Source organism: Ischnura elegans, chromosome 9 (genome assembly GCF_921293095.1).
Source record: "Ischnura elegans chromosome 9, ioIscEleg1.1, whole genome shotgun sequence".
NCBI lineage: Eukaryota > Metazoa > Arthropoda > Insecta > Odonata > Coenagrionidae > Ischnura > Ischnura elegans.
This window is the reverse complement of record NC_060254.1, coordinates 34776523-34920701: the sequence shown is the minus strand read 5'-3', so window position 1 is coordinate 34920701 and position 144179 is coordinate 34776523. Positions and strand designations below refer to the sequence as shown.

Sequence of the window (144179 nt, the reverse complement as noted above, 5' to 3'; positions counted from 1 at the left end):
ACCCTCTCGGACTCATCAAGCCTTTGCTTCATGAATCCCTGGCTGATACATCTAAAATTAAATTTTAATCGCACAACAAATTTTCATCTTCAAAAAAATAGATAAAATTATACCTCATCGTTTCGGGAGAAATAATTATGGCGCATATTAAACCACGTTGGGATCATTATAGCCTGCTTAACACTATATTGACGATATATAAAACAAATAAAATTTCGTGAAAAAAACCGGATGGATGAGGTTTAAATTGACGTAAAAATGAATTTTTCGTGAACAAATTATATTTTTATGTATCTTTATATTTTAAAATGTTTTATTATACTAACAAGGGAGACAACATGTAAATGATATATTAATATCATTGATCTTACTGCAGTTATTATATTGTTGTATTTCTTTTCGTCCCTAGTTTTCTACCAAGTGGAATGCAACACAAATTCAGTGAACTGAAGAAAACATTTAAAATGATCCATATGGATTTGTAGCTATGTACCAAACACGAAACGTGTCGTCTGTGAACCAAAAAGACTAGGTCATGCGGATCGCCTTGGGAAATAAGCGACTGTATAAGTGTCTACGGGAAGTATTCAAGTAATGTTTTACTCGTTGATGCAATCTCCTGTAAAAAAAATCTATAATGGTACTTCGCCGTGCAAAGTTAGTGTATAAAGAGCAGCCTGAATGAAAATGAAATAGGAGTACTGATGTCATTTCCAACTAAATACCCCTAAGTAGCTAATAAGCTTTCGGACTTACTGTAACGTAAACATGGTCAATTGACGAGAGAAGATCACCAAGCATTTGCAAGCGCGTAATGCGTCACCCATCAAACTCAAAAAACGCATGTGAAATAATTACATGCGTGCGCATCCGTGTGCATGTGAGCCAGTTCAGAAGATAATCAACAGTAGAAGAGGCAATAAGGATGTACTCTTTGCGATGCTGGATTCCTACCTTTAATTCCTCTAAAAAATCTTAATTTTTCAAGTATTTTACAAGGAATTAAATATCATCAAGGGGGAAATAATGTAAAATTAGAACAATATGGACTGTCTTACATAGTAATTACCTTTACCTAAATTGCATCGCAGTTCCTCTACGATAAACTTCCCGACAATTCGTGATGCTTGTTTCATAAATGAACGACAAAATCTAGAAAATGATCTTCATGCAAATAAATAATTATCATCAAAGGGGAAATAATTTAAATTAGAACAATATTGACGGTTTTACATAGGAATAACCTATACTTTAATTGTATCACAGTTCCTCTAGATAAACTTCACGGCAAACCGTGACGCTTATTTCGTAAATGAACGACAATATCTAGAAAATGATCTTCATGCAAACAAATAAATATCATCAAAGGGGAAATTATTTAAAATTAGAAGAATACTGACGATTTACCATAGTAATTACCTATACCTTAATTGTATCGCAGTTCCTCTACGATTAACTTCACGACAAACCGTGACGCTTGTTCCGTAAATGAACGACAATATCTAGAAAATGATCTTCATGCACTTGCATTCACCGGACGCGTGGGGCGTGAACGTGAAAAACTTGGACACATGCATCCCCCCGGGAGATTAGCAACAGCAGATGAGCCCACGGCGGAGTTGACGCGGGTGCGCATATAACGAACGACAGGCTGCCTCCACACGAGTCGAGAGTTGAGGGCGGAGATCCCTCGGGCGTCGCCCAAGTGCACTTAAGTGGAGAAGTGTGTAAATTTCAAGAGAGGCAGAGAGGAGGGTGCTGAGTGGGGGAGGGTGGGAAGTGGACGAGGAAGAAGAGATGAAGCCCAAAGGCAGGAAGATGAGAGTAAAAGAGGGAAGAAGTATTGAGGAAACTAGAGTTTATTTCAAATATCTTTGCCACTAACAAGGGGAGAGTCCGAAAAGCGGGGCTCATAATAAGGTGGTTTCCTATTTTTTTTTATTGCCTAAATCGATGGATTATTACTCCTGGAGTACTTATTTCATGTTTTAGATTTTTAAATGACGACATCTATTTTTCGCGATTCAATGAAAAGTGAAACATTTCAAGCGCGTGAAACCTCGACGGCTAAGTATGAATGCTGGGAAAAGCCCGAGTGACGCCATTCTGGTTCCTGCTGCCAGAGTCCTCTATGATGTGAGAGTAGTGTTGAGAGAGCAATCTAGAGAACTCTGCCTGCTGCCACCGTGTGAGGCCATCTTGGTACGAGGCTATGAACTCCGCTACAATGCAGGCTGCTTGCTGCCGATCATGGGGGTAGCGTAGAGTACCCTGCTAGCAGGTAGCGCTTCCGGCTTAAATAAGGTGTATTAATACCCTATCAAACGAAGGAAACTTTCCGACCTTAGGAATTTCAATAGGTGATTATTAAGAGATGTTTCCCTGAGCTCTGTGCCTCATGCGTGCATTGGTAATCTCAGACTATGTAAATCTCCTCACTACTCGAAGAGCATGTAGGTCCCTGTGACGTCAGGTGGAGTGGTATCGCATGGGCGCCAATCTGACCTTTTTCAATAGAGGTTAAAATTGACCATTAACATTCGTCTAAAGTGGGACTTTTGTCAAAGGACTTTAATAAATGCTAGGCATAATTTTGTTAGAGCATTTCCTATTTATTGACTGCTTGTGTCCCAACACCTCCCGCAACACCCTTATTCATCTACATACTACCCCGCAAGGCGTGTGGCATGGGGTGTTAGGACACCAGCCGTCTGCATATAAAAAGCAAATGCTCAAACAAAAAATACGACTAGAATTTATTAAAGTCCTTTATGGTTCGGGGGATTAGCGAATTCCCATATCTATCCAATCGGCTAAATATCTCTCTAAATTTATCGCTTCTGTCGCACCTGGAAATGCGGCTTTAATATTCTGTTCTCCGCGTCGCTCTTCAAGATATCCATTCTCAATTGTTCAAGCAATCTAAGCCAAGCGCGCAGCCTCCGAGTCTCCAGCGGCTCCCAGCCTAATTCGCATAACATCTGGGTAACACTGTCTGTACGCTCGTAGCTATCCTTGACAAATAGCGCACCTTTCCTACCGCATATTGATGCGGCTTGCGGGGTAGTATGTTGATGTAGATCTTGAGTTGGCTTGGCGCTAAAAATAACTGGAATAAATGCATAGGCATAAATTATATTGTGGCCACTAAGGTTTAGAATCTGTAGGGGGATAAACATTATGCATATGATCGATGCGCATGGGACTGCGTCGAAAATCTCTTCTCCAAATTCGTGGCATCGGTCAAGACCGGGTTACCTACCAAGATTCAAGGATAAAAATCGTCTATCGAACGAGCATACACTCACTCTCTCTGTGATACTTATCGCGGAAGATGATTCGGGTGATTCTCAAGGACGCCGAGCGTAGGCGGAGAGCGCCGAAGTGTGCATTGAGGCGAAATGGTGAGTAGGCGTGATGATGTGCAGACGACACTTTAGCGTCGTGAGGGTGGATGGAGAGGAGAGGGATAGGTCACAGGAGGAAGGGAAGGAATAACGAAATCCCTCAAATGGATGGAAGCAGGCCTGCAAAGTAACAATGGACCACTGGCCCAACGACGGAAGTGACTATGGCCTGTTTCGTATAACACAAAACTGATGCACCATTTGGTTAAAGATACTCACTGGCAAACTACTCATCCGTTTAAGTAAACTCTCCATCATCTACGGCTACCATTGGACACTCAACCACGGATAACCGACAAACATATTTAAAAGCGGTGATAAATTATAAGGACATGGATAGAAATTCGTATGATGGAAAATAGTTCTCACGACACGAATTTATCAATCATAAATAATTGGGTATTTAAATGCGGAAGTACTGATATGTTCGTGCTCTTGATCTTAAAATCATGGTCAAGGTGAGGGGGAATAAAGCAACGTAATACTCTGGGTTAAATTCAAACAATAACTTCAGTGAGGACAAGGAGTCAAGAATGAGGTTAGACCAAGAAGATTCGACGTGAAAAATTTTTCGAACCAACATGGACACCGAAAAGAGAGTCAAGCGGTTTCATTCACCGTCCAATTCCCTCCTAGACGATTAAGTAACTCGGATCAAGGTTGGAGAAGGAGCTAATGGATGAGGCACGTGGTTCCCATCTCAGTCCATATTCATCCTCATCACTCCATTTTCTGCCGAGTCGTCCTTCAACCGCAGAGCGTCGCCACTAGTCTCCTCCTCCTCCCAAAGTAACTGCCGCTGGTACCGCAAAGGGCGCTGACTCTCCGCGGCGGATTAAAAAAAAAAAAAAGCGTTACCCACACCAACCAAAATAAACACATTTTGAGGCTTTCTGATTACTACGGCCTGCGAGGCATGGGTCAAACAGAGAAGTGAAGGAAGAGCATAGAAACGGAGAAACGAGAACGAGGTCAGTGCATAAAGTGGGGGCCTGAGTTGGACGGCCAGACGACACGGGCTTTCCGAAAACAAAAGAATGGGTTGAGGCGCAGGGCGTACTAAAGACAAGGAAGGGTAACGGATGGGAGGGGGGAAAGGGCAAGGGACTGATGCTAGGGTTCCCGATAATACCCTGTCCCCATTTAAGGATGAGGATTAGATGGAACTCCGCCAATGTAGCTTCCTCAAAGGGACCTCGGATAGAATCATCCTCCTCGAAAATGCCGTTCAAAGGAGCATTCATCCATCAAAATAACTCGAAAACAGGAAATTAATATCTCTCTCCAAAGGACTTTTATTTAAGCCGATTTCACTAGTTTAATGGTCTATATTTAAGCAGTTTCCGTTAAAATCCTGTAATTAAGGTATCTGCAATGAAAAGTCTAAAAACTTTCCGCACATGAATGGATGATAATTAGTTGATCTAAAGTCGATCTCGGCATTCTCACAGCGACAATTAAATATCCTATCTTTATTATTAAAAAAAGGCATTGACGAATCCAAAAATCTCTAGGATATTTAGAGGATTATTTACCAAAATATTCCAAATAAATTTTATATAACCAAGGTTTCATAATGAAGATAAACAAGACATAAAATGTAGTACATCGAAAATATTAAGAGAGAGAACAGAAGAATATGAATTGATTACCGGATGTGTATACTTTACCACATTGAAGGTAACTTGCCAATTTTTCAAATCGAAATAACTTAACGTCGACCTGCGTTTGTATTTGCTACGTAATTATTAACTGTGAAGTGATTGGGTCCCCGTCGTAATTGTCAACAGATTTACCGAAAACCACTACGCATTTTGAAGTGCGCCAGTCATCCTCAAATGGAAACTGTTTTTTTTTCATATTTTAATTGAATAATTCTAAATCTAAATAGGCTTTATCTTAATCTTCACTCAACAAATTTTTGGTTCTCCTTAGTTTTAATTCAACCTACGCACTCTTTTTCATTACGAAAAACTGTTCGCAAAAGGTGACGAAACACTAAATTCCATGGTTATATACCACCATATTCAACCACATGGTTGTCACCGAGGGGACTCCATTAAAGGAGGCCCAAGAACAAGGCGGTTTCAACCAGCGGATTAACGATTAAAAGCATTATATCTGTCGCCGTTTCGCGCGCATTTTATTCGGCGGCGCCAATAGGAAGCTGTACCCCTTTCAGTCCCCGTTTCGATATTAACCGTACTGGAAGTGGGCTTTCTTAGCTTGGAAATCGACTCGCTCGCGTTAAATATGTGGTTTATTTGATTTATTGGCTCAGTTACATATTACTGCCGTGTATCTCCTCGTAAAAAGCTGATATGTATGACTGGTAGCGCCGCAAGAGGCGATTTTAAAATCTGAATTTTAATGCGCGCGGAGCGACAAAAATTCTAGTGGTGGACTTGAGAATAATATAATGTAATATTCGTGGTTGTCACAAATGACCAGCAGACATTTTCGAATAAAAATAACGATGATATCCACGACCGGAAGAAGAAGCAGAGCTCTCCGTAAGTCAGACTCTAGTGATTCCATTGAACTTAAGCCGAACAGGAAAAGGGATTCCTTCCCGCCTACGTCGGAAGTCGATTCTGCCGAGCGCATGGAGGCGTGAATCCTGGATAGAGGTACCCGTAAAGACTTCTGTGATTCCACCGAGAGTTATCGGGCACATTAAGATCGCCCATGCCGAGAGTATCCATCCTCTTGAACATAAGATAAAGAGGCATGCAATGGAAGCAGAGGACATTGGAGACACAAAAGGAAGTTCACCGGACTTGGCTAACAGTCTATGAATGGAACTTTGAATTGACCCAGGGAGCTAGGATGCCAGAGAGTGAAGTGGAAATGAAGAAATGTTCATATCCAAGTGGTATTAAGCGTATCGAATTCGAGGAGCTCAGCAGTGGATGCGAGGTAGTAGGACATTAGAGTGGTCTCGCGGTGATCCGTCAGAAATCGGACCAGAACACTGCCGGATTAGCACAAACGCCGGATTACTGGAAATCACTAATGTTAACACAATTAAACGGAAGGTGTTTCATTGCATGCATACATGTATATCATATATTTTATAATACACAACATTAGTATATACACGCAAATGAAGTGTTAACCAAAAGAAAACTACAATAAAGAAACATTAAACTTCCATTACAATAGGCGCTGTAATGTTTCGCATCAATAGTCCACTGAACTGTTCGTGAATGTCTTCCCACTCAGGTAGCAGGACTTCCCCTATTTTCTGAGTTGAACTAGGCTCACCTCCGAAGTAAAATACCCGAAATTACCAAGCTACCCGCTTGGTAGCTGCCTCTATAAAAACACCGAATTACTGGCAGGGCCGGAGAAGTAAAGAGCCGGATTATAGAGGGAGTACTGTATATGCTTATTTTGTAACCGCAGTTTTAATTAAGTTTATTAAAAGCTGCGAGATGACGGAGAGCCTCCTCGAAACGGACTTCGCCCGAAACGCAGCCATCCTGTTGTCATCGGAAGAGATGCTGGGAAACGATCTCTCCCGGCGACTCCACAGGGCCTGAGCTGACGGCGCGGCGGGTAGGGGAGGCAGTCGTAGTTGGGCAGCGGAATAGAAGTGTACGACTTGGTTGGAATAAAGTTGAGTTGGTTTTGTGTGAGCATTTGGACTTTGCTACTTTGTTTCCCCAGAACCCATTTACCGTCGGTGAAGATGACTTACGATTTTAAATTCTCATCCATAAGAAATACGTCTTGGTATGGTATTTGGCGGAGGCGACCGAAAGCAGAGGCTATTTAGGAAGGGCATAGAAGGATAGAGAGAAACCCGGCGTCGGCAGTAGCCTGCTCTCAACGAAAGGCGCCAAGGGGATGACGGTTTAACGTCCCATTCGACGGACGGAGTGTTGCGCTTGAAATGTCCTCCACACAACATTCAAACAGGTGTCCGGCAGTATCTAAAAATTCTCTCCCACCGTCGGGATTTGAATCCGAGCCCACCGCGTGGGAAGCCACTAGCCACCAAACCAACCCGATCCCCTAAATTCGTCTTCCACAACGAAAAATGTCTCATTGTCAGTGCCAGTGAATCAACCCGACGCGTCAGGTGCAACGATTTGTTTACATTAGTAATGGTCTACGTCACATAAAATTGCATAGATATGTGAATTTCATCCATTGAGGGTAGGGGTACCACCGGCCAGGTTCCAGTGTTAAGTGAGTTCCATCCGACCAATTCAAACCATCCTTTGGGTTGTATCACTGATTGAATGAGTGAGTAATGCTACCATTATTCTAAACTCTTTTTTAAACAATAATTATTTTCTGCCCGCAAAGTATAACGAAAATACAGAAAGCGAATAAAATAGTTCTCCCTAAATTTGGCAAGACGCTTAATAATTCTTCGGACTTCGGCTGAAACACAGGAAAAAATAACCCATTTATCATGGAAATAATTCTTATAAATCTTTCCCCAAGGATTCAACAAACATATGCCACAAAAACTGAGATGTTACAGTAAGGAACCACGCCGGTACAACAGTAATGTTAGGAGTATTGTGGGGTGGTATGTAGATGAACCCATTTTTTTGCCACTTACACATAATCACACATTTTTTTCTAAGTTCAGAAGGTAAAAAATACAGGATGTAGAGCGATATTCATACCTGCAGAAATAAAAGGTGGCTGGGTAATAACCAGGAATTTTACAATATATACCTGGCCGCTTGAGACGATTGGCGGATGCCACAGGCGCTGACATTGAATTGGTCGATATTCTTATACAGTACTAAAATTTCTAACTAAAAAAAATTACTTACTAAATTTCAATAAATTATAAAGGTTGATAAATAATTTATTCCTATTTTTAAATACCTAATTATATACCAGCCACCCTTTATATATCGAGCAAATGTTAACACACACGCCATGAGCAATGATAAAATGATGTTTCATTGACTTGAATATGACGCGCATTAACGGTTAAAGCTGATGGTTTCAAGGAATAATTACATGAGGTTGAAAATAACGAAATCGTGGACACGAGCGATTCAAAATGCTTCACAAAAAAGACTCAGAGCTCTGAGTAAGCTTTAAATAAGAAAATAGGAAGATTTAAGGCAAAAAAAATAGGCACAAAAAATATCGAAAGCATGAGGAGAGGACTCGTAGGTGAGAACATATATCAAAGTATCATAATGACCACATGAGAGTCCTAGAGGCTGTTAAAAAGGCAATTACTCACGCCTCACGTGACGCCAAGCAAGGCACTAATTAACCGCACACGGTGAATGTGGCTATCTACTTTTTCACATCTCGCTATAAATTGACGGACCTTACACATGTTTTTGTACATTGTACACACTAAGCTATACCAGAACAAAATAACAACCACAACACATATGACGTGACCTTTAGGTTCCTCGGGCGAGCTCCTCACATATAAGATGAAGCGAAAAATGTCACAAAGGTCAAGAGGCAAACTTTATTATATATATAAAATAATATTAATTTTTAAGTACAATATTTAATACAGAAATACAGACAAAAATTAATACAGAAATACTGAGATTACAGAAAATTAATTCAAAAATCAAACAGAGTATTTGATTTCCGTATTAATTACAAAATAAAACTACATTTAGTAATTTTGGAAATTTCCACGTCAAAGACGGATAAATTCAAATCGATTTCAATGAAATACAGGTTTAATGGGCCTGGAATCAAACCTTAGACCTTCGGCTTCCCGGATCTCTAAGCAGACCACTACACTATGCAGGATCATCCATCCCCATTTTTTCCTTCCTACGTGTACCGACAGTATAGCCGGGTACTTATCTTCAACGTATGTCACATTTACACGATGCGACTACATTTCTTTTCGAAGTAACCCCAATATAACCGTTTTTTATAATGCCATCAAGGGCGACTCTATCGACCGAATCATGCTGTTTGATGGCCTGATAAGTATCATTGTCGAAAAGCAATTGGACGTTAAGAAAGAATGAAGGGTGGATCGATGGAAAAATAGCTAAAAGTTAAATCAAAATTAAATTAGCTTATAAATTAATCAAACCCTAAGTACTGGCGCCACCTCTCACTTTCCTGAGAACTAACAGCAAACTGTCGAACACATTCCATTAAAACCGTTTCGAGTTGTTCCTTAGCTATCTTGGCACCAATTTTTCTATACCTGTTTCTCCTTACCATTATAAATAACTACGTTATTTTTCATCCCTAGACTACTGTATCAATGTTTATCGATTTTAACTTACAAACTATCTAAAAAAATCCCAGGAAACGAAAGACTAAGACTTCGCGTTCAAAATTGTTCTTGTAAATTCAAAATCGACCAAATCTTACGCTAATTTAATGGTTAATTTACGTTGGTGCCGCTCCAATTCTTTCTGAGAGTGCCGTCGTTGACCTAAATGTATAAAAATCTCACGCCAAGTAATACTCACGATTATTCTTTCGCAATTTTTTTCATGAACTGCAATCAATGAAACCTAGAATTAGAGGACAACCCATCAATGGTGTTTAAAATAAAATGGAAAAATAAAAGGGATAACTGATAACGGAATTGTGAGATAAACTGCGTCAGCCCAACCCTAGATCTGTTGACACATGGTGCTTGTTGTAAAAATACCCACTGTAAGTAACGATAACATGATCATAATGTTAAGTTAAAACTTTTTAACTGTAGAAGTTCTTTGTAATAAAGAGAGATTTTTTTCTATAATTTTTTCTGATTTTTTTTCGCGCAGAGGTATTTCCTCTTATGGGATGGTCGCAAAATAATGCTGACCCTTGAAGTTTCATTTTTTATTCCGATCGCGTGATTTTATTAAAAAGGATTTTTTCATTTATTTACCATGAGTGCCATTAAACAACGAGTGATAATGATGGAGATAAACCGCAAAAGAAAAGAAAGTTGATAGCTCTGCCATAAAAATTTAGCCGCCAGACCACAGCCTCATAACACCATGGTGCACTGTAACCACAAGAGCGGAAAACACACCATGGCAATAGAACTTAAAATAAAGTTCCTGTTGCGGCACTCTTGAGCATATGAACAAAATGTGATTCACAGCAAGAATTTCAAATATACGCATGAAATATTCTCTAATTTTAAACACTTTAATTCGACATTTATCGGTAAAACTCGAGCGAGCTCTAAGACCCAGTCGAAATATAACTTATCTATATGCTTAGATGATATTCCTTTCATGATGGTCTCATGAAGATAATCTTCGATGCACAAGTAGATGTTGAGAATGGAAAAAGATGACCTCGAGAAAAATATAAGGAACAGGTAAAGGAGGATTGGAAAGCGAAGAAATAGTTAAGTGTGAAAAAATTAGCTGATCGGAGAATTGGGTGGAGGGCTGCGTCAAACCAATCTCAGGGTTGTTCACCACTGATGATGGCGATGATGATATTCCTTCTTGAAAAGTGTTCACTTAAAGACCTAAAATAAGAAAAACTATACGACTGTAATGAGCCAATAATATAAAGGGGAGGCGACCGACAGCTGAGGTCATTCTCGTCATGAGGGAAGGGATGGAAGGGTGGAGAGAAATCCGGCGTTGCCTTAGCCTGATCACAACCAAAGGCGCCATTACACGGCTTAACGTCCCATTCATGGAAAGCTTACTGTCATTGAAGTGTCGTTCAAAAGCAATCAAGTAGGATACAAGCATTTTTGGAAATCTTCGCCTCTTCCGAGAGTTGAATCCCGACCCACAGGCTATGAAGCCAGTACTCTATCCACCACAGAAATCCGATACCCATTACAATTTAGTATCATTAAAACATTTCCAATTATGAGTAAGGTATGCTGGAGAGGACTGCTATTTTCCACTACGTCGATTTTATGGCAGAGGGGATTTCATGATAGTGTGAGTAGTCTACCTACATTTACGTTGATATGCACCCTAATTTACCGAAATATATTTGCTCTCGGGGATACAATAAAATAATTACCTACCTCCACAAATAGTAAACAATGACTGACCAAGATTTGTAAATCAGATGCTGAATTCAAGGTCTTGTCGTGTTCCTTAATAATGGCATATGGACAATGGAGGCAGATAATAATTTATTCCCAGATGATATAAAACATTGTTTATTACGCGCATACATCTACTTCTAAAAATAATAAAATCTCATTCGTAATGGTTTATTTAGAAGGTAGAATGGAATATTTGTATCCAACAGAAGAAGCAATGGTTATATAAATAATAAATGTGACATGATATTTCGATATTTAAAACTGCAATTTAGCTATCAAAAGCAAAAACAATTACTGCCTTTTAACTGCTTCCATAATAAATTTCGACAAAGATATCAAGCAGAAAAGATATCAAACTGTAAAGGAATTTTCATAGTAAATCATCTTTTAACAGTAGTTTATTCAGTAGACACGTCATCTCCCATTCTAGCATGCCTGTTCGGTTTAAACCTTTAAATCAAACGTTTAAGGGAAACCTAAGTGTATTACTGTGGAAGTTATTACGATATAAAGAGCTTTTAAATTTCGCCGTTATTAATTTATATTCAAGGAAGAAATAATTCACGCCATTCCACTTATCAAACGTCTTTCTTTTCAATTATTCTCTTGCTTTGAAAACCTTAATTCCCCTAATATTGAAAGAGTGAGCCAAAAACACCGCTCCAGTACACGGAGACAGTTTAATAATAACCACAATAACAGTAACAATTAATTTTAAATTAATCTTGCTATAAAAAATAATTCTAAGGAATCTGTAATGATGGGCCTTAGCAGGGATTCCTTTCCGTAGTACATACAAAAAAAAATTCTCAAAAATAATAAAATTTTACAACAGATTACCTATAATACAGTTAACGCATAAATTACACTAATATATACATAACTAACAATAGAGTAAGCATCAGGAATAAGATGAGTGAATAGTTGATGGGAGGCTAGCCGGAGGAAGAGCTCGAGGAAGACGAGAAAAGGTTGAGGGTTAGGAGAGGGAAACTTTTAATCGAAGTAATTAAACAAACTCGACGACTGGAGGCGGCAGAGCGTGTGGGGGGAAATTAAGGCAAAAATGTTAATTAATAAGGAGGTTTGGACGGGGAGGGGTTGTGGTTACGAGACTGGCGCCACGGGTGCGCTAATGTCTTTCCTACGCAGGAGGTGGGCGTAGGAGGGGTGGTTGTACAAGAAACAGACGCTGATACAGCGAACTGGGCGTTCGCAAGCTAACAGACGGGTACAAAACGAGAAGTTATGGCTACTCTCATTATTAAACTCTAATACGGAACACTAGTAGATATGGCTATCGTGTGCGACCACAATTTTGCAGGATAAATAACCAAAAGGAAGAGTGTTTATTATTACTCACTCACTCACTCACTCAGTGATTCAATCCTATGTTTGGTTTGGATAGGGTAGAGCTCACCTTGAATTAAGCGTAAGGCGGGTGAATTTTACACATTCAGCGCAGGCATGGGTCAGTTCCTTTCCCTGGGCCACTTCGTAGGAATGTGTTCGGGGATGTCCTTCTTCACCCGCGATTTGAATCCGGGAATCATCCATTAGCAGCAAAAAGTTCTACTTACTAGTCTAGCACGCTCCCCCGAAATAACATGCCGCGAAATTCTAAACTATTATTTGTATAATTAATTCTGAAACTTTATCACTAATCATCTGCTGCGGCACAAAGTCGTCAAATCTGTCACAACACATAACTAAATATTTCATTAGTCTAGTTATCGGCTTGCTTGCAGGGTGGTATTTGGAGGTAAATACAGTTTGCATGTTATGAACGTGACAGCAACCTTTACAGGGCAATGATACCTCTTATCTTTTAAGGATATCCTTGTTGTCGCAGCCACATCTCCGAACAACCTAATTTTTCAGCCTTCCTTTTCCTTAAATTGTACGAGGTGAATCAAATATCCATCGCCAATACCTTAAGGTTATGAGTTCTCGGTCGTGCTGCTTATTTTTTGGCTAAAATTATTCCTTCGATAATAATGAATAAGGTGCAAGAGGAAGTCGCAACTGATTAATAATTTGGAGAGCTTTCTTTTTCTCATTTCAATAATAATAGGTGGATCTCTTTCTTAATTGACTTCATGTAAAACTTGGTCACTTATTTTTTCTGACGGTCCACATAGTCCATCCTCCTTACCTCCCAACCACTCTCTAAAAGGAGGGTTAAAAGACAATTATGTCAGGTTTTTATTTTGAAAACCTTGGATAGAGTATGCAAGAACATTATGGCAAAGGGGAATGAATGAAAGCTAAGTTACAAAAGTAAATAATAATTAAAGTGGCGGAATATTTCCATCCAGCCACGCCTTGAATATAGTCATCATCACCAGACGATGCTCTCCAATCAATTGTTCTATCGGCTAATCTTTTCCCACCAACATATTTCTTCACTTTCACGTCCTTCTTTACCAGTTCCATGTACAGTGAAACCTGCCTTTATCGGCCATGTTTCGCCAAAGCTGGAATTCTGCCAGAAGTGATCCCCGAGGAAGGTAAGGAAAATAATTTACCTCCTCATATATATCACCAATGTAAATGCATATTAACGCATTTACAGGATTATATATATGGCCTTTGCTATTTTAGAGCCAATGGTGGATCTAAGCGAATTGCAGCCAGTAATAGGCATCGACATGAATGCTGAGAGATTTTTGGATTTCGACAACGATCTTTTCACGAGCGATGAAGATAGTTCCGTAACAGCCAATTATAAAGAAGACGAAAGCTGTGACACCGACGAAGAAGTGACCTTAATATGTGAATAAAATAAAAAATCGTATAGAGAAATGCTGGTCTCATTAAAAGAATTAGAAGAATGCAGTCTCACCAAAGGTAACAATGATTTGTATAGCATCTTACATGGGGCCATTGGCAACATAGAAAATTGTATTCTACAGGAAAAAAAGGAAAGACAGACAAAAACGACTGATTACTGCAAATAAACAATTTAAAAATAATGCGATGCTGTTCTTTTATTATTTCATTTTAATGTCGCCTACGTGTAGAATTTGAGTCAGCCCAACCTTTTAGGCAACGCATGCAATAGAGGTGATATGACTTTCGCGGTCTTTTTTGAATTATCAGACCCTGAGTTAAGCGGAATACTGTCTTATCCGGAAAAAATTGAAGGGCCCGAGAGATTCCGCTTAAGACAGGTTTCACTGTATTTAATTCGAGGTTTTTCTTTTCCCCTCTTGCCATCTACTTATCTCTCGACGATTGTCTTCTTAAGGTCATCATTTCTCATGATGTGACCGATTAGATTGTTTCGTCTTACTATCAAGGTTTTCATGAGGCTTTTCTTCTCTTCAACTCTTCTTATAGCTTCCTCATTACTAACTCGGTCGATCCATTTGAACCTCATCACTCTTCTATGCCACCAGTACTCCGGAAAATTGCAGAGACGTGGAAAAACCGGCGTACAACAAAAAAGACAAAGATAACGATAAAATTGAATTCCAAACGGGAAGATTTTTATGCCTCAGTTGGGCAACGTAAGAAAACAGGAAGCAAGAAAAGCTGAATCAATAACTCTTAAGAATTCCTCAGCGTACCAAAGCAGGGATTCAAAACATTACCGAGACAAAGGATTACGGAAATGGAATTTATCGAGGTAGAAAGATAACAGCTCTCTCATTTCGAATAAAAAATGGGAATCAGAGGAGCTGGGTTTAATTGGCTGCAGTAAGATGTGGTACACAGTTACCTTTTAATTTTAAAGAATAACACGCCTTAATTTTTGTGAAAGCTACTTCAAGGTTCATGACTTTTTAAGCATAGGATGAAAGATAAGTTTGTTATTAACTTCTCTCAATTATTTGGCCCTGAATGATTTTGAATTGTCATAGTTTCAGCAATTGCTCCTTTTTAACTTTTTACAAGGTTGGATTCATCAATACTTTTAAAGTTTTCCCCGTATTTTTGCGGCGGGCATTTCTCACCGCACACTGCACTTAAAACGCTTGATAAAATTTTTCATAAAAGAACAAAAAGTGAATAATACGAATAAATCGGGCCAGACACATGAGATTTTTTAACCAGCAAAATAAAAGCAAAGAAAAAATTACGTCGACGGGCTGGTGTGTTCATCGTTCCGTATTCAACTCCAGTCCTTCATATTCAACCCTGAATATGACACTAATCCGATACGGTCACGGATTTCATACAGGTCAACGAAGGAGTTCTTCGCTCTTGCACCCGTCATCGCAGTTTCCGACGGAAAAATAAAAGCAAAAAATTGAACGATAAGGAGCTTCCATCGGCTTACTCTCCTCGGTGCGAGACCCCAGAGGCAGGAGAAAAAAACTGTTTCGCCGGTTTTTCTTGCATCACTACTACTCCACAATGGTTGAAAAGCTCACCGGAAGAATTAGGACAGAGAAATGAAGACTTACCTAGTATACTTACGTTAATGGGCACTGTCTCTTAGCCCGATGAGGTTCCTGCGAAGCTAATGGCTAGGAAAAGTTTCTTTGAATTGTGCTCAAAAACTTAATACCGTACCAACGCTTTCTTACACGTTTATTGAAAAGATATTATCTGTATTTGCCTCCCGGACAAAACTTTTCCGTAGGATATCCCATACTGTAGGTATTAGGGCTAATGTAGTACTCCAAAGAGTCCCTGGAATATTTCTAAAACATAGAATACTTCGGATGTGCGAGGAATATTAATTACATTCTTCCATTTCGTATAAATCCTCCGAATCAACCATGACATCATTCTCGAAAACAACAAATGCTAAAATAAATTGATTGTATTATCCTCAACAAGGTTAAGATGAAACAACTTTCATGTTGATAGAGATTGTGGGAAGACAAAGGTGGGTTATAAGTAAGAAAATGGGACAAAATGCATATTCGTGAATAACAAATCGAGATAAAAATCATCCCTCCCAAGGTTTTGATCCCTAAAAATAGTGCAGTATGTGGATGGAAAAAAGCCGTCTAACAACCTTCGCCAAATTGTCATGTATTTAATCATTAGTTACTCTGCTGGTATACATTTATAAAATAGCAGCTAATTTCTAACGGTGAGTATAACATAGTCTCTAAGATATTTGGTAAACAATATGTGCCGGCTATATAGAAGAACTTTGTTTATTCATAAGTCGAAGAAGAACCTCCTAAAAGTTCATAGAATTCTTGAAAAACAATTATTGTAAAGAGTTAGTTAAATAAAAATGCATATGAAATTATCAAATAGTTAAATCAGCTGAAGCGAAAATATGGCTCAGGTACATACCCACTACGAAAGGTTTACCAATAGCCGCAGTAATAATAAAATGGAGGGTAATAGCATCCAAGAGAGTACCTATATTTGTATTAGATTCCAGAGAAATATTCATTACAGGAGGACAAAATAGACCATAGGATACGAAATTATTTCATAGACACAACCCGTATTCCCTCCAAACGCTACAACCAATAGAATGTTCCATTAAGGTATCTTCCCTAATCCCGTGATTATGGTTCCTGATTATCGAGTACCACCATTTGATTACCGTATTTTTTTTTAACTTTTTAACCGGGGTATAAACTCGTAGCTTTCCTATTTAATTTTGAATACTCAGGTGCGTAGCTTCACTAAAGTAGTCCGAAAACTTTATTGGCTAAAAGTGACTAAAAATAACATAAGTAATATGCCTCAACGTACCAAAGCAACCTAGAAAGGCGGTCATGACAAAGAATAGGTAGCGAATTTTGGCTCGAAATATATGACGAGGAGTGGAAGCACGTCGCAGTTGGAGAAAAACCGAATAAGAAACATGGAGGGCTGGGCTCTTTATGACAGCAATAAATTCGGCAGAAAAAACGGAGTGTTAAGGAAGCCAATTACGATGGAGTAACTTCTGGAGAGGTTTTCAACAAAAACAATTAATAAAACTTATCTTAGTCCTTAAATCTACAATGTAACCAACAAAAATAAATTAAGACGTCGATTTAGAGGAATCACACTGGAATTGACTGAGGGGATAAAATGAATTAAACTCATTTCAAGGACACACAAGAGAATTTTCAAAATTTTGGCATCACTCAAAATTAGGTGGATAATTCGCCGAGGAATTGCAAAAAATATTTCACGTTTATTACCAAAACAAATTTAACGCCCCATGGAAATTCTAAGGTCCCTAATTCCTATTACTCTCTCAAAAATGTGGGGAAAATACCTATATTCAGTGACTAATGAGCCACTTAAATAATTTTGAAAGGAAGAGATTCCATTCTTACAATTTGTAGATGCCATTTAAATGCGCTATTGTAATTATTTCACTTGAGGTCAAAGTAGGGATTTGAGGATTTGTTTACTCTACACACACGAACGAATTCCCCGGATTTTAAATACATTTATAAAAGATTTTACATGCAAACCAGAGAATTATCGGGTTTATATTATTCAAAACCAGCCAGTCTCGCCACAAATTATGAACAAGACGCATAATTTCCTCGTAAGTCTGCAATGAAAGCCTTCCACAAAACCTTTGCCTTTTCCTTCGGAATAAAAATAGATTTCAATATCGCGTATAACTAGCGTTGGAATAGAATAATCATATTTAACGGCATTGGAGAAAATTCCACTATGAACTATATTTTTTTTAACGATAATACAAGCAAGTAAGCAGGATAAACTATAAAAGCAAGCACACCTGAGTAAACAGGAAATACGAAAAATGCTTCGCGAGGTTTGTATGAACATAAGTGAAGGATGCAATAATAATATCTGTTGAGAGAAATAAGAGTTGCGATGGAAATAACAAAATAAATACGAATTCTATTTGGAAAGGGTAACTCCATACGGTTTTGAAGAGGAAACTCCAACAAACTCTCCTATTTTATGAATATGAATACACCGTATTCAAGCGCAGTGAAAACATTGTCCTCAATCTGATTATGAAAACAGGAACACAGGATATAAAACATTAGTGGATAGGTTTTCCTTAATGCTCGAATGAGAAGAACGGCATATTATCAACTTATCTAATAAAAGCTCCATAAAAATATGTACGTCAATATACAACACAAATTAAGTGAATTTAGTAGAAAAAAGAAGTAGACGGAGTTTCTCTTACATACCTACAGGTATATGAAAATGTTTTCAAAATAAAACTCATTTTCCAAATATATCTCCAATAATAAATCTACTTTGCAGAAATAAAAACAGAAAAAAAGACCTCAGGCAATGCGTGATGACTATTTTAAACCATATTTTAAAATAATGGTTTTTATAACTTTTTAGTTTAATAACTTTGACTAACAACTTGACCAGTAAAATTAAAGATTCATAGCAAGGTAATCAAGAGCTGAACTAGTCAGAAGGAATGGAAATAAGAATTATGGAAGTTAGTGTATGGAAGGAATGCACATTAATGAAAAGGCAAATCTTGCCAACAGTTAGTAACTCCTATAACGTAGCAAATGGATGCAAGATTGGAACAATTATTATTATCATAGTATTCTACCAATTAAGGTAGGTTTCCATGGAGTATTCAAGAAGTGATCTGGGAGCCTCCCTTTCCTTCCAGCACTGCCTTCTTTAATTCACTGTAAGGCCTACTCTCTTTCAATCTATCTAAAAATCCTATTCTTTTCCTTCTCCTCCCTCGCTTCCCTAACATTCTACCCACTAACACCATTTTCAACATCCCCTCCCCGCTAAGTACTTGCTCCATCCATACCTTCTGTCTCCTCCGTATCTCATCCTAAAGCTGCCTCTCTTCGTCAACCATTTGCAGCACTTTGTCGTTCCTTTTCCTCTCCGTCCATTTCACCCACTCCATTCTTCTCCATACCTACATCTCGAATGCCTCCAATCTTTTCTCGTCTTCTTGCCTCAGTGTCCACGTTTCCGCACCGTAGAGAGCTACACTCCAAATCAAACTCTTCACTAACCTTTTCTTTAAACTCTCACATAACGATCCTCTCAGAAGCTCCCTCCTGTTCATGAACGCCTCTTTTGCAAGTGCAATTCGCTTCCTGATGTCCTTGCTACTGTTTCCGTTTTCCTCTAATGTGCTGCCCAAATAGTTAAATTGCTCTACCTGCTCAAGTTTTTCCCCACCTACTTTTATCTTGAGTCTCATATTCCTCGCAAGCGATACTTTACAAAACCGCATTACCTTAGTCTTCTTGTGATTAATCCTCATCCCATACCCCTCGCACCGCTCTTCTAACGCATCCACTAGCGCCTCCAGTCATCTCGTTGACTAGCTAATCAGCGCCTGATCATCCGCGAACGTTACCGATTTATTAAAAATATAAAAATACAATGAGTCGACCTAGCGAGTGACGCCATTGATTCTATTAAACGAGACAACGTTGTCTTCCTTAATAGTACGAGGAAAGAATGACATTTAAAATCTCTTTGTTTGGCAGTCTATTACCTTTATTTTCTTCCCGTGATTACTCACGACCACCAGAGTACGACGGTAAACGAATGATATGTTTCTTGTCATCTGAAAAAAAAATCTTCTCCGGATTTACAAAAAAATGATGATGGCAGAAAATTTTCCAAAAACACGCTTGATTTATACTTAGCTAATTTTCCATTACTTTACTGAGGCGATCCCCACCCAATAAATGTATATTATAGCATACGCCTAGTGATGGAAAAATCGATTTCGGTTAAAATCGAGCTTTAATAGTCAAATATCGAGGTAATCGATATTAATTTTAGATCAAAACTCGACTTTTCAACTTCGATCTTGAGCATTTCATTAGTTATTGGTCATAGCAGCGTCATCACCGATCTACGATAATTTCCCGAGTGAAAGACTTTCTCCGAGGCCGGTAAAGGCACGCCCTAGATCATTAAGAAAGTATCTAAACCAATTGATCTTGCTTAAAAATTTTAGGGTAGCCGAATCGTTCCGAGCGATTGTCCGAAAACTTTAATGTGCGTCCATTTGTAAATTTTTACAACAAATAATTCAATATTGTATTCACACTACTTCACTGGGTTTATTCCACTACTCAAATGTGCCTTTTGAGTGATTTCTTTGCATTTGCACGAAGAGTATAATTTTCAAACAAGAACCGTCGAGTTTTTCCCGATTAATCGATCTTTTGGTTCAAATTTCGATTTTGGTAGAAAAGTCGAAAGCTCTTCATTTCGATTAAAAATCGATTTCAACCGACATTTTTCCATCACTACATACGCCTTTCTCACATCCAAACCTTGACCACACCATCTTTCACCGCAAGAACTTCCCTCGCCTCATTTCTTCTGGGTAGATTTTTTGCTATTTTTCTCTTCCACTCAAATGTGCCTTCTGAGTTTTTTTCCAATGAATAATAAACATGCTTTTGTGCTAACTTTCTTTTTTTTTCGAAAAATAACCGTCGACTTTTTTTCGACTAATCGATATTTTGATTCAAATTTCGATGTTTATTGAAGAGTCGAAAGCTTTTCATTTCGATTAAAAATCGATTGCTCGAAAAATCGATTTTACCGACATTTTTCCATCACCACGTACGAATTTCTAATTTTCTCACTACATACGCCTTGACCACACCATCTTCTTTCACGCGAGAGCTTCCCTCGTCTCATTACCATCAGTTCATCACTACACCCAAGCCTGCTCTCGCACCAGACGATCCAACTTGCAGTCGATCATTTCGAAAGTTCACTCCCGAGTGCTTAATTACCTCGCCGTGGCTTCCGCTGACCTTAACCGAGACACCCATTAGCAGCCGATGAGTTGCGGCTCTCCAAGTCTCTTTATTGCGCACTGACCCCAAAACAAAAGCGCCGAACTAAACTCAGCACTAACGGCACACAGTTCAGGGAGGCTACTGAGCTTCTGTTTTGAAATTTTGCGCGTGTTCCAAATCTACCAGGCATGCTTCAAATCAATGATCATTTTCCACGTACTATTCCTGGGATCTGTTCAACCTATTCAGGCGTAATATAGTGGGAGTTCGACACATTGAAATAAAAAGTAGTTACAATTTTCCACATTTATTTAACGATTACAGAATTATAAATTATATAAAAAAATAAGCGTAATAAAGGATGATCCAACTAAGAGTAAGACGATTTTTAAGTGTTTAGAGAACATGAAAATGACGAAGAGAGTAACTTTTGTCGCTGTTTTAATTTATTTTTCAAATAAGCACGGCCTATAGCGATAAAGATGCCGAATTTGACTTGAAATGCTTGACAATTGCGTGTATTGTCTGAAAGGACTATGCAAGTGTCCACTTTGTTTAACGAACTGTTACGCTCGTTCGCCTTTTTATTTCCATCCTATGCTGAAAATAAAATATCTGCCTCAGGCAAAAACAAAATTGAAGAAGTTCAACACATTGAAATCAAAGGTGGTTGCCCTTTTCCACAATTATTTAACGATTACGACGCGTTTCGGCTCACAGAGCCATCATCTGGTACAAGAACGTCTTGTGAGCCCAAACTCGTCTTACTATGCATTATATAATTGTGTCAAAGTTCAACTACCTTTTAATTCAATATTCCTGGAATGATTTGGGCAGCTTTTTCAATGGTAAAGAAAAAGATATCGCTTTCATCAATTGCCTCTCCTCGTGAATTATATGTGTTATTATACTTACAACAAATAATTTATTAAGGAAAAAAGGAAGTACCATTATCCTAGCTTCTACTTAGTAGTAACGGCACTGCGTTCAGAGGACTACTGAGCTACTATTTTGAAAATTCATACATTTTCCAAGTCATCCAGACCATCTTGATAACAATGACCAGTTTTCAAGTCCTATTCCAGGTATCATTTGGACAGCCTTTCCAATGGTAGAGAAAGTTATATCGAATCAATAAATTAGCTCTCCACTTAAATTCAATGTGTTAGTAAACCTGCAACAATACTTTATATTGGAAAAGATGAAGTACCATCAACCTAGCAATTACTCACTTACTCACTACCCACGGCACCGCGTTCGGAGAGACTACTGAGATTCTGTTTTGAAAATGTATGCGCATTCAAAGCCATCCAGAAATGCTTGTAATCAATGGTCAGTTTTCACATGCTATTCCAGAAATCATTTGGACACCCTTTCCAATGGTAGAGAAAATTATATTCCATTCATCAATTAGCTCTACCCACATTTTCGATGTGTAAGTACCTTCAACAAAATTTATAGGTGAAAAGGGCAATGTAAAAAAAATCAAGAATAGAAAGCATTCTCAGGTTTTCAACCACGTAATTGGCTCGATGTTTTCGCCGGGAGAATCTAAGATGTTAAAGCAAGAATCCAAGATGTTGATTTAAAATACAAGTATAAAAAAGATGGACATAGCATAAGGAGAATCAACAAGGACGTAGCGATCGGGAAATTGGGTTTCAGTGGCTTTAAACCCCTCCGAAATGTTTCAAAGATGCGGCTTTAAGTGCCCCCCTCCAAATTAATAGATAATTAATCAATAAACTTCGGAGATACAGTCTAACCCCTATCCTGAAATGTTCCTCCTCTCCAAAACCCCCCGACAATTTTTCCAGGCTACGGTCTTGAGAGTTAAATATACAGAATAATAAAACATAAAAAATAAACGTAAGAGAGGGTGATGCAACCAAAGAGTAAGACGGGTTTTAAGTATTTATAGCAAACGAAAATGACGAATAAATTACATTTTATTGCCGTTTTAATTTATTGTTCAAATAAGTACGGCCTAGTAATAAGGCTTGCCGAATTTTCGACAGTATTCGTAGAAAAACTGCGTTTTTTGTCTGAAAGCACTGCACGTGTCCTCTTTGTGTAACGAATTGAGATGCTCGTATGCCTCTTTATTTCATCCTACGCTGAAAATAAAGAATCTACCCACCGCAATAACAAAATTAAATCGACCAAACGACATATCACTAAAGCCAAGTCAATCGAGATCGATTTTTTTCTCTTTACAGGCCGTAATACTTCCACGTGCCCAGCAGCAATTCATTGCCTATTGCAGACAAAGCTCAGAATTTAATTACGGGCACTCTTAAATATTCACATCCCCTTAAGGCGGAGTGACTCCTATTTTTGAGCTACTTTGTTTTGCTTTTGAAATCTGCTTTCTCACAAATGGAATGTCACAAGTAGTCGAGAATATTCTCTCTTGACTCGTTAAAGGGAGAACAGTATTGCTTGGAGAACCTGTCGGTGAGTATGAGCATGTATTATAAAACAACTTCAATCTAGATTGTCATACACAAAAATGAAAGCATGATAATTTGTAGACACGTTACAACCGGTTCGGGAACATAGCTCTTAGTTTCGCGTTAAAAACAAACTCGCACCTTTCACCGCGATAGTTTCAATATAAAGAGATATAAACAAAGAAGAGGTAGCAGAAAAACTTTTATAGAACAACTAAGACATCAGATGAATAAGTGAAAATTTTGAATGAATAAATTAAAACCGTTGTATGGTTTGAATAAAACACGATACACGTGCGAAATTTAACGACAGCGGTCGATCAACATAACACTGAATAACTTGTTATGACGATTTGAATTTGAGATCAAATACTAATTGCAACATGGGTCACTTCCTTTCATTCACCCGCACCTAAATGGATTTACAAATACTTTAAAATGGGTTTAAAAGGGTTTACACTCGCGACGCTGACGGAAGAGCGATCCGAATTCCACAGGGAAGTAAACGATGTTCTCGGTGTCGCCACCGGGTCAGTCACTGCATAACTGCCGACGTTTCGATGGCCTAGTCGGGGATCGAAACGTAAGCAGTTATGCAGTTCCCGACCCAGTGGGGATCCCGAGAACATTTTACGAACTCTATTCGCCGGAAAAACACAAAATCTTTCAAGTAAACGATAATTACGGGCGTTAATCGAAACATCGAAGAATGGTAAAAAAAATAACATGGATAAAGTAATGAGGAAGTGATGAGAAGAGTGGGAGAAAAGAGGCGTCTTCTAAAAACCTTACGGAGGAGACGGGACAACTTAATTAGCGACATAATAAGACATGATGGCCTGATGAAAACAATCGTAGAAGAACAGGTAGAAGGGAAGAAGTCCAAGGGACGGCCCCGAATGAGTTACAGGACAGGTTGCAAAGAGAAGAAATGCGTCGCTATGAAAAGGTTAGCGGAATGGGAGCTGCGTAAAACCAAGATTAGGATTGTTGACTAATGATGATGATGATGAATCGAAATCCATATATATAGACATCAGATCATATAAAGTATCAAATCAAACCTTGTCTGCTAAGAAAAGCCATGAAAATAAAATGGATGTGGCAGAGATGACAATTCTGAGATGGATGAGAGGAAAAACAAGAATAAATAAGGTTATAAATATGACAATATATTTTTATTTCTGTAAAGACTTAGGACCTCAAGGGTCGACGGCAATAAAGGTTTACTACTATTTTAAAAATGCAAATCGCAGAAGTTAAAAAATGAGCACGATGAGGAGTACCAACTCCTTTGCCCTTCAGTTGGAAACGTGACGGAATAAATTCTACCATTTCATGCACAAACACAGATGAGTACGACCTAGGTTTCCGCCATTTTTCTCGCACTGAATAGTACGACATACACATTTCATGACTCATACCATCATTATAGATGTACTCAGCATCTCCATTACGACGTAACACCCACACACCAAGCGATAGAAAAAAATATTGAAAACGTTTGCGGCTTCCATTCCGATATTCTTCCAGCCGAAAGCCATTAACTGGATGCCAACAAGACTTTATGGCCAGCCTCCCTGCATATCTGGCGTCGTTCCAAACCTTTTGACCTATTCTTACGAGTTTTCCTAATCTGTTCAACCTTATTCGAGGAAGGTTACGTTCAAATGGTACAATCTCTTGAGCATTATATCATGTCAACTTAATTTTTCTGCTAATTCATCAACGCTACTCCTTGAGAATAAAGCGATGATGATTTTTTAATATCGGGGTAATTTCAACTAAAGAATTGAAACACACGGGCGAGTTTAAAATCCGATGCCATTTTAAAAAATAATTACAGACATGCAAGCGGATGTTTCATAACTGTTAACCATTTTAAAAATCACTGCACAGGATTTTCGAACGCACACGGGGCACGGTAGCAAAGATAACGATGAAGTATTCGTTTAACACGGGAAATCTCATATTTACCTCGTCCGACATACAAATATAACCAAGCCTTTGAAGGCGTTAAAAGACATCAAAGGAATAGAATCTTTTAAAATAATATGACTATTATTTTGACTAAATTTACTTTTCTATGGTAACATACCTAACAATTAGGTCTGAGGGTGTACGTAAATAATAAATAAACATTAAGGATTATGTAAGCGCGTGGTTTCTAATTGGGTTGGCACTCCAGAGGAATTATGGAATCAACTCATTTCGTGAAGGTATTTATTATCAATCACACACCGTGCGTCGCACACCTGGCCTGCGGCCTTTACACATGAGTACTTTCTGCCGACTGCTCTCTGCCTTTTCCACACGTGGCCTCCGGCTTCCCGGAAGGTGCTGATGGCAGCATCACTCCCACGCACTCACATGAGTGACTAGGCATGGGGATCAGAATAGCATTACCATCCGGTTTCACGTCTCTGCGAACTCAAGATGTTCCGCTTACAACTATACCCCCTCCAAAGTGAATTGTTGAATATCCTAAAAACACAACAATTCAATACTAGAATACATGGAAACCATTAAAATCACAATAAAACAAAGAAAGATGAAAAGTTACCCAATGATAGATGAAAGAAAGAAAAAGAAAGAAAAAAAAAACTTAACGCACTTAACAGAAAACCGTACAATTTGAAATATATGAATCAATTCAAGTGGATGAATAGGTCCAGAGTTCAATCTTCGGCCGTGGCCTACACTTTTTTAGAATCACAAATTCCCACCCTCCCAAGCACTCGTCATCTTTGCACGGGAATCCCTGGATTTTAAAAACCCTCTTGGCAATTCACTGCCCACGACCCCGCCCCACACTACTGATGCACTTCACACATTACACATTATCACTGTTAAGCAATACCCTTCATTTTTACAACCTTAAATCTAACATTGCATACCCATTATCTAGGGGTCCCCGCCCCCCATCACGTATCCTCCCCTTAGCTCTGTCAAACAATTGACCTATTAATTTATACTCATTATTCATTCCTTCAAATCAAAATTAATTACCACCATCCAATCGTGTTCTATTAACCCTACATCTTGTCCACGATCAAATACCAAACCGTTTTTTTTTTTTTAATGGCACCAATTCTTGAGCCATTTCAAGTCCCGCTATCCCAGCGGCGACTAAAATGGCAAATACCAAGGTCATTGTTCTTGTTCGTGTTCCTCTAGAACCGTGGACAAGGGTCCTTGTGATCGGAGCGAATAGGAGTGTGAGGGCGCTGGAGAAGGGGACAGGGGAGGGGCTGCGATTCTCTCAGCTGTTCGCTGTCTGCTGCGGAGGGGGTAAGGGGGCCGCCTTGTGAGGGGAGGGGAAGGCGGTGGAAGGGAGGCTGCTTCGTTCCGCTGGGAGGAGTTCTCCTCTTGGTGTGGAGGGGGGGAAACAACTCTTTCCCTCTTCGCTGGCGCCTCGCCGTCTGGGGTGGGTGAAGGAGGGGAGTCAAACCCTTCCCCGCTATCCGTTCCCAGCTGGCTGGCTTCTGGAAGGTCGGCGTATCCCCGCGGCTCCACAGATTCGAACTCTATTTCACTGCAAGGGGGTAGAATTGGGGTTTGGGGAGGTAGGGGTGGATTCTTCCGGGGTCTTCCTCGGGGGCGAGCACGTCTCCCTCCTAAATCTGGGGGTGGAATAGAACCTGAGTAAGGTTTCACACGATTCACATGCACCACAATTTTTCGAAAGGGAAGCTCCAACTCTAAATTGCAATCGGACAAAACTCTTATCACTCGATACGGCCCTTCCCAGGGGCAATGAAACTTTTTCACTTGCCCTGGCTTCAAACACGGGTCGCGTAAATATACGTAGTCGCCCACCTCGTATCTGCGTTGTTTTCCCTTTGTTTTTACCCCTTCTGCTTGCGTCTTTTGTGCCCTCCGATTGTTTTCCTTGCAAACTTCCCACAACTTTGTTAGTCTCGCACACAATTCTCCCACAGCCGGGTGCTCAGACGGAACACCGTTCGCCGCCACGACTTCAAAGGGGGAGGCCATCGGAAATCCGAATATCACTTCGTGGGGGGAGTACTCTGTACTACGGTGCTTTTTAATATTATACACAGAGACTGCATAGTCTAATAAAGAATCCCAATTGTTGTTATTGTAATTCACGTAATGGCTCAGTATTTGGGCGATCGTGCGATGCACTCGCTCAACCCTCCCGTTCGCCTCCGGGTGATACGATGACGTGCGTAATCGCTTCACTTCGAGCAGTCTACACATCTCGCGGAACAACTCCGATTCAAAATTGGTTCCCTGATCGGTGAGGATCGTCTTTGGGACTCCGAATCGCAAAATCCAGTTTCTAACAAGCGCCGCAGCCACCGTCTCCGCAGTTTGGTCGGCCATGGCCGTCATGACTACATACCGTGAAAAGTGATCCACAATTGTCAATATGAACCGGTTTCCTTTATCTGTTCGCGGCAAAGGGCCTACAATATCTAGCGCTAAGAACTCAAACGGCCGCGAGGCATAAGGCACTTCCTGCAAGGGGGCCTTAGAGCCTCCATACGGGCTTCTTCGATTGCACGCAATGCAGTGCTTGACGTGCTCCCTCCCGGCTCTTTCCATACCTGGCCACCAATATTGCGATACTAGTCGAGTCACCGTTGCTTCCCTACCTAAATGTCCCGCCATTATATGATCATGGCATTGTTTAAGTATTTCCTCCCTACAGCTTCTCGGCACCACAGTCCTATTCCCCCGTTTCGTTTTCCTAAACAACACGTTGTCGATTACCGCGAAATTTTTGTCTTCCCTCCACCCTCGGCACTCCTCATCACTCCCTTGCGCATCCGCGAAGTCTATCGCTCCCTCAGCGACCACGCCCCTCACCTTCCGGCTGAGCGTGTCGGCATTTAAATGCGCCTTCCCGGGCTTGTGCGCTACTTCGTAGTCGTACTCGCTTAACTTAAGTGTCCAACGCATTAGCCTGCTGCTTGGATCCTTGAGACCAAACAACCACTTAAGAGCAGCATGGTCAGTTACGATCAAGAATTTACGGCCAAACACGTAACACTTAAACTGTCGCACTGCCCACACGACAGCGAGGAGTTCCTTCTCTGTTGTAGTATAGTTTATTTCGGGGTTTTTCATTTGCCGAGACGCGTATGCCACGGGGTGTTCCTCCCCATCGATCACCTGTGATAACACGGCTCCTATTGCGAAATTACTCGCGTCCGTAGAGATGATGAAAGGTCGGTTGAAGTCGGGGTAAATTAATACCGGACTACTCGTCAACGATTCCTTTAAACTCTCCACAGCCTCGTCACACTCAGGCGTCCAATTAAAAGTAGTCCCTTTCCGCAGCAACGCCGTCAGTGGTCGGGCGAGGACGGCGTAGTTATCCACGAACCGGCGGTAATAGTTCGTAAGTCCTAAAAATGACTGAATTTCCTTTGCCGTTCTCGGGGTTGGGTAATCGCGCACCGCAGCAACTTTTTCTGGGTCGGGCCTGATCCCGTTGGCGCTGATAACATGGCCAAGGTACTTTACTTGTGGGAGGGCAAAGTGGCACTTAGTCAATTTCAACGACAGGCCGGCCGCTTCCAACTTCTCGAATACCTTGCTTAGCCGTGAGGCGTGCGTGTCAATCGAATCGCTAAACACGATGACGTCGTCTAGATAAACTAAACATTCCGACGGCGTCATCCCCCGTAGCACTCCGTCCATCATCCGTTGGAATGTCGCGGGCGCGTTTCTAAGTCCAAATGGCATGCGGACGTATTCGTAATGGCCGCTGTTTACGATAAAGGCGGCCTTCTCACGCGAGTCCGCGGCCATCGGAATCTGGTGATATCCGCTAGTGAGGTCGAGGGTCGTGAAGTACTTACATCCGCCTAAATATTCCAAAGTCTCTGTGATATTGGGAAGGGGGTAAACATCTGCTTTAGTGATAGCATTAAGGGCCCTAAAGTCTATGCAGAATCGATAGTTTGGCTTGCCATCCAGTGACTTTTTCGGAACCACCACCACCGGAAACGCCCACGGGCTATTGCTAGGCTGGATGACCCCCCCGTCTAATTGCTCTTTCACGAAATTCTCTATCAGGGGCTTCAGGTGGTGCGGGGTCCTATAGGGTTTTTTATAAATCGGGCGGGCATCACCCGTCGGAATTTCGTGCTCCACTAGATGAGTGGCAGGGGGCCCGCCCGTTTGCGTAAACAAATTCTGAAATTTCTCAATCACTGGGGCTAGTACTTCTCGTTCCTCCCCTTTCAAGTGCCCCAACTTATCCCGAATGTCCCTTCCGAATTCCTTCACTTCCATTACCCCAACGCACTTTTCCTCCCATCCAGTTGTCCCCTCTTCGCGGCCCGTTTGAATGTCCTCACCCGAGTGCACCTCGCTAACTCTCGCGATCAATGTCCCCTTGTTTAGCGTAAGTGTATCAGGTCCAAAATTACTTACGTGTGTGGTGACGCTTCCCTCATCGCTCACCAAGCACACACACCTGGCCACCCAGCACTCCTCCTCCTCCAGGGCAGATTCCACCAGGCACTCCTGACCCGGCCGCCAAACTTCGGTGTCCAAGAAAATAGGCAGGAGTCGCACGCTTCTACCCGGAACGATTTCAGCGCGCAGGAGTCGAACCGGTACGTCAACTGCTCCATGGCGATGGCACGTCCTCGTGGGGTATCCTCGTGGTATCTTTTCGCCCCCTCTCCTCGCCGCGTCGGGGCGGAAAGGAAGATCACGGTCGGTCGCCGCCAGCACCGGGTCCACTACCGGTGAGAGCGGGCTCCTCGTCGCCGCTAGGGCGGCCCCATCAGCCGCGGGCGATGACGGCCCGTCGGTCGGTCTCCTCCTTCCCCCTCTCTCCTTGCGCTGGGGCGAAACCACGCCCACTTTTCCTTCCATCCCGTCGGACGGGGCCCGCTGATAACAACCCACCGCGCCCATCGCCGCCTCCCTCCTAGTCGACGCACTCTCTCGCGCGTCGGCCAAATGAACTATTTTTCCATTCAATACCAACACTCCCCGAGCGAGATCAATCACTGCACCGTTTTCTCTTAAAAAGTCCATCCCCCACAGTCCTGCATAGTCGCCCAGCGAGTCCACCACTTGCGCACGCAGCATCAGTGACATGCCACCAACTCTCAAAGGGGCCACCACTTCGCCGTAATTTCGCATGTGCCCCCCCGAAATCCCTCGTATCCTCAAGGGTGAGAAAGTAGGGGTCAAATTGCCACTGCACTGTCTAGTTATTAGGGAAACTTGGGCTCCTGTGTCCACTAACACGGGCCACACCCGTCCGTCCATCTCCACTCGTACTACCAGTCCATTTGCCTCGCGGAGCGAGCAAACAGGTGTGATCGCCACCTCCTGGGGGGGCCGCGTTCGGCGATTAACTCGGCCCCACCCTAGTTTAAATCCGGCTTCCTGTCGCTCGACAGCCGCGGAGTACTCTTACAGTCCCTCGCAAAATGCCCCTGGCGGCCGCAGGCGAAGCAGAGCCCTCGGGGGCGGCTCGGACATAAGCGTGCGAAATGACCCTCCTTCCCGCACGAAAAACACGCCTTTGCCGTCGATGCAAAGACTTCCATCTCCCCAACTGGCCTCTTCGCACGCCGTTCCACCTCCACGATGCGCGTGGCGTTCTCAATGGCGTCATCAAACGTCGCTGGCATCCTCAGTCGCGTTTGTCTGCCCACCTCGCCAGAGAGACCGTTTAAGAAGGCATCCAATGCCCTCTGGTCGGCCTCTTCCCGGATGGCAGCCACCCTCTCCTCAGTGCCTTCGACAGAATAGGTCCGTACATTCGTTTCACGAACCCGATCCGCGAATTCCTGTATGGTCTCCCCCGCCTTCATCCGCAGAGTGGACAGCAACTCCCGGTAATACCGCCGGCTTTTACTCGACCTGTATCTCTCCTTCAGCAGTCCGGTAATCTCCGGATACGTCAATGCCTCTCTCCCCTCGGCCTTGGCTCGGCAATACGTATCCGCGGCCCCCTTGAGTCGCAGCCTGATCGCATGCTGTTTCTCCTCCTCCGTCCACTTACTCAGCAAGGCAGCCCTATCGAACCGTTCGAGAAAGGCATCCACATCCTCCGCTGGTCCGCCGCAGAAATTCTCAACCGAGGCTAAGAGGGCGAAATTCGGTTGTCTATCCGCGTAGTTCTCAGCGGTCGGGGCGGGGAGATGCATAGGTCTCTCGGCCTCTCGAGCCCTCATTCTAGCGTTCTCCTCCTGCAGGTCCTTTAACTGCGCAGTCAACGTGTCTAACGCGCGTTGGAGATCCATTTCTTGGCCCAATATACTGACCCTGCCCGTCATCCTCACTTACCTTCACTATAGACTTGATTCCTCTTTTTGTTGGAGGCCAACGTCGCACTCTGACACCAGTTGTAAGCGCGTGGTTTCTAATTGGGTTGGCACTCCAGAGGAATTATGGAATCAACTCATTTCGTGAAGGTATTTATTATCAATCACACACCGTGCGTCGCACACCTGGCCTGCGGCCTTTACACATGAGTACTTTCTGCCGACTGCTCTCTGCCTTTTCCACACGTGGCCTCCGGCTTCCCGGAAGGTGCTGATGGCAGCATCACTCCCACGCACTCACATGAGTGACTAGGCATGGGGATCAGAATAGCATTACCATCCGGTTTCACGTCTCTGCGAACTCAAGATGTTCCGCTTACAATTAAATAATATAAAAAAGGGAAAAGTTTTTTAAAATATGTTTTCGTATGAAAACCCTTAGTTTTTACACGATTAACAAAATAGTCAAAGTTTAGCACAGCAAGCATTAGTATTATCAGCATTTAGCATGAATTACAAACAATCTTCAAACCAAATAAAGTAGAGCTTTTTCAACTTTAGCCAATATTTCAAATATGAAAATATTGCATCTGAGAAATTACCTTGGAAAATTATTGAAATAAAAGTTGTAGGCTAATATTTCACAGGGTATGCAGTCTGAAAATTTCATGATAATATCGTACGTTTTCAGGGAGTAATTCGACAACGTCCGATTGAGCGGAAGGTGTGCGTTCTCGAAGGTGCCTACATCACACGATCATTTTTCTTCCGTGCCTCAGAATGATAGCTCAAGCGATAGGTTTTCAGGAACCAAAAGAGTCATCACTCGACCCATACTTTTTTAAATCACACGGTCAATTCCGCCGTCCCTTTTTCCATCGCTTATTACATCACTTTCAATATTTAGTTCAATTACTGGTCAAGCATGGCGTTACAATCGTTTCCAGTCATTAAATTAAAAGACAAGCGTGGCGCTATAATCGCTATTAGTGGCCGTGCGTTATGGTTGGCTGAAGGGCGGTGCCAGCTATGGTTTCATCGACGGAAAAAGGGACATGCCGAGGGATGGAAAAGGAATGGTATTTCTATCCCTTGAGTCATCGCGGAAAACTATTGCGTGAAACAGTCATTTTTTCCGCCATCATTGCAGCGATCGCTAGATCTGTCCCTTAAAAGGGACGGAAAAAATTATCGAGTTACTCAGGCTTATGTACCGACTATGAATACGATCCTTAGCGCATTCGAAAAATTGTTACAAAGTCTTTCGATTTCACCTTCATATCAGCGATTTTCACTTTGGAAAGGAAATAATAGGACCACTTACAACTATCATTAAAGAGGTATTTTGCGTTTACCCACCTGTTCCTCCTCTCCAAATTTACCTTCTCTCTTTATTTTAGACTAAGACCTATTATATTCATGAATCCTATTCTCACCCTAACCCCACCCTGCTTGCTCAAAATTCTTCCCTCAAACACAGTTTTTAAAATTCCTTCCCCACTAAGAACTCGTTCCATCCAAACCCTCTATATCTTCCGAATCCCAACCAGAAGTTTACCCTCCTCGCCCACCATTTATGAATGCCTCATTCGTGAAAATTGTATATCATATTTTACGTCATTAATTGAATTTACTTTTATGATGCGCAATAACAACTGACATTTTGTTTACTTTTCTATTCTTCTTGTTCAACTGTGTTTGTTCTCATCGTTTACATGAGGTTATTTTTGCTTTCGATGTATTATTTTTGCTTTTTGTTGCAAACTGTTATGCGCCGTGTGAATTTATTTTTACGGTGGCTATTATGTTTGTATGTTATAAATTTATTTTTTATTTTTGTTGCTTGAGCAAAAACTAATGTATTTTGTAAGTTCTCTTATGGGAAAACCCATATCATAAATATACGCTCATACATTCATTCATAAAACATTGGCCTGATATAAGCCATAACGTAGGGAAATTGGTACTTCACCGAATTAGAAGAACACAAGAAGTATTTTCTCCCCTCAAAAAATTGACGACCACATAAAGCTATGAGGCGAATTAAAAATGCTAAAAATAAATTCATCTTCATCAACTCCCTTGGTCATACTCTCGGCTAACGTCCTGACACCCCATGCCACACACATTCATGCGGTGGCTCCCGGCTTAATATGTAACTGCGAATGACGCATGGAGAGATGGAGCAGTTAATCTCCATGAAGTGTAGCGTCTGTTAACGTCATTGTGCTTTCATGTGTGCAGCAGGCAGACAACGACAGACCCTGGTTGCAGCGTTAAAAATGGTCATGAAGCATTCAACCACGATGTGACCAACTACAGTGAACTGGATTTATAGTTGTAGTCGGCAACCCCATACGCTTTTCTGATAAAACCCTTGGTATTTCTTCTCAATGGAGGCAGTAGGCATGTCACGCCGAGCCTTTTACATGACCAGGTACATAAAAGGGTTATTTAAAAGGAATGGTACGTTTTTAAACACGTTATTTATTTTTTAAACTTGTCGTCCCAAAAACTTTACTTTAAATGCGAAAAATCTACAAAGAAAATCATTCGCTGGCCAGGGCGAATGATTTTTTGATGATTTTCCCATTTATTTAAGATTGATTTTTCTCAGTGGATTTTTCGTACAATTTGTGCACTGCGGGTTACTCCGTAAAGTTGTCGCCGTGGCTAGTCCCGGTATACTTAAACTTAGTTTTATTTACATAATTAAACAGTTATTAAACAATATGTGCGGCCTTAGCCGCTCGACAAGAGATAAAACCCGGGGTCGACATTATTCGGCTCCCAGGCGCGGAGATGGGAATTAAGGCTAGGGGGGGTTTAGGCGAAACTAATACTGGGGGGTAAGGAAGACGGGAGGTGCGGGTGCCCTCCCCAGAAAATTTTTAAGATAAATGGTTAAAAATAGTGAGTTTTACGGATTTCTGAGGTATATTATATTAATCCTTACACAATTTTACAAGTAATATTTATCCAATTTGTAAAATGGATTAAATTTAAAAATTTCTTTAGGTTCTAGGGCAGTTTATCCCCCAAAACCCCCCCTCGCTGCGCCACTGCCAGCTTCAAAGAAAAGCTGCCAAATGGACCACGGCTTAACGTCCCATCCGACGGACGGAGTGCAGCGCTTGATGACTCGTAAGCACGGATCAGGCATCGTTTGAAAAATCTCAGACACCCTATCCCCACTATCTTTCTATGAATAACTGAAACATCGCTATTCTATCATTGTAACCCTTTATTTATGAATGGTTGCGAACTACGCAAAAACATTCACTATTTTCATAAGTATACAACTAATAATGATTTTTACGCGAAAACGGATTTCTTAAACTAGAATTAAATTCTTTTTTTGATTCTCTAATGCTTAAATTTCTTTAATGTATACCTACACCTTTCCTGCCTGGGGAAGTCAAAAAAAATACGCTTCTATTCAAATATGTTGTAATACATATATGGATCACTCAAGTGAAAGGCTAAGTCGTTGGAAATCCACCTTCGTGATAAAAAAATGGAAAAAGTCTGCGAATTAAATGCTCATTAAATTAGTAGATACAGGGTAGATTTTACTAAAATTATGATATATTAAGGGAAAATTTGTAACACCACCCCACAATATTCACAACCAATACTCAACACCACCAAAATTTTAAGCGGATTTTGCCTAAGCATGGACTTAGAAGAGGGTCGGCCCCGTTCAAAACCCGTCTGTAGGTCACCACATTGGCGATGTGATCATTTCCTATCATTTTTATTGCGACACGGCCCTTTAAAACACGCAGGCAACCCTTCCGCATCCCCACCTCCTTTGCCTTAGTCCCCTCAATTACATCCATCACGCACGGCCCCGCCCACGCGACTGGTCCACAACAGCGGGACATTTACCGGACGCGCGTTGCTGCGGCGGCCTCATGAAAGGGATTTTTTTTCCCTCTCTTTAAAAGACCCGAGGACCGCTCTCCACGTTGGTCTTTTCGAAGTCCGGCGAGCGAAATGCGATTGAAAGTTGAGGATGGGATGTGAAATTGCGCACCACATTCCCACTTCCAACACGAAGACCGCCCCACGAGCGGGTTTGCACAACCCACCACTCAAAAGGAGTGGATTATGAGCATGACGAGACGTTCTTAAGCGGTGTAAGGTTTAAAGGTTCGGGAATACAAACCTGTTTCCCCCTTTCGTTTGTATAGGCTTTCCACTATGCATTTTTTTATTCCCATTTAAGAGAATTGCGTTAGCAAAGGAGGTGTTCATGAACTGGAAGGAGCTTATGAGAGCATCGCCATGTAAGAGTTTAAAGAAAAGGCTAGTGAAGAGTTTGATCTGGAGTTCTTTACGGTGCGAAAACGTGAACACTTAGGAAGGAGGACGAGAGAATACTGGAGGCATTCGGGATGTGGGTGTGGTGAAGAATGGAGAGGGTGAAGTGGACGGAGAGGAAAAGGAGCGACGAAGTGCTGGACATGGTGGGTGAGGAGGGGCAGCTTTTAGATGAGATACGGAGGAGGCAGAAGTTATAGATGGAGCCATTTTTGGGAACCGATTAGACTAGCGTCTTTCGTGGAGATGGGCTAAAGGGAAGGGATTCCCATCCCGCGAGCCATCGCGGAAAATGATCGCTTGAACTGTCATTTATCCCCATCCTTGGAGCGATTTCTCAAGCTGTCCCTCGGATGGGATGGAGGAAATGATTGAGCGATTCAAGCTTAAGAAGCTGTGACCCGCTTCGCATGAGTGCGTAACTTCATCGAATCATCTGCGAATGGGTTAACGCCGACGACATTTCTTTTTGCTATTGCGCTTTGCCTTACAGTGCGTCGGTACGTCTCCTGTCATCATTGCGGTTCAGGCTTACACAGCTTTGACCCTCTTGGCAGGAGTGCGTGACGTCATCGACTTATCAGCGAATGCGTTTAGGCCGCCGATATTTGTTTGCCCACTGCGCTTTATCCTAAACTGCGCACGTGCGTCTCCTGCCATCATTGTGATTGAGAAGAAACCAACATGGACAAGCGAGGTCGAACGACAGACAGAGAGCCATGCCCATTGTGAAATGGGGCGGACATGTAAACAAGCGAATCGCGAAGCGCACCGCGTCCCAAAGGGTGGGGTCCCATTTGCACTGGCGCAAACAGTATACATGCACCGCAAAGCTGGCAAATAAAAGAGGACGCCTGGAGTAATATTTGAGGATTTCTTTCATGGATGCAATGGAGACGGCCCGATATGAAGTTCCAATGTCAAGTAAAGGAAAGACTTTGCGGAAGAAGATACATGACGTCACAAGCACCTTAAATATGATATCACAAATCCAATATGACGTAAAAGCGAGAAGACCACGGCCGGGACCATGAATACCGCATAATAGAAGATTCCCAGTCGGTCGCTGGATGCTTGGTTACCCACCGGACCTTTTAATGGATTTAATTTCTCCATCTTTCGGGTTTTCGCCGCGTTGTTTGTCATAAGATGACAACAGTTACTTCGACCTGAAGATACCTGACGGAATTCAGCGAACCTGTAGTCACCCTATGACTAACAACGCGCAAAAACCCTAAAGATGGAGAGATCAACGAATCAGGAACGCCACGGAAGAATAATGGATTTTTCTAAATTCGCCACTCGCGTCGCTGACGGCAAAGCGATCCAAATTTTGCGCATAGACAAGCTATAATTAGGGAAATTGACCGAAATTAAGTCCCGAATTGACAATGTCGCAGATCCACGCCTCCGCATCGGAGAACAAAAATACCCTTTGCGCTAGGAGGTACGGCCTTTTCTTCTCCGCGGTCGGAAAGAAGATTGTTGCTCATCTTGTGAAGGAATTTAACCAGTTATGGTGACAGAATTAGCTGACAAAATCTCCCAAACCGACGATGGCAATGTAAACGCAGGAAATCGTTCCCTGAACTTTTTTTTTATAAGAACAAACTCCCAAAAAACAAATTAGTTCAGAACTTAGTCTCGCGGAACTTAGACAAGTGAACACAGTGATTTGAAACAAAAAAGTGCATCGTTTCGCTAGCGGTCACGGTTTCCTATAGTTATCCATAGAAACATTTTAAAAAGTTACATTTAGCGGGGGGCTCACTGCCCAGGTGTCAGGCACTCGGCCCTATCACTGTGAAAATATTTGCGACTACACGATTTATCCGGGGATGGCAAATGAAACGAAACGAAAATGTTTCGTATCGACCCGGAGGGAAACGAAAATAAGAGGCCTCGGTTAGTTTCGTTCCCGCACGAAATTAAAATCACCAAGGAGTTTAGTTTCGACCCGAGACGAAACTTTACTCCCGGGAACGAAACAAAAATAATCGAAACTCCGCTGCTTAAACTTATGTTTCGATCCCATAAGTTGAGTGGAGGGGAAAAGAAGGAATATTTTCGACCCATTACGTTTGGCATACGTGCTGAGAGGTTCAAACCTTGAGCATAAAAATCGAATAGCCAGTTTGCGTTCACCGTTCGCCTGTTAGTGACACATATATGAGTGCCCCATGCATCTAATGGTGGTAGGCCGATCCTCTACTTCATTCAACCATTCTTCGTAATCGGTGTGTGGGTCGAAACTAAACTGTTCGAAGGTGAGGCACGTTGTCCCTTCGGTGCGAAACATTGTCTACGTTTCGATACGTCCCAGAGTTTTAGTTTAACTTCGACCCGAAGTAGTTTTGACTCCGATTTGGTATCGACCCCGACTTCAGCTCCCCAGATTTAAATCCATTTCGTTTTGTTTCCACATTCCGCTCCCTGGAACGAAACTATTGAAATTTTACTGATTATGACTTTCGTTTCTTTTCACTTGTCAACCCTGGAATTATCCACTAAAATAAAACGTTCGCTGAATAGTCTAAAAGCGCTAATTCGTATATTAAGTAAGCCGTTGCGTTTATTTCGCCACGATCCGACTAAAGCGTGACTCAGCGCGGAATCGAAATCGAAATCGAAAAATAGTCCATCGAACTAATGGGTCAATGCCTTCAGAGGAGAGTGAATTTTTAACGAGATTTATAGAAGAAAATTTTTTCTCCACGACAGAAGATTTTCGCGGAAGGAGTCGTCATCTTTTGACGTATTTGGCCCGCAACGATTCCCGAAAAAAAACAACAGCCCTGAACTCATTGATCCAACGAGAAACTTAAAGCACTTCCCGATTGACCCAAGTTCAACGTTTACGCAATATCCAAAATATTTTACGCATGGTTTCGTCAAGCGGAGATGACAAACTCTGACCTTTTCCTTATCGGAGCGATACCGATTATGCGAATGTTATCAACAAAGGTTCAACCAGTGGCGTAACTAGGTATATGCATTGGGGGGGGGAGGGGATGGGATGGTCAAGGGTGGCGAGCCCCCCCCTCCCCGCGCAAAATCTGGGAAAATTTTCGAAAATTGACATGAAAGGAAATACATTTTAGCACTAAAAATTGAACTTTAAGCAGATGCAGTTATTATGTGACAAAAATAGTTAATACTTTTAAATATTTTTTTTTTCTCTGAGGCTTTGGTGGGGGGGAACTATCCCCCCCCCCCCCCCCCCCATAGTTACGCCACTGGGTTCAACTGTGAATAAATATAATAATTTAACCTTTATGAGGAACTTATTTCATTCCATAATACAAGGCATATTCATAAAGTAAGGGCCGTTTGGTCACACGAAAAAATGTACTCATACGAAACACATTTTATTGGCTCTTTTCGTTAAGAACAAACCTACTTCACTTCTCTACATAATCGCCGTTCACCTCCAAGAATTTATCTTATCGCTGTACCAATTTCCTTAACCCCTCTGCATTGAAACTCGCAGCCTGAGAGTTGAACCAATGGGGAACATGCATGGAATTTGTTCATCATCCTAGTTAGTCTCATTGAATAGAAAATTTTCTCACGAGTCCAAATATATAAGCCAAAACTCTCCTGGTACTCCACAAACATCAATAAATGCTAATTAAAAATGCTCGAATATCGCTTGAAGTCACGTGACCTGAAACGCCTTCTGACGTCATCGCACGGAACACCATTCACTTCGCTAAAAGAGTAGAGTGTTAGAGGCTTGAATGCAAGATATTTAAAGTAAAAATTGCAATTATTATCGCCAAATTTGCATTTGAGCCCTCGTAGATCGATTTTCTATCCACTTCCTCAGTCTGTCATCATTGGATGCCGTTCCGTGACGACACGCTCCGATGACGTCGTGTTTTCAATCAGCCGATGAAGATCAATTTTTAAAGACTCATAACTCAGCTAAAAAGCATTGTTCATACGCGAAATTTTCGACGAGTACATTTTAGGTAGAGGCCTTCTTATTCCGGTACTTTAAAAAAATTGTGCATGTTCCCCATTGGCATCGCCGTTGAGTTCCTCTTCAGTTTCGAAATGTTGCCCACCGAGGCACCGTTTCAAGTGCAAGAAGAGGAAGTAATCGCTAGGCGCATGTAAGGAATGTGGGAGGTCAAAGAGTTCCCGACGATAATATAGAATTTTCATATTACTTTTAAGAGCAGTTTGAGCCTCTGGGTTAGTCCAATTGAATCAACTCTCAGGCGGCGAGCTTCTATGCAGAGGGGTTAAAGAAGCTAGCGCAGCGGTACGAAAAATGCTTAGATGTGAACGGAATCTCTCTACAGAAAAGGAGTAAGTTTGTGGCCAAATAAAAGTGTCAATTAAATGTGTTTCATATAGGTCTGGTTACACCGTACATTAACATACACGATTTAATGTCTGTTTGCTTGAATGACTTTTGTGGACAGGAAGAGAACATGTACGAATGCATGAACCGAATTAGAACAGGTTCTATTTTCCGTTGATGCGTTCGCACAAGTCGGGTGGTTACACGGTGCATTTCCGTGTTCATTAACGCGTTCATACATTTGAACATTAACTTTTACGTGTTAATGTATCGTGTAACCAGGTCTTATGAGTATATTTTTTTCCTGTGACCAAACGGCCCTTATTTTATGAAAATGCCTTGTATATAGATTCGGATATAACAGGTTTGTGTAAAAAATGAAGCATCATAAGAAATATCTATGCACGGAGATGATATAATAGTAATGTGATATAATTCATGCGTTTTAACAATGTACGCGAGATTCAACGGAATAATGGAAAAGTTACCATTGAAAGATGCCTTGCCACTTCATACAAATTACAATATACGATGCCTCATGATTTTAGCCTTAGAGTTGCATTTACCTAATATATGTTAATATAGGAGCTAAGTTATAATCCACCATTAAAAAACATTCCACGAGCTTTGTAATCGACATTAACTCATAATTCCGGATAATTTGACATTTTTCGTGAATTTCAATTTTTAATAATTAATATTTTAAACCAATTTTTACGTTTATCCATACAAGTAAGCATTAATGTCGATAACTTTGTTTATTCATGGTTCAACCGAAAATAGAGGCCAAATTAAATTACTGAAGTCAAAAATTTTTTATACCTACCGGTGCCATATATAAATTTAAACACTATTTATATATTACCGTTAGATGGTAAAATTCAAAAACTATACATTTAATTTTATGACAAATACTGACCTTAATTAAGATCTAACTGACGTTGAATACCCAGCAAATGTGTAGTATCGATGTGTTTTTTCCAGATCTCAAATTTTCGCTACTGGTGCCTGTTTCACCTCTCCAAGCACTTTGATCGACCGCATAACAGCAGAATTTAATGTAAATTACTAGTCAAACTCTATTAGCCCGGTAAATGTAGCTAACGATTAAAAGTGATTATCAGGAATGACACTCTACTACCATTCGAAAATTCAAAAAGCTAGACTCATTAGAGATGTTATAGCAATTTCATTGCATAGGAATAAATTAGCCTGTGAAAAGGAGCGAATTTCATAAAACATCTGCGATTAATTTTCCCAATCGCTTATGGAAGTGGCCGTAGCGGGGTGGATTGGGGCTCACTCGCTGATTGCCATATCATCGTGCCTTTAGGGAATGATAGGGCAGTCTCTTCAGCTTTCCCATCATTATCCCACGCCTAAATTAACATGAAGGCTTCAAAATGAATTGCGATGAAAATACTTTAACTCTATTTCCCAACGATTCATTGCGAGACCATCAATCAAAATGATTTCCGACGACATCAAATTCCATGCACCTTATTAAAATGATAAACGTAAACTTTCAGCTATAACGATAACTACTAATAAAGAACAAAAAAATTATGGGTCTTTGGTTGGATCTCTGACCACTGGCTTTTTTTGGGGTACCTGGACTCCCAAAAATCCATACTATTAGAAGTAAAGTTAATTCATTGTTGCAAGAAAAAAGAAAATTTGTGAAGCCCTGATGATGGATTTAGTTTAAAAGGCATAAGAAAACAAAGAACATCACCTGAAAAGGATATGAAAGTGTCGAAACACATCGTGTAGTAATTAAAGTTTTTTAGAGTCTCTTGCGAGGCCTCCTTCACTTATAAGTTTAAGTAATTTTAAGTACGAAAACTCTATGAAGCTTGATGTTTAAAATAAATGTAAAATTTTAATGTGCAATATTTAAAAGCTACCGCATCAGTCTTTTACAACGGTTAAATTCACATGAATTACCAGGAAAAGATTTACCTGGACCGGGAATCGAACCACGGAACATTGGATAACATCTTATGCCATGAGAATCGGTGCGATTCACTATCAAAACCTTAGTATTATTTATAAAAAACATTAAATAATTACACGAGTAATAGCAAATTTATGATCAATTAAAATTACTCAGATTACGAAATTTAAGTTTTCATTCATTATACCATTTCACGACCTGGGACATCCCCAGTATTAACCTCAGAAAAACGCAGAACATTAATTATTGAACTGGATGAATTTAAATATACGTTTGGGAGAGTTGTCACAAGTACTGTACTTTAATTGCATGCCAAATACTCTGTGTAAACTAAAATCCTTGGCCGAAATTGAAAGAAAAGTGAAACAATGGTTAATTAGCGAAACTGTGAATATGTAACACCTTTAATTAGCCTCACATTTATTAATATAGTAATAATAAATTATCATGCTTTGGTTTCAATATTCTAAAAAATATAAATATTATATTACTCTTTTTCAATTCATTCATGGAATTAAAATTTAAAATGTAACATAAATGTTATTCTTGCAATATGCCACTATGTATTATAGCATAAATGCAACCTTCATACAAGCCTTATGGCTTAGAAGGACCAATTTCTATACGAAAATAAAGGAAATTATTATAATAAAGTTGTTTATTTCCTCCGCAATTACGAAAGGGGATCGCCAACGTACCGACATACACCGCAAATTCCTACACCACAGAGTAACCAGGAAATAATTCGACCAAAACACAAACAATGACTCATGAGCACATTCGTACGGTCCAGGATGTTGATCGAAGACACCAACGTGAGACCCTGGACAAATGAGTACAGAGGTGAGTGGGCGAAAAGGACTGATGACATGCGCGCTAAACACGTGAGTGACGTAATGGTAAACACGCTCGTAACGGTTATAGGTCGGGTACAGCGGGAGATGGAAGAACGCGGGGAGAAGTGAGAGAAACGCCAACAATGAAATTAATGTTTGATGGCGTAACTCTGTGGAATTCCGTCATAGACGTGACGAAAGAATTAAATCTGTATATTCCTCACTTTGTTCCACATGTTTTGATCAATGGGAAAAGGATAGGGCTATTCTAGCATACCGGGACTAGCAACGGCGATAACTTTAAGGAGTCAACCGCAACGATGAAATGTGCGAAATTCTGCACAGAAAAAAATTATTCGCCTTTATCCGAATTCGAACCCAGATTCCGGGCGCATCGGTATAGCTTAGCTGGCTAAAGCACTCCGCCAGAACTCCAGGAATCCGGGTTCGCATCCTGGTCAAGGCGAATGATTTTTTTTGCCCGTGGAATTTCGCAATTTGTGCACTTCGGGTGACGACGTAAAGTTATCACCGCGTCTAGTCCCGGTATACCAGAATTGCTCTATCCACTCGATATGGACTGGTAGTGCCATAATGTGATGAGCAGTCAAGACCATCTAATCCAGTAGTGTCCACAAACTTCCACATAGGGGATCGACCCCTCGTTAGCTTAATTGGCTAAAGTACTCGACCGTAAATGGAGGGATCCGGGTTCGAATCCCAGTCAAGGCGAATGATTTTCCTCTGTGTAATGTGTAATGCCTGTGGGTCAAATTGTGCATTAAAGATGGAAGCTCAATATAGGAGGGGACATGACGAAGGATTTGAAAAAATACAGGACGTAAGGCTATCTAAACAAGAAGAATACCCTAAAAAAGTATTCATACACCATTAAACTACCATTTTGAGACATCTGGATTATGACCATGTCCATTGCCAAACACCGCGCAACGGATCAGCCGAAGTCAAGATAGGACCTTTGGAATTTTGCCGAGAGAAATATATTTTGAATTTTCAAATTCAAATGAGGATAATTCTGTTAAAATGCTTGGCAGGACCATAATGGATCATTCAAATGGCCACCAAGTTTGAACCACACACTTTGAGGAAAATCTACGCGTGAAAACGGATCAGAAGGCGCTGAGATGTTTCTCATGATGGCCTGACGGGCAAATTCTTGGTTTCATTCGCGGCTGGAGAATTATCATTAAGATATACAGAGCTCACTTCTAGAAGCGTACAAAATTAAAAACATACAATTACGCGAGTAATGGCAAACGAACGATCCATTATAAGTATTCGGGTTTAGAAACATAAGTTTTTATTTATTTTCTAATTATCAGGGCCTGGAGCATCCCTAGTATTAGCCTCGGCAAAACGCATAGCATATTTATTCAACTGGATAAATAAAAATATTCGACGAAACATCAACGCGCCAGGGTTAAATCCATGCAGTTTAATTTTCACAGGAATAATTACCATCAAATTTCTTCGAGATCTCTGCTACGCCTTTGTAGCTTGTAGGAAAGTCAAAAAGTTGCACTTACCCATAACGCCCAGTTGCTGCGGCGTCAGCGTCGAAGCTACGTCCAGAGGGATTCCGGCGGCGACCACCGAAGACGCTCCCGAGGCAGCAGTGGACGACGCCACGGACACGGCCGACATGGAAGACGAAGCCTGCCGGTGAAGAACCCTACGAAGGGCCTCTGCCGAAACAAAAGAAAACTTCATATAAGTAAGGCACAGGAGATCACATTACACACTTAGGATATTTAGGAACTCGGGGTGAATAGTCTGGGTATAACAGCGCAGAGGCGCATCTAGGAATTAAGACTGGGGGGGGGGGGTAGGTGAAGCTAATACCGGGGTGTGTGGGGGTATGGATTACCCACCAGGATAAACGGTGCTTTTTTACAATCAATTCACTGGCGAAATATTTATTGTAAATATTGCTACACTAATGGTGAAACTCATAAAACAATTAATACGTATCTAGTCCCTTCATTAATAGCCCTTTCAGTAACACCAACAAATTCTAAGTTTTAAAAATACAGGCAAAAAAACAACAATTAGAATTTTAAACATTTATTCTCTTACCAAAAATTGGGAAGGGATACCAGAGAATAATTTCTCAAGGTAAAAAGCGTTGGTTTCATGCTGTTAATTACATTGCGCAATCTCAGAAACGACTGAAATCTCGGCAATTCTTCCAACGTTGAAACATCTAAGCCAAAAACAGCATAAAATAGTATCGTTTCAGATAGAATTCGATTATCACAATGGATTCTAATATCTGTACCTCTTCAGGAAATGTCAAATTTATTTTATGCGTCTTACTTTTACAATTAAAATCGGGTATGTGCCTTATGATGACCTAGCGGTTGAAATGCGTAGTATCAAAGTAAAACTAGTGGAGAAAGTGCTATCTTGTTTTCTTCAACCAATTTCACAATTGATTCAGAAAAACTAGTTTGATATGCTGACAAAAGCATTAAAATAAGATTTTATGCTTTCTCGGCGAATTATGTGGGTAAAGAAAGATCTGAGGATCTAACTATCGCCACCAGGATGAAGGAACACCAGCGGCATTTCAGGCTCGGCCAACCCGAAAAATCCGCCGTGGCTGAGCACAGCATATCACGCGACCATGCCAATCGCTGGGAGAACACGAAGGTCCTGTGCCGTGTGGACAGATTCTGGGAAAGGCTGACCAAGGAAGCTATTTTAATTCGAACGACGACTAACACCATGAACCGTGATGCTGGTTACGCCCTAAGCAACTCCTGGAAACCGGTGCTTAAATATGTCAGGGAGGCCCGGGAAACCCGAAATAACTTCAACAATATGTGGGTAAACTTTTCTCGGAATTCCTACCGGATAAAAATAACTTCATTCCTACCGATGTTTTGAGCTCCTACCCTGGGGCTTCCTTAGGGTAGACGAATGAAAAACAATAAGAAACGATAAAGATATTCGAATCAATGGCCACGTTTATTCGCAAAGGGTAGGAATTTCGGCAGGAGAAACAGCATATTGAAAAGGACCAGCACGAAAATGATCACTAACTCGTGCAGAAATTAATAAAGTAAGGTAAGAAAGTGTCTCAACAACCGAGAGGAGAAAGCTGCTCTGTAATATCTATGAAAGGATTAATGACTAATGCAAATTATGGTTATCCGTCGACTTAAATTTTCCATCCATCCCATCTGCAGGGGTCAAAACAAGGAAGTGAATGGGAATATGGGAACCGGTTTTTAGAAATCACAAGCATTTAATTCGATACTGTGGCGGAAAAGTGGAATAATTACGTACTAAGCTTCAAGATGGTTAGCACCTCACGAAAACTTGGAGGGAAATTTCTCTGTTGCGTTAGTGAGATGATGGCCAACCGTTAAACACAAGACGATTGGTAAAGATCGATGAGAAGATGGTTGAGGAAAAGTGTTAAAATTAAATGACTAAAAGTGCATTGACGAGGCGAAATATATGGGAGTGAGTCCCATTAAGAGGACACTACACTCGTACGATCGGTACAATTTCCTGATACAGTACTTGCAGTGTTAGTAAGTAATCGAGTAAAAGTAATGGAATTACTTGTGACGATTACTTTTGCAGCAATTTTAATTTTTACCGATTACTTTGTATGAAATGTAATTTTTATTTGTAATTTACTCCTTAGGATAAAAGAGGAATCGTACTTTCGTTCTAATAGTTACGTGGTGGCTTGGCCTGCCTCGGTGGCGGTGGGGTAAAGTCCTCGCCTACCAAACCGTAGGTCGCGGGTTCAAATCCCGCCTGGGTAGGTGGAACCTATCCAGGGTATGGATATTTGCGTCGTGCTTTGTTAATTCCTCCGTTGTAAAGGCCTCTAAGGGCTGTTTACGGGGAAGTTGGAAATAAATAAAATAAATAAATAAAAGTAATCGCCCCTACTTAACTGATTTCACTGATTCACTAGGCTTACAGATAACTTCGAGCCCCTGAGTACCATAATTAGTTTGTTAAGGTTTAGCCACTCTTTTTGCTGTGGCCTACAAAATATGACACCCTTTGTGCTGCTGCACGCAATTTTACCCAGGATCATTCGAGAGGCGATTGAAATATCTAAACATCCTCATAATTTCAATCGAGAGGATAGCTACCAACTCCACAGCACGTGAAAGACTCTTCGCCCCATGTTGTTGGTCGCCAGGGGACCAATCAGCGGCAAAACACACCCCACAGGGCTGCCTACATAACGGCGGCCAAGACACTTACAATTAGACCTAAAGACGCCTGCTGAAATGCAGGAGAAACTGTTGTCTCCATCGCAACGACGACGCGGTGAAACCCGGAAAAATGCATCCTTGATCACCTTTCATACTGCAGTTCTAGGAAAAGTTTAAGTCAAAGAAAACCGGGGTAATATTTTCATATTTCAGATAGAGGCGATTATTGGCATGGTTTACTCTACAAACAATGACGCTTAACTTAGCTGCATGAACCCAAACTGCTACCTTAAAATCTTTTCCACAGTAACTCTTTCCTATTTACGGTGAAAATGTGAACATGTTAAAACTCTAATAGTAGGTTATATTGTCCATAGTTTTAGATCCAAGCATTACCTGGCGTTGCTATACCTCAAACTATTCCCTGAATAGAAATTTTCATATTTGATATTTTGAGACGGTAATTGATAGGGTCCAATCCTTGGCATTCTTATAATATTTCAAGACTATATTTTAAGTTTAAAATAATAAATTCGTCATGAATTGAAAGATAAACGATCGATCGAGATGAAGCGAAGCGTCTACTTCTAGAAAAAGAGACTCTTGGAAATTAACTCCTCTATTAAACAGCAATAGAATCGAAAATGAATGTAGTGCATTAATAATTGAGTAGGGTAAAGAGCGAATAAGATCTGGCTTGTTACCATAAATTTAATAGATATACAATGGAAAATATACGAAACAAAATTCCTTGTAATCCCGATTCCTAGCTGTATCCAGTAATATGAAGTATTCAGTAATTGCTACCACTTGTTACTCAATACTTTATAGTTTTGAGAGGGTACATCTGAATAGACGAGTACCGATTCTATTGTAGCACGTACAGATACTTGGACACATCTCTAATACAGACCAAGCGATTAAAGATGAAAAAAGTTTGCATGAACAATTTTTTCATTACGATGCGACGGCTACTCGCTTACAACTCAAAAATTTCACGACTCTCTTTTAAATCTTTACATCAACATCATTAATTTTATTTTTTATTGCACGTGTTGGAACCTCGTGCTTCAATTCGGCGCCACAGATTCGTTCGCTTCCTCTTCATCTATCACGGTGGAAGTTGATAAAAGTTCACCTTCCTTGTACAGGCGGAAATTTACATCTCTTCCCGTGAGGACACGTGCAGTAATGATCAAATTATGCACGTGGCGAAGGCAAAAGAGTTTTTCCTCCGAATTTTGATCGAGTCCTTTTCTGAGCGCAGAGACATAGCCATTTAACTTGTCTCATTTTGAAGGTGGCGAGAAGTATATTAATTAATCGAATACACCGGGAAGGAGACGGTATGCGTTCGTCGCGAGGAGACACTTCGACCTTTCAGCCGCCCTGAGTAAGGGGATTTTAGGCTCACTTTATTGGTCATTGGTGGGGTAAAACTTTTTAAATAAATGGGATATTACTAATTTTATCCACTATAAAAACCACAAATGGAAATTTCCACACTTTAATGTAAAACTCCACTACCGACCATGTTTTCGACATTCTATGTCATTTTCAAGTTGATACAACAAGCACCCTCACAGTATTTATAGCCAGGGCCAAAATAAGAGGAGGGGTACATGGAAGTGACGTACGGGAAGTGGGAGGGGGAACAGTTTGGGTGAACAAATGAATGAAGGTCGATAACATGAAACAGACAACTAAGTGGGGTGAGAATGAAGGTCAAGGTTAAATAAAAGGTATAAATACTGAGAGAGTTCCTGTTGTATCACCATGCAAGTCTTATAGAATATCGAAACTATGGTCAGTAGTAGTTTTGTATTGAAGTGTGGAAATAACCATTTGTAGTTTTTACCATGGATATATAGCATTTCCACCATGTCAAGCCTAAAACGATTTTATACTTCTTCTACTTCAAACTAATAACTCAACTTTGATTGCATAATTTTCTTCAAACAAGTCGTGAAACTACCTAAGCATAAACTACAAACTACCATACATACATAGTTACGTTTCCAACAATGCATACAACGTTAATGTAATAAATATTATAAATATTCCTGAATAAAAATACGTTCTGGAATCTTAATTGACTCTACAATACCCACAAGCCAATTTAGTGCATAGTACGATTGGGATATATTCACATTAATACACAGTAAACCGGGGAAAACCAATTTTGCGAGGTAAGAAATACGAATAAACATCCGGAGTATAAAACTCACTCAGTGATTTAATCCGAAGGTTGGTTCATCTACATTTACAGACTAACCCACAAGTAGCCTAAATAGGCGTATGGCTGGGGGTGTTTGGACACCAGCCGTTTACAATTAAAAAGGAAATGCTCTAACGAAATTAGCCAAGAATTTATTAAATCCATTCATTATCCAATCCCTATACGTATCTGTTAGGCAAAACAGCTCTCTTAATTTATCGTTTCTGTCGGACCTGGAAATAATGTGGGTTCTAATGCTATGATATCCGTGCCGCTCTTAAAAATTGCAATTGCTCAAGCAATCTACGCCTAGCGCGCAGCCTCCGAGTCTCTAGCGGTTCCCAGCCTAATGCGTTTAACATTTGTGTAATACTTTCTGTACGCCCGTAACATTTTTTGACGTATCGTGCAATTTTCCTTCGCATTTTAGTAAATAAATTCACGGATTGAGTCTTTCTGTACCGCATCCCACATTCTCGCCGTCCATTCTAAGTGTGGTAGGACGAGTGCGTAATAGTACCTCCCCTTTACTTTTTCATCCGAAAACCTTCGACACTACACGCTTGACGAATCACAACTTCTTCAGAGCTCGGCCGCAAGTATTTTTTATATGTTCCCCACAATAGGTTCGAAGAGAACTAAGACTCGAAAAAGGATACAGAGCGAGGGGATGTCCAAGGGGTCTGGACCCCCCCGAAATATAAAAGCATAGTAACTTTGCTTCATAAAAGAAAAAATGTTGAAAAATGATGAATTTGCAAAAGATTCCTTACACAAATGAGGTTTTTTCGATTATTAAAAGTGTTAATTTTGGTTTAAAACCCTCTAATTAGAACTCTGTTTTTTCCAAATTTTTCCCTACTAGTTTTGAACCCCCACCCCAACGAAATTCCTGGCTAATCCACTGATACAGATTGTCATTTCTAATCATACTAGATTGTTTTAGAAGCACTTCAGCACATGTAAACGACAAATGCAATTTAATGGCATGAACTTTGTTATAATACATGATTGACAAATTAGTACTAGCACAAATTAGCTCGCCTCTTTATCAGTAAGCCATTGGGATAGGAAATGGCCATACTCGCTTACTCACTGAATCTGCGCCTGAAGCGAGGTCAATGAAATTCTGTGTCCGTGGGCCGGACGTAAAAAAAGACACCCACGGATTTCGACAACCGAATCCATCAAGGAGCTTTCTCTCTCTCGGTTATTAATTCGTCCATCGATCTATCGGCTCATTCGCAGTTTCCTCCTTGAGATCACTGTCGGCACCTTTTGTGGGACGGAGCGCGGAAGGAAACCTCGAAAGACTTGTCTCTTCATGGAAGGCAGAGGCGGCACGTTGACATGTTTGAGTGTCGGCGGAGAGCAGGAAGTGTAGTTTCTTCTCCAATTCCTATAAGTACGATAGGTTAAACATACGAAGCAGTCAAATATAGGCGCCAAGATATGATGCACATAAAATGGTGTGTTTTCAGCGATAAAATTGAGTGCGACAACACAAGGTAACTAAAAGATCTAATTTTAAGATAGATATAGGAGCTAACTTTATGAACCTATTTACATTTAACATATTACTTTAACACCAAATACTATTCGTAACTTAAACAACACATTTCCCCGCACAAATTAACGTAGCTACGGAGCTCAAATTCAAAAGACAGAGTTGTTTAGGCTGAATGATGCTGAGATACGGAGGAGACTGAGGGCCTGGTTGGAACGAGTACTAAACGGATATATCCACAAAGAGGATTGACACCACGGTAGCTAAACTGGCTAAAGCACTCGGCCGGAAATGGAGGGATCTGGTTTCCAATCCTTGTCAAGGCGAATGATTTGCTCTTTGCTCTTTGGAATTTCGCACATAAGGATAGAGCACGTTAAAATGTATAGATATTTAGGAAGCATACGGACGAATGATTGGAGTGGTGAGACATAGCTCAAGTCAGGAGAAGCTGAGAGAAAGGAAGCATTTGATAAGCAGAGAAAGGTGATATGTAGCAGTGTCGACCTAGAGCTGAGGAAGAGACTGATGAAATGCTATGTGCAGAGTTTCGTGTTGCATGGATGCGAAACGTGGACCTGCTTCAACAACTATTTCCCACGACAAATAAAGTAGCTGCAGAACTCAAATTTGTAAGACATAGACTTATTTGGGAGCAGAATTGTGATGAGATACGGAGGAGACTGAGGACCTGGTTGGAGCGAGTAGTAAGTGGGCAAGGGATTCAAAAGCCCTTTAAAATGTTAGATAAGCGTGTAGGGGAGATAAGAGTATAGGATTCGTAGAGAGAATAAATGGGAATAGCCCTTATTATGAATTGAAGAGGGAAGTTCAATACTGTAGGGAGGCAGGCCGGGGTGAACGTAAGACATACTCCACCTAACCCTGCCTTGACAAGAAGAATTACCTACAAAAAAGTATTCAGATATCCATCCATCATCATTTCCATCATTTCTGCATTACAACTTTAATCCTCAACTTAAGGGTTGATGGCGATATTTGGCGGATCTGCGCAACAGGAAACATATTCAAAAATACATTAATATTGTATGTTCAACAATTTTTTAATAGTCTGACCGAGGTTTCGAAACTGTACGCTGGATCCATTCTAAGGGATTTCAAATACCTTTGAGAATGATATATTTTATGTGTCGAAACTGGCCATTAAAAAATTTAAATAGAAACATGAAGGTAGTGCGTAGTAGAAGGGCTCCATATTGGCAATAAAAGACACTTAGTTAATTCCACAATATATTTTTTTAGTTCCGACCCGTTTCGGCTGTTACACCGTTATCAAGTACATAAAACAAGGAAAAAATGGGTGTTACTTTCCTACAATGAGTACTCATTGGAGGTACGCTGCCAGGACTGTTCTCATACTTTACGTACTTCATAATGGTGTAACTGCCGTAACCGGTCGGAATTTTTCAATATATTGTGGAAGAAAAAAGTGTACATGGAACATACAATATTAGATTATTTGTGATATTTTCCTTATGAGTTCTCGTTGTGTGGCTATCGCGGTAGCTAAGGGCAATCACTACTGTCGGCGTCAAAATGATGTGCCGATGTACTCTGCAAATTTATATCTTGACTTCAGTGCATGCCATAATAAAGAATAATACGTCATTTTAAAGGAAATTTTGAGGAAAAATCAAATGAAAGAAAGCTTTTCTATGATCCATAATCTATCAAAATATTGATATTTGTGAATGTTAATAACTACTACTAAAGTCACGTTGCCAAACGGGGCCGCGCCGGGCCAGTGCCAGTTACCAGGAAGCAAATTTTCGCGCACAAGACGTGACAACGCAGCTTTCGTTCGCTCCAGCGTATTTTTTTAATGCCCATATGTAAACTATACTACATGAAAATCATATATTTTCGGATCATAGAAAATTTTCAAATAAATTAAGAAGTGTTTCTATCAATTATATTTTTTCTTTTGGGGTAAACTGTACGACTAGATCCTGTTTAAACATTTTCGTTATTTGACAACAAAATATGTGTTCTAAAAATACGCAAAAGCCATTTTATTGATCTAAATTCATGTTTGCAACTTATTGTGGAAGATGAATGTTGTAGACGCAGTAGTTTTCCCTAGGTTGAGTTACAAAGTTCATGAAGTTGACAAAACGGCTAATTTTATGGTGCGCGGAGTCATTGATTGAACTCGCGAGTATACATTTTTGAATTTTTCATTTAAAAAAATAAATCAGAATTTAGAATAAAATTTTTGTTGCTGGGGATACAATCGACATTACGTAACGAGCGGGAATAAACATTTAGTAGTCTGGGCTTTTATGAGTACACTGCTCACCAATTGAAGTTATTTGAAGAGTAGGCAAAAATCACCACTAGGATCTTCTTCCTTCCCTTTAAAATCCTACCTCAGATTGCCCATCTAACATGGAGTCAATGACCTCAGTTGACGGTCGAACAGCCCAATGTATACTTCCCTTAAGAGAAACTGGAAGAGGAAGAGCGATCCTTCAGGACTGTCTATAGATTTCTCATTGACAAAGGTTTTGCATACGAATTTAATTTACGAAAATTTATGGCGATAGGCCGTGGGTGGATTCATCGGTCATGAAGTACAACCTCAAATGAGTGGCGTAGGAAGGTGGCGTTGGCGAAGAAAGTGGTTGCTCCGCCATAGAAACCATAAGGTTCGAGGGATCAACAGGACACATGATATATTCCGATGCACCGCAGTCAATCGCTCGATCATGCCTGAGGAGTATTGTTCACGGAAAATAATGGGTGCCACTTTCCCCTGATGAGTCTTCATTGGAGTTGCGCTGCCAGTGCCCATTTGAGAGGTAGGCATAATGAGTGCCACAAAAATACTTTTTGTTTGTTCTTTTTTAAATCTCTATTGTTTTGGGGTTTGTCTTTTATTAAAATCTGTATCGCTCTATCGTGATCCCATTTTTAAAATCTCAATAATGTGAAATTAATCGCAGAAACAAAAAGGGTAAACGCACTGCACCACAGTCGGAGAGTGAAGTCCGATCATTGAACACTAAGAGGTGTTCGCTCTTAACTAATTGATATTTTGTACTACTCCAAAGTCAATGTAATCGCTAGTAAATATGTGTCCACAGCAAAGCGTTATCCTGCGGTGCAAAACGCTCCAACACCACTAAAAAAGCCTTATGAAGCTAAAATTAATGACATCACACCAACACTTCATTAAAAAATTTCAAGGTTGTAAACTATAGTTCTGAAACTGGCTTAGTATTCAATAAGAGAAAGAACAAAATATTGCACTTGAGGATTCCGCCTTTCGGTAAAATCTGTTTTATCACAAACTCCCATTCAAAGCAACATGTCTGATCTCTGAAAAATTCAAGATCGGGAATGGGTAATCATACGCCAATTTACGCCAAATTTAGTTGTTTTGAACGCAGTAAGGTTAAAGGGCAATTCCATTCGTGACGGAATTACCTTTAGAGAAAACTATGCAAATGGGATATTTCGATAAAATTGTAAAAGACAAAAAAATTGCAAAACTTTTAACTGTGCATGATCAACAAAACTAATTAACGAAATACCTTTTAAATGTGCCCAAAATTGACACGTAACGGAATTACTGCCACGTCAACCACCTGAGTGCAATGATTTCAAGCATCATCAAAAGTCTGTGAATCAAAGTATAATTTGAAAACTTTCAATAAGGCTCTGAATAATGTTTTGAATACTGATTTCATAAAATTCAATCATTCAGCTGTTGATTTATGGAGATAAAATATTTCCAGCCTAAATTTTAATTTGAGAGAAAAAGTTTACATTTTCATGGAAATGCCCTAAAAATAAATTCTTATGACTTAATACACGAACAAAATTCACTAACTCATTCTTAACTGTGTGGTATTCCATTCAGTGGCCGATCCAGGCTAGGGACAAGGGAGGGGGGGATTAAAATTCCAGCAATAGTGGGGGTCAGAAAAAAATTTACACTTTATCTAGTGTAAATTGGATACCCAAGCGGGGGGGCTGTAGTCCCCTAACCCCCCCCCCCCCCCCCATAGATCCGCCACCGCGTTTTAAGTTTCTTGGGCAATTCACTATTACTTATACCACTACTTTTTTATATAAAGCGACCCGGGTTGCGATGAGTAATCAATATTAGTGCTATAAGTTTTAAAAGTGATATAGATACAAGTGATAAGATAAGTAATACCTTATAATGGAATACCAAACATTTAAGAAGGAGTTAGAGATTTTTGTTCGTGAAGCAAGTACGGCTATTCAAGTAAAGTTATACAGGAAGTTATCGCACGACTTTATTTTTTAATTAATTTTATTGGGAGTCAGTAATTTCCTGATCTACTTTAGATTATTGAAGATAGCGTAATGGATGTAAAAAATGAGAAACGAAAATATATTAAGGATAAGGAACATTTTGGCTCGGACTATAAAGAACCGGCGACGCCAGCGGATTAAGTAGTTTTGTGAGTGAGAATAGATGAGATGAGGAAGGTCCGGCTAGAGCTCGACAAGTTAACTACACTGCTGTTACAATAGAAGGAACAATAATTACAGTTTATTTCCCTAAAACTACCCAATACTTTTCCTTTTCTTTTTGAAATGCGTAGTTGGACTTTAATCGTTAAACAGAATTTTCTATTCAGGTTTACCAGAGCATTTTACTTTCTCAGCAACATATTATTTTTTTCATACGCCATGTGTTTATTCAGCTACGTAATGATCGACGCTATATGAAAAAATGAGTCCAGACCAATAGTGCAATTCATTCCTTTTGAAATATTCATACGAGACTGAACGTACGGTTAATTTGAGATTTGTTTACTCTTAATTGGAATTTCAATTATATTTAATTCTTCTCTCAGTGTTAAATAAATGTTTTTATATTGTTCCGTAAATGCTAACATGCACAATAGTACAACAGGAGAACAACGTACCTTATATTACTTCTTTTGTAGCCGCGCAGGCATTTGAAAGGCTGAAAGCCAACTTGATGGAAAATGGAGTATTACAGAAGGTTCCGGGCTTCTACAAAGTAGTTGTCCCTTGAGGTGGAAATGAATTTTTACACTGGTTTTGTGATGCTAGGCAATAACTTTGTCCCTGCTTTTACCCCTGCAGGATATTTTTTCTTTGTCCACGTAAAAGCAATTCAAGCTTCTTTTACTTCAAATATAGGTATAATTTGAAAATTCCTTTCCATGATTAAACTTTTACTCACATAATACAGGTTATTTGGCCCTTTTAAATGGATAATATACACGAGAACTGAAATTATTATGACTTTGATGTGCTTCCCACACAGACACTTATGAATAGGCACTCACATATTTGTAAAATATTAAAAAATTAATATATCATAATGAAAATTAAAATTATGGCCTTAATATTGGTAAAACGCTGTTGGAGAACCATCAGAATATAATGGCAGCACCCTAAGAAGCGCGACAAGCAATGAAAAATTTGAGATTATACACCATTTTACCGGAAAAGATACTGCATGGAAGAGGAAAAATAGTTCACCTGATTGAAAGGTTTATATATTTTTAAATTTTTGCATTGCATTCATAAGACATCAGGCAGAAATATTTTTATTAAATTCACATGGGTTCATTGCTACAGCAAACAATACTTTTACGAGCCCTACAGGGAATCGTATATCTCTTTCAGCGTGTAAGTTTTATGATTTCTCTGTACCAAGAAACTCATAAATAACCATGCCTTCTTGATATTTCGAATATGGAGGACAACAAGTTATTCAAGCTGATTTTCAAAAATGATCAAAATCATAAATATAACTATCTTTTACAATTCGCTGAGCCAGATTTTAGTTTACACGGCGTTCATATTATGATAAAAGACAAGACTCCCACCCCCCGAGCCCGCCTGAACATACTTATAAGTGGGCGACCTTGGAACAACCAATAATATTCTACTCTGTTCATGATAAAGGCCTTTAATACATCTGAAATGCGTTAAACGATGAGAAAAAGAGTTAGGGTTTAATCATTAACTATTTTAGTAATTTTTTGCGAAGTCAACGACAGCTCATTATAAAATTAACGTGAAGCTATTCAAATATTTTCCAGCAAAAAAAGAACTAACTCATTATTATTATCTTATAAAAAATATTCTAGCATAAAATTCTCACGCTTTCGTGCAAACTACCTTCATCGTGACCGAGTAATAGGGACTTTTGTGTTGAGATGTCTTCTTAATTTTTGATTTCACAGCCAATTCAGATTTTAATTCCGTGGAGAGGATAATTTCCTTGGTCTACCATGAAACGGAAGCCCAGCACTGTTGGTATTTAAACACTTCCGGGCCTAGAGAACCTCAACTTATGTTTAATTTCCACGGGAACCACATCAACACGATTGAATGAACTTTCGCGCTTCTCAATTTTATCATTGTTTTAGCCACCGCGAGAACATTTCCCACTGTTTCGTCAACTTTTCGCGCCAAAATTTTCTTCAGAATCGAGGTTTGATTTCAGATAACCGTAATTACTCGGGTTCCATTGTGAAGCTGCAAAATGCACCGTGCGAATGCGTACCAGCACGCTTAAATTAACCGAGGAACGATTGCATTTTGGAGAGAAGAGCCTAGGTTCACACCATTTTACGCACTTTGTTAGCACATTTAGAGGTGTTTTCCCTTCTTTTCATAGTGCTCGAAAGGGAAAATCGTTTACAAAATCGCTATGCTACCCGCGAAATTTGTAAACTAAATCTTTTCGGCTACGATCCCGGGTATCTCTGGCAAAAATCCAAGGTAATTCATGATTTTTTTTGACTCACCTTGTCGTATGAAACGAAATATATGAGCCTCTTGGAGAGCTCCATTAAAAATTTTAGGTGCATGCTGATATTTTCACGAATATTGCTCCATATTGCGGAGGCGTTCTTGAAAATGTTATGGGCGTCCGCAATACGTGGCTATGAAGTTGTGGCGTACCTTATGCAGTTAAGTGACCACAGAGTTATTTTAACCTTTGAAAACTTTCTTAGTTAGTCTCACGGCTCAAAAGGTAACTTTAGGTATTGGTCATTTTAATAATAATAATAATAATCCCTAACATAATTGGCAAACAGAAAAATTTATTTATAAAACTCATGCATGGAAAACATTAAATCCGCAATAAAAAACTATACAAAATCCAAGATAATTCAATGATTTTTTATGACTCACCTCGATGTCTGAAACGAAATATATGAGCATCTTGAAGAGCTCCATTAAAACTTTAGGTGTATGCTGAGATTTTCATGAATATTGCTCGATATTGTGGATGCTGCGCGGTAGGTTTACATTGCTGGAGCAATTGAGAATGGGTATAACGGATATCTTTATGAGCGGCATGGAGAACGTAGTATTAGAACCCCACAACATTATCAGGTCCGACAGAAACGATAATCTTAGAGAGATATTTTTCTGGGCGGATAGGAATGGTAATCCTTTTTTCCCCGAACAATGAATGTCTTAAATAAATAAATAATAGGTGTAATTTCGTAAAGAGCGTTTTCTTTTTATGAGCAAATGGATAGTCTCCTAACACCCCCACCACACGCCTCTTAATGCGGCTTGCGGGGTAGTACTTAGATGTAGAATATTCGCATTACTCCTTAATAATCCGTTGAATATATGAACATTTTCTATGCAAAGCTGTACGCACACTATCCAACAGTTTGGATGAGATACCAAACGCAAGGACTTCACAAAAAATTGCATGTCTGTTAATACATTTAAACTAAAATATTATGATTATTTACTTTCTCGGGAATACCATACCTGTTAAAAAATTTAAACTAAAATATTATGATTATTTACCCTCTCTGGAATACCATAATTCGCCCTTTCTAAAATTTGTGTTCTTGTTATTATGGTTCCTTCTTTGCAGTAGAATTTTTTTATTTGTTCAGCTAAGAATACAAGAGTGTTGTTGCGTTTGCATCAAATCCGGCTTGATGCATAACTCCATTTGACGTTTTTTTTTACTTTGGTTTCATGGATTTGTTATGTTCTTTAATGCTATGAAATGGAAAAATTTCTTACATAGGCAATTCAAAAAATGAAAAGTTCATCATTTTTATAATGATCTATTTTGTAACTAATTTTCCTGCAAACTACACTACATTATTATTGTTCTTATGGATTTTTTCCTGAACAATAAATATTGTTTTATCTATCTACCTACACTACACAGCATTAAACATTTTTGTATAGACCCAAACCATGAACATGAGCATATTGCACCATCAAAACACGGCCCACAACAATAACTATGTCGTCTGTGAAGCTCCACTGCGATACGTCTCCATGGAAATTTATAAGCGTCCGTATCAGTGATGCTATCGTCGCTACGGCCGTGTGAGGCGAGAGAACAATGATTCGTTCCAGGTGGAAAACAATAGAAGATGAAATCGTCAACCCCGCCAGATCCTGCCTCGTTTGAGTCCGTTCCATCTGAGGCTATACGACTTTCTACCTTCCGCACACTTTGCATATGCCTTCCCTCTCGACACCGTACCTGGCATTTGAATTCTAATGGTTGGACGAACTCAACAACCTTTAAAGGTGGAATACTTGGACCTTGACCTATGGTGAGTGAAAACACGACCATTAAAACTTTCTCCAGCAGACGGTAATGATCCAGGAAAATGGGGTAGTTTTCTTCATCAAAGATAACGAAAGGCACTGATTGCGATTCGTTACCCACCATTAGTGTATTCATAATATAAAAATTATTTGGTTTTAGAAATTCCAGTTTATACGAATTTTAATGGTCAATTTTAACCTCTTTTGAAAAAGGCCAGATTGGCGCCCATGCGATGCCACTCCATGTCACAGGGACCTAGATGCTATACGAGTAGATAGGAGATTTACATCGTCTGAGATTACCAATGCATGCACGAGGCACAGACTTCAGGGAAACATCTCTTAATAATCACCTAGTAAAATTGCCTAAGGTCGAAAAGTTTCCTTCGTTTGATAGAGTATTAATAATCTTACTTAAGCCAAGCGCTACCTGCTAGCAGCCTGCATAGCATCGTAGCGGCGCTCATAGCCTCGCACCAGGGTGGCCTCACACGGCGGCAGCCGGAACAAGAATGGCCTCACACGGGCTTTTCCCAGCATTCATACTTAGCCGTCGCGTTTTCGCGCGCTTGTAAATTTTCGCTTTTCATTTAGTCGCGAAAAATTGACATCGTCATAAAAAAAATATAAAAGCGTGAAATACGTACTCCAGGAGTAATAATATCTCGATTTAGGCAATAAAAAAATAATAGGAAACCATCCTATTGAGACCGTCACGGACAGATACCCTTAACTTAAAAGTAGCCCGTAAAAAAATCACAATTTCCATATTCGTTTTACAGGGCTAATACATCACTGTAAAAATTTGAATCAAAAAATCCTATAATGCTTTATAACAGCCACTAGTAACATCAAAACTTGAAGCTTGTACGAGAGGAAGGGCTCCATTTTATCAATGAAAGACACCTTGTTACTTCCACAGCATCTTTAAAAAATTCATCAGGCCATCATGTCTCAAGATACGGTCATAAGGTAGTTCCGTCTTCTTATCAAGGTTTTCATGAGGCTTGTCTTCTCTCCTACTCTTCTTATGACTTCCTCATTAATTACTCGGTCGATCCATTTGATCTTCATCTTTCTTCTAAAACTACATAATACTTTTTCGATAAAACTTTAGCGGGTGCTCGTCATTATGAATAAAAACCTTTGGGCTATGTCGCCGCGTCAATTCTTAGGTGGCCTCAACGTTTCCCGACCGATGCTGATCGCTTTCAAAAGGGATTCTGAATTGGGGCCACCTAAGAATTGACGCGGCGACATAGCCCAAAAGTTTTTATCATACATAATACTTTATATACACCTAATAATATAAAACTTCCGATCCGCGCGCGCGAGACTGCGGCCTAACTAACTTGCTTCAATAGTATTCGTGACTAATGTCCAACACTTGCTATCACAGCCAGCGATATAGCCCGTACATACAAGAAATGCCACCTGAATACCACTATAGTGACATTATGAAACGAGGCATAAAGGCGTGACATAACAGAAGCATACAGACGGAAAGAAGAAACATACAGATGTGCCACCTGAATAGCACTACGAGTGGCATTATGAAACGAGGCCTAAGTAGTGCAATTGCCGAACAATTTCACCGAAAAAAAATGACTTTCACATCCCGTTTGTCGCAATACACGGGCGGCATTTCCCACAAACAAAGACACGCGAGAGGTGCGCCGCGGTGTGCAGTAATGGAATACTGTTGTTATAAAGCTCCGGAAATTCAACCCGGACCGCCGCAACCTGTGTTCCGGGCTCCGCGGCGCACCCATCACATGATCGCGGGTGTCTGCGGCATCGGTCGCCGGGAGGGGACGGCCAAGGCGGGCGGGCAAGCGACCGGTAACCACTGGAGCTTGAAAGTGACATCACCCTCCCCTAATAAATAAACACACGACTTCCCACGCGAGAGAGAGAAAGCGCCAAACGCAGAGCTGGAGGATGGGCGTAAAGGGCAGAGGGTGGGTAAGGGAATATTGCCAAAAAAATATGTGGATAAAAAATAATAATACCAGCATCAAAGCTAAAGTAGAGCCAATGGTGAATGTAAAGGTGAGGATTTTAACCTGTATCCCAACTACGTATACACTGCCTCAGATAATCACTCTTATATGAGTCTGTCCTATATCTTTACCTCCTTCTCTTCATAGGTTATTGTTTAGTAGTTCACTATTCAAATAAATGGAATGTGTAATATAAAAATGAACAAAATTGAAAAAAATAATAAAATAAAATAATGCAAATTTTTTAAATACGCTCTGGAATTCCACATGAAACTGAAAAAAAACAATGAAAGTCACCATTGTGGTAGCACAAAAAAATTAAAAATGGGATCTATCAAATTAAAAGAAAAAAATAAATACCTAATAATACAGCTGTCAATTAAATAATATATTGGATTTGTACTGAAGAGATGCTTTCGTACTTCGTAAAAAAATTATATTTACGTTCATATTTCACACAAACATCATTTTATTCCAACAACAGTAAACATGCGCTCTTTTTCATGTACTATTGTAAACTGTCTGTTTGGTGTAAGCTAAGGTTCACCGGTGAAGCAATAATATTCTCATCTTCGACGCGGTCATACCCCTCCCTGGTCATAAGTGAGATCATCCCTTCTGATCACATTATAGTGCTCGCCTTTGCTCGCTAGAGATCATAGGAGATGAAAATATTTTAATTTCGCAACCTTAATTTCTTTTACTACTCTAAATCCACCATCACCAACCGTTTTGACACTCTTGGGTAACATCTGCGTAGACAAAACCTGTAAAAAACGTTACATATATGTTAAACAAATTAGGCTGGGAACTGCTAGAGACTCGAATGCTGCGCGTTAGGGTTAGATTGCTTGAGCAACTGATAAAAGACATCTTTAAGAACGACACCGAGAAATTCATATTAGATCAGTAATCTATCTCCACGTCAGAAAGAAACGATAAATTATGAGAGATATTAACCCAAACGGATGGGTATGGGAATTCTTTTCTTCTCCGAACAATAAAGGACTTTAAAAAAAGCTATGCGGAACTTCGTTAGAACATTTGTTTATATGTAGGCAGCTGGTGTCCAAAAACCCCCGCTACACGCATATTGAAGTGGCTTGCGATGTAATATGTAGATTAGTTTTTTCCCCGAACAGAAAAGGACTTAAACAAAAGCTAATTGGACCTTGAAAAAAATCTGATACTTTCCCGGCGTATGCTGGTAGTGAATGCTGTTCGGGTGCTTCACTGGGTAACAGTGGCGCCGACTCCGTGGGGCCTGAGGGGGCCCGAGCCCCCTCAAAATTCGTTGTTGAGGGGGGGGGGGAGGAAAATACGTGCCAGGCTTGTCAATTTTCCCCGGAGTGCCGAGTTATCGAGAGTCGAGTTTACAGGGTTCTAATGTTGACGATGTGACTATTTTAAAATGCTTAAAAAAAACTTAAAAACTCGTTATTCATCAAATTTACAGGGGAAAGACCCAGTGATATTTTTTATTAGTCGGCAGTCCTGCCGGGTAATCTTTATGGCTGCCAGATTTAGAATTCTTTTAAATGGGAACATCGTTATAGCATTTTTTTTAATTTACAAACGACTGTTGTCTTAACAACACCTACCACACTCCTATAGAGGCGACTGGCGTTGTAGTACGTAGATGTAAAAAATAGTAGCGAGATATCGTTTTTGAGATACTAATAGCAATTAACTTCGACTACTCAACCCTAACTTCACTCTGAGGTAATGATGTGGCCGAGGTACGAGATCACAAAGACCGCTTTGGCAGAGATTCGAGTGGATAGCCAGCGCTAATGAATGCGACGGATGATGTTAAAGGAGAGACGTGGGCACCCACTGGGTAGGTGGGCTGGCTTTCCCATTGAGGGAGCCCCGGAGGAAGAGAAATAAGAGAAGAAACCCATTCACGATCAGAGCGATAAATCGCCAGCGAGATAACCATCCTCTTGTTGCTGCTATTATTCCGGGAGATGATGCCGGGTGCCGTAAGAGTGAGAACTTTTACGCTGGAAACCAGACGCCCATGCGTCCTCGTGACCCGAGACCTTATATTTAATGTTGTGTAATGAATGTGTGTCATATTGTGTGTTTGTTTTTTTGTAGTGTGTACGACTAAGGGTCGGATGTATCCGGTGTGCATTGTGTGTCTTATCCCAGGGTAGCGTGACGATCCTTTGAGCGCGGTGCTGTCGTCTCGTCACCGGATTGTCGAGGGCAAGGGTTCATAAATTTGGGTCGTCGGTCGTCGAGGCCTTTGGGGCCAGCGTCTCCTCGACCAGTCATAAACGTCTGGATTTTCTGGATATAAGGTTATTGTCTTGCTGACGGGGATGGGTTGCTCATTTCCCGGGGTGGGTGGAGTGAAGCCACCCTTCCCCTGGTCTTGGAGGCGTTGACCTGTGCCCTGACGACACGAGCGCGGGAATTCGGGGCAGTCTGTGGGAAGACACGAGAGCGACGGGGTGTGCTGCCCGTCGCAGATAATTGTAAAACTCATAACCAACCTAAGTCATTAAACTCTCTGTGATTGATTCGCGTGAATTTCAATTCTTTGGTGCCCTAAACCCGATTCCGGGAGACGCAGCCACTCGAGTCTCCCTCCTTGATCGTGGCGATCACGACAGTTGACGCGGTCATATTAAGCCGAGTCAGATGAGAAATAAATAAGTGCAGGTACATGAATTACGCTTGAGGGCATCGTGCGTCCAACACAACGTCGCATAAAATTACTAAGGCCGTTTCCGAAACAGCCGAACGGTATATTAATTCAAAATGATCTTATTAAATTCATACTAATTGCCACGCGAAAAATATTCACCTGCCGTTTACACTGGTCCAATCGATGAAGAGTTCTCGGGATCGCCACCGGGTCAGGAACTCCATATCTGCCGACGTTTCGATGTCCGACTCGGTTATCGAAACGTCGGCAGATATGGAGTTCCTGACCCGGTGGCGATCCCGAGAACTCTTTACCAAGTCCATTCGCCGGGAAAGCACGAAATCTTTCTTCACTGGTTCTATCGTTGCGAAGGATAGGCTACAGCTGAATCCAACGTCAATTACCGCGCCGAAGGTGCAATAGACGAACTTTGAAACAATGGTTATGAGATATCTTTCATAGATATATAGAAGTGTCTACGATAATGTCTATGATGCTGTATTTTTCAGTGCCATAGATGAGCCATGAATTCTCTAAATCCAGTGTACCTTTGAGACCACAATACCTACTCACAAAATTGCACTCGTTTAAAATTAGTACCTACCATATTTCCAAATGCAATCACGAACGAAAAACTGTAATATATTATATTAATTTATATAATGTATTAATGAATTTTACTGTCCTTTAATGAGTCAAAAATAATAAAATACGCCAGTTTTTTTCTTTCTCTTTCTTTAAAAGCCTTATGTTATCCCTGCGTTTCCGTATTCTTCCATGCACTTCCCAAGTTTTTCACCTTATACATTGATTTGTATACGAGAACATATAACAACGTGGTTTTGCGCTACAACTTTAATATTTGATATTAACAAATGATGAAGTCTATTTATCTGTATGGCGCATGTCATAAAAAAGTATCATTCTTGTGGTTAATTTAATCTTTTTCACGACGTTTTTGGCATGGTTTCGTTCAGTAGTTAGGATAAAGTGACAATTACTTTTAAAAACGATGTGAAAATTACAAAAAATAAATAAACTTTTGGAATGGAACGATAACAAGTAAATATTAACTGTAATAAGATTATACAAGTACTTAAACACATTAATCTACATTCCAGATCGTCATATCGGGTATATCATCTTCGGGTACCTACTTAAATTCCTGATTTATTTCGTCAGTAGGCTAACCAGGGAAAATGAGAAAATCCCTTCCTACCACAATACAACCCACATCTCTCGGCACCATGCAACCGATATTTGCCGCAGCCATTCACCAGTCACAGACAGAGAACGTTTCCGGAAAAAGAAAGGAGAGAAAAAATAAACTTTGGCAAGGACGCTGAGAGGAAAGGGGACGCGCTCCCATTGTCTCGAAAGCCAATGCGGCGTTCCCATTCAATACCCTTCCCAGAATCCTCCGCGACCACTTCCCCTCCACATTTATTCCGCATCCATCTCACATTACCACAATCTTGTCCATCCGCAAGAAACGTCTAAATGAGCGCACACAAAAGAACTTCCATAATCCTTCACATACGTAAGTACAAAAAACGGCAATCGTAAAGATGGTATACTGAAGCCCTTCATGTCTGCTATTCCTAAGCTAGTTCCTTCATTTCCTGTACGATCTTCTCTGGCGTATAGTGCTCTATTATCCCCTTTTTTCCCTATTTCTCCGTATACCCCACCATATCCGCCCATTAGATTTTCGGCATTGCCGCCAGCACCAGATCTCGAAAGCCTCAAGTAGTTTCCGACTTATTTGGTGGAAGTTCGATGCATCCATAATGAAAGGACACAAATAGTAATTACCGCACTTTTCAATTCCAAAACTCAATAAACGACCCAGGTTTCAACGCAGTGTGTCAATTTTTATCCTTGAAAATGACGCTATGTGGTGAAACCATGGTTGGTTGTTGAGTTTTGGAATTAAAAATTGTGGAAATAATCATTTGTATTCATTCATCATGGATACAGATTATGAATGAGTATTTAGAAGTATAATGGCACTGCGAAAAATTTTACATCATATACTTAGGAAGGTTAAAGTTAGTTATGTACCTATTTGAATGTTTACACGGATAACCGCCCCAAATTCTTAAACATCCCAATATTTAGAACCACAATCATGCCCCTAATGCCTTTGCCTGCATCGGGGCACACATTGCAGCGACATGTAAAACCAAGAGGTCTGAAAACTTGGAGGTAAGATAGGGGCTAACTTAATCCACGAATCACTTTATTTATTTAAAATGTAGTCTACACCTCATAATAAAGACGATCAATATTCTATTAAACGTTTACCATCAATAACATCAGCTCTATACCATAAAAATAATGAGTGATGCTAAATTTCATCCACTAATTAATAGGTATCCTTTTGCAAGAGCTGTCTCAAGAATGATTCGTAAGCAGTAACACCGGTTGAGTAAGATTAAAAAGGTGTGGAAAAATACTACAGTTGTCTCAATTATTACTATCTATGGACTTCCAAAAAGTCAACTCGTCGACAATCAGTTTGAGGTATCCTTTGTTTTGGAAATAGAAATGAGACATGGGTACATAGCTGAGCAAGTAACCATTTAACCAATACCATACCCACTGGATTCTAACGCTGTTTACGTCACTAATAGGGTGGTTACCTATAATTTTTTATCGTCCAAATCGAAATATTATTACTCCTGGAGTACGTATTCCACGCTTTTAGATTTTTAAATGGCGATATTTATTTTTCGCGATCAAACGAAAAGTAAAAATTTTCAAGCGCGCGAAAACGCGACGGCTAATTATGAATGCTGGGAAAAGCCCGTGTGACGTCATTCTAGTTCCTGCTACCATCGGCGCGCCGTGTGAGGTCGCCTTGGTGCGAGGTTATGAGCACCGCTACGATATAGGCTGCTAGCAGGTAGCTGAGTATCCTGCTACCAGGCAGCGCTTGGCTTCAATAAGGATTGTTAATACCTTATTTAAACGAAGAAAACTTTCCGACCTTAGGCAGTTTTAATAGGTGATTATTAAGACACGTTTCCCTGAGCTCTGTGCCTCATGCATGCATTGGAAATCTCAGACGATGTAAAACTCCTATCTACTCGTATAGAAACTAGGTCCCTGTGACGTCACGAGGAGTGGCATCGCATGGGCGCCAATCTAGTCTTTTTCAAATAAGGTTAAAATTGAACATTAGCATTCGTCTAAACTGGGATTTCTAAAACCAAATAATTTGTTTATTATGAATATACTAACCGTGGGTAAGGAATCGCAATCAATGCGTTTCGTTTTCTTTGAGGAAGAAAACCACCCTATTCTCTTCACTTTGGTCCTTCAAGACTCGAACGCACAACTCGGTAGTCAAGGCGCCCACCTCACCCTCCATGGTTCCATACGTTCCCATCTCAACCCTTTCACGTCCCTTGCGGCCTCAACCACAGCGCTCACATTTCAACCTCTCTGAGTGGGTCTCCCGGAGCGTCCATTTCGTGGACACAAGATGAGAGCAGCGTCCATGCCATCCACTACTCCTCCCATTTCTCCTGTCGGTGGTCTTCAAACGACAAACACGCAAAAGCACACAAGCTGAGGACGCGAAGTTCATCTTCCTCTAATGATCATCTACCCGAGCAGGACCTTAATCACGTTTCCCCATACAATCCAACCACTATCCTCCTGCAGTGACCTCATTTTCTTCTTAAGACAGATTCTATATTTTTCTTTCGTGTGAGGATTACTTTTTACGTCTAGACATGGTTCAAAAATTACAATAACAAATAAAATTCCTGATCTACTGATTTCGACATTATGAATATTTTATAATGCAACTACTTTTTAAATCGCATTCAATAATTAAAGCGTACGACTGAAGTAACTTTTTTTTCGGAAATCCAAATCAACCATGACTGAACAAAGAGCATCAATTTTGTTGGAAATCATTTGACCGAGCTTATTAAGATTTATTAGATTCAAGGAACTATAGAAAATTGATGAGGGTTAAAATGTATGGTGACAGTGATAAAAAAATTGTCACATTAAGTGTGACGATTGTAACAACAACAGTGAACATGCTATTTTTTATCGAGACAATAGCTTCTTCACTCTGTAATTCAACCATAAGGTTGGTTTGGATAGGTGAGGGTAGAGCTCATCCAAGACGACGTCAGACACGTGTGGATTTTTCACATTCATGGTGGGGTGGCCAGTTTATTCCCCTGGGCTACCGAGCACTTCGAGGAATTTAGCGAGCACAAAATTGAGAGAATTCTGCGGAAGAAAGATCACAAGTCTTAAAAGGGAAACAAACTTAAGACCCAGCCTGATTGCTCACTAAATAACTAAATACTCCAAAAACGGCATGGACTCAATTTTGGGAGATATAAGGAAATCATGAATTTTTGAAAGAAATTAATACAATTAGATGCTTTCCCGGCGTGTGGGTAAACTCTTCTCGGGATTCCCATCGGGTTAATTCATCCATAACGACCAACGTCCCATCCTCAGGGCTGAAACGTTGATACGTTGGCTGTTATGGATAAATTGACCCGGTGGGAATCCCGAGAAGAGTTTACCCACAGAAATTAATACAGTCCAAAACTTTATAATAGGAGGAGGAAAACAATAGGAATAATTTCAATATCACAGACTTAAAGTCATTCCAATTATAATACACTTTTTTTATTTTAGGTACTCACCCAGGCCATACGTATTTTACGTATGAGACACGATGGTTTGATGAAAATAATTCTATGATGTCAGATGGAAGGGAAGTTCGACAGAGACTACAGTCGGATGAAATATACAGAGTAGGTGGTGAAGGATGCAACACAGATTGAAATAAACGGTAGTTGCACTTTCCCACAAGATTTTAATGCGTACGACGCGTTTTGGCTCACAGAGCCATCGTGTGTTACTGATCTTAAGAACTGGTACAAGATATAGTCAGATGATGGCTCTGTGATCCGAATCGCGTCACACGTATTAAAATCTTGTGAAAAATTGCAACTACATTTTATTTCAATGCGTCGAACTTTAACTATATCACGCCTGAATCGGTTGAACTTAGATGCAAAACAGAATAATTACATCATATTAAAATAGTTCTTGGAGCACATATTTATTAATAATAACTACAATTATTAATAATTATGTGAAAAGCTAAGGCCTGATGATAGTTTAAAATAAACAGAAACGTTGGCTAAAAGTTTTTTGCATAACACATATTGACCTACACTCCAAGAACTATTTTAACATAAGGCCAAGATAAGGAAAAAGAATAATAATTATATCTGCGTAAAAGTCCAGGAGAGATAAGAAACTTGAGGGGAAAGCTGCGTCAACCCAATCCGAGTATCGCTGACTGTTGATGACGATGATAAATTGTAAATTTCTTCAACTATACACGAATCCAGCGGCGTAACTAGGACTCGACTTCGGAAGGGGGGGGAGGGATCCGATTGATTACCGCACCATACCAGTAACAAATACACCAAAGTAAAGCAACCAGTTATAACTGGTTAGGTTAGTTATGCAAATACACTACTAATTTCAGCAAGTTGGAGAGGTCAAATAAAAAAAATTATTAATTATTGGTCAAGAATTCTAAGACTGGTATGACTCAGCTCCCCATTCCTCTCTCCTATCCTCTAGCCTTTTCATAGCGATGTATTTCTTCCCTTTAAAATCCTCTATAATATGACCTAAGTAACTCTTTCGGGGCCGTCCCTTGCCCTTCTTCCCTTCAAATTTTCCTTCTACGATTGTTTTCATCAGGCCACCATGTCTCATAATGTGGCCAGCTAAGTTGTCCCGGCTTTTCCATGAATTTGTCCAAGCGAGGAAGAATGTGGGCGGAAGAAAAAGTTTTCGTTAAATACACGCAAAACACAGTAATATCTTGACCCTGCATACCTCAACAGCTTTGCTAACCGCCAATTTCTCGTTCACTTTAGATATCAGCACTAGAGAGCAGCACAGGTTTTAACCATCGTTGTGTGAATGCACGATTGCTGGAACAATCGTAATCTGAACGAGGCATAAGAAAGTGTGGAAATAAACATGTATTTTCCTTAATTAATAGTAGCGAGCGTAACTTTGTGGAAATCCTTTATGATAGGAATAGAAGAAATAAAAATTTGACTATTTACACATGGTATTTATTGTGACCGACCATGATTTCGTTACAGCGTAACATTATCAATGAGCTAATGATGATAATCACTTTTTTTTCCTCTAACCTTGACCTCATTTAATTAATGATGATAATTTTATGCAGTAACGAAACCATTGTCGGTCACGATAAATTACCACGTGTAAATACCAAGTTTTTATTCCTTCTATTCCTACAAAGTGTTTTCCTAATGTAAAAATATCAATTATTTCCAACGAATAGGGTAGTTTTCTTCATCCAATAAACGAAAGGCATTGATTGCGATTCGCTACCCACCATTAGTGTATTCATAATAAACAAATTATTTGGTTTTATAAATACCGGTTTAGACGAATGGCAATGGTCAATTTTATCCTCATTTGAAAAAGGCCAGATTGGCGCCCATGCGATGCCACTCCACGTGACGTCACAGGCACCTTTTTTCTATTCGTGGTTCCAGCCAACTACACGCCAACTACCGGGCGAAAGTAGAATCACTGGTCCGGGTATACTTTTGCGCACGGCTCATTCAGAAAAGGTTCTTCTGAGGAGAAGTAGTGTCGTTTGCTTGCTATGGAGAATATTCCGATGACTTTTTCTCCAAGAAAAGCGAACTCTAACAAGAATTGCTGTGTGCCACAGTGTTCTTCCAAGGCCTGTAGGGACACCGTAGTTCGATTTCACGAATTTCCAAAGCCAGGCGATGTTTTCTATCGCAGGAATGATTGGGGTGAGATGGAGAAGGTCGATCGACGGAATTTGTGGATCCACTGGCTGAAAATCGGGAAAAAGGTGACGAAGAGCATGCTGGTGTGTTCTTTGCACTTCATAAAGAACGATTATATATTACCGGGTACGTATACATTTTTCTATTTCACTTTTTTTCTCTTAATTTGTTTCAACGTGGCTGAGATCACGTTGTGAAGTCGATGCGAATGTTAACCTCCTTGTAGTTATCAATGTTTTAACGTGTTCTTTCTCAATAGATTTTCCAGCAAGACATCGATTTTTGAAGAGATCTGCTGTCCTGTCTATGAATTTACCAATATCGTCGATAGAAAAATCTCCAGTTTGAGTACACAGACGGCATGGACGACGAGGAGAGCCAATTTAGGTAGGTATTTCAAAGGAATGTATTATTTAATCTTGTAGTTTTCAGCCGTATATTAAAAATCAAAATTCATTGATTAGCAACCATAGTTAAGGCTGAAACTAATGCGAGCATAGGTGGGCCAACTGTCTAACTGGGTAGTAACAAGGAAGTGGTTATTAGCTGTTTTGGTTATAGAGTGCTGAACTTGCTATCTTTCTCGTATTTAGTGGTTGTGGTAGTATATTGGGACACTACATAAGTTTTGATTTTTTCGAATGAATTGTGGTTTGGAAGTGGAGCCTTATTTTTTTACAGATGTTTAAAAACGTTGCCGAAAAATAAAAGTGCATACATCATGCAAAAGGTTGCATTATATCAGCGTGATGTGATGCAGCTATTGAAAAAAATGTATATGGATTTGAAATCTTGCAGTCCACCACCATATTTAGATATTTTAGGTTTACAACTAGAGGCATGTAATTTAGATAAATATGGGAACAGTCAATCTTGAGTTATTGCGTGAGTAACACTAGAGAAATTATTAGAAAAAATAGCAAATTATGGTATTTATGGTTATTCAAAAATAAAGTTTCCACTAAGGCCATACACTTGGTTGTTTACCTATTGGCCAAATTTCTATGGCATCAACTTATCGGATTGAAAAAATGTCTTCATATATTATATTATCGTTTTATCTCTTATAGTTTGGATAAAGATCAGTTTACATATTACTGTAGAGAACTAAATCTTCAGTCGTTTCTTTGGTCCATCTTAGCTAAGTATTACCAAATTCAGCACTGAAAGATGGTTAGCATTTCATGTGTCTCACAGTAAAAAACTCAGTTCTACTTACAAATGATGATCATTGAAAGCTTTTATTAATTTTATGGAATTTATACTTAAAAGTCCCTAATGCGTCATTTACCTTAAACAATGAGGAAGTGGATCAGGAAATTTTTCGTTTTGGCCTCATCTTTTTAGTTGTCTCAATTGCCCGAATTCATAGAGATTCGGAAAGAGTTTCAATGAGGACATTTGTCATTTACCATTCTTCTGTGAGGGATCTTTTCCGTGTTATTGTTTTTTACCAATGCCAAGTACTGTTTTGAATCATTGTAATCTGGTTATTTTTTTACTTAGATCCAAAGTGGAGGGTTTGTGGAGGCAGTTGCTGAGTGCGATGAGGCCGATATCCACCAGATTATTGCGAGCTCCATTGATGAGCCCACTAAAGATTCTTCGATGGAAACTCAAGAGGTTGCAGCTGCTGAGGCCCTGATATCCATTGGAAATGGAGATGTTAGGGGTGTACAATGTAGTATTGGCACTCAATGTGTGAATGAGACAAGGGATTTTGGGTGCCAGGTGGTGACTTTCACTCGACGGTGGCTGACATGATCGGCAGTGAGAGGAACCTATACACGATGACTGGCCTCCATTCCTTTCTGCAATTGGTCAGTTTCGTTACTTTGTTTTCGGAACTTCAGCCTGACAACATGAGGTACTTCTTAAACAACAAGTGCAAAACAATTTTATCGCTCATGAAAATGAAGCTAAACTTATCCTTTGCCGTGCTGGCACATATTTTACACATTGTATGGCAGTATATAATAATATTTTTCATTCCATGGCTTCATCATGTACTTGTATCACATTCTTCCATATCAAGTGTAATTTTATTTGTTTTTGCATTGTTTTGCCTTCCTTAAAAAGGGGATGAATGACATTAGTTCCATGGTGTAACTCGGCTGTTATTGAAGTCTAAATCTAGTTTGAACATTGTAAATCAGCCCAGATAATACCATCGTATAATTGTGGGGAGTTACACCACTTGGACATATTTTACTTATTGTATTGCACTGTATTATATATTTTTTCATTCTGCCTTCATTAATGTACCACAAACTTCCATATCAAGTGTATTTTTTTGCATTATTTTGCCATCCTTATAAAGAAGAATAAATATCATTAATTCCATTTTGCAAACTGGCTGTTATTAAAATCTAAATCTAGTTTGAACATTGTAAATCATCCAAGATATGACTACAACTGTTGGATATTACACCACTTGGGCATATTTTACTTATTGTATTGCTTTGTACTATATTTTTTTTATTCCATGGTTTCATAATGCACTTAAACCACGTACTTCCGCATCAAGTGTACCATGAATGATAATGTTGTCAATGCTATAATCATGTCATTTGTGTATTATCTTTGTATACATCTCCCATTTGATGTCTCCGACTTCTTTGGAAAACATATATCGACTGATATAAATTTTGTTATCTTGTTTCATTTAACTCCTTCAAGACCCCAGTTGCTTGCTGTCCATGTCACCAAGGTTACCTCTTTCGCATGTTAGAATGTATTTCTTATGTTCTATATGTAGCTTACTGTGAATGAAATCTTTTCACTCCATACTCCTTTTGAGGGAAGAAGGTACGTATTCCATGCAGGGACAATGGGAGTACATAAAATATATGAATTTCTTTTTATCTGCGCATATTTTCTGAGAAACAGATGCCATTATGGAAAAGCATTGGTCTAACCTTTGGGGGTATAATTGGTCTTAGCTAAAGGGGCTGCTGGTATCTCATGGGTCTGGGGAGGGAGGGGATAAATCCGCCTATGAGTCAGTATGTGGTTGTATTGCTGTCATATATGATGAATTGATGATTTCATACAGGTAGGTTAGTTCTATACATTTTTCAATTTTAATCCTTAATCTAAGTATTTACATGTATAATTGCAGTCATATACGACCAGTGAATTGTTTAGGTAATACCTAACTAACTAATTATCTTTCGGCTTGATTATAGTTTTTAATCGAAGCTGTAACTCCATTTATTATTTTTATTCGAGGCATAGGATAGAGAATTGAAGGATATGTACCAGAGAAAGAGGTCAGTGTAGCCCAAAAAGGTCGTGGTCTATGGTTAAAACAGCTCCTCTTTAAGGTACCTGACAAAAAAGTTTTCTCCATTCAGTTATATCCCAACAAAAACAATTTTAATGTAAATTTAATTTATTTTGAAATTAGTGAAATTATGACTGCTTATTTGTTAAATTTCTTTTTTCTTGCATTTTTTGCATTATTATTCATGAATACTAAAGGTTAAATTAATGTAGCATAAAATGATTAACCATTAATAGCTACTAATGTAACTGGGTTGTCTACGAATGGTTTCTACCTATTTCTAAACAATTCCCGCTTTGCGAGAACAATCAAACTTCCGGATCTCGATTTTTTCATCAATTGTTAGGCTAATGAGACCGTTTATTGAAGCGGTTCCTTGGTAAGGCCACTTGTTTGAAGAACAAGAGCCATTATTTTTAATTCACAGCCATTTCCTTGGTGAAGCCCCATAGTGATCACCAAACCCGCGTTTAAAACGCTCTCCCCTTCAAAGATATTTCGTTGGCTGCAATTTCCACCCAAATATCGCACAATTTCTTAGTAGGTCACAAAAACCTTGCTACTCATGTTCCCTAGAATACAATTTAGTCCGAAAACGAAGAACGGTGCCGATATGCGCAATCGAATCCACAGCAGTAAGGAGAATCACGGAGATTGCAATTGAAATGTGTTGTTATTCGCGAGAAGTATACCCGGACTGACGGCCATTTTGGATTATGACGTCAGCGACGACAGCGCCGCTAGTGGTGATTTGGTTTCCGAATACGAGTAGATAGGAGTTTTACATCGTCTGAGATTTTAATGTATGCATGAGGCACAAGGCTCTGGGACACATCTCTTAATAATCACTAATTAAAACTGCCCATGGTCGGAAAGTTTCCTGCGCTTGATACGGTATTAATAATTCTTTTTTAAGGCAAGCGCTACCTGACAGCAGGGTACTCTGCTACCTGCAAGCAGCCTGCGTCGTATTAGCGCTCAAAGCCTCGCCCCAAGGTCACCTCATTTGCGGCAGCGGGAACCAGAACGACTTAACACGGAGTTTTCCGAGCATTCATACTTAGCCGTCGCGTTTTCGCGCGCTTGAAAAAATTCCCTTTTCATTTAATCGCGAAAAATAGATATCGTCATTTAAAAATCTAAAACCACGAAATACGTACTCCAGGAGCAATAATCTTTCGATTTAGGCAATAAAAAAAATAATAGGAAACCACCATATTACGCCGGAGACTGTATCCCAAAGTATGTATCCGACCCACATTCCTCCACCTTTATCAACCCCTTCCAATACTACCCTAACCGAACTCCTCCCCCCTGGTCGCATCCGCTATGGAGCGCGACACAGATTCCTGGAGGGACTGAGATGGGATCGATCCAGGAGCTACCGTCGGCGACGCTGGGAGGGCGCCAGGCCCACTGCGGGCGCCGCCATGGAGCCTCCGGAGGCGCCGCGACGGACCAGTTAACAGTGGGAGAGGGGGAGGCTGTAGGAAAGGGTTATTTTTATGGAGTGGGAGCACTTGTCCCGAACCGCACAGCAAGCTACAGTCGGAGTGGCCCGGAACGAGAAAAAATCGACATTTTATGGGGGCTCCCGATCTTTACTTGGTGGTCGGCGAAAAAAAAATTCTGAGGAAAAATTTTCTAAATTGAGACTTTTTTCTTTCTCTTGGCCTCAATTTTAAACGTTGATTAGTGTCTTTAAGAATTAAATCCAATTTTTTTTACAACGTTTAAGTATATTTTTGCACCTTCATCAGGGATTTTATTCCATGAATATGATTTGTTTGGAACTTTTTTGCAAAGAATATGATTTTTTAATCTTCATGCAATTAATATGATTTATTTAGAACTTTTTTGCAATGTAAATTATTTTTTTAAAGAAATCTACGAAAATATTTAGTTACGTATGACAAAATCTGCCGGCCTGGGAAAGGGCGTGACAAATTCATAACCTGCGCACAGATGGTTTCTGGTTCGAGTCACACCTGAGTCAGCTATCCCTGCGTGAATATACTAAATCGTGAGCGAGTGTTTTCAGCCAATTTAAGCACGTAAAAATATAGCTATGTATAAGGCCAACATCGGGCTTTTATCGGTCGCGTGCGAATGAATAAAAAAATAACATTTGATGACTAGGGATCGGGTAGGTGTGGTGGCTAGAGAGCTGGCTTCCCACAATGTCGGCCCGGGTTCAAATCCCGTCGGTGGCAAGGTTTTTCTGAGGCTGCCCTATCCCTACTTCAGTGGCTTGTGGAGGGCACTTCAAGTGAAGTACTCAATCCGTCGGCTAGGACGTTAAACCTTGGTACCCTTGGCACCTTTCGTTAGGAGTAAGCTAATGCCGACGCCGGGTTTCTCTCCACCCTTCCTTCCATACCATTCCCTCATGGCGCAAATGTTCTTAGCTGTCGGTCACCTCGTCTAAATACCATACCAACATTTGATGGAAGGAAAATGTCGCCATAAATCAGTCTAATGTAACAATTTCCGATACATATCCAGGAGAGCTACCGAGCTATCGATTAATTCATATTTTGCGACTAAAGCATCGAAGCCGTCGTAAAATACAATAATTCTATAACTTGTGATGTTCAACTCCAATATAGCTAGTTTTTAATGAGCAAGATCACATGAATGACAAGAGTTCAGTTAAACGTATTATTCCGTAAATTTTACCTCTTACCGTTACCACAATTACTGTCGCTCAGGAAATTTGTGGTGAAATCTATTTCTATAGTACGAAATCTAACTCGAACTTAACTTGGATCTGAGAGGTGAACCAATGAGGTTTAGTGAGGTCTCAGGACTGAGTCATTTTGTGGAGTATTGCCCATGGTAGACAATTACATCCCCTAATTTTCAGCTCTCAATTTAGAGAAGTGAAAAATGGTGACGAAGGGTTGGTACATACAAACAGTCCGTCGGAAAGGCCGTTGAACCGTAACCCTGTTGGCGCCTTTCTTCGAGTGCATGGTAACGACACGACGTCACCCCATTTTCCATCAGCACTCCTTCGTTTCCCATTAAACCCTTCCTTTACTACGCCCTCGAACACGTCCTCAACGGCGCAAATGACCTCAGACATCGTTTCTCAACCCAAATAGCCTAATACGCAACGAAGAAAGAGTTGGGACTGAGCCGGACGAGACGTGTGCATGCGGGGTTCCACACGAAAAGGGCACTAAGCGCCTTAAAAGCACTTTCAAAAGATTCCGCTGCCGGGCGTCTGTCAGTTGCATTCCGACACGCACAATATCCGCGCCGGGATGAGCAAGCGCGTAGTGAGCAACAGACGCGACAACCAGAATCCTCACGCAGTGGCTCCACCGCGCAGACACTAGCGACGCCAAGCGGAAACTTAGTTTAAGAAAGATTTCGTGCTTTACCGGCGAATGGACTTAGTGAAGAGTTCTCGGGATAGCCACCGGGTCAGGAACTCCATAAGTATCTGCCGACGTTTCGATGTCCGACTCGGTGTGAGTGACTCACAGCCCTGAGGGTGATGACCTAGTCGGACATCGAAACGTCGGCAGATACCTATGGAGTTCCTGACCCGGTGGCGATCCCGAGAACTCTTCACTAAGGAAACTAAGTTTAATTACCGAAATAGCATGAAGATACGATACGAGGACAACAAAAAGTACTAAAGGAATACCACTCTAAAAATTTTCTCATACATCACCTTCCGTTTAAGACAGGGGTCTTCAGCTTTCTTTAATTCAAGGGCCAAAAATAGATATCAAATCGTCCGAATGACCACAGTGCACCGCGTCACTTTACCACCACATCGATTAAATAAAAAAAACATAATTTCACAGCGCAATAGCCTTTATTGGTTAAAAGGTTCAATAAATCAATGCTATTTTGACATTGTTTCTTTGACGAGAGTGTCGTTAGCGGGCAAGGCGCGATACAATATTTTATTTAGCTGCTAGGGGCCACAAGAAATTAGCCGGCGGGTCGCGAACTGATGACCCAAGGTAAAGAAATTCCGCCACGACTTACCAGCAAACACTTAATTAAACTTAATTAACCATTTAAAACATAGGAATAATTAATAAGTTGTCCTCGGGATTGTAATCTGCTCAATCTCTATCGCTGCCGAAATTTCGATGAAATCCTTTTCCATCAGAGCCGAGCTGAGCCTTACCATGGAAGATCTTTACACATTGGCAAATGCACTTTATAGTTTTCAAGCCAAAGTTTCGCAGATAATAATTTTTCACCGCCTTTTTTTTTAACAAATCCACATCACAAATCCACATGTCTATTCAAAATTACATGGAGAAAAATATATGCGGTGGAGTCTGAAAATGTATAGTAATCTACATCAAGTTCTTTTCTGCCCAACACCTTAAGAAATGAAGCGTTGCGAGGGTGCTCAATGAGTGGCAGGACTAGTCACTTTATATATGAAAACGCCGCGGCGCGTTTACAAAAAAAACAACGCCAATGTAACCAATCTAATCCCCAATGTAATCCTAATTCTAACTTCTCCTATTTTCAATATATTATAATATTGAACTGAAGAGAAATACTTCTATCCTTACGAAATCGAAAAATATCCAATCCAATAATTACGTGAGGCGTTTGGAGGGAGGGGTTCAAGCCGATTCTCACCTAATCTCACTTAAGGGATCCTCGCAAGTTATAGGTAATTTTTTATCCGCAAAAACAGTGTAAAATGTGAATCTATATTACGATATTAATAATCTTAAATAAAAGTCTTAAGTAATCTTAACTTAAAATCATTAAATAAATTGTATTTTCTAAAAATACAACGCCATGAAGCATAGATTAACGTATTTAAACATAACACGCATTTTGAGCAATCTCACGTGAGAATAGAGGGAGGGGAAAGGTTCGAGCCAAATCTCACGATATCTCACTAAGGGGGAGAAGGGGAGAGGGGTAAAAATCGCCAAAAATACCTCACGTAATAAATAGACGCCCCCAAACCAATACATTATTAAATCCCCAATCATTTTATCCTACGCTTGTTACGCGAAGAAAAAGAAGACTTAAGTACACCGGTTACGTCAGCTTCACGAACAAAACGGAAAATAACCGCTATCTCTCAGCGTTCCAGGAAATCGCTCTCATAAAATTTCTTTCGCTCAGCTTCTTGGGCTCGCAATGATGCCTCTGTACCCAAATTTGTTCCCACACTCATAAAAATTTACTCCATTACCGATAAATTATCATTGAGCCATAAATCTCTCCTTATCTGAGAACACAAAAGGTAAAGGAATGGAACGATAAATAGTGATAAATGATGACCACGTCTTTTAAGAAAGTTTTTTATCTGGAACAGACCTTCACGCACTCAAGATATGGAGATGGGAGATACCAACAACTGGAATTCAAGCACGGACCACCAGCCATAATTCTTTCGCAAATTTCACAGAGAATGCAACACAGTGGGATGGATGCTGTGATGAGACCAATTTGAGTTCTTCCTTCTAAGAGTAGCTCGAATCACTAAAATAGCAGTACATTTGACGAAAGGTCAAATTCGCTTCTTTTGCATTTCGCACATACAGCATTTTCACTATTATTTTTGCATAGAACCTTCACGTTGGCTCATTATCAGTATTTAACAGACATTTTAAAGATAATCACGATCCAATGGCGAAAAGTCGCGACAGTGAAACCTATGTTTCATCATGGACCCAAAAGCTTCATATTTTTGCTCACATTAATGTGTCAATGACACAAGTTTTACCAACCTGGAAGGCTGCACCTTTAAGGTTTGCACCTATTACTAAAGCAAAACATTTACGAGCGTAATGCGCCCGCTCCCAGCGGGCTTCCCCCGCTCTTTTCAAAGCAGGTCCACAGAGGGATAGGCGCGTTTCTAATTTTAAAATGTAGAAAAAAAGGCAGGGTCTTATGTACAAATTTAATTGGAATGTTCATGTACAAATTGAGGTCAGAGGACCTCTTTAAACACAACATTGGAAGTAATTACACTATCCTGTGTTAAACGCACATGATGACTCATACTTACGTATCATCAGGAGACTTGAATGTGGAATCAGCCCCATTTTGATAAAAGTTATTTAAAGAATGCGAGATATTGTTGCAAATGAACAAATGTATCAGTTTGTGCGCCGTTAACGTCAGGAATATTTACCGTTTTTTTATTATTTAAAAACCAATTTTGGGAATCAATAGCAATATTTAGGAAGTTAAGATATACCGTCGCATGTTCTATGATAAATTCTGTGCATTTTGGTACCTCATTTGTAGAGTTTGGTTGCGTATAAGTTGAGAAAAATGTATCTATACAGTAGAAATTATATAGAAGATAGGCCCTACACTATGGTGGGAAGCGTCTGAGACGATCCCTATACGATCATAGATCGAGGAAATCATGACGTTCTTTCATAAATTCACACTGAATAGATTTTGAGTTTTAACTCAAATTTATTTTTTACCATATTTATTTTTTTAATTGAAAGCAGAACATTTATACTACCCGCTGAGAAATTTTGAAGAAAATAAAAGGTGGCCTTTTTTAGTAATAAATTGTTAAATAATGACTCATTTTTATTGTTTAAGCAAGTCCTATTTGTTTATTACTGCTTCAAATGACTTGAAAGTTATGCCATAATGTGTATTAATGAATTCTCTTCAAATTGAAACAATAACCACTGCTTTACGAGCCAGTAATCAGCATTTATGTGATTTTTCATTTTTAACTCCGAGGCCTGACACTGCAATGTTCAAAGGACGGTAACTATATGACAGTTCCGTTTTGAGCTGAGATAAAGCCATCACTATTCATCATAAGGATACTGCTTTCACATATATAAAGTTCAGAGAAATCGGTGACGGTCACCTGACACCCCTCCGCCTGATTTGAGATGAAATCCCCCTTAATTTACACCGCAGGTGAGTCAATATGAAAAAAATCAACTCGCGTAACTGCGCACAAAATTTTAAAGAGGTGTTTTATTACTCTCCTACTGCTTAAACCTTTTACTTCTTCAATCCCATGAAAATGCCGAATATAAAAAATAATGATGAACTAATAAAATAATTACAAATTACCCTTTACTACGCCACAGTCTTAAGTTAAGTCCAGAGAGAACAATGCCCTGACGATGATAGAGAAAGTATTGTTAGGACTTCGAAAAATAGGACTTCAGTTGCAAATTCATGATTACACTAACGCAAGGCAATGACAAAGCAAAACAAAAGACTAACAATAAGTCAAGAGGAGTGCAACCCACTCGCAAACCAACTCCTCCACGCAGTGATCGCCCCATCGAGTGATTCAATGAAAAATCATATTAGAGGAAGAAAAACAACTCGGAGAGGGAAATGACCTACGTAGTGGTAAAGTCGATGTTCCATTATAAATGCTCTATTAGCAGAATTAGCTTTGAAACTACCTCGATTACATCCCTTATCGCACGTAAGTTTAGACTAGCATTTCTTAAGCGTAAAACATTTAAATAAAAAATGTTCACCTACCGAATTCGAATCTATCACGTGAATGGCGATGAAATTGACAAGTACGACCGTTAAAAATAATTAATGACTACAACGGAACTCTTAGATGCACCTTCGGCTTCGGGTGGTGCGAACGTAACCCAATGACTCAGTTTCAGAACCGCTTCCCGAGTGAGCCGGTTCTCCAGTGAATCGGTTGATCCGCTTCAACGATGCACCGGTTCAGAACCGATTCCCCGATGTTTCGATTCTCTTAAATTATAATAACCGCTATTCAGATACTAAGGAAAAACTGAACCTTGAGAATGACGCCAAATACCAACTAGGATATAGAAGGCCTTGGGTGTCATGTTTAGTCATTCCATTGCCTCCAGTGCTACAAATTAATCTATTAACATAATTGTATTTGTGATTACGTTAGCGTAGGAAATCTATCCACATTAATTATGACATAAAATATAAAAATAATTAATCGCGAGACGACACCTTCATTTCGATAGCAATAAGGTCGTAGCTATCGTAAGTAGCGGTGAGCTAAATCGCACAGCTAACCAGTGGTGTAACTATGGGGGGTTGAGGGGGATAGATCCCCCTCCAAATCCTCAGAAAATTTTACATAATACTTATGTTTTCCTGGTGTGATGATTTTCCGCAGAATTACGAGTGAAACTCAAATTTTTAGTGCCAAAATGACGTAAAATGTATTTCCAGGCATGTCAGTTATCAAAAATTTTCCCGTTGCCTGGGGAGAGGATGGGGGTAGGATCCCTCCCCAGACCCACCCGTTCCCACCTAAAGCATATTCCTAGTTACGCCACTGCAGCTTACGGTGTCGCGTGAACAAAAAAGAAAGTATGACTCAAACTCGACAAGTGCAGATGATATTTCCTCGAAAGATTAGGAAGCGGTCCAAACACCACAAGCATAGGGTGTCTATCAGTAATTCCATAACACGGTGGTCCGAGTCTCGTGACCGGGGAGGAGGGGGTAATATGGGAACGATGTACTACGTAAAACAAAGAGAAAAGAAAAACCACAAGATTGTCGCCACGAAAGGTGCAAGGAGAGGCCAGTGACAGCTTCAATACGCCACACCATTCAAGTCACCCTCTTCACCCAACGCGGAAATATGTTCGTAATTGCGGCCAGAGTAATTCTCACGACAAGACGGTGAGGGAGAAACGCTCGACGAGAGAAATACTTCGCATTCATGACATTTCCTTCGGCGATTGGAATCCTTTAATAGGAATAAAACATGCGAGGAATTTTGGAAAGCCAGAGAGGAACGGTACTAAAACGGAGGAAAAAATGAATTCCGATTTCCTACTCTTTCCTACTACGGGGAATCTCTCGTAATTCTACGTGGGAGCAACAGCATGTTATTGATATTATTTTTTTTAGTTTAAATTAGACCATGCATTAGTTGATCGTTATGTTCTATATTCGGTACTAGAGGGGAGTGGAAAAAGCATATGTTTTGGGCAGTACGGTAGTAATAAAAAGAATTCTAATGAATTTTTGTACATAGACACACGAGCTGATTTTTTCGTGGTGACTTCCATCCTCTGAGTAAATAAACTCAAATAAACAAATCAAACACTTTGTTACTTCCACAAAATATTTTACGGAAGAAACAAAGTGTCTCTTATTGATATTAATTAATCTAATATCAATTTCACTTGTAATTATGTTAGCGTGGGAAACCTCTCCACCTTACTAGCGAAATAAAATATAATAAATACTTACCGTGAGACAATTCCTTGATTTCGATAGCAATAAGGTCGTCACTATCATATGCAGCGGCGAGCTAAATCGCTCAGGCAAAGGGGCTGCATAGAGGAGGCCCAATTCCATCCCATGGAATGCTGATATCTGTTAACGCTTCGGTCGCATTTAAATCAGTTTTCGAAAATGCCCGCGGCGCGAAAATGAGTACAATGCGATCCACTTTTTTTACAATATTTTGCATTAAAATGTTTGTAATTGTGAAGAATAGCATTGAAAAGTAATTAATTTGATACATCACAACACCATGTATACAAATTTTGGTTAATACCCCTAATAATACCTCATTTCATATATCCTATTGCTTTCTCAACTGTCCTTCCCTAATCAAGCACTCAGTATTTTTTTATTGTACCCCATACGATTATTTCCGTTAAGTACCTTCCACCACAAATCATATCGTATTAATTTCATGACTTCAGGAGTAACTTCATGGAAATGTTGAACATTCATGATCGAATAATCATTTTTCAATAGTTGCTTAATTAGCCCTAATCCTAAGTCCTTATCATATCAAAGGTATATTAATATCATAACTCATTGTCACCGCATAAAAGATACATAGTCCAATGTTTTGCACAACAAAGTAAGTCGAGATTCCTCAGTACTCCCATGAACAAAGGATATGTTGTAAGGATCTTGCAAGATGTGGGTATGGTACTTGGAGGAAGCGACCGACAGCTGAGGTCATTTGCTCCATGAGGGAAGGGTAGGTAAGGAAGGGTGGAGAGAAACCCGGCGTCGGCATTAGCCTGCTCTTAAAGAAAGGCACCAAGGGGACCACGACTTAACGTCCCATCCGACGGACGGAGTGGTGCCCTAGAAATGTCCTCCACACAACATTCAAGCAGGGATCGGGCGGTCTCTGAAAATTCTCTGCCACCGCCGAGATTTGAACCCGAGACCATGAGGTGGGACGCCAACACTCTAGCTACCACACGAAAACGATTCCTTTGCAAGATGTCGCTACATACGATTGATAAAAGGAAAATCTTTGGCAATGCTTCTGAACTTTGCAATAGCCAGATACAAAACATGAAATACTTCAGAAAATGACATAAGAAAAAATTAAATCATCTTTCAGTGTTAAGAGACTAATTATAAAGCAACGATAATATAACCACTCGGAAATACATACGGGAAGTTCTATCGAAACATTGAGCGATAGGATGACATAATATTTATTATTTATTATTTTAAGTATCTATTAAGATATAAATTGCCTCAAGAAGAAGAAGATCAATTCTTCGAAAATAAAATTATAACACCATTACTGCATGTTCCTTGAAGCAACGGAATAAAAATAATAATAATAAGTAATAAAAATCAACAAAAAATACATTCCTTTTCATCGGCTTCTCTACAAAGAATACGTGTACATCACCTCACGAAAAATTTATACAAAAGAAAAAGATACCTTTACAGTCAGAAATAAATATAGCACACTCACACAAACAACTCTCACGACGGATTAAAAAAGGGGCTCGTAAAAAAACAGTGGAAGGTTTATATTGCTTCCGCAATCTTCGCGAGTTCAGGACAGACTTTAGAGACGAAGGCAAATATTGAGTTTATGCGAAATGGGAGGAAATGAATTGAAAAAGGCCATGCATCAATTCGGGAGGAAATGAACGCGGGTCCAAGATGGTGAAAAATCAACAAGCGCATGCTTGATTAGATCATGGAACCGTGACATCACTACGACGGAGCGTGGCCACGCTAGATAGTCAGAGGACCCATTGGTCCAGAGGGAAAATACATTATGTACGAAAAAATGTTGACACATGCCCAGTAAATATAAAAGGTATCTATTTATCCCAGAAAATTGAGAGAAAATCGTTCAACTTTCAACATTAAAAAATTGGATGATTTTTAGGCAGATGCTACAATATAATGCAAAACATCCATAAAATTAAAAAGAACTTAGTTTCAAATAAGCCTAGTTCATACTTGACTAGTCCCATTTCATACATTTAGTTTCTCGCACCTAATTCCTCAATCTAGAGTTCCAGAAAAAGTGATGTTGCCATCGCAACAGCGATAAAATTGGTCATGAGGGAGTATATAGCTCAGTGAATACGAAAGGATCGGGTTGGTGTGGTGGTTAGAGTGCTGGCTTCCCACCGCGTGGACTCTGGTTCAAATCCCGGCGGTGACAGATAACTTTCAGAGACTGCCCGATCCCTGCTTGATTGTTGTGTGGAGGACATTTCAACCGCAACACCGCGGATTTTTTACACCTTTCCTTACCTACCCTTCCGTCATGGCGCAAATGACCTCAGCGGTCGGTCACCTCCTCCAATTATCATACCATGCACATTTGAATTACACATTAATTTGACGAGTAATGTATCATACACCAAAATGTTTGCTATTTTCTACGCACTATTCCATAAAAAGCCTTAAAAAGAATCTCTGTAGAAAAAAAGTTTACTTGAATATTTCACATGCTTAGTGGAGGTAATAGGTGAAAATAAAACAGACATTCCAAACTGAGTAATGATTCGAGGTGCATACTTCTTAAACACACGTATATCCTATAAAACAAAATTCTGTCAACAATATCTCGTGCACCAGAAACGTTTCGGTGTGCCTTTAGAAATAGGTACTGGAGAGGTATTTGCTTTGGAGAATGTATTCAACCCTTTGAGAAAAGCACTTCAGGGGGGCAAAGATCTGGGAAACTTGGGAAGAAGGGTAAGAGTCACAGGATGCTCTTCGTAGGGCGAGGGATATGGTCCAGGGGGAGGTTGCCCGGGAGGGGGAGGGACACCACAGCCCAGACGGCGCCTCGCGACGCGCAGTGTTGGAGTGGCGATTCGGTGGAAGGTGGAAGGGTAAAAGGAACGGGTAGATAAAGTATGCGAGAGACGTGTGGGAGGAATTGCTGCAGGAGGAAAGATGCGGGTATTCCCTGAAGAATGGGTGCAGGAGCAGAAAAAAGGGATGGATTGGCTGAAAAACGGTTATAAGTAAATAAGACCAAGGATAAGAACTCAAAGAGCAGTCCTTCATCAGCAAAAATGATCATACGAGTTTGTTCGGAATGAAATGAAGATCTCAAAAAATAAACATTCAAAAATTCTCATTACACAATATTAAAATAATGGAATTGAACCAGTTACCTGGCGAGTAGTTTAAACCTTTACCATAAATGATCATTTTTTAAGTGAAATAAATATTCCAAAAATTGTTTTAAAAATTCTTATTCATCAACAGGAAAAATATTGACAAAAATCATCTACGTGGAGAGTTGTTTAAACCCTTGCCTAGTAACTTACCAGCATTCAAAAAGAAATATTACAAACGTATTCAGAGATTTTGATGAGCATCACTTATGCAACTTCATCGGAGATGTAATATCTATGTTAATGTATCACAAAAACTGAAATAAGTAAATAAGACCAACGAAATGAACTGGAATAGCCAACCTTCATCAGAAAAAATGATCGTATAATTGAAGTTAAATGAAGATCGAAAAAAAGTTTAAAAATTCACATGACTCAACAGGAAAATTATTGAATGCATCCAGTTACCGGGAGTGCTGTTTAAACTTCTAAATTGTAACTTATCGGCATTCAAAAAAAATATGTTAAATTAATACATGGACATAGATAAGCATCATTTGCAATGCAATTTTATCGGTGATTTAATATCTATGTAAATATTTCACTATTTTTTTGTTCACTTCCTAAGATTTCGTTCATAATGCGACTTACATGGTATCTTTTGATGTAACGTAATAACGCCACATGACGTAAAAGAACTTGAACTCATCTGTGTAAATAAATAAATAAGTGACACTTAAAAATCCACAGAGAAAATATCTTTCGCCTTGACCAGGATACGAACCCGGATCCCCCGAATTCCGGTCAAGCCAGTTAAGCTACCGAAAAGCAATTCCTCCCAGTGGATATTTGTGGACACAACCGGACAAGGTGGTATGGACAGCTGAGCATATTACGCGACAAGCAGTCCAAATCGTGCGCATAGCGTCACAGCCGGAGAGCAGGCCCGGACTTGGAACGCAAAGAGGTGTTTGCTCTCGACTAGGAGACATTTTGTGCATTGCGGGTGACTCTCGTAAAAGTTATCACCGTGGCTAGTCACGGTATACTTAAAACAAGTGATACTGTACTCGGATCAGCCATTATATCCTGAAGGACGCCATGGACTGAATGAATGCACATGTATAAAATTCAAGGATCCTAACATCATCGAGGAGGATTTGGAGGAATTGAAATGATAATTCACTCAGCATAAAATAAATCGGGTTTACTTGAAACGTAGGCTTCCGCAGCGAGATTAATTAGTCTCCGAGGCTTCACAAAGTTTAATACGCAGCTGATCCCGAAAGCCTCGGATACTAGCGGGGTTTAAATGTTTATACAACATTATCCACATAAATATTGCCAAAATTCCGGATAACAACAGCCATTTCGATTCATCAATTAAAAAATCATGTATTAAATATGTTTTAACACACACATAATATGTGTCTTAACACATACTGGTACAGTTACCATGGGCTTTTGCACTGATCTTTCTACGTTCTCAATTATGATGGAGTTCCAAAAGACAACTGCTTCGTTTTTCTGAAAAGATAACTTCTTTGTTCTTCGATCCGTGGCCTCAGGATATACATTGTAAAAAGACGACTGGTTAACCCTTTCTTAGACAAGTTGATGACGTCAAGCACTCTTCCCGAGTAGCTCACCACTTCTTAGCCCCTTCTCGGCCTATTGCATTAGTCTCGCGAGGTCCATTGATGTTTACATTATTATTTGCGACTCCTTTACCGAAAGAGCATGTCTCGCTGAACGAGATAATGAACCCGAACTCCAATGACGTCACGAAATCATTAAAAATGGGCAGCAACTTTAGCGGGCTCTTATTTTAAAGCCTTGAGAGAATGGATTAACGACGATAATATATTTTCCTTTTTAAATAATACTTCCCTTCTATACATCGAATTCTGTAAATACATAGTGATTTCGAGTCTATTGAACGAGCAATGTATGCATTTGTTTTTAAGAAATGTTAATTAATTCCCATGCAAGTACAAAGCTTTCAATTTGAAGGAGGGAATACACGGCTAGAAGCGAAACTAGTCGCTGCCGTCATTCAGCCATATCATACCTAACATGACTTCCTACTCGCGTCTAAAATATTACCTCATGTTTCGGCTGTAATTGGAGCGGTGCTCGAATTTCGGCACGTCAGAGATTACGCGAGTTGCGGTCCATCTCCCGGTCGCGTAACTTGAGAGCGGAAAGCGACTAATCCTCCCACATGACGGCAGATATGGGGACCATACTCCTCGACAGAGAAACGTCGAAAGTTTCCCAACAACTCATTACCGCTCCAATCCGCCTGGTGACGTGTCTAAACTGCGTTATATCCAGCCCGTTAAGGCTCAGTTCGTGTGAAACCGGACTTCGTCATTAGATTCCCCTCTTGTCCTTCCACACTCAGGGTTCCAGTCCCTTTTAAGGGCGGATGACATTACCCTCCGGCAAGGATTGAATGTGGGGATGCTGGGATTTAGTCCCAGACATGCAAGGTACAGAGGTTTTTGTGGATGGTCCATCAGTATCGCATTTTCGGCCCTTCCTTCTCAGACATCTTTGAAGCAGTCTGAGAATATACTCATCCTCAAAATGCTTACCCCTGCTAAAGGTACCTCCAATGAGAAACGAAAGAAAAGCCATGTCCATGAAAATTCGAAAACATTCTCTCATAACAGACGCGTTCGCCAATTTTATTTACATGGGGCCAAAATTATTTCATCTACTGCCCGCAAGAATTAAAAAAAATAAAACCACAAATGCCATGTTGAGACTTGCTAAAGACTGGCTCTTCTCGCAAGAAAAAGTTGAAAATTTATTTTGATGTTATTTACATAAAACTTAATGCATCATGTACTGCATTATTATGTTTTGGCATACATTTTGTTAATTGATGGTGGCTCAATTCAGGTCCTATGACCTTCGAGAACACCTAAAGCTCCTTTTCTTTTTTCATTGTATTAAGATGTAAAAAAACAAAGGTAGGAGTAATAAATTATTATTATTATTATTATTTTTATAGTCGATTGTAAAATGCTCGAGACCCTGATGATGGCATAATCGCCTGAAACCATAGTCTACATCTAAATACTATCCTGCAAGCAACCCCGATATTCCGATATTATCGAAGGTAGTAACCTATATCGAACCATCGATTTCCCGACCTGATGTAATTATTTTCAATTAACTGCGATCTCCTCCTTCACTGCTCTAAGCGATAAGTTTTATACCTTGGAAAAAAATGGAATACATTCACTGTTTTCAGTTAAGGGGTGACGTTATTTAGGAGGTCCAACGGCATTACTGTGGATTTGTTGTAACACCGTCATTTATCCATATTTACAATACAAGCCACCTCGATATGCCGATATTATCGCAAGTAGAAACCTATATCGAACCATTGATTTCCCGACCTGTTTTAATTATTTTCAATCAATTACGATCTCAACCTTTACTGCTCTAAGCGATAGGAAAAGTAAATAAAACCATATTTTTCCGTTTCCGATCCTTCGCCTACTTTTCGAATGATTCGTGTCGAACCCCCAAAAGCCCCTCACAGAAAGGTGATGACGCCAATCGTCCCTGCAAAGCGGGTCGCCCTTTCTCAGCGACTCCTCCTCGCATCGGCCTCGAGGGGTTCGCTATTTCTCACACTTTTTTATAGATACCTTCCATTAATCGGCCTCGGTGGCGGCGGCGGGGATAAGTCCTCGCCTACCATACCAAAGATCGCGGGTTCGAGACCCGCCTGGATAGGTCTCCCCTTCCAGTATAAGGGTGGGTGTAATCGTCTGATGTTGATTGTTTAAATTCCCGATATAAAGGCCACATTGCGCTATTTACAAGGGTAATTGAGATAAATAAAATAATGAGCGGTTCTCCGTAAACGATATAATGAACAAGAACTCTAATGACGTCACCAACTCATGAAAAACGGAGGAGAACTTCTGTGACTTTTTATTAAAAGTGGTTAGAGATTTTTAGATAATGGGTCAAAACAGAAATCGCATTCATTGGAAAATTTATGAGCTTTTTTAAAGTAACTTGGTGGTGAATTAACTTGCTGAGTCCTAAGACATTGGCCTCAAGTTCATCAGCCCACACCCTTTAAAGCCAAACAGTCTTGCGGAAAGGGGTGTAAGAGTCACAAAAAATCTGGAGCGATAAGAATTTGTGGGTGGTTGTGAGATACGATGATGCAAGTCTCAAATCGGGAATGGGTGCAGCATACGGGGAGACCCTGGGGCGCCAGCCAAAACGTTCACCCCGGACAGTCCGCAATGCGAAAATAGTAAGGTCGTTACCACGTACCATAAGAGTCGACAAGGTCAACAAATTACAGCGTAGAGGGAAATAATGTGGATACCCCTGCCGAGCCATAGTTCGGAAATTTGACGATAAATAAGTCAGATAAAAAAATTCGGACCATCAAAATTGAATCGTCAGATGGCAAAAAGTAAAAAATTTTAATGCCGAGGATTAAAAAATAACATTCCACAAGAAAGCCATGAAAAGAGATGGGAACTATGATAATCTCTGCCAATCCATTTATTTAAGATTTCAAGTTACACCAATAACAGGTAATTTTTCGGTGTTACAATACGTCCTCATTAAAATAGGAGTTCAATCGGCTGCTCGCCCCAAACACGTAATCTGTACTAATTATTTAGAAAACAATACTCATACGCTTTGCAATGAAGATGAAATTAGAGAGACTCTCCGTTCAATCGATGCATTTCAGCTACATTTTGCTCCAATTACGCTAAATTCCGTGGTGCAGAATCAATGAACTGTGAAACTGATATCTAAACCGCAGAAAATTACAGGTCACAATTAATAAAGTACGGTAAATAATCCGTTCACGTAACGTGGCAACCGAATTTATTTGGTAGATGCAAAAGCTAGTCGTACATCGCAAGCAGTTTTAAACCTCTCGATTCTTCCCGCAAAGTTTTTAAGTCATAAAAGGCCTTTCATCTGTGACTTGAAACGGGTACAACACGCTTTAGTAGGACTTTACAAGGACATATCAGCGCACAAGCATAACTCATTGCTAAAATATTTAATTGGTTATCTTATATTCCTACAGTAGGTTCTCTAGCAGTTAGTAGTTTCTCTAACAGCGGAGAGAAACAGCTGTTCGAATCGGAGGAATAGAAAAATCAAGAGGCTTCAAGCAAATTATTTTTTGACAGGCAAAAGATCAATTAACAATAGTGTTGCCGCGAGATGAGACGAGACTTGCGCCAGTCTCGTCTCAGTCTCGTTTTCCGCACTCGGGTATCGTCTCGAGTCTCGTCTCGTGAGCCCCAGTCTCGTCTCGGTCTCGAGTCTCGGACGAGACTCTCGTCTCGTTTAAAAAAAAATAAATTTAGCACCATAAAAAGCCTTTGCGTACTTAATCGCTAAATCGGTACCTCGAAATAGGAAAGCCATTAATATAAATTTTAAAAATATATTGATGTGGATACGCTTTATCACGTCAATGCTTGTAAAATTGTTGATTTTATTGATACTCAATGAATAAACTAGTAGTATAAAGCAAACATTTCTAAAAAGGAAATGTAGACAAATATACTATAGAGAAATCCACAGGAAAATATAATCGTAAAATAAACGTAAAAATATGTTAACCCCTCAAGCGCAGCGGTTATTTTATTAAATCCCATCCCAGCGGCTAGATGAGATTTAGATGACTTCGCCTTTTTGGCATACTATCTTTTAATAGTTTATAATTTTCATGACATACGATCAGTATCGTTGAAAACTTTTGTAAATAAGCGTAATATAATGCGCTACTCTATGATAATTTTTCATGCCATTTTAATAATTATTTATTGTTTTATGTATCTCGTTCTCTAAACTAATAAATACATTTTCAGTTTTTAAACATTTATATTTAGTTTAGATTTAGCTCCGAGATCTCTAACATGCCATGCATTTTTTTATAATTATATGATGTATTTTAGTGATTTGGGGTTGAAAATTTCATAACAATTGGATAGTTTCGATAGGATTACCTGTTTCGCCTACTTGAAAATTCATAACTTCGCCCATTTCTTTGGCTTTGTTCTATTATAACCGAATATTTCATAAAGGTAGCTACATTATGTTGTTTCAAACGTCAATATGGAAATTTTCAAATGACTTTACCTAAATGCGATGGTGGTTGGCGTAACATGGTGAAACTCCTTCATGATGCACAAAGGTTAAGAAAACACTTAGCTGTTTCACAAAATAAAATATATTGCGACCGGTTTCGATACAGCGTATCATCATCTGGCCAGATGATGATACGCTGTATCGAAACCGGTCGCAATATATTTTATTTTGTGAAACAGCTAAGTGTTTTCTTAGACTTTACCTAAGTAATTCTGCTTTGTATGACATGATTGGAATAAATTCATGCATAAGCTCATTGCACATAGTTCACACCAGTACACGCTGTCTCTTATTTTCCCATGATTGGCACAAACTGCATACCTCCTTTGGGGGGCTTCTTCATAGCAGCAGTTCTCCTTAGGAAATTTCATTCGGTGAGTCTTGATACTAAATTGTCAAAGGAGTGACGGTCATGTCTAAACTGTTCGTATAGAGTTGCATATTTCAAAAAAAATATTACCTCAACCAGCTACACGCGAAGTGATAATAGGGCCAATTTTTTATTCGTGTTTTCCCAGTGAATAACATATGAATTTAGGACTGCGGAATTCAATACTCTGCTAAATAAGTTCATACACCACTTATTATGGCGTTTTCTTTCCATTAGGTACGTATGTAATAACAGGCAGGGGCGGTCTGGGGTTGTTGGGGGCCTTCGGCTGGCTGGGTAAAGTTTTATGTGGCTACATATACTTAACGATTAGAGTATACAATAATATTCAACATTGTTGTTCTAATTTTATATTGAGTTGATTTTTCGCAGAAAATTAAATTAATGTCTATCTAGTATTCGGTCACTTTTTATTCGGTGTTTGTAAACTTTTTATAGCTTTTTAATGTTGTTGCGTTATAAATGTGGGTTGTAACAACTTAAAGGATCGAAGAGAATTAAAACAGATAAGCATCAATCTTTGTTTATTGAAACAAATACATACTTAGAAAACTCATTTGAGTGTTTCATTTACATAATATGAAATTGGTGCCCGTAATATGCACTCAGTCGATATAGCAAATAAACTGATGGCGCAATACATAAAATTCTGCGAAGCTGCTCTTACCTCTTGAAAACGCAACCCCGTCTTACATTCATGGGCCATAATAATTTGTCGGACCGAGAAGTAATATCAATTTTCACGTGGGGCTATTAATCGATTACGAAAGAATGCCACTGAATTCCCACGGTGTACTTTAACCCCTTCTTTTGGCTCTTAGATTATCTGCGGTGCTAAACTGCAAAAGATTATGCATTTTTTATTACGAGCGTTATAGCTAAATTATATCACTACTATAATAATTATTATATGGTGCTCTCTTAGTTCTTTCGTGGCTTATTTAATGTATCACACATTCTGATTGCTCCTGGGAAGCCGTCGTTATTTTATAGCCAGTATGGTATGACTGCGTGGACTAATATAAAGAGATTAGACCATGATTAAAGCACAAATGGTAATATCCACTCTATTTTATTTATCACTTAACCGACCATGGTTACGACACTTGGTGTCATTTTCAAGGTCGGTTAAGTGATAAATAAAATAGTGTGGATATTACCATTTTTGCTTTAATCATGGATATATCATTAATCCACAAAATTAAGCCGGAAACGATTTTAAAGGGTAATATAAAGAGAAATTTTGTGTAAGATGGAGTCATAATTGAAAACTTACCAAATTTTTTTTAACAATCCAAAAACAATTTTATAGCAAAGAAAAAGTAATAATCATGTTACGCACCAATACGTGCTTTTAATTCTTCGAAGTTCGTTCTTAAATTAAATGGGATAGGGCGGTGTCGAATAACTTTATAAAATTAAATTTTCTAATGGAAAATGACGGTACAAGTAAGGAAAACTGCAATACGTCTTCGAAACAGTATTCTATCGAATTAGCATTAATTACAAGAGGAAATGATGAGCTATTGAGGCTGTCACGTGAACATCTCATTATATATCTTTTCAGCTTACGACCGGCTATTATATTCATTAAAATCGTCGCCCTTTCCATTAAAAATTAAAAGAATCCAACACGGCACATACCTACAATGTATGGTTAAAATCGTTACATTTTTAACATGAAAACACATGGAATAAGATACCTTTGTACTTTTCGTTGCTGCTTGATTCCGAGACGAGGTTACAATTGCATTCTTAGATTTCAATTTATTGCATTAAAATCGCTCATATCAAAAATAAAAATAAAAAATCATAAAGAAAATTCGCTCACTTGTATCACATAAACATAATTCGAGAGAGAAAAATATGACAATTAGCTACCTGTAGTCAAATATAAATTTAAGGACAGGGCTCTGAGCGAATTGTTATTCCATTGGCTATTTTGAAATGGGCGAACGAGACGCCAAGCACGCCGCTTTACATAACTACGTGGACGGAGTAGACACCCACTGCAGCAAACCAGCACGCGTTCACTGCCACCTAGCGGTTAATCTGCACACCATTTCGGCATCTCAAGCTTCCCGGGCTGAAATTTAATTTCGAAAAAATCTAGATTCTTGTACATCGTGCAACCCTAAATCAGGAGTCATAACGGGTGCGTTTCACGGCTACGTGTGTCCCGTTAGAAGTATTAGGATGTTTCGTGAAAATGATTTGCAAGGATAAAAATAAATTTAAAAAATTAAGTAAGCCCATTAGTAAAAACGAAACATACAAATATAGGCAATCATAATTAAATCAAACCACCTGGTAACAGAAATCTACATCTACGAGGTACCGTGCAAGCCACCACCAGGGTGTATGGCACGGGGTGATTCTACACCAAGCATGCCACACTCATGAAGGAGTCCCAAGGAAGGGTAGATGAAGTATAATCCTACCCTTCCCTTACCCTTAATAAATGTTGGACGAAGGATAGGGGAATGGTAAGCGAAGGATTGTCAAGGAAGGGTAAGCGAAGGATTGTCAAGGAAGGGTAGATGAAGTATAGGCCTACCCTTCCTTACCCTTAATAGATGTTGGACGAAGGAAAGGGGAATGGTAAGCGAAGGATTGCCAAGGAAGGGTAGATGAAGTATAGACCTACCCTTCCCTTACCCTTAATAGATGTTGGACGAAGGAAAGGGGAATGGTAAGCGAAGGATTGCCAAGGAAGGGTAGATGAAGTATAGACCTACCCTTCCCTTACCCTTAATAGATGTTGGACGAAGGAGTTCCAAGAAAGGGTAGACGAAGAATAGCCCTACACTTCTCTTACCCTCAATGGCATGTAGAGGAAGGGTAGGCCAATGGTAAGGGAAGGAGTTCCAAGGAAGGGTAGACGAAGGATAGCCCTACACTTCCCTTAACCTTAATGGAGTGCAGAAGAAGGGTAGATGGATCGTAAGGGAAGGAGTTGCAAGGAAGGGTATATGAAGTATAATCCTACCCTTCCCTTACCCTTAATAGATGTTGGACGAAGGATAGAGGAATGGTAAGTGATGGAGTGCCAAGGAAGGGTAGATGAAGTATAATCCTACCCTTATCTTACCCTTAATAGATGTTGGACGAAGGCGGAAAGTTGCACTGTATCATGGAGTACAAGAAAACAGTCAAATGTATCACTATCCACAACAGAGGCAGAACTTGTAGATTTGTGTGAGGATGCATGTGAAGCCCAATGGACAATTGGAGTTATAGAAGACTTTTGTATAGATGTAAAAAAGCCAGTAATCTTTTTTTGAGGACAATCAGTCCTGTATTCACTTATTGTTTAACATAAGTACCGTAGAATGAAACAAATTGAGGAGAAATATTATTTTTTGTATGATGTTATTCAGAAAAAGATTTTGAATGTAAAATATGTGCCATCAAGTTATCAAAAGGCTGATATGTTAACAAAGCCACTTGGCACCACACGTTTCTGTATGTTAAGGGAAAAACTAAATGTGTTACTAGAATTGTCAAATTGAGGGGGGTGTTAATATAGCAATTTGCAATATGCTGTTATAGGTTGCCATGATATTTTTATTTATATTTTTTTAACAGTTTTTGTTTAGCTGATTGTTGTTGGATGAAAGGTGGTTGATAATGATGAAAGTGTATGGTGTGTTTTGTTTCTCTCCTAATTAAAACTGTTCACAATCTGGACTAAAGGACTCTAAGAGTACATATTTTATCAATCTTATATTCCTACAGCACTATTCTCCAAAGGTGAAAAGAAAAATCAGTCAAACCAGAAAGAAAGATCAGTGTTCAGAAAGAAGGATCCAGCAAACTGACAGAACATCAATTAGGAGGTTGGTACCCTTTTTCCAATGTAACAATACGTGAAAGGGGTAACTCACATAAACAGAGTACATATATATCTGAAACTACAAGGAAAAATTCAATTGTAATTGATGTCTTCAGTACTAGAAAAAAAGTCAGTGAGTTTGAATTGGCCTTTAAATAGATATTAGTACATGTAGCGAATACTGACAAAAGAAAACGGAACTTCAAACGGGTAATTGATTATATTATGAGTCTACAGGAACTGCCATGTCATCCACATAAAGAAAATAAAAAATAAGTGTAAAGTCAAAACTAGGATAGTAGGCCTATTAATAATAACTTTTATTTGAACGTTCACCGTAACTCATTTAAGTTGACAATCCAATCGTCGTCGTCTTACCTATGACAAAACTTCCACAGTCTAGCCCTAAAGGGCACCTTTTAACTTATTAAAAGCAATTAAATTAAATTAAAAAGACTTTCACCAAGTTACGCCTCAAACAATCAATTTTATTAAAAGAATTAATGCAAAGTCGACTACATAAATATGCATGATTTTTAAACCAAAACACCCTTATCCCAAGCATCTATTTTTTCATAACTGAATAAAAAACATACTTAACTTTATTTTTCTATAATCAATGCCCAAATTTGCATTCAAGTTTTTGTTTCAGCTATAGCCACATGAAGAGAATACTATAATAATGAAAGGCATTGATTATTTCCAAATTTCGAGGAAGTGCACATAAGACAGACATTCGTTAAGACATGTCAGCACAGGCAGCTCTAATGAACTCATATACTAATGCTATAACTTCATGCACGCCTTAAGAAATTGGAAAAAATAGAGACGATTTACGTATAGTTGTAAAATTTTATAATATAATTATTCCAAAAACCGAAGTTTCATACTGTTGTTTCGTGAGCTATTACCTGTAACAAGCCTTTTAGTTATCTTCTGTGAAGAATCGTGATTAAATATTCATCATCACGAGTCATAATAGAACTACATATATTTTTATAGCGGATTTCACAGCCTGGAGTAGTTGGCTTTGTTGATGGAACTCATGTTTCTATAATGGCCACTTTTACATACAAACACTTACATGTAAATAGAAGGGGATACCATTCAATAAATACCCCGATTGAAAACATATTTAGTTAATCTTTGTATGCCTAGATCATTACTACATTAATTCATTATATAGATAATTTTTTCACCAACTTGAATAAAATGAGTCTTCACCTTTCCATAAATATGTGATAGTGACCTCATGATACTAAATTGTGTCTCAAGATTCTCTTGAAGCTGAAGCTCACGATGAAATGAGAAGGGTATTGAAGAGCGGTGTTAGGTCAATATATGTAATTGAGTAAGTCTTGATAATAAATGAGTATTTCAACCAATTCTTATATAAAAATAATAGAATGATATAGTTCTAACGGTACTATGGACAAACAACTATTACATCGCTGCTTTTGGTACAGCCTTTTGTAAAGGATTAAGTTAATTTTGCATCACAATTACAAAGGTTTACACTGCAAAGCTCGATCCACTGTTGAGAGGTATAGTATTGGAGCAATTCAAAATCGCTTTAGATGTCTTTTAAAACACCATCTTTTCATTATAGCTCTACTCCAAGGATGGTAGAATAATAACAGCATGTTGCATACTACATAACATGTGTATGAGAGGTGGTGTACCCCTCCCTCAAAATATGCAGGAAGATGATAAACCCCTCCCTGCTCCTAATCCCCCTTCTATCCATGAAAGAGAGTTAATTCGTGAGGCACAACGGGTGAGAGGGAATAATATTGCGGATTGTTAGTAAGACCATTCTTCAGAATATATTACAAGAGATATTTATTAGTTGTTCAGGCATAGCATATACATCGTTTTCTTTTGGAAAATAGATACATGCAAGAAAATAATAAAATTACTATAAAGTTTATTTCGTGAAATCTTGAGCCTGATGCCCCTATAGCCATTATGTAATATTGAAAACTTACCAAAGGGTTTATAAAACACTTTTGAGAAATGTATGTGATTTAATGGTATGCTAATGAAGTCATGAAACTAACAGAATAGTCATACCAGGGTAAGGTGTTATCATTATTATTATTAGATCATTAACAGACTATCTTTTTGCAGAAATTCGGATTGAGATTGTCAACAACACAACATTAGCAGATAGAATATTTTATTGAAGCAAATGACATATTTGCAAATGAATTCATCTTGGCCCTCCTCTGGCTATGTGTTTGACAAAAAAAATCAATTATTTAGCCTTGCATGATTAAAAGATGAATGTAAATTTCAATGTTATGATATGAATTTTTAATGGTATATATTTTAACAATCTTTTACACTCTTATTTCCACATGCAGGTAGATTAATTATTTATACATCACTCAGTTACTCTCATCAATTAAAATTGAAAACTCTGAGGGTCACTCAGAATAACTGCATACTTCTTTACTCGCCAAAGCTAGGAGCAATTAGTGATGAGGAATCATATTTGATGCCTACTTATTGCTTGATCTGGGCTGGACTATCCGCGTTTGTAGAGAAGTACCTGTCCCAGAACAAGTGAAGAAAGATGGTCCCTTCCTACCTCCCCACTAGGGGAGGAAATATGGTGGACTATGGGTATCATATACAACCTCCCACACCAAGGCCTCAGTTAAATATTTCACTGCCCTCAGAATCTCTCTTCCCTGTTGATGATTTTCTTGATGTTCCTCATTCAACCCTGCTCCTGGCATAATATTTTACCTTGGAATGATTTAAAATAGTTTTATTTTAATGGGAACAAAATGTGCTGGAGGGATTTCATTCCATTTTTCATAAAGTTGGATGCATTACATTCAATATTGAATTAAAATCCCACACTTGTCACTGGCATCCTATACTATGTGGCAGGCCATGATAATATATACTGATATTTCTTTCGTAGTGTCTGCCAAACTAGTTACAGCTATAACCTTTGCCTTACTGCAGTGGCGGCGCGTGCGTATACGCATGTTAGAAAGTGCACAGATGAATAAATTATAAAAGAAAACTATTCCTTTGCAACGAGAAGGATAAAAGTACTGTCTGCATATGCAAGAAACATGAGCCTCCGAACGCTACAGCTATCTCCTTTTCGAATTCACCGCTCTACAAGTGTGCGATCCCGTGGCATCATGCCGGGCACATTTTCGGTCTGTGCGATAGCTTGAGGGTGCTCTGGCGGGACGAGGTAAGCGGGGGGGTACGTGCTGTTCAAATGGGTGATGGGAGCAGACTCAAAACGATGCGAGTGCGCACACGCATATTTTTGGTGAGTGACTTGCAGGTAGTGTAGTGGTGTAGTGGTGATTTCAATTGCTATTACATACATGGCTTTGGATGAATTCAAAATGTACAGAGATTTGGAATGAAAGTTGGTGGGATTCAGTTGATACCACAAATATTTTAAAGGAGTTAATTGGAACTAACACTAGGTGCTCCTACATGGGGTATCTCCCTCCGTTTATGCTAGATCTGTGCCTTTAGGAGACTCATACTCTTGTCACTCGACTCTTACCGTATAAAATGAAAAAGTATGCATTAATTAATGTGCATTTAATACATGTTTAATTTCAGTTTTTATGAGCTAGTGTGCAACTATCATATGATATTGCTACGTCCTATTCTGTATAATATATTGGTAATTAGGTCCACATACTTACCTAAAACCTCGTGGAAGAATTCTTATTCTATTACTTTGCATTTGAGGCAAATCGTTGATACTGCAATGTACAATGTTACGGTAAAGTTGACAGTAGACGCTTATCAACGGGACTTAAAGTACAAAATCTTTAGATGAGAATATCTGCTGGTTTTTCCCGATTTGGGCAGAATTATCATCAACGTTCCTAATTATCATTTCCTTTTTACATCGAGATAAGAATTCAGAGTAGAAAATTCACAAGGGAGAAGAAAGATTTCGTGCTTTCCCGGCGAATGGACTTGGTAAAGAGTTCTCGGGATCGCCACCGGGTCAGGAACTCCATATCTGCCAACGTTTCGATGTCCGACTCGGTCATCGAAACGTTGGCAGATATGGAGTTCCTGAGCCGGTGGCGATCCCGAGAACTCTTTACCAATTCACAAGGGAATTGGAGAAATGTGTATATATTGGAGCATGCATTTTTGTATTGCCTCGTCAAGAAATGACCATACGACTCGATACTCACGAGTAGTTTTCAACTCTACTCGATACTCAGCTCAAGATCAAAAAGTGTTACTCCCGCATCCCTACTCGTAACATGTTACACAATATCTCGTCTGACACCGTTGAATCTTTACACTGCCGTTAATTTCTCACCGATCACATTTCCTTGCAGATATGATGCATCCAAATGGTGACATTATTTCACCACACATCCACTTGGTGATCAGGCAATGGCTGTTGGAACAATTCCCAGAATTGAAGGTGGACATTAGCCCAGATGCTGTGGGAAATTTGGGATGTGACGCAAATTTCATTTCGCAAATTTTGCATAAATACGGGATCGTAACCGAAAGCATCATTTCAGAGCAGAGGAAAAGTGTACACAGTGAAGAAAACCTCAGAAACTTTTGTGGAATCCGCAGTTATTTAGAGAGCGTGTGGGAAAGTTACGATAACTGCATTGTGACAAGTGCCGCAGCAGGAAATGAGGGATGCGGCCTTCGCCTGCTGATGGAACTATTCATCAGTCTTAAAGATAAAACTTTCGTGCACTTTTCGGTGCGGAACCTGATCGAAGCAGCAAATACGGAGCCATTCCAACTCAATGTCAGTGTGAACGATACGGAATGGTCACTGTCGCCGCTGCAGAAGAAGCTGGCCTTAAAACACACGCAGCCTTCGAAACCAAAGGAAGTAACACAACCCAAGAAGATAAATCAAGTTCTACTCAAAGAGGCCGACACGCTGATCGATGACATCAAAAATTTCCAAAAGAAGCAAATTCAAACCTTGGCACAAAATGCAAAGGGTGATTCCAAAAACGTCACCTCACCATCGAAGATGACCAAGAAATGTCGTACTGTGACAGTCACAGAAAAATCCAGGGAGATGATGAGATACACACTTCTACGACAAAAAGCCATAGCAATAGAACGCTCTGCATATCGCATGCATATGGAGCCGATTAACTTTAAGTTCATATACGACTGTATGAAAAGGAGTACCGACGCGGAAATCCCACTTAAGATATCGATGACTAAGTCGTTGCTGTATCGAAAATGCGAACTCCTGGAGAAACAGCAACGGAAAAAGATGGAAGAGAAAGTACTCAAACCAACTCCTACTCCCGTTGTGGACTTGGATATTTACACTGAAAAAGTGCAGAGGATAAGAGAACGCCGGGAAGCTGACACACAAAAAATGAAAGACCTTATTCACCAAAATGTAGTCGAGACAATGTGCAGGCGAATCTTGGACAGCGTGGTGGATCTGGTGATGCGTATGGTTGACTACAAGACGAGAAAATTGAAAATTACAGAACAGACCAAGCAGAGATGGCTGGCCTTGCTCAGGTCAGAGTTGCCTGTGTTTCCTCCACAAGAAGACCCATTACGCTCAATATTGGGCAACGACAAAGGCTCCAACGAATCTCAAAGATTACTCGAAGCGGAGAGACAAGAAATTTACAACAGAACTGATTACGCTGAGTACATGGGATGCAAAGGAGTATGGGAAATAGGCATAAATGATAGCTATTACAACATAATCAAAATGCCAGACATCAAAATCTTGAATCGTGTCGCCAAGAGACTTCTCCTGTTAAAATACCCACCGCCACATTTGAGCCCACCAGCTGCGCTAAAGAAGTTTCCAGTTGCATCCATTATAGTGGGTTTGGAGGAATCCGAGGCACTGAGGACAATTCACGAAGAACTGGATGCAGTAGACGTGTTGATGGTGATACCCAGCGTTGTCGTGGCCTATTACATCAAGTCCTATGCGAACTCTATACAAGACAGTGCGACACAAGATGAGATATTGAGAGGAATCACCGACGACATGCAGTCAACCGATCAAAAATGTGATCACGTTGTGCCAGATTTTCCTCTGAGGTTTTTAAGGGAAAACGCTGTGAATGAAAGAACCACTCTCCTTAGCCCATATTTTCACATGTTAGTATGTTCTGACTCGGAGCCTGGACAAGAATGCGGGGTGGTGCAGCCGAAAGACTCTACCTTGCAGCTGAAAGACTCTACCGTGCAGCCGAAAGATTCTACCGTTCAGCCCAAAGATTCTACCGTTCAGCCCAAAGACTCTACCGTTCAGCCCAAAGACTCTACCGTTCAGCCCGAAGACTCTACTGTTCAGCCCAAAGACTCTGCCGCTCACCCCATAGACTCTACCGTTCAGCCGAAAGATTCTACCAATAGTAAGTCGAAAAAGCGTCTATACGGAAAGATAGCCCACGAAAAACTATGTCTCGGAGGGTGCTTGGACGACACTATTATCGTGGGCATGATCATCGAGTACGTGAAAGAGTTCAAGAGGAAAAACGGCTGGGTGCTCATCAATTTCCCAGAGACTGCAGAGCAAGCTGCAGCCCTAGAGGAAGCACTGACTGGAAGAAATATTCCAGAGGAACTTCTAGGGCAACCAGAAGTTACGCAAAGATATTATTCCCTAGAAAGTCGCATTCCGCTGCGGAAAACAGCAGGAATTACCTCAGGGTTTGACTTGTACTCCCTGGAAGGCGTAACGTTACCGCAATGGAACAAAGAAAAAAGCAAATCCATTCTTTTTGATGACCCTGATCCTCCAATCGCTGAGGAATGGAACACTTATTTCACCAGATACATTAAAGTCAGCAAATGGAAACCAGGAAAGAGTGACAAAGATAATAAGGAAACAGGAGGCTTCACACTATTCCAACCCAACGCATTGTATGACACACTACAGCAAGTCTATAAATCGCAAGAAATTTACCGCCAACTTCACTATCTAAACCTTGACCAGGAGACATTGCGAATGATACTCACACACGCCTTAATGAGAAAGAAGGATCAAGCAAAAACACCTACACCGAGGGAGAGCCTTATGAAATCTACAACAAACGAAAGGGATTCCAAGGGTATTAAATCTAGAATGGGGTCTAAGGATTCTGAATCCAGAAGGGAATCGAAAAAAGCTTCCCTCAAATTTGATGAAATGGGCGACGGTGAAAAGATACGTCAAAATGTCACTATAGTGAAGGATGACGATGATAAAAGGAAAACCATATTGAGCTTGGAGCTTTTCCCTGATAAGGAAGCAAGGTTGTACCGAATGAAACCTGCGCTTAACATTAATTTACATAGTCTACTGAAACTATATGACAGGAAATATTCCGGCACTTTCAATGACAGTGATTACACTCCATTAGATTTGGACTTACATGACCCAATCTCGACTCTTCTCCCGAATTATTGGGAAATTTTGGAGCAAGAATACATGAATACAATAAAGCTCCTATTCTTTGGAAAAAGGCTTCATGAAAAACTTTATCCACAGTTGACTTATAGCCTTCAGAAAAGCATTGAGCTATTCTTCACACGCCCACATCGGTTGCAAGTTATACTGAATAATTTCCAGTCCATATTAGGCAAATTCAATGAGGATAGCGCTAGAGATCCAGAGGTAAAACAATACTTATTTGGTAAGTGCATCGAGGTTAAGAACGAATTGCATTCTGCAGCAAATGAGAGGCATCTCGAAAACGAAGACTTCTGCTATCGCCTGCTAAATGAAATTCCAGAAATGCTCTGTCGTTTGGCCACAGTAATGCTCATAGGTATTCAAGCCGAAGTTCAACGATGCAAGCAAACAATACGTGCGATCAACGAGTATTACTCCTCTATGCTCATGAAACCAGCAATCAAGGTAAAATTTCCCGACTGTAACATGCAGCCTATTACCACAATTGAAGCTAACATTGGACAAGAAATGGATCTAGCATTGAAATTATATTATAAAAAGGTAAACAGATACGAATCGGAAAAACCAAAGCCACCTAAAATCCCTCTGTCAAAACGAGAGCAAAAGAAATACAAAAAAGAGAGCGGAAAAGATGTTGAGTCATATGAACCAATGGAAACAATAGAAGAAATAGAACCCCCGGATGTTGAGGATGCAACACGATACGCTGATGACTTCAACCTCGATCACGCAAGTATCAACGACCTCATCGACTACTTCCTCGGAGTGGACCTATCGAAAGGACCACTTCTGCAGGTATACATCCAGAATGGTCTTTTTTCACCGTGGAAACGAGTAGAAGGTGATACTGAGCACCCAGTCTACGTGATGGTGGCCAAAAGATTTCGTGCCGCTTTAGGGACTCTCATAAAAGTGTACGATTTGGAAGTTGAACGTCTGAATAAGTTAGAATCTAAGATGGAGATAAAAGAAGAATTCAGAAATGCGAGGGACGAGGCCAGGAAACTCAGAGAAGAGGCTGGTGAGTTAGACAGCCTACCGTCCGAAGACGAGTTTAGCCTGTCATCCGAGTCTACACTCTCGAACAGCGAACCGGAGCCGACAGACACTGAGGAAAACATCCCGCAGGGGAGCGAACCGATTCCAAGTCCTCCCACAAAAAAAGGTAAGAAGCCAATCAAAGAGAAGAAGGAAAAAAAGAAGAAAGCAAAAGGTGACAAAACGAAAAAGGAGCCTATTGACCCGGAGGCGGAGAAGGAAAGGATCAAGAAAGAATGGAATGATAGAAATAGCATCCGCAAGATACAGAAGGAATGGAGAAAAGTTGTAGCTGAGTGGCATGAGGCTATAGATGAAGAGATGAGGCGAGTCACCTACAGAATGATCGCTCTGCGATCCGCGGCATTGTCAGAGATTGCCAAGGCACACGACGACATCTGCTACGACCTCGCCGAGCGTTACCAGGAATCCCTGAGACGGCTGATGACCGAAAGGAAGTCCATCACGCAGGCTATTAGACATCTCCTGCAGGTGACCATGTCGTCGAGGTTGGTCTCTACTTACATCACCCTGGAGTGGAACAAATGCTCGATCGACAACTCAAGGATGGTATTGATGAAGCCGATCTCGGATGTCGAGGTAAATATGCCAAAATCCGTAAAGATGCTGTATCTATGCACAAGGTTCTGTGCCTGTCAGGTGGAGAATGTGAGAAAATACTGCAAATACCTCTCACCACACGGCTTCATGGAGAGTCATAAATTCGCCTCGGTCGTTTATGATTCCAGGTCTATGATGAAATGCCAGCAGGAACAATATTCGATTCCAAAACTTTGGCATGCCCTCACTTGGGACGAGTTACGCGATATAATCTGCGATTGCTTCGGCAGGAGTGGTTGGGTCAACTGGAGAAATTTCATAGTGCAAGTTCTGGAGCTACCATTCCCAACTCAGAAACAGCTGATAGATGCCATGAACCAATGCAAATATTATGATAAGTCGAAGGAAGGAACAATATCCTATGAAGACTACAACAAGATAACCTTCTGGTTTGAGTCCATTCCGGAAATCGTCGAACGTAAAGCCATAGTTCGTCATATGCAAAACATAAGCATTGAAAAAGAGCTAGAAATTTCTCGCGAGAAAAGAATTGAGGCGAAGAAGAATAGACTCACTCACTTACAAAGGCTGGCCAAGATCAAGTATCCGATACCAGATAAGGAGGAATCTTCGTCAAATACGATCCTAGTTTCTGCTTTTTGGCTACCAGTAAAAATTAAATTTAATCCATTGCAGAAGAAACTAAGGGGCCTCGTAATGAAAACGATCTCAGAAGAGGGCAGTTTCAGCCAACCTCAAAAGCCAGCTGGTGGAAAGAGCAATGCCAGACAATTTAGCACCCAATCTCGGCAATTTATGACGCAAAGTGAGCCTAATAGCAAAAGTGACATCACAAACCTACCGGAAATGGAGGATTCATCCATGATAATGGGTGTCGGAAACAAAGAGCACGCCAGCATACCCGTGTCCCTACAGTACAAACTATTACATGCGCATGCGAAAGGCCGGAGGAGGAACACGAGAGAGATGGTTAAAAAGTGGCTACACGAGAAGAATAAAAGGAAGTGCGCCACCTGGGTTCTAAATCATCTAATAAAGGATATCATATTATCTGAAAAATGCGATATGTACGAATGGGCCATGAAAAACTTCGGTGTCTTCACTGGGAATTTATTTGTCAAGTTCAATAAAACTGTTAAATTGTTTCCCGTTGAAAAGGCATGCGAGATTTTGATGAAGCGACCCCCAAGGTACAAATACATAATGCAACACCACAGGAACATTCCTATGATCAGGGTTTTCGACCGCACTAAAGATTGGCACCCGGCAATGGTGCAAAACATGCCCATCGAACCCCAATTCAGAAGGATGAAAACAGAGTTTACCTACAAGGATGAACGAGGAGGAACATCACCAAGGCTCTCAGACTTAATCGAGGAGGATAGACATCTAACGCAGCCACAGTGGACGGAAAGAGAGTCGACAATGAACACGGCGGGCACAAGAAAAGGTGAGATGCGATCTTTTGATGGAATCGTGGACAAGCTTAAAGTCGACAAAATATTAGAGGGAGATAAAACTCGTAGAAGGATTCCTGGATACGAAGAACAAGCAGCTGAATACATAAAAGAATCGGAAAATTTGGTAAGACCGGATAACATGATTTCAACCGAAGCTTCGTACGCAAAACTGCGGGTAGAGAATGCCAAACTGCTCTTGTATAAAACTTTTGCTACGGAAAATGGACTGTTGAGTTACTTCGATATGCTTTTCGCGTTCTGCAGGGACCGCGATTCCGGCGAAGGGCTCCGAAAAGCTTTGGCTTTACAGACAGGGAGAATTATCAAAGACAGACCTTGCAGAAGCAACAATGCCACTAGCGCACAAAGATCATCCACTTTGAAAAGAAATATTTCTCTGGCAGATATTGAAAAATGTGGTAGCCAAACCGATAACGAAATGGCACCCAAAAGCGATGGTACGAAACTTACTCTGCCCGAAATTAAGCGCACTAACTGCGGAGAGAGGTCTACCCGACAAACACTCGAGACCAGATCTCTTGGAACGGAACAATTCAATGACAGAACAACAAAGGAATTGCAAATGGCATACGGCACGGAAACTTCAACAAAGTCGAATCCGCCCTGTTCTGAATTAAGCCAATATGCTTCGATTAATACTAGAGAAAGGCATAGCCTGGAAGATAAGCACAACACTTCCCTGTTACATTTGAAAAGCATGCCAGCCAAGAGACGTGCATGTAATTACCCAACAGATCAAAATCCCACGAATGATGACATGTCAAAGATGTTTAAAACTTCAGGAAAGAGAAAACCGTGTCATCCGAAAGAAGAAATACGTACCGTAGATGGAAAAAGAACTCTATTCTTGGAACGGAAGTATGAAGAGATGACAATGGCAACCGTCGACTTAGAGGAATGGAAAGGAAAAAAGCTCCACCATAAAAATATCAAACACTGTCCATACAAGAATAAAATCAAGAAATATTACAGCACGGGGACATTATTTTTGCCACAAGACCGTATCAACACGTCAACACGCACAACTGGAAACAGAACTGACAACGTCGAACGTTCAGTTAACACACGAAAACCATATTCAGCATCGGAGATCGTCACAAGAGAGAGCAGAAATATTTCCTCAACTAGTTCTTCAGAGGTTTGCTCCTTCTACGACTTTGGGCACGACCACGACGAGAAGAAATTTTCAGCAGCAGAAAGTGACTGCGAATGTAGCCAAACTACTCCTTCAACACCCGAACAGTTTGCCCTGGAGCGAAAGCCGAAACTAATTTCGATTAAATCGAAATCCGGGGTCCCCTCAGTGAGCGGAGACTCGAAACAGCTCACCCAAATACCGACGAAGAGGCACAGCTATTTTGAATACAAAGAGAGCGATCAGAGTCAGATTTTAACAAGAACCGCAGCAAAAACAAAACTGCACAGCGATTTCCCGCCGCTGCAAACTGAAACGAGGAGAAATAAAACTCCCGCCCGGCGATGTCACAAATGCAAACCGGAGGAGTCCAGTGAAGGATTTAACCCGTTGGCGTTGAAGCGAAAATGGGGACAGCTTTCCATAAAATCACACTCTTCCCAAATTGCACAAAACAGCGAGAGGAGTTCCGGTATCGGCGATCCGTATGCAGAAGATATGTATCCATCCCATCAATATAAGAGTAAGCACATCGCCCTGGAACGTAAATCTGCTCTCATGTATGTTAAAGAAATTCCACCGTCGGAGCCTTGCCCCAAAAAGCGTAAAGACATACCACTGGTGAGGAAACCTGGCACACCTTCTATAAACTTTTTACCCGCATCAGAACATCCTAGAACGGCAGTAAGCGGCTCAGTACGTTTTCGCCGGAGTGAAATTGTCAATAGAGCATTAACTTTCAGGTCGTCCGTTATTATGTTTGTGAGGAAACCTTCCGATGGAGCCCACACGACTACATATGCGAGACGATTCAGAACAGAAAAAAATAAATTGGCATCACTTAATCGGGGCCGGAGAATTTCCGGTGACGTGATACAAGCGTGCCGGAAGGATATATCGCTGGACCGAAAAACCAATAAGTTTCGTCTCCAGGACCCAAGCGATAGCCAAAAATTCGACAAGCTCGATAAGAAAGAGATTCCGTTGGAGCACAAAATCCCGTTTATGCCTTGGGAAACGGATGTAGCCAAATTGAATCACAGCGATAGGTTTGCACCACATAAGGAAGACAAAAGGAGCCTAATACTTGGACCTGCAAGCGAACACACACGTAAAGAAATAACTAGCGGCAGGTTAAGAAGACATACGCTGGAGAAACCTAAGTCCATGCTAGAAAGACACATTTTTGACCAACAGCGAAGAAGTATGAAACAGGAAGGCACACCTCTTGAAAGCCTTAAAATAAACTCGATAACCTCCGCGACTGAGGCCTACACATTTCCGGAAATCAGTTCCAACATTTATACATCACCGCCCTTCGAAATGAACATTCCACGCTCCCCATGGAAGCTCTTCACGTTGGAATCGAAGCCGGACTCGGATGAAGCAGAAGACCCATACGTGGAAGTGCCACCACCCAGTAGAGTTAAGATCAAGCTGATTTTTCGTCAAAACTCCAACAATGAATCCCCTAGGGACCTGGTCAGAGTGAAACTATACAGGAAATCGGGAACTAGGAAATGTAGCAACATAATAATCAAGAACCAGGAAGATCCCAACTTGATGTGGTACGGGAAACGGAAGCTCTGCGATACATGCACCGCTCAGGAAAGGTCGCAGTTCCCCATCAAAATGTATCTGCCGAAGAAATGCATGGAGACGCAAGAGAGATATCCGGAAAGCCGACAAGCTACAACATTCGGCGGAAAATTAACAGAGAGTCAAAGCGCTATAGACACGAGATGGAGTCAACAACTGGGGGAAGGAAATTCGAATACTGACACCGCCAGGACGTCAGCAGCCGCGAACGATAGACTACGGTCGATTCCTACTGAGCAAACACCAGAGGAAAATGCCATCAGGATCTTGGCAGTGATGAATAAAACGGAAGAGCTGGAAAAAAGGAAGCCTTGTCCGATTTGTGACATCGGCAAGACCACTGAAATACCGAAAGCACACGTTCTCCAGCTCCTCAGGAACACCATGCGTTTTAATTATCCCGAAAACGAGCTGCGCAACCAGTCGAAGGTAGGGGCATATTTCAAGAGTATCGACGACATCTTGGAAAATCCGGAGGACCACATGGACTACCTAAAGGAGATAATCGACTTCCAAGGCTTATGTGAATTTAAAATACTCAGGATGTTTCATGAGCAACATGCGTTTGAGTATTTTAGACTGGGCCACAGGATCAGCCAAGCAGCGATCATTAGGCAGAGAGTGGAAAAGGCATACGCCGAGGCACCTTCCAAAGTAGTCGTACCAACCTCAAGCCTTATGAATATATTAGGTTATAAATCATCCCACTCTTCGTCTTGATATTTGGATGTCGCGTAAACTTCGCGCATCGACTTACATAACAGGTAAAGTTTTATGTGGCTACATATACTTAACGATTAGAGTATACAATGTTTTTTTAATTTTATATTGAGTTGATGTTTTCTAGGAAAATTAAATTAATGTCCATCCAATATTCGGTCACTTTTTATTCGGTGTTTGTAAACTTTTTATGGCTTTTTAATGTTGTTGCGTTATAAATGTGGATTGTAACAACTTAAAGGGTCAAAGAGAATTGAAACAGATAAGTATCAATCTTTGTTTATTGATGTGTTGTTGCCGTAAAATAACTAATTCCCCGTTTGGCCTCTTTATTACATAGCCCAAAAGCGACTGTACAGCTGGGTGGTTTTACAGCAATAACTCCCGACATGCCGCAAGACACGGCCTGTTTTATGCACATGTCGCTCTAGCAGCTCCGCGTCCTCGGCGTCTGCTGCCTTGCCGGGGTTGTGGTTAATGGGGCCTCCGTGCCAACCCGCCACAATTGAAACAAATACATAAATGGAAAACTCCTTCGAGTGTTTTCATTTACATGAAATTGGTGCTCGTAATACGCACTCGGTAGATATAGCATATAAACTGATGGCGTAGTTCATAAAATTCTGCGAAGCTCTTGAAAACGCAACCTCGTCTTACATTAAGGGGCCTTAATAATTTGTCGGACCGAGAAGCAATATCCATTTCCACGCGGGGCTATCAATCGATTACGAGAGAATGCCAATGAATTCCCACGGTGAATGAATTCCCTTTAACCCCTTCTTTTGGTTCTTAGATTATCTGCAGTGTTAAAGTGCAAAAGCTGGTGCATTTTTTATTACGAGCGTAATAGCTAAATTATATCGCTACTACAATAATTATTATTTGGTGCTCTCTCAGTTCTTTCATGGCTTATTTAATGTATCACACATTCTGCTTGCTCCTGGGAAGCCGTCGTTATTTTATAGCCATTATGGTATGACTGCGTGGACTGATATAAAGAGAAATTTTATATGTGTTGGTATGTTTTAGTGACATTGAAGGATTTTCGTTACATAATAATAGCTGGAATTTACAAATTCGCAGCCCAAACTACCGGGACGATCGAGCTGAATTTTTTTAGGCAAAACTAAAAAAATATTCATCGGGAGAAAAAATCTGAAAAGTCAAGAAGTGCGATACTTATCGAGATTTGCCGAAGCCAGCACGCGTTCACTGTCACCTAGCGGATCATCTCCACACCATTTCGACATCTCAAACTTCCCGGGCTGAAATTTAATTTCGAATAAATCTACATTCTTGTACATCGTGCAACCCTAAATCAGGAGTCATAACGGATGCGTTTCACGGCAACGTGTGTTCGTTAGAAGCATTAGGATGTTTCGTGAAAATGTTTTGCAAGGATAAAAATAAATCTAAAAAATTAAGTAAACCCATTAGTATAAACGAAACATACAAATATAGGCAATCATAATTAAATCAAACCACCTGGTAACAGAAATCTACATCTACGAGGTACCGTGAAAGCCACCACCAGGGTGTATGGCACGGGGTGATTCTACACCAAGCATGCCACAATCATCCTAACCTTAATCAGGCACGCGATCGTTTGCGGGACATAAGTCAAACACACAGGGCACTGAGATGTGGTCAGACCAGACACTAATAGACAGCTAATGTCACAAACATTGTACCATGCAAATAAAACTCGTTAGTTAGTAATAGAAAACGAAAAGTTAGCGTAGTAAATGATTCATACATCAGTTATAACACGGCAAGAAATGCATTTTACCTAGTCTAAGAGTCAAGCTCTCTTAGAGCTGAACTACCGCAGTACGCGAAAAAAACGACATCTTGAATGAATCGGTTCCGCAGTATTTTTCCGTATTCTACTCCTTGTTATATTCTCTACCATAAAAATTAGGCTCTCTCAAAATATCTTGAAGGCCAAGCAAAAAGAAATTACCCCAGAGAGAAAGAAAAATCTCCAAATATCATCAAAAACGCATATACATAGGGATTAATACATTATATTCCAAGCTTCAACCGCGATGAATATAATTTCCTATTCATCTTTAACATACCAATGCTAACGCATTATTTGCAGCTCTATACCAGAAGTACAGAGCTTTCACGATTCGACAATAGATGGACCTAGCAAAACGATTGGTATAATTTCTAGTTTTATGCGAAAAAATTTAAGGTAATCACGAACAGTTTTCATACTCACGATAACTATTTACACTGTATTGCTTTGATCGTCCAAATGTAACAAACAATTTACATAATGTAACAAACACACATAATATTTGTAAGGAACAGTAAAAATTTAAGCCATATAAATCCTCTTATAATTTCTAGCAAAAACAAATCTATTTTTAACTAAATGTTATAATTCTACTCACAATGAATATTTAAACCTAAATGCTTTAATCATCCAAATGTGACAAACAGTCCAAAAATTATTTGTAAGGTAGAGCGAAAATTTGTGCCAAAGAAATAACCTCACAGTTTCCGCAAAAAAAATCCATTTATAACCGAGAGATATACCTCTCCTACGCGTTTTTCTCCAAATAATACATTTATAGAGAAAATCAATAAGAATAATAATTATTTAACATTACTTCGTTCATACATTGATAGAAATGCTACTAAAATTTTGAACACAACCATGCTTCGTTCAGGGCATCGAGGGTCATTCGATGCGAGTGCTTTAGTCATCCGCACTGAAGAAATTATCATGAAGTTAGGTATAATTAAAGTATTTAAAAGGGGCGACTAGTCATAACAAGGTGTAACAAGGATAAATCCGTGTGACAAGGTGTTCTCTAACGAGAGAAACAAAATAATAGACCTTTCACACCTTCTCCCAAAAATTCTTAGAAGACGAAAAAAAAATAATTTCATGCATTTAATGCTTAGTTGTAGTTCATTTCTCATTCTTTAGAACCGAATACATATTTCCTCGCCTTTAAAAAATATAGGAGGCGGCACACCAATCGAACGTGATTCTAAAATTGACTATTTCAAGATATTAACTACTAAGGCTAAATACTTAAGTAGAATTGCCATTTCATCAGAATTGATCACATTCATATACTCCCCAGTACAGCGGCGCAGCGAGGGGGGGTTTTGGGGGACCCCCCCCCCCAGAGCTCAGGAAAACTTTAAGTTTAATCCATTTTACTTCATTGGATTGATAATACTAATAGAATAGTGTAAGGATTAAGATAATAACCCTCAGAAAGCCGTAAAACTCACCATTTTCAACCATTTATCTTAAAATTCCGCAATTCATTAATCTCGCACCTACCGCTTATCCTGGTGGGTATACTATACCCCCACACACCCCGGTATTAGTTGCACCTAAAACCCCCCCAGCCTTAATTCCTTAGCTGCGCCCCTGCTCCAGTAGAAGAGTGAAACTATGTTATACTAAATATTATACACAAACATGCTTAAATGGGGTAAAACACGGGGCCGATATATCAATGTTCAACGTACGCGCATAACGTAATACGCGATAACCATATCCAACGTTGTCTAGCAGGTGAAAAAGCTACTTAGGTTGCATACATTTGGATTTCCCTAAGTCTTGACGGCCTTAGCGTTTTAAGGCGAAAACCGAAAGGCGATATATCGTCACTTTGAACGTCGAAGGGTGCAACATGCGAGATAATGGGAAGGATTTTATTTCGTCCAAGCATATCTTTGCATAACATCAGCTGAATATTTTTAATAAATTGCGATTTCCATACCCCATTTTAAAACTATTAGGAGCCCCCCCCCCCATTAGGTCCATAAAAATATGACGGCCACGACGAAATAAGGCATGTCTCAACAGCCGTCTCGCCCTTTCAATTGCAACGAGGCATCCTATTAACATACAGTTTATGGCACGGTTCCTGAAGCAAAAATAGACTCCCACGAGGGACTCATTTGATTTAGTACTGACGCTAAGCCGTCTAGCGTATAAAAAAGACGTCAGAAGCCACTTTATCGTTCAGCAGATTTTTTATGAATGAAATATTACCCCGGGAAACGTACATTCAGATGTTAACGGCTGTAAAAATACCTCATCTCTAGTTCTGCACCGAAAAATATACTATAAAAATATTAAATAATAAATTAAGTAACAACGAGGTAATAATTGCAATTACGATGCGCTAACTATATCCAACGTACACAACAGGAAAATAAGATACTTGGACTGCTTTAACTGGGATATAATGTCCTGATACCCTTTACGAACAATATTAGATATTCACATCAAGATGTAAGAAAAATTTACTTTTAATGACAACAAATATTATCTTGACAATCATTTCTTAATCAATATGGCCCCTCAACAAAAAAATCACAATAAAACTAAAACAATACAAAAATATGAATAATAAAAATGCCGGCTGTGATGTTTTCGAGGGTAATTTAGAAAAGTATATAAGAAAAATAAACACGGCTACACCTTGACTTATCTGCAGTTTAAGGACTCCAGTTAACATGAGCATTAGAATCCCTACAGATATGACGATTTGTTTAATGAGGGTAATAACTCGTCGTCAATTAGGGTTATCATTAAATACTGATAGATAGTGGTAGTTGTAAGCGAATCCACGGTCTACCCTTCACCTTAGGCTTTTTCCCAATTCCTACTAACTGTATTCAATTTTTTGGTCTACAAGCCCACAGTCTCCCTTGGCTTTTTTTGGCAACGTTAAGACTTGATAGGGATAAGCATTTTGCTACATACATCATTGCATCAATAAATGCATTAATTCAATAATATTTTCTACCACCATATATTGGACATTATTAAAAAATACCTTTTCCCAATACTTCAACCTTTTCGCTCTCACGGCAATTTCCGTATTCATTCCCTCAAAGCCGAGGCCCGATTCGAAAACGTGTCAGGCGTTTGGAAGAAGATATAAATTCTTTTGTCCACACTCGAGATTTCGAGTAGAGTGCAAATTAAAAAATTACTTTAAAAATAAGTGTATCAATAAGAAGTAAAAATTACCAAAAATGCAATCGTTAACGGTAAGTCGACTACTTTTACTTATTGTTAGTTACAACACTGACAATATAACCTAAAGAATAGCATTTTAAAGTTATAAATTTGAAAGATCATACGTATCATCATCATAAATTTAGGTAAACAGTCTTCCGTTACAGTTTATTTCTACGTGAGTTGGGATCGCTTTGCGAACCATTTAAGTAAGCTGCGAGCAGCAAGACATCTAGAGACCAATAGGAGAATCCATTAATACAGCGGTTCCCTACCGGTGGCACGTGTACCTCTTGGGGATACGCGACGAACCAGCCGGGGGTAGGTACTCCGATAATAATCGGTAATGGCGGACGCTAGGAACTATGTCTCTCTTAACCAGGAAATACATATTATATGGGGTACTTAAAACAAAGTTTACATTTATACTATTATTTATAGCAAAAAGTGCAACCAACCGGTGGTGAAATTATGTACTGAAATGTGAACGTTACCTTTTTGGGGGTATAACCTAATAGGGTAGTTTCCTTCATCAAAGAAAATGAAAGGAATTGATTGCGATTCGTTACCCACCATTAGTGTATTCATAATATACAAATTATTTGGTTTTAGAAATACCGGTTTAGACGAATGGCAATGGTCAATGTTAACCGCATTTGAAAAAGGCCAGATTGGCGCCCATGCGATGCCACTCCACATGACGTCACAGGGACCTAGTTTCTATACGAGTAGATAGGAGTTTTACATCGTCTGAGATTACCAATGCATGCATGAGGCACACAGCTCAGGAAAACATATCTTAATAATCACCTATTAAAACTGCCTAAGGTCGGAAAGTTTTCTTCGTTTGATAAGGTATTAATAATCCTTATTTCAGCCAAGCGCTACCAGCTAGCAGGGTACTCAGCTACCTGCTAGCAGCCAGCATCGCAGCGGTGCACATATCCTCGCCCCAAGGTCACCTCACGCGGCAGCAGCGGGAACCAGAATGTCGTCACACGGGCTTATCCCAGCATTCATACTTAGCCGTCGCGTTTTCGCGCGCTTGAAAATTTTCACTTTTCATTTAATCGCGAAAAATAGATATCGTCATTTAAAAATCTAATAGCGTGAAATACGTACTCCCGGAGTAATAATCTTTCGATTTAGGCAATAAAAAAATAATAGGAAACCACCCTATTAATACACATGTAGAGGGTTACTGGAGGATAAAAGGTTGGGAACTGCTGTAATATCATGTAATATTTGAGATTCCCACGGCACGAAGTCGTCACTGAAGAACAACAAAATTATCTACGAGAAATGATAGGGGGCAACACAAGGATTAAATAACGCTAAGCAAACTTTAACCGATGTTATCGTTTCAGCTTGAACATCGACACAAAACAGATCCCTAGTGGCAAAAAATTGACCATCGTATCGCCTAGAACGAATACTGCGCCATGGATCTACAACAGAAGTTGCGTATAAAAACAAATTTGTACCGAATATTCACGCACACTTTAAGTGTTTCAGTGTATGAAGTTTGGATATCCTGAATAATGCCACGTGAAATTCACATTAATAGTTTGAACATTTTGAAGGTAAAACGATGTTTAAAACATTTCAATGCCGTTCTCTCGGCAATGAGGATTGATTACAAAAATTTGGCACAAATTAGTTCACCACTAAAAAGCGCATTTCACCGGTTCTAAATTTTAATAATAGCTTAGAAAAAAGACATGTCTCTTTTAGGCTTAGTAACTGTTATACCTACGCCCAAAAATGAAGCCTTCAAACATACATACACTCTCCTTGCACCGAAATTGTTCTGTTCCCTCCCGGTTGAGCTTGCGTCAAAACTCCAAGGCTTTATTTCTGGCTAAATTAAAACTATGGCTCCTATCCCAAGAGATTTTTTTTAAGTTGTGTAACCTTGATAACTTTAATTTGTTAGTTATTCAGTATTTTCGTTGTTAAAAGTTATTATCACTACAAGTTTTCTCATTTTATTTATTTTCTTCTTTAAAATTCATGATTTATTTTGCATTTGCATTGTTGTAATTTATAATTCTTGAATTTTCTTTTCATTAATCCACTCTTGTAATGCACACATCATATACATGAATATCCAAATTGGTTTGATGCAATTAGATTTTTTTTAAATGTTCATAAATTGGCACCAGCCGCTTTAAGGAAATATATGATTCAGGTTAACCTACGGGGTACCAATATACCACTTTACTGTTTCATGTATTGCATATATGTACTTCGTAATCTTTGAATAAGAGGAATAAACATTATTATTATTTGAAATAACCGTAAAATAGCAAGTGCGATATTACTAAGAGTACAGTTATCATTTTTTACTGATAAATTAAAAACCCATGAGAGGCCAACTTTCCGGAAAAAAATTATGATAAAGGCTTCATATTATTAATATTAATGTAATGAGCAGAAGAATCAAGAGGGCTGCATAGAGGAGGCCCAATATCATCCCATGATTTCTGCTACTTCGGTCGCATTGCAATCGGTTTTCAAAAATGCCTGAGTCACGTTGATGAGTGCAATGCGATCCACTTTTTAAAAAATATTTTGCAGTATAATGTTTGTAATTGAGGGATATCATTGGCAAGTTATGAATTTCATCATGTATCACATCATCATGCATATAAATTCCGATTGACAACCCTAATTATACCTTATTTCCCAGTGAAACTCGGATTAATTTGTGTGATCATCGACGCGCGAGGCGACTTTCGTAAACCCATTTAAACGCGCGGTGGGTGATAACACATTGGAGGACGGCTTATGGATCCTCTTTTGTAATATTCGTGAGATGAATTCGAGACTCAAATCACCGATGGCGGCGCTGAAAGCAGTGACGTAATATGCCAACATGGCTGACGCATCGAGGATATTGCTGTGATGATAACATGGGTGCAATAGGATGAGTTGTCGAGCCACTGCGATAATTAAAGTAGAAAATATCAAAGAAGATTTTCTTGGCTTTGAGGAGGTATTTCAATTCCCACGGGCAACGACAAATAGCAGTTAAGATCAATGAATTAATAAATTTTAGCTGAAATATCCTCTACTATCTCACGGACATTACTCAAAGGGTTCATAATGACCATAAATGCCTGCGGTAGAAATAACATTATTCTCAGCAGGCAAGAAAAGAAAAATTGCAATACGTCGGTTGCCCCAAGTGCATTAAACAAACAAACCTCCGTCCCAGTATATGATGAATTGTAGCAAAAAATGGCAAATGAAAAGGCATTTTACATGAATATGAATGCTTAAAATATATAACTTGCGACGTTATGACAGGCTTAATACCAGAAATATGATTAGAAAAATCAGTAAATTCCCAGAAATACCAATGATTTGTCAACGTGGTTTCCTCAGGTATCCTCGGAGCTCTACTTCCGAATTCGGCCAATAGTTGGCGTATTGCTTGTCTGGATTCTCGAGCGAAGGGAGCATTCCTTAGGGAGAGGATACCCGTAACAGCTGGGAATATAAGCGAAGAAGTAAGGAAGAAATTCATTCGGATTTATATCTGGTGCATGCCACATTATGGTAAGGAGACATGCACGATGGCAGCAGTGGAAAAATCAAGGTTACAAGCTTTCGAAAATTTGGAGTTTTAGTCGAACGTTGGATGATAACTACCCGTGTATTAAGATATTTTCCTCGGCTATTTGAAAGACCGATGAGCATCTCGCAAAAAAAAAGAAAAAGCTGCAATGTTTCGTTGATCTAATCACCATACTGTGAACACAAAACAGTCCATATCGAGACATACAAACCTTTAAATTATGAAACGAAAGTAACACATGATAAGTGAATAAACAATTTCAACGAACTCCAAATGAACAATGAACAACGACCAATGAATTTCAATTTTACAGTTTTAACGTTTATATCTTACACACTTGATTGTTTGAGGCGTAACTTGGTGAAAGCGATTCATTATTAAAATTAAAAAAAAAATTAAAAAGAAGAACTTTTTGATTTCACATTAATATTTATTCACAAATTTACGACCATGGTTTCAACGTTAGGCGATGATGATGACGTCTAACGCTGAAACCATGGTCGTAAATTTGTGAATAAATATTAATGTGAAAGCACAAAGTTCTTCTTTTTATTTTTTTAATTTTAATCTTACACACGTTAAAGCTTTGAAAAGATACGATACAATTAAATAGATAACCGAATAATACGATAAATTTTATCGTCAACCAGAAGTGCGATGGAAACTACTAACAAATCTGAAAAAGTAACAGAAACTGATTAGACAAACAATTTTTCTAGGCTGTGCATCCTTCGCAAGAGCGTAACAAAACAATGGAAATGCCAGCCACCAGCCACAGGCAGCAACGTCGTAGGGAACCAAGGTCAGCCGATAGATTTAAAGACCACAGTTGAAAACATCCATTCACGGAATCCCCAAGAAAGTACGTAAACGAGACCCTTTTCAGAAGCACCACCGATGCTCTACCGACTGCTTCGCAAAGGTCCGCGGCTGATATGCCGACATCAATGATAAACCTGACCCCCTTTCCTCAGGAATGCAAGCTGAACTAGTCGGGTCGCAAAATATGGTCATGTAAACACCGACTGGCTCTTAAAATTAGTTGAAATACGGAGGAGAGGTGCTCATCCCAACATGAGCTAAGAAGAAACACTACTCTCATTGGTCACCCGAAACCATACCTACCACTGCCCAGACAATTTTTTCTCTTGCCATCACTACGATAACGATTGAACTTAGTTGCTTTATAAAATTTAATCTTAATGATTTCCCAAATCCAATTACACATTTATAATAACAGATTCAATAATACAGGGTGTATCATGAGGAATCAGCAATACTTCAGAAGGTGCTTAAGGTCACGATTTTAGGCATTGTTTGTCCATAAAAATAGGGTCGCCACTGAGCCAACTAGTAGTTACAGAGCTGTGGCAACGCAAACTTTTTTTTATGCACTTTGTCGTTACCATGAAAACGGTTTTTCTCGGGTGTCTACCCTTTTCGACATTTCATTAATTACTATGGATTTTTAAGGGCATAAAATAATTAAGTATGGGCTAAAATGTGTGATTATAATTATCTGAAACAATTCATCTCACAATGGGTGAAGTTGCGCAATCACATTTTTGATACTCGCTCAAAGAGCTCGTTTAACTAAGCTCGAAGATTAAAAGCTCAAAATTGTCTCCCCTATGACTTCTTGAAGTATTGCAGATTCCTCCTGAAACACCCTGTATATTTTTAAAAACTCAACTAATAAAAAAATCCATTATTTCAACATTAGATAATAATTTAAGCTTTGGTTTAGTAATATAGAAAGTGTAGAGAGCTTGTAAATCACGGGAAATAATATTTAGTCCATACTATGATCGACCAAAATCCCCACAAAAATGAAACAACGATCTATGGTATACGTTAATGTTCTGGGTAATTAAGCCCAACCGAGGGGGGAATCGAACTCTCGACCTTCAATGTGTCGCAGCAAATAAAAAAATATATGTAACTTCTACGAAAATTTAACGATGTGCTATTCTAATCAGAGGGCTGGAGTCAATGTCTCCATGCAAAATACAGTGAAGGAAATAACATGGAATAACTATGTTGCATCCTTTGCATGGAGTGTTGGTCAGGAAATAACTTTACACTATCGAATAATGCCAACGTTTTGCAGACTTATTTACCTTGATCAGGGCTAATTTTGTTTTAATATAAATAAATTCACCTACACTTAGGTATTGTTCAGAATTATAAAAACTTTATTTTGTAGCCAATACCCAATATATATTCTTGAGATGGGTCGAATAGCAGATTTCTCAAACTCGAATATAGAATTCGAATATTAAACCATTGCTCGAATATTCGAATACCTCGAATACTAGACTTGCACAAAGCATATTATTTCTTTAAGCTTCTTATTTCCCACTAAGTTTCTATTTCCCTTGATGAATGTATAAATAAAAAGGTGTACAGTGGAACCTCGATCTATCGTTTTTCAAGGGGATACACAAAAAAAACCATGAATGTGGGAATGTTTGACTCGGTTGCCTATGCAGCACGAAACCCAGGATTTTGGCGAGTAATTAAGATTTCCTTTAAAGGATTCAAACCGGAATTTAGCTGATTAATGGAATATTTTAATATTATGGAGACAATTTGGGCTTATAGTTGATTCAACTAACATCTCTTTCAAATATCCTAAGGGGACACACCACCTCGCGAAAAATTATTGCATGCCGTCTCGGCTTTTACACTGCTACGATGGATTTCTGTCTGATGTACATATTCTTATGTACCAAACTCCATTTCTGCGGCACGCCGATCTAATACTCGGCTTCATCCAAATTCTTATTTTCAACAGGTAGCTCGCTTTACCCTCACTCCGACTATGAAGTGCTAGCGGACAATCCGAGGCGTTTTGCAAAATACAGGCGTTTCTCCACCGGATGTTCTTCAATTATTTTCAGTCCATCTTTGGAATTTCTCACGAGATAAGCAGATGAATTCGAATTGCTTGCGGGGAGAAACCAAATATCCTGAGAAAATATCCCTTCGCCAGAATGCTAAGTCTCCGTCGTATTTCGACATTTATTTCTTTACGTAAAATGCTTAAATAAACTCAGAAATACGTCGTGTTTGGTCTTATTCTTTTTGAAATCACGCGAACACTACTAATATTTCAATCCAATAAAGGTGTAGTATCAACTGACGAAAGTCATTGTTAGACACCTTTTGTGCTAACAGATGACTCATGCAGCGGTTGACCTCCACAGAAATGGGAAACTTCGAAGCTGGTAGGAAAAAAAGGTCAGTGGGGGAGAAAAGGGAGGGCCCGAAACACGTTTCTATTGTTCTCGTGTAGCTTGGTATTTTTTCTGAAGCTAAGGTCTTCGTAATATGATCCCTGCGCGAGCTGTGACCTTTTTTTATTTCCAAGAAAAGGAAAGCCTCAGAGAGGAGGGCTAGTGCTGAATGGAGGGGGATACCGGATCTTGGGAAATGCGCTAATGTAAGTATCCCACGGTACTCACGCAGCAGTTGACCTCGGGAAATGGGGAACTTCGATGCAGGTAGCCAGAAAATGGTCAGTGGGTGAGAAAAGGGGGGAGGGCGTGAAACACGTTTTTATTGTTCTCGTAACTCGATATTTTTTTCAAAGCTAAGGTCTTCGTAATACGATCCCTGCGCGAGCTGGGTCCTTTTGTTTGATTTCGGAGAAGAGTAAAGCGTCAGAGTTGGTGAGACGAGTGCTGAATGGAGGGGGATAGCGGATCGTGGGAAATGCCCCAAGGTTGCCATCCCACGGCACTGAGGTTCTACTGGTGGGGGGAATCGGGGTTTTTCGGATTTTTTCACCCGACCATTTTCGGTTCCCCTCGTCGAACTCTTTTCACCCCTCAAATCCTCGAATTTGATGTAATTCGTCAACTTGCGTAAAACGACTACAGTTCTCTACATTTTTCCGAGTCAACTACCAACGACGTGCGTGCGACAGTGTATGACGCGAAATTCAAAGTATTCGAGGTATTCGAGACGGTATCTTTAGCATAACTATTCGAGACCTCGAATATCGAATACTTTCTAGTATTCGAGATATTCGAGTATTCGCGGATGCTATTCGCACATCTCTAATATATTCCCTGACACTCCAGGAAGGAACTTTACACAATTTGAATTAAAAACTTGGTTTATAAATATATTTTAAACATTATCCGTAGTAAACACCCGCAAAGGAAACAATTCATCAGATGCTACGCATGTAGCATGTTTTTCCATGGGAGCGAATCTTGAAGGTTTACAGGAATGTGAAGTCAAGAGTGGCAGCATTCGAAATGTGATGCTACAGAAGAATGAAGAACATAAAATGGATCAGTGGCATAACTATCGGGGGATGAGGGGATAGATCCCCCACAAAGCCCAAGAGAAGTTAAAAAATATTACAAACTATTGCCTAGTTTTGAGGTATAATAACTGCATCTGCTTAAAGTTAATAATTTTAGTGACAAAATAATGTAAAATATATTTCTAGGCATGTCATTTTTCAAAAAATTTCCCGAACATCCTATCGCCTAGGGGTTGCGACCCTAGGCCATCCCATCTCCCACCCCTCCAAAGCATATTCCTAGTAACGCCACTGAAATGGATGAAACCGTGTGAAGACCGTGTGTAAAATGAGGAAGTGCTAAGAAGAGAGGGAGAAAAGGAAAAATTTCCAAAAACCTCAAGGAGAAAATGGGACAACCTAGTTGGCCAAACTGTGAGACATTATTGCGTGATGAAAACAATCTTAGAAGGACAAGTGGAAGGGAAGAAGGGCAAGGGACGGCCCCGAATGAGTTACATAGGACAGGTTATAAAGGCCGTACTTGCGCAGGAGAGAACTGCATTAATTTCTCATTATGGCGTGAAACTGCGCGAATGCTCGAATTAAATTAGAACAGGAGCTATTTTGCCATCTCACGTCCATGCATTCTAGCTTCACAGGGCGCAATTTTGATAGCACCTTCGCACACATGTTAGATTGCGCAGATAAGTAATTTCGTACAATGGCCTCAAATAATTTCAACGAGAATACATACGTCGCTATGAAAAGGCAGGTGGATATGAGAGAGGAATGGAGAGCTGCGCCGAACCGATCTCAACACTACTGACTAATAATGATGATTAAAGATACGTGAACATCGCACTTTCATTTTTATTTTATCGCACTTCCAATAACAGTTTATCGCATTTTGTAGCATCTATTTTTTTATTTTCATAATGAGGTAGATGACGATAAAATGTAGTGAAACACAGTTGTATAACAAAATACAGAATATTTTAAACAACTAAGCTGTAGAAGAATAATAAATTAAGGAATAAGACAAGTAGTGGCGGAGGTGTAGCTTGCCCGCGCCCACTTGTAGTTCGCGGCCACGTAGAGTCCCAGCCAACTAGCAGCTGGCCAGTCGCTCACATCCTTTTAAGCGGTGAGTGTCGGCGGAGCATTTAAACTGCGCTCGGCACAAAATGTACGAATTTTGCCGTCGAAAAGGCAAATTTGCGTAAAAATATCATAAAAGCCCAGTCATCGCATCTATGTCGCATTTATTTGCGCACATCGCATCTATGAGGCATTTATCGCATTTGCGATTTTCACGTATCTCTAATGATGATGATACGCCCTCAAAATTTCAAGGTATTAAACTATGCTTCAAACAAGTTGTAAGACAGGGAAAAATATCCTAAAACGATTTGTCAAGCGGGAGTGATGCACTATCTCCAGAGTAAAGAGCCTGCACGGAGAAGTATCCGCAACTGTATCGAATCAACCTCGTGCCACGGGATAGAATTTCACTACCAAGGCCGTCACACCAACAACACATCCAGCCATTATTCCTCTGCCAGGCCGCCAATTACCCCGCATCCTCTCAATTGCAGCCTACTGCGATTCATTACCATACACAATTCAACACACGTACTCAACCCCTCTACAGAAAGCCATATGAATTAGAATGCCCTAAATGCAATCATGCATGGGATACTGAGGAAAATATGTATTAACGAAATTCTATGAATAGGGTAGTTTCCTTGATCAAAGAAAACGAAAAGCATTGATTGCGATTCGTTACCCACCATTAGTGTATTCATAATATACAAATTATTTGGTTTTAGAAACCCCAGTTTAGACGAATGGCAATGGTCAATTTTTAATACTCATTTGAAAAAGGCCAGATTGGCGCCTATGCGATGCCACTCTACGTGACGTTACAGGGACTTACAATTAGTTTCCCTACGAGTAGATAGGAGTTTTAATCGTCTGAGATTACCAATGCATGCATGAGGCACAGAGCTCAGGGAAACATCTCTTAATAATCACCCATTATAATTACCTAAGTTTGGAAAGTTTCCTTCGTTTGATAGGGTATTAATAATCCTTATTTAATCCAAGCGCTACCAGCTAGCAGGGTACTCTGCTACCTGCTAGCAGCCAGCATCGCAGCGGAGCACATATCCTCGCCCCAAGGTCACCTCACGCGGCGGCAGCGAGGACCAGAATGTCGTCACACGGGCTTATCCCAGCATTCATACTTAGCCGTCGCGTTTTCGCGCGCTTGAAAATTTTCACTTTTCATTTAATCGCGAAAAATAGACATCGTCATTTAAAAATCTAAAAGCGTGAAATACGTACTCCCGGAGTAATAATCTTTCGATTTAGGCAATAAAAAATAATAGGAAACCACAATATTGTAATTTGATTCCCATAATATGTATGCATATTATGTAGCCGGCCTCGGTGGCGGCGGGTGTAAGTCCTCGCCTGCCGAACCAAAGTTCGCGGGTTCGATTACCGCCTGGGTGAGTTATCCTCTTCCAGAGCATAGATTTTTAGGGTGGATGTTTGATAGTTACATGTTATCAAAAACCCCAATGTAAAGGCCGATCAGCGCTGTTTCCGGTGGTGAGAAAATAATTAAATATACATGATTCAGATCATTACACAAGTGTTGCATGACTTTACACGATCTGTGATAACAATTTTTATACTGCATTGTATCTATGAACCAAATTGGAATGGGATAAAAAATACGAATTAAATTACACATATATGAGTTACCGCTAATGAGTTAAATAGGAACATGTATTCTTATAATTGTTACGAGAGAAATCTCGTGATTTGTAATTATTTATATCCCTACTTTTATACCAATATTTTCATGTAAAAGTTCTTGAAAACTGTACATGAACTACTACTACTACAGCACCTAGATGAATACTCTTATTGTTAGATTAGGAAAACTAAGTTTCTGCAAATTCAGAGATTGATTACATGAGATTATTTAGTGTTTATGCAAGTATTAGAAGAAAAAAATCATTAAACATAGTTAAAAGAAAAAACTTCTACTCAAAAGTCTAAAAGAACACTACGGTTAAATATCAGCAAAAAATTATTGATCAAATTATTAACTACAATTACATTGCATTTATACAGTAAATAATAATTTTAGGTATATTGATTAAAATTCACGCACACCGTCACATTATTTTCACTAAACGCTATAGTGGACTTCAGTTCGAGGAAATAAAATACCCAAGCACAGAAATGGATCAAAATCTCTGACCATTATTTGAACTGTGTCTCACTGACCAATATAAAAGGAGGCTTATTGTTTCTCGCAAGCAGTGATATCCCACAGATAACAATGGCTATACAAATCTACTGAAAGACCACTAACTCTGCCCAAAGGTCAAAATTTGATTCCCCATTTAACAGAAGGTATAAGATACGGGTTTTAACGTCACTGAAAAGTCTAATCATCACGGGTCATCAATACCAAGTTTGTTTGGACGGAGCAATCCACTCTCTTCTCCTAACATATAATCTTTTGACTATTTGGTATTTCTTCTCTTATATTCTTCGATGTCCGTTCCTTGGTGATCGAAAACCGTCAATGTAACCCGGCCTACATACATACGTCCCTTCCGCTGTGCCTAATCAAGTCACAGTCGATAACTTTTTTGACGGCAAATGTATTTTGCCGCAAGATACAAGCATGTAGTAAGCAAAATTCAGCCAAATAAGTCCCGGTGCTGGCAAGCTAATCGTCATATTTTAATCTTGCGAAAAAAATACATTAAAATTCTGATCGTTTCATCATTAAATTTTGCAGGTAAATTAAAATTTCTCAACTATTCAACGCTGGTGGAAAACATAGGTGCATTGCAGAAAAGAGATAATAAATAAAAAAGTAGTGGGGACAAAAGAAGCAGTGAGAATTTCTCAAGTGAAAATGACCGAAAAATCACTGGCTGTTCACCATGGGCAATGAAATAAAAATTGGCAGAGGCAAGAACATAAAAATGCTTACTTATTGCGAAAGACTAATTAAAATTTAAAAAAACTGGATTCATCGCGATCTCCAATTCGAAGGCATGAGTTGTCCAGGGCATCCGGAGGACAGGGCAAACTCGAGGCCAATCGGAGCGCTTTGCTGAAAGTTTCTGTAGTTCAAAATGTTGCGTTTTCAACCAAAACGTCATTTTAACATTGGTTCCCACTATCATTAGCTATCCAAGGTTAAAATTTCGTGACATAATTTTTCTCCATCATGTATATTAAATATTAAATCAGTGTCATGGAGTGTAGGTATTGATAAAATTTCAATGAAATTTTTTGTCAATATTTCGGCATATTTATGCACCTTCATCAGGAGTAGGAATTGAAATTAGTGAAAAAGTTTGATACTTCAATACCATAAAAGGTTATAATAATGTTTTATAAGTATTAAAATAAATAAAAAAGTCAGTTATAAAATTAAAAAGAAGAGACGAGAATTTTGACATAAAAATAACAACAGGTTATATTCTTTATTTTATCATTGTAATAACATAGTTATAACCTTTCATGCTATTTATCATATTCATCATATTAAGCATCAAAATTATGTACTCCTTTACATTCCAAGCTCTGATGAAGGAGTAAAACTTTATGTACTGAAATGTTGGCAAACCATTGCATTTTAAAATTATCAATATCTGCACTCCAGGACGATGATTAAATATACAAATAATGTACCAATTCCGAAAAGTTTGAGCTTATCAATACATACGTGAATCACTCCTCGTAGCCCGGCAAGAACAATAATATGGGGTGGTAACAGAGGGGAAGTTAGGAGAAAGGCAATGAATCGGCGGCTCTGAAGTATCTCGGGCCACGCGCGAGCCTGCTCGATTTATCGAAACATCGTCATGCCCGCGCGATGTACCGAAACATCGGAAAATATCACGATATTTTAAAATATCGGGATCACGACACTGAGTATTGGCGATGCAAGGTTGACCGATAAAAATCGTGATATACCTGTATCTCCCGATTAAGAAAATAAAAATATTACCCTCTCTTTTGCATATATATGTGCTTCTATTACACGTAAATATTATCTTCTATCATGACATTACCCTTTACAAATATCACGATAAAAAATCGAAAAGTATTCATCCCGATAAATTATTGCCGCCTGATAATGTATCACGATACATCACCCAATACATGTACGATATCACCATATTTAGATACGGCGATGTTTCATTGGGCTGCGAATTTTTATCCGGTGATGCGTCACCGTGAATTAGCTGATATCGTGATATTTATTTCGGGCCTAATAGGACCTAAACAAATTTTCCTCAGTAGCCCTTAGGATGACCCTGAGTCGGAGTTCGAAACGTCGGAAAAAATGGAGTTGTTAACCCGGTGGGAATCCCGATAAAAGTTTACCCACATAATTCGACGGGAAAACATCAAATATTATTCTTACGTTATAGTTATTGGAAACAGCAAAAATCAATATTCAAAAATTACCGTACTTCGACATTGAATTTTTAACATCGCACAGGTCTAAAAGACAAACATAATAGCCTATTCTTTAGAACAGACAACTCGTTCACCACAGAGAAGTAGATAGCAAAAATTTATCACGCGCGATCGTATACGGCCAAGTATGAGAGTTTCGGTTACACAAATTTCAAAGACGATGATCATCGCCACTATACCATGGGAAAAACTTCTCGCAAAGTCACGCAAGGGACGAAACTTTCCACTCTGAACAGAGTATCGATTCTCCAAACCCGCTTTGCACCACGTAAGAAAAGATACAACTCTTTCGGTTCAGTGGACCTTGAACAAAAGCGCAGACAAGCATTTCACTCCTAATCCCAGGAGAAAAATTTTTTCTACTCTCGAAACCAAAACAGTTACCGGAATAGGAAGGGTTCTCAACCGTAAAAAAAGGCGTTACTGTGTCGGCTAGCTCCAGGAATGAATGACGAGAAAATCTAATGTGAGAAGATTTTGAATTTTCATTTAGTGGACAGAGAGCCTACCCTTGCCCGTAATTTTACTATTTTTATAAAACTTATACTTAAAATTAATTTTTAATTGCCAGCAAATTTTGCACCCCATTATACAGATTTTTGGCAAGGGAAGTACATTAAATGTACCATAATAATCATTATAACCATTTTATTTATGACAGAAAATTAATATAAAATTTTAAATTCAATAGAAAATAGCAATAAAGATACCTGATGATTTTCAGGTTATATAATAGAGGGCCAATTCGTATGTAAACATTACATTTTTGTCTATTCGAGGAAATGGGTTGACACACCAAAAACACTACATAATAAGAAAATTTCTCACACAATAACATGTTAACATCTGATAAAATAAATACACAAAGCACCACATTGTTATCAAGAAACGATATACTGGCCGAAGACAAGGTTCCAAGATATTTATTAAAAAATTACCTCACAGTAGAGACAGATCAATGAAGACTACTTTACTTCTCTAAAAAATATTCATATGTTACTTTACAAACTCATTTAAGGCAAAAATGAGGCATCATGTAGGCTAACAAACCATCTTTTTTTTACATTTAGAAAAAATTGAAAATCAAAATTAACTACAGCCAGGAGACATGTAAGGATAATTATAAAAAGTCATGAACTTCCATAAGTTGCATTGCATGCATTTCAGCTCCATTAAAACTGTAATATGTAAAATGAGAAACTAACAAAATTTTACATTTTTAATAATAATAATATTTGTTCAAATTATTCAAGAAGGAAATTTTATCTCATCAATCCACGGAACTCACAAATAATATGGTAAAAACAAAATTAATAAAGGCCATCTCATGATAATTAAGATATTTTATCCATTTTATTTCTACCCATCCATTACCACATGATGTGGATTAACTTTCCACTCAAGCACCACATGCATAGGTGGATTTAGGGAGGTGGGGGCAGGGGGCACAGGGGGGGAAAGTTAATCCACATCATGTGGTAATGGATGGGTACCATGCCCCCCCCCCCCCCCCCCAAGCACAAAAAATAGACAAAATTTTTATTACGGTTATCATTAGGTTCGTTTAGTTTTGTGGTTTTACACTGCCTCAATCATTAATTTCATATTAAAATAAAGAGAATATTTTGTAAAGACATTACTGTATTTTTTTTAATTTCAAGTATGAGAGGATTATTCGCCTGTCAAACCCTTATACCCCCCCAGAAAAAAATCCTGGATCCACCCTTGACTACATGGGATGAATTGTATGATTATGTTTCAAAGATAGTAAAACACATTGAAATAATTTCCAACTTAATTATAGAGATATAATGAAAAAACAAGAATTGCTGTTGCTGAACCCAGGACCCTTTAGTCAGTAAAAGGCTGTCTACCCCCTACGTTACCACGCCTCACAAACTTTCTGAGCTTAACCCTTCAATATTTCTTGTGACTTTTTGAATAAATTGTAAAAGTAAATTGGAAAAAATCATTTGCAAGGCTCACCTAAAAAATGCCATAAAATGTAAAAATTGTCATCTAAAAGTAATCGTCAATGTAAAAATCTTGTACTGAGAACATAAAATAATAAATAGATACATTTAGAAAAAATGAGTTCAATAATAAACTGTAAAATAAGCAATGAACAAGTAGTAAAATCCACTTATCTTATGGGTAAGGCACAACACATTGAGAACTATTGAGAAATTATTACCCAAAAAATGAAAAAGTCAGCTCTCAACAGTGTGAGCTTGAGCAAGAAATGGAGAAATTGCACCAGAAGAATGATGAGGCAGAATCTCTAATGTTAATGAGAGATTAAGTTGAAAGATAAACTTCAGGAAATTACAAATTCCAGTGAACAGTTGAGGGTTTTATATAGAGAAAGAAGGACGTCTGGCTGCCATGGGCAAAGTTTAGAGTTTTATGTACGGTGGGAGGGGCAGCAATCCTGCCTGGGGTTAAAGTGCTATGGAAAATCCTCCAGTAGGGGAGGATTCCAAAGCCCCAACAGGTTCATGGAAAATTTGATAAAATTAGCAACCGAAAACAGCATTTTAGGCAGTGATGCCAATTTACAAAAAATATTGGGGGGGTCCAAACCGGGGGTCTTACCCTGGGAAATTTTATAAGTAGTGAGTTTTAAGTTTTTTTTAAGCATTTTAGAAGAGTCATATGATCAACAATAGAACCCTGATAACCTAAATATCGATATCTGGACACACTGGGGAAAATCGACAAGCCTGACACATTTTTTCCTCACACCCATAACGAATTTTTGTGGGGCTCAGGCACCCTCCGCCCCCATGGAGTCGGCACCACTGATTTTAGGTACTATCTCAGGCTAAAATTTATTTACACTTTTGATGTTTTTGTATTCATTGTTTTGAATGTAGAGGTTTTGTACTTTTTTCAAACAATTTACCATCTAATTTGAGGGGGCCAGGCCACCCCTGTCCTTCCCAAAACTCTACACATGCCGGCAGCCTGTGCAGTGGAAGAAAAAACTTTGTAGGTGGTTGCATCACAGAAGAAAGTAAGACTGTGTGGAAAAGTCAATATCAGATTTGAAGGAAAATAATATGAGGATGAGATTTGCCCTTATCTAAAAAGCAAATGCAGTGATCTGGAACAGAAGCTGGCAGGAGTCAGAAATAGGATGTTCAATAAGGCATATTCTGGGATTAGCTCAAATCCTGAGTACATTAGGACAGACACAACATACATGAAGGAATAGGGAGGTAACTTTATATGAGAAAAGTGTGTTGGAAATGAAAGATAGCAATTTTTTTCACATTACGAGATAAGCATACCACAAAGATTAAATTTTGAAGAGGATAGGGATGGAAAAATATCTCTCCATTCAAAACAAGATGTTTATCTGAACAACAAGCTTACTCATAGTTAATGAAACATTTACAACAAAAAATTAGTTAAGTATGGGTTATTTTAGCAGTAAAAGGAAAATGCCTCTCTGCAACTCTCATGTTCATTCTGAAACTTTGCCATACAGTCGCTCATTATTCTGCTAATGGATCTTCTATTCCTCCGGAATGAATAGGAAAATATTCAAACAGCACTATTTCATTGCTTATTTCTTTGTCTATGAAACAAAGTTTCATTCAAATTTAAGGGTCATGAGCAAAATTATGCTATTTGCTATTATGCTGTACAAGTTCAACAAAATCATGACGAATTTTAAACAGCTACTTGCATGCAAAGGAATTGAGGGCAAACAAGTAAAACAAGAAGAGACAAGTGTCAAAATTTAAGTCAATTGACATGTGGTGATTATACCATGGAGAAATTTATGGATAATTCTTGCAAAACTATCTAACCACCTAATCGACGGAGAAAAGTTACATAAAAACACATCTCACAGTCAGTAGGATAGCATTGGAAGCATAAGGGAAATTACATACACATGCTCAATTAGAGGTAATTAAAAATTTCATTGCAGTTAAATAAAGGTGCTATAGAAATTGTGGAACTTATTTCTACAATATAGAGATAAGTATGTAGTAAATAAAAATATATTTGGCCTGTGATAGTAACAATTTACAAAAGTATGGAGCATACAAGGACGTACCTAGGATCAAAACTAGAGGGGGGGGCAAGCCATGGTTGTTCACGTTATAGGTAAGATTTAGGCATGGAAAAGGTGAATGAAACCAACATTTTAAGGAAACTGTAACATCTCTCCAGCTCAGCAGAGGCTTCTAAACATTGATTAGAACACCATCCACATGTCACTAGGAATCATAAGGTACACATGAGGACGTCTAGGAAGGTTGAGTCGATAAGATGTTAGCATTTCAACAAAATTTTGACAACATGGATTCAGTAACCCAGTTCCCAGGACACAATAACGTAAATATGTTGAGAGTATATCAGATACAATGATGCAGGTAGTAAGCTTTAGGATTACCATAATAACTATGGCTGAGTGTATACATTCAAATGTGTGGCAAAGTTAACCCAAGACCTAGCTTTACCATACAACTGAACTTCATGATAACTACAGTGAGACATAATGTATTGCATGTTAGCATCAAGCAAAATTTGAGTCCCTTAACAGCTATAAACAACACACAGCTCATGATAGCAACTAATCTTGAAAAAAAGCCAAAGAAAAAATAATAAACATCACACTCACCGCCATTTGGACTTCTGCCTTTGCATGCTGACGCTTTTCTGGAATCCCTGTCTCTTCTACGAGGTCCACGGCTAAATTCACTCGAGCCTTCGCCTTCGGGAGGGCAACCTACAGCATGCCTTTTCCTCCTGAAGTAGCGCGCCAAGAAACCGAGCAGAGCTAGTCCAACTGTTACTGACACAACAGTCACCTGAAGATGAGCCATGAAACAGAGAAGAAGATTCCATTTATCAATACACTCCAGCAGGGAGCATATGGTTAAATATAAATAGCCCAGCAATTTAATTACTCTCCATTTTGCAGTTTAACTAAGATAATAGAGTAAGATAACTCACTAATTACTATTTATGCGTGCAGGATGCTAATACAACATTCACATGGCATTAGTAACTACATTAACATATCTTCCTGGCCTCATCCTTGAACTCCACATCATACATGATTATGCTAATTTGTCAACACATTTAAATCATTACAGGAAATGTGTAAGGACTTCTGAACTTGCCTTTTGAGGAACGGACAGCTGCAAATTTCTTGGAATTGGAATGTTCCTCATTGCTGGGAATCGTATAAGCTGGCTGTTCAATTCACTAAGTAGGGACATAACTGAATCAAAATAGTTTAATAGTTATGCAATACAGCCGATTATGTTCCCACTATATAAACTAATTTCCATTTTCACATATATTCCGCCAAAAAAAGGGTGTCGGTACCATGTCTGAATAATAAAGCACTGTGTCCCACAGAATTTATTCTGGATGCAAAGTGAATTAGAACAACCAATAGGGCTTTCGTACACTTAAAACTTTTGCTAAAACAGACCGTTGAGTCACACAATCACTCCCACAATAAATGTAGAACACTAAAAATTTAAGGTGCGGTGCTCTCTTGTCATGTGTTTACCGGTTTTTGAAATTTTGCCGCAGTTCTAGCACATGTCTTCACAGAGATTGGGAATTAACTAGACAGAACTAGTGATATTAATACATCATTATCCTTGATTTTTTGTTTTGCCTCATTGCAAGAAACATATAAACACTTAAACACACTCAAAACAAGTTTCCCTACACTCTCCCGAAGCAGACGAATAAAATGCCTTTCGCTGACTGAATTCTTTAGGGCATTTTCATTGGCCAGCCCAGCGACCCACTATTACGACTTTCATTTTGGATGATTTTCCTCGAACATCTGCCAGAGTGAGCGACCATCGACGAAGCAGTGTGTGAAGGAAATAGAAAGAAATGTAAACATGGATGGATTCAAATTATTTTCTGTAAATTGTGCTGTATAGTGTTAGTAACTACAACAAACAATGGACTCGGAAAATCCTTTGATTCAGGGAAATTCCCGGAGGTCTATCAACGACCTGCCGGATGAGGTGTTAGAGTACATTATTAGTTTAACTTCATCCTATAAGGATTTAGAAGAATGTAAATTGGTGTGCAAGAGATGGCATAGGAGTGTTTTGAGTGAGTTTAAATGGAATTCATTCATTCCTTTCTCTCATTAATTCATATAGTTATCTTATTTCCATGAAAATTTGCATATCGTTTAATGTATGTACTTTTCAGGTGTGATCAGATTCAAGATATACAATTTGTATCGTGCTATAGCTGAGAACAATGTTAAGTGGCAGCATATTCGGCCATTGGACATGGCCCCTACAATAACAAAACGTTATTCCCACTCGGCCTGTTGCTACGGTATATCTCATTTAGAGTCGACTATATTTGTCATGTCCTCGGTTAGTAATAGTAAGACAATTATCACCTACTTATTTGGCAGGGAATTCCATGTACGTATTCGGAGGATGCACTTCGACTAGTACTACGTTCAATGACTTGTGGAGGCTAGACCTTACCCGCAGGCAATGGGTACGGCCACTTTCGATGGGTTCCTACCCTTCCCCCAAGGCATGTGCATCACTTGTCATCCATCGAGACAACCTAGTTCTCTTTGGTGGTTGGACGCATCCTTCTCCCTATCCGCTTCACCAGGTAAAGTTATCCCAGCTTAAATAAGCGTTTTATTGGATATGTTATGACATTTCTTAAGATTGATTACTTTTGTGGCCATTTTGGGCGTATAGTTAATCCTAAGATATATCTCATTATTCTTATTTCAGGCTTGGCGCCTCTTCAATGAGCTTCATCTTTACTCGATGGAATCTAACCGATGGGTTATACACACCACTCCCTCCAATTCTCCTCCTCCTACAGCCGGTCATTCCGCTTCTGTCCATAGGGATTGTATGGTCATTTTTGGAGGCTTACAAATGCAAGGAGGGCATGGTCAATATGCCAAGTAAGTTTTTTTTTCAGAATTAATGAAAGCAACTGCATTATCTTATCAATGTGTCATTGTGTGTAAGGGGGTATCTATTAATTATGTGAGGTGCTTTTTGGCGATTTTTGGACCCCTTATCTTTCCCCCTCAATGAAACATCAAGAGATTTGGATCGGCCCCCTCCCTCAAATCTCACGTGAGATGGTTCAAAATGCTTAGTTTCAGTGTAAATACGTTAATCTACTCTTCGTTGCATTGGATTTATTAAAAATAAGAACAAATTATTCAATTATTTTTATTTAATATTAGTTAAAACTAGTATTAAAGACTGCTAAGGTCTAGAATCATATTTTACCCTGTTTCTTGCGGGAAAAAATTAACTGATACTTGGTAGTACCCCTCTTCTCCCCCATGTGAGAGTGGGTTAGAATCTGTTTCACCTCAAATGCCTCACGTAATTAATGGATGACTCCTAATTGGTTCAAAATGTTTTTGCCTACGACCCAAATGTAGGCCTATCCCCTGGTAAGAAAGAAGGAAGGGTCACCTCGAACAGTGAGGGATCACAACCTGCAACACTTTGCTAGGCTAGATGGGAAAAATATTTCTTGCTTCTCTACCGCACAGGCTGGTAGCTGAAATCGCAAACTCCTGCAGCCCAAGGGTTAAAATTAGGAGAGAATAGTAGAATGGGGAATATTATTTTTTCTTCATAACTCATCTTTCCCTTCCATCTACTGCATTCTATTAATGAATTGTGATTTCAATTCTGAGTGAATGACCCCATGGTTAAACCCTTGGTTGGAACTAGGAGTTCTTTCTGAGGGTTCAAAGATCAGTTTGCTGCCCCCTCTAGTGATACCAGCTGCCTCCCTCCCTTTCCCCTCTACTAAAATATAATACCTCCATAAGCTATTTTTGGAGATGCGGTAGTTGAAATTGCAAACCATATTTATGCTATGAAGAAGGTTTATTTATGAATAACACTCGTTAATAACACTTATATCAAAAGACTTATTCATATTAATACACACATAACACTTACATTGAAAAAGCTTGTATTAATACACTACAATACACTGTTTTCGAACCCCTGACCCTGACTGCCGAGCTCTCAGGCGACTAATTCATAACAGCAGTAGACATGGCAGTAAAATAATGTACAAAGGGCCTTAACTTAATGCGTGTTGTGATTGTATGTATAAATGTCTTTTGTTATTTCAGCTCCAATGATGTGTGGGTTTTTGACCTGGAGAATTCCTCTTGGCATAAGCAAGTCGTTTCTCCTGGTCCAAAACCATATGCCAGGTATGGGCAGTCCCAAATTTCATTGGATGAAGATCACCTCCTCATAATTGGCAAGTTATTTTTATGCTTATTTCAGTACATATGTTTTATGGTCAATTTTTTACCAATATAACCTGAGGTTTCAGGCGTGATGGAGTGGAAACGTGACATAATGAAAAATGAAAAAGCAGGAGCAATTTCCTCTATTTTAAATTTATTGGTTCTACCGCTTTCGCTTTACAGCATCATCAGGTAGTACCAATAAATTTAAAATTGTGGAAATTGCTCCTGCTTTTTCATTTTTCATTAATTTTTTACCAGTCGTAATAGTTTGTCCCACTTTCTGATACTCGTGGAAGTGCATCATATTTACTCTTTTTTTTCTTTTGTGTGCTCAATTCTATTAATAATCAAAAGGCAACAAGGTGACCCGATTCTATCATTGAAATGATAAGAAACTATTATGCTAGAACTGATTAGCATGTACTGCACTGACAATGCTCATCAATTGTATTTTTCATGACTAAGTTTTGTGCATCGATTACTTTTAGGTAGCTCTTCTGCTGCCATGCCACAATTTGTGCAAGATTCATCATATAAAAGCACAATTGACTTTGAGGTGTGGGAAATAGTGGGTGATGCAAATTCACAATAAAAATATCCAAGTAACTTGAGTTGCCTTGCATGACCTTATTTCATACTCATGGTAAATATATTATGTCTTGGAGAAATTAACAGAGCAATGTGATTGATGGACACACAAATTCAAGCCAAATAATCTCGTACCCTCATTTTCGTTTTCCATTAGGTAGATCAAAGCAAAATCTTTTAAATATTAATAACTGAGCCTTCAGAGTTCAAAAATTGAACAAAAACTTTCTGGCCTATTTCATGTTTTAAGTTTCTATCTTGAATGCTTGTGTTTCTTTGAACAGGTGGTTGTGGTGGGCCAAATATGGTTTTCAGTGATGTGTGGCTTTTGACCATGTCGGGTCCTCTGTGGTCGTGGAAGGAACTGAAAGTCAAGCATCCTGAAAGGGCAGCTGCTCACATGTGGTGTCATCCAGCATGCAAAGTAAGGAAGGCGTAATTGCTTTCATGCATTGTAGTTGGATATGGATAAAGAGGCTTATATCAGAAGAAAGTGCAGATTAGAAAATTATTAGGTTATGAGCCTGATAACTTAGATGACAAAAATGTCTTTCAAAAAGCCAGCTAGTATCATAGACGTCCCATAGAATTCATAAAACTCTAGTGTCTTTTCAGTGTACAAAGTATGACTATGTAATGGAACCCCCAAGCACAATTTTTCTCTTCCTGCAATGGTTTCTGTCCCAAAGCAGAATAATAAGCAATGGGAAAATACTGTTCAGAACAAAATTGTGAACTGCAGTAAGATATCTTATGTACTATTATTACTAAAAGACCCACAGTTCCGAAGTCTTAGAATCAACCATTGCAGAAAGATATAACATTCTCTGCATTGGGAGGTTGTTTCTTGGAAGAAAATCTGCCAGTGAGTTCTGGTGGTTTAGTAATGAATTATGAAATGTATAGATATTCTACCTGAAGTCCTCAGTGGTATAGCTATATGTACTGCTGCTTGCTGTAATCCTTTGAGAGAGAAAACTGTTGTTGAAGGTAAATTTTTTCACTTTTCATATTTTAATGTAGGCACCAACAACGTGACATTTTTGCAATGTTTCATTCAGGATACTTTGTCTTTGGTTTACGGCATATTAGTTGAGCTTTTACTGTTTTCTAGTTTTTTTTTTAGACTACTACTAGAAAACTACCACACTAGAAATAATATACACACTCAGCAATACTCAAGTTCTCTCTGCCTGAAAGGCCCCTGCCTCTGCAATTTTTAATCACATCCCAGAGGAAATTAAATCCGTCTCTTCACCTGCTTTGTTTAAATGGAGGGTTAAAAATCTCCTATTCAGAAAGTGCTATTACAGAGTCTCTGAATACCTTGAAGACTTTTATAAAAACGTATGATATTGTAATGTGTTTTTGTATGGTTTACCCTTTCCTCTTTCCCTTTACGCATCTCGTAATGTCTTTTGTACTTTTATATTGCATTTTTTTTTTTGTATGCAAATCTTGACGTAGCCATGCATTGTATTTTGCCAACGGTGATAAATAAATATTATTATTATTATTTTCTAGGTGGGTCAGAATGTGGTTGTTTTGAGTCGCAACCCAGCAGTGCCATTACCTTCCTCACCTGCTACTGCTGCAAGGTCACCTGAAGTGCGTATTGGCTCTGGTGCATCTCAAATGTTGAGACTTCAAACCTCAAATATATGGGTGCCCCCGAGAGCAGAGGAGGCCATGGAAGAAGAAGAATCGGTGCCAAACAATCAAAGGTAATTATGAAAATTCATCCCTGACACCTAGATAGGAAGTTATGTATCTAACAGAGTTCATACCAGTCAGGGAAATAGAATTGGGATTTTAAATTGGGATTTAGAGAAAATTTATCAGAGGCACAACTCGAAGGTGAAAATAGTAGTTGAACGTGGAGCTTTGCTTCATTTAAGTGCAGAGGTCAGCTTTTTGCTTTTTTTTCATTTCAAAAGAGAGAAGAGGTCACTGGAGCAAATTTTGGCTGGCCTGAAGGGCAAGTGGACAAGTTAGCTGCTGATGAGGTTGTAAAAATTAGTGCAATTAGTGTAGATGTGGTCATATTGCAGCAATTATGACAAGCTTAGGAAAAGTTTCATTTTTTTATGATTTGTGTGATTAGTAATGTCGGAATTTTAAACAAAGTCTGCTTAGATTTTACATTTTGTTTTTTTTTAATTACAACTGGAATATGTTACATTCCTGGTGTGTATGGAGTTGGTTTCACAATATTCCTTGTTGCATTTGAATATAAAATCCTTATCTAGGACTGCATTGCCATTGATTTAAAGTGAGGGAAATTTTTAAAATTCGGACCGAAGGTCAGGGGAATCAAAGATGGAAAGAATCGAAGATTTAATCCCTGATGACGATGACGGACTTAGTCATGGAAACGTTGGGAACTACAACCCGATACGACACCCGGTGGGAAACCGGAGAAATATTCCTGCAGAGCATACGCCGGGAAAAACTCAGATTCTACAAAGATGGAAAGTTGCTATTAAGTCTATGTAAACCTCATACATAATTGAATCTGATGGCTTTGCTGGACTCCGTGAGCCAAGGCAGCAAGTTAAATTATTTCTCTAATTCATCATATCCTCGGGTTCTCATGGAAGAAGTAATACAGTTGTAAATCGTGTTTTTCCAGTTAATAACAAGAAAAAAGTTTTCGGTGATACTCAAAGCCTTGCTCAATGGTTGATTTTTGTTTCCCAATTTCTCAATTAAATTCCCAGCCCTGAGGAAGACAGTAAATATGTCAAAACTCTGTTGAGGAATGAAATACATATTATTATAAACCAACTCTCTAGATAACTAAAAAATCAAAGACATAATTCTTAGTAATCATTGAAGATGATGTCAGCTATTGGTCTCCTTCTCTACATACCTCATATTACTTAATTATTATTACTAAATGGTTACAAGTAGACCATAGCCTTGGGATAACATGAGCATATGATGAAAAGAATTCAAAAAATTGCAAGAAACCCCTGAAATTTCCTTCTTGAAACAATTTTTGAAAATACGAAACTTCTTTGGGAAGGGCTCAAATACATACTGTGTTTCTCCAAATATAGTCCCCCTCGGAATATAGTCCCCCCCTAATTTCGAGGCTTCAGTTTCAGGAAAAATTATAAAAATGCATCTGAATATAGTCCCCTCTTTACTTTTACCATTGGCATTTTTGGAAAAAAAAGGGGGGACTATATTCAGACAAATACGGGTAGGTCATTCTGGTCCCATACGGTCCTGTTCAAGAGGGAGAATTGCTTTACATTTGCCCTTTGTGATCAGCACTTTATCTTGATCTGGTTATCTTATTTTCCCCACAAAGTTTGGTTTAATAATGTCCCTCCCAAATTCATCCCATGCTTTTTCCTCTCTCACTATTTTGTGCATCTCATATAGCCTTCTCCTTTTCCTCCTCTCCTGTAAACTCTCACATCCCATTACTCTAAGTATTAGTGGATTACTAGTACATGCTCTAGAGATAAATTAATATATATACATATGTAAAAGAGGATGTCTCTTTCTCTGTCTGCTATGCATTTCCATACGGCAGCACGGATTTCAATCAAAGTTACTTCATAGATGAATGTCATGCTATCAAACTCTGTAGTGCTACTTTCGGTCAAATCAGAGGTGTCCTTAGCATCTTTTTCTCATTACCATTTGTTATGTCACATCATGCAACTTCTGCGGTTGGACAACCTGCTATGTAGGCGTACCTCTTGGCAAGCTCAAAGAGAAAAATCAAACATCCTACTTTGTGACCCTGAATTTCAAGTTCCAAAGGTCCTACTTCACTGGGTAATATCCTTACTAGTTTATAATAAAATATTTTTACTTATGTTCTTCTTTCAACAGAAATGATAGAAATGTTCAGCCAGAAAGAGGAAATTCCTTACGGAAGGAACTAAGGAACCAGAACAGTGGGAACGCCAATGCAGGAAGTGGCTCTCTATCACCTCAACCATCAACCTCAGGAACCGCTCAGCTATCAGCTTCCAATCCACCAGCAGTCCCATCTACTCAGTCGTCTCTCAGGGAAAGTTTGCCCTCCACTTCTTCAGGTTCACCTGTATCTTCTTCGATAGCTCTCTCAAGTCCTGCGTCAGTCTCAAGACCAGGGCCCAGTTCCTCTCCAGCTCCAGTCCACAGGGCATTGTGTTCCATAGACAGGTCACCTTTTAGTCCGGCTCTGAGGCTTCCCTCGGAGGAACGCGGTGCAATGTCACAGCCAATGGCAGCCTTCAGAACTGCGCCATCACCTTCGGCACAGCAAGGGAGGCACCGTCAGAGGTTGGAGTCATTGCGCCGCATGGAGGAGAGGATTTCTAGTCTCTCACGCAGGGCTAGCCTTCCCAACGACGAGGCTCCCAAGGCTGGGGATCTGCCTAGACCCAAGCGTCCAACCCCACCACAGGCCTCACCAGCCCCGACTCCGCCCCCTCCCCTACGCCGGCGACCCCTACGCGCGATGGCACTGCATGTGCTCGACACCTCCAAAGCGCTGGATGAGGAAGATCCGCACGTCATGTGGTTGCCGGTCCAGCGTGTCAACGACATGAACGATTCAAATTGTGGGCCGGAAGAAACTATTTTGTACACCTTGGTCCCCGGGAAAGGTGAATTGATCATGTTTGGGGGCATACGCAAGGATGCCGCATCTGTGGCGGCCCACGTCTCGGCAGGGGGAGCTATGCAGAGGGGTGGACGAGCCGCTGCACCTGGAGGAGGGGGAGCCGGTGTTGGAGAATTTGCTACGGGTCCCGGCAACTCTTCAGCAAACATAGCGAACACAGTGTCAAACACTCTCCATTTCATCATGGCTCCCACCAATGTAATATGAGCTGGACAGTAAATTTTCTGTTATCACATTGAAGGTAATGCGTATTTATTTTTCAGTGTTCCTGCTTTTGATTCAATAAGAATAAGAATCTAGGTGTTGTAGTTATTTTTGTGAAACATCGGCTGCAACCCTATTTTTATTAATTCTCTTGTCACACAAGATTATATTACATTAATGTTAATGTGCATTTTGAGTATGTTTCCTCTCAGACAAAACTGGAAGGAGGTTCTCCCAGTGAATTGAAGCAGCTCTCAGTTACATTTTAAGTCTTCTTTTACTATGGTTTCTACACCTAATCTTTTTACTTCCTATGTTGGTGTATTATTTTGTGCCAACAACTTTCACTATTGTTTTTTACAATAAAAGTTAGATGTTTACAACTCCTGTTTTCTTACTTTCTGAGGTATTCTGGTGATATTTATGTCCCTGAGGTCTTGTTAAGCCATTCTTGTAATGTCATTAGGTTTTGTTTGGCAGAATTATATGTCAATATGTACTTGTTTTCAGATTCAAGAATCTTTTTTTAAATTTTCATTGTGTGATTGTCAAAATGAGGATTAATATGTTTTCTACCGGGCCTCAATGTGCCAAACATTTTATTCAGAAGCATAATGAGATACCATATGGTTGTGTGTGGTATGGAATGTGTTATAGTCAAAGGAGATGAAGAGTGTATGAAGATTTTGATGAGAATACAATTGTAAATGATTACTTGTCGGTCTCTCAGAGTCACTAAGAAAAATATGAGGCTATGGATAAATTCAAACAATTCAAGTGAAGTAATCATTGCTGCAAATCCATAGCGGATACAGAAAAAACTCAAGGGGGGGGGCAAAAGATATCTTGAGTTACCTTTACTTTTATCG

At 39.5% G+C, this 144179-nt stretch overlaps 2 protein-coding genes across 2 annotated transcripts; one reads left to right on the top strand and one right to left on the bottom strand.

The window, feature by feature from the left end:
• Nucleotides 1-44371: 44371 nt before the first annotated feature.
• On the bottom strand, nucleotides 44372-135354 carry LOC124164917. Its single transcript, XM_046542147.1, has 4 exons — nucleotides 134758-135354; nucleotides 134253-134442; nucleotides 44767-44925; nucleotides 44372-44412 (listed from the first exon to the last, which is right to left on the bottom strand). The coding sequence occupies exons 1-4, from the start codon at nucleotides 134854-134856 to the stop codon at nucleotides 44372-44374; spliced, it is 489 nt and encodes a 162-aa protein (XP_046398103.1). The 5' UTR covers nucleotides 134857-135354.
• Nucleotides 135355-135459: 105 nt separating this feature from the next.
• LOC124165248 (F-box only protein 42) lies at nucleotides 135460-143693 on the top strand. The gene is made up of 8 exons (XM_046542567.1): nucleotides 135460-135721; nucleotides 135824-135955; nucleotides 136038-136249; nucleotides 136378-136556; nucleotides 137763-137896; nucleotides 138761-138900; nucleotides 140001-140200; nucleotides 142329-143693. The coding sequence occupies exons 1-8, from the start codon at nucleotides 135565-135567 to the stop codon at nucleotides 143311-143313; spliced, it is 2139 nt and encodes a 712-aa protein (XP_046398523.1). The 5' UTR covers nucleotides 135460-135564; the 3' UTR covers nucleotides 143314-143693.
• Nucleotides 143694-144179: the final 486 nt, after the last annotated feature.

Bases quoted from the DNA above. Each gene is read 5' to 3' on its own strand.
- LOC124164917 (XM_046542147.1), bottom strand. From the start codon at position 134,856: ATGTCCCTACTTAGTGAATTGAACAGCCAGCTTATACGATTCCCAGCA. The intron at 134,443-134,757 runs GCAAGTTCAGAA...GCTCATCTTCAG, and splicing joins AGCTGTCCGTTCCTCAAAAG to GTGACTGTTGTGTCAGTAAC. The intron at 44,926-134,252 runs GTGAGTGTGATG...TTGTTTCGGCAG, and splicing joins AGGCAGAAGTCCAAATGGCG to AGGCCCTTCGTAGGGTTCTT.
- LOC124165248 (XM_046542567.1), top strand. From the start codon at position 135,565: ATGGACTCGGAAAATCCTTTGATTCAGGGAAATTCCCGGAGGTCTATC. The intron at 136,250-136,377 runs GTAAAGTTATCC...TTCTTATTTCAG, and splicing joins CTCCCTATCCGCTTCACCAG to GCTTGGCGCCTCTTCAATGA. The intron at 140,201-142,328 runs GTAATTATGAAA...TTCTTTCAACAG, and splicing joins TCGGTGCCAAACAATCAAAG to AAATGATAGAAATGTTCAGC.